Below are 144,179 nucleotides of genomic sequence, written 5' to 3'. Positions count from 1 at the left end.
TGGGCAGACTTGGTCAAGTAATCCACGATAACCCAAATCGTGTCATAACCGCTGGGTGTCCGCGGGAGTTTGGTAATGAAGTCCATAGCGACTTCGTCCCACTTCCACTGCGGTATGATCGGTTTTTGTAACAGGCCAGATGGTCTCTGATGTTCAGTCTTGATCCGCGAGCATGTTAGACACTTACCGACGTATAAAGCTATGTCTTTCTTCATACCCGGCCACCAGAAATGAGACTTGAGATTCTGATACATTTTATCACTGCCCGGGTGAATAGAGTATCTGGATTTGTGCGCTTCGTTCAGGATAAGTTCTCGAAGTGGTTCAGAGTTTGGAATCCACATGCGATTTAAGTAGTAAAGTATACCATCAGACTTGGTTTCAAACTTCCGTTCGGCACCGCAAGATAGCATATTTTTGAGATCACCACCAGCAATCGCTTGCTTTTGAGCTTCAAGAACCAAGGAGGGAAGATTGGACTGAATACGGATCGCATGCAACTGGGTCCTTTCCTTGCGACTTAACGCGTCAGCCACTACGTTAGCCTTTCCAGGGTGGTAGCGGATTTCGCAGTCATAGTCACTTAGGAGTTCAACCCATCGACGTTGTCGCATATTTAGCTCCCTTTGGTTGAGGATGTGTTGTAGGCTCTTGTGGTCGGTGAAGATGACACATTTCGTACCGTATAGGTAGTGTCTCCATATTTTTAAGGCAAAGACCACAGCACCCAATTCCAAGTCGTGAGTGACATAATTCCTCTCATGACTCTTGAGTTGACGCGAGGCGTAAGCGACGACCTTACCGCGTTGCATTAAGACGCAGCCTAGACCTTGGCTCGAGGCGTCGCAATAAACAACAAAATCATCGTTACCCTCAGGAAGCGACAGGATTGGTGCATGGCAGAGTTTATGTTTCAATGTTTGGAAAGCCTCTTCTTGCTCTTGGTTCCAAATGAATGGTTCCCCTTTTTGAGTTAACATTGTGAGGGGCAACGCGATCTTTGAAAAGTTCGAGATGAATCGACGGTAGTACCCAGCCAAACCAAGAAATGAACGAATTTCGGTTGGCGTTGTAGGCGCTCCCCATTTTTTTATGGCTTCAATCTTGGCAGGGTCGACATGAATGCCTTCCTTGTTAATGATGTGACCTAAGAATTGAACTTCCCTTAGCCAGAATTCGCATTTGGAGAATTTGGCGTAGAGTTGCTCTTTCCTCAGCAGATCCAAGGTAAGCCTGAGATGAAGCTCATGGTCGGCTTTAGAGCGGGAATAAAGGAGAATATCGTCAATGAAGACGATAACAAACTGGTCCAGGTATGGACGACAAATGCGATTCATGAGATCCATGAACACTGCAGGGGCATTCGTCAAACCAAAAGGCATGACTAGGAACTCGTAGTGTCCATATCGAGTTCTGAAAGCGGTTTTCGCGATGTCGTCCTCCATGACACGCACTTGGTGATAACCTGAGCGTAGGTCGATCTTGGAAAAGTAGGTGGCTCCTTGCAGCTGGTCGAAAAGATCGTCAATCCTCGGTAATGGATACCGATTCTTGACTGTGAGTTTGTTAAGCTCACGATAGTCTATGCACATCCGGAAAGATCCGTCCTTCTTCTTGACGAAGAGGACTGGAGCTCCCCATGGAGACGAACTAGGGCGAATAAAACCCTTGTCCAATAGTTCCTGCAGCTGGCTCGATAATTCCTGCATTTCAGACGGAGCCAAACGATACGGAGATTTTGCCACGGGGGTTGCACCGGGAACTAACTCGATGTGGAATTTGACTTGTCGGCTAGGAGGAAGTCCGGGTAAGTCTTTAGGAAAAACGTCTGGAAATTCACGCACGACGGGGACATCGGAGAGCTTCTTCCCCAAAGATTTCTTGATGGAGACATGAGCTAGGAAGGTGAGACACTTCTTTCGAAGGCATCGCCGAGCTTTAAAGCAGGAGATTAATTTCAGACATCTGCCTGATCTTTCTCCTTGAATAATTATGGACTCGCCAGAAGAACAAGGAACGCGAATGAGCTTCTCAGCACACACCACTTCCGCGTGGTTGATGGACAACCAATCCATCCCAACAATTACATCGAAACTTCCTAAATGCATAGGGATGAGGTCAATGTTAAGAGACGTCCGATCAAACGTAAGCGTGCAATTGCGAACGATTTTGTTCACTTGGGTAGACTCTCCGTTTGCCATTTCGACAGAGAAAGCGGGGTCTAAGACAGAGGTTCCTAGATTAAGCAATGGGACCAACTCGCTAGAAATAAAACTCCTATCTGCACCCGTGTCAAATAGAATAGAAACCCAGAGATTGTTAAGGATGAACGTACCAGTAATGACGTCAGGATTTTGGCGAGCTTCAGCAGCGCCAATAGTAAAGGCTCGGCCTCGGGCCGGAGGAAGATTTGCAAGACGAGGACACCTGCTCCTGAAATGGTCCATGGCTCCACACTCGAAACAGCTTCGAGAGTTGCTGGGTTGGGAACTGCTGCTCTGTATCGCCAGTTGATTACCTTGAAATTTGCAGCGTTCCGCTAGGTGCCCCAAACGTCCACAGTTCGTGCATTTCCAGCACGGGGTTCCGGCAGGATGATGAAATTGGCAAGTGCCGCACTTGGGGTGAACCCCAGTGTACTCCCTCTTTGGCCTTCCTGAAGGGGTGGGAGCAGGAGCGACAGAGCTGATTGGGGTTGCGGGAGTAACCATCGCGTAACTGCTAGCCTTACGCTTTTTGATGCGGTTGATCTTTTTGGATGAGCCTTCAGCGGCCTTGCCCGTACCTTTGGCTAGGACCCCAGTCTTAACCTGGTCCTGGGTCAGTCGGGCAGCTAGTTCAATGGCCGCTTGTAGGGTTGATGGGTCAGCCCCGATAACGATTCCACGGACAGTGTCAGGTAGGCCATTGATGTAAAGCTCAATAGCCCGGGAGGGAGGGGTGACCAAGTGTGGTACGAGAAGGGAGAGCTCGTGAAAACGCTCCGTGTACCCTTGGTGATCGGCGCCCTTCATTTTGTGTACCCAAAACTCAGCTTCAAGTTTCTGCACCTCACTGCGAGGTACGAACTCGCGGGTAGCCAATGCTACAAATTCCGACCAGGTCATGGCCAAGGCAGCCTCACGCCCACGGGTTATTATCTCGTTGTTCCACCAGGTCAGCGCGCGTTTAGACAACATGCTTGCCGCGTGCGTGACTTTCAGTGTCTCAGGGCACGAGCTAATAACAAAGGCTGCCTCCATCTTTTCGATCCACTGGAGGAGACCAACGGCGCCTTCTGTGCCGCTGAAGCTGGTGGGTTTGGTAACCATGAAATCCTTGTATGGCTTATTAGCTGGTTCATTTGCGTTCTGAGCTGGAATTTGGTTGGCCCCAGAGGTTCCTTCTTGCCTCAGCCCTTGGCTGATGGTTGTTACCATGCCTGGTAACACAGCCGCGATCTGCTGGGCTATAAGGTTGGCTAATTCAGCGGAGTCCATGGAAGCGGGTGCACGTCTGGGAGGCATTCTTCGCAAAACGAAAAACGAGCGTTAAATAGAATCAATGACACGCCAAAGATTATGAATAGAGGACATAGATTATACCAAGAACACATAATGACATGACTCAAGAGATTAACAGTTAATATGCAACACATAAGCACGTAGCACGTATATAAGTGTAGACATGTGATTGTGATGCATGAGCTATCTAGAGTCAAGGATCCTAGGTTATAGTCTAGGTCGGTTTCCTAATTCCCTATAACCATTGGCTCTGATACCAATCTGTCACACCCCGATCGTGATGGCGGAAAAATCGAGGTGCGGCGACTAAGTCGTGATTGTTGAGCACAATAGTATAAAAGTCTAAATGCATAAACATAACCAAAATGTCAAATATTACATCAACCAGGTAACATGAAAACAAATTGTTTTAATACAAAATATCAAGTTTTCAACAACTCCTAGTCTAGCCTTCATCTTTCTAAGGCCTCTAAACTTGCTAGGGATTTCTTGCTGCATTATTTCCTGAAAACATGTAACAAACTGTCAACTACATAAAGTAGATGAGTGAATTCATAGGTTTAAAGAAAAGAGTTTTATACACAAACATACTAGTATAGGTTGTAGGGGTTTATATATAGGGTGTACCTGCGGCTAACCCACCACTCCTACAACTTATACTACTATGTTTGGGTATAATTCCCAGTTTTTAAAATGGTTTGTAAGAAAAGATCTCTTGGTTTTCCCACAGAGGTTTTTGTAGTAAGTCAAACATGAAATGTTCTCCTGGGCTCTCAACGGGCTTATCAATCTCCCATTAGAGTCGTATGTGATAAGATTACTCAAAGATTTGCGGTCTCCCAACGGTACATGTAGCACATAACAGTTAAGCATAAACAAGGACATATAGATTTGAGCATGCTAAGTTTACTAGATAAACCAACACCAAAATCCCATTGTTTACTAGTATCCAAGATGATGGTGAACAAATGATGATGATGATGAATGATGATGAAACCCAATGATCACACAAGACTTGATTGAACTCACGCAAGACTTAAACCAAGACTACCTCGTTCTTGCCATCCAGGACTCAGCTAGGTTCTACCGAGAGTAGGATAGACACCCCAAAGAATCCTGGGTTCCCTTGGTCCCTACCGAGAATAGTATAGGTCCTCAAGAGTTATGGATTTCACCGAGACTAGTATGAAATCCCATGAGTTACGAGTGCCACCGAGAATAGAATGCCACTCATGGTCGTGAGTTCTACCGAGAGTAGAATAGACTCTCGCGTCCAATTCAACTCATGATGTTTTGATCTCTAGATTTCCATGCTGACACAATGACTATGATGATATGAATTTGATTCCCGTTCCCATGATGTCAATGTTCACAGAATTTCCCATACTCATTGATTTCCAATGTTCTTAGATCTCCATGAGTTAATGGGTTTTCCCCATGTTCATAGATTTCCAAAGTTTATAGATTACCAAGAAGCTCGTGGATTTCCGCACGTGTGTAGAAATCCAAATGTTTATAGTTTAAAGAATGTTTGCATAAATGATTTTATCCAAACGTGTAAAGTTACCATGTTTCCACCCCATAGTTTTGAAAAGCTTAAATAGGGGCTATGAACTCACCTTGATCTTGGGTTAGGATGGTGCTACAATAGATCTCCTTAGCCTAGAGTTGGACATATATATAAGGTTAACAACGTGCTATAAGTCTAAGAAAACGAGCTTACGTGACCTCGAGCAAAAACTGGGTTTTAAAGACGAAAACAGCTTGGTTCTGGCTTGATTCGATCGAATAGGAACACGTTCGATCGAATAGGAACACGTTCGATCGAATAGGAACTTGTTCGATCGAATAGACACACATTCGATCGAATAGACACACATTCGATCGAATAGACACACATTCGATCGAACTAGAAACACATTTGGTCGAACCAGTTGGGAAAACTCGTTCGGTCGAACATGGAACTTGTTCGATCGAATAGACACTCGTTCGATCGAATACGAAACTCATTCGGTCGAATGAGTTGGAGACCATTCGGTTGCTTTCCTATTCGGTCGACCGGACTGGTTCGATCGACTGGTTCGATCGAATGGGCTGATTCGATCGACTGATTCGATCGAATGAGTCTGATTCGACTCCTTCAAGCTGGGCGACGGAGAAACCTACGGGTTTTTCAGATTTTCCAGATTTTTGACCCAAAATCGAAGTTTTTGACATGGAAATGCTCGGGATTGAAGGGACTATCGATTCCCAGTGATTTTAAACACAAAAGCCTGCATTTTGACACCAAAACAAGACGGTTTTTGACCCGAAAACTCAAGAAACGAAAATGGGTGTTTTTGCTCGATTTGAGGCCGAAAATGGTTATGAAAATGGATGATTTTCAAGAAGATCTTACCAAGAACAACAACAAACAGATTTGTGGACTCGGATTTGAAGTTTGAAGACTTTCTCTCTCTAGTTTCTCTCTCTAGAATGAGAGTGTTTGGGTGGGAAGTGTTGGTGGAAATGAAAGAGATGGTGTAAGAATACTTGATTTTCCGCTTAAATACTCGGGTGACTCGGGTTCGGGTTTAGGCTACCGACGGGTCAAGACTAGTCGAGTTCATAAGTTTTTAAACAAACTAAAACCTTTTCAGCAAAACTTTTATAAAACCATTTTCCGAATAATTATTTGAAATCTTTTTAAATAAGAATATTAAATTTTTCGAAAGCATAAAAATTAATATTTTTCAGGCGTAAATGTCGTTTTATAAAATAAACATTTTAAATGATAAAAGCAGATTTTTTTTTTTTTTTTTTTTTTTTTTTTTTTTTTTTTCCAATGATATGGGTTCCGAACTTATCGTCCAGAATCCCAAAGTCTATAGTTTCCGATGATTTCACGATCCTAGTTTACCAATCGAATTTCAGGGCGTTACACCTAAGTACCAACCTTTCTTGACTATGCAATTCATTTTACGAAGATAGATATGACCCATCCTCTGGTGCCACAATACCGACTCAGATTATGTTGCTTTAGACAAAAGGTAAGATTCTTCTGTCGCCTTCTTGGTGGACCTCATGTCCATCACATATGTATTCCTCTCTCTTGGAGTTTTCATTACAACCTAGTTTTCAGGGATCTTGAAACCAGGATACAGCACGAGTGCTTCGTCCTTTATGAAGTGCACAGTGTATTTTTTGTCACAGATCTGAGAGACACTTAGAAGTTTGTGCTTTTACTTTTCCGCAAAATTAACCTTCTCCAACTTGATCCTCCCATTAGTAACAATACCGATTCCAGAAATTTTTCCTCCACTTTCTCCTGCAAAACTAACTCTTCCTCCCTGTACAGCTTTCCAAGCATGTAACAATTTCTTGTTACCCGTCATGTGTCGGGAACAGCCACTATCGACAACCCACATGTTGTTCACAGTCCTATCCGACTGTTCCTACACAATTAAAGAGACTAATTAAAAGCGAGGGACCCAAGACCTTCTGGTATTGGGTTGGTCAAACATGTTAAACGGCATCCAACTCGTTGGTTGCCTAAAGTTCCTTTGAGGGAAGTTTCCATTTGATCTGACATGAAGATTTCTAGAAAAATGATTATGAGACCAGCCAAACATCCTCGAGTTTCTAGCATTAATAGATTCGAAGTTACACGTTCTATGATTAACTGGGAAAAAACGAGGTTGGTTTCTTTGAAATCTTGAATTTGCCCAACAATTAAAGTTGGGTGTTTTATTATTTTTACCAGCACTAGTTTTAGAGTTCGTTTTATTCTCAATTTTGGTTTGCCTCATAATTTTAGATTTCTTCCTTTTCAGCGGACAGTTATTGACAACGTGTCCTCTCTTATGACATTTAAAGCAACTCTTGTTCGGACTATTTGTGTCTATCAGAACATTCTTTTCAGGAGTTGCTGCAGAAGATGAAGTTGCTTCACTGACAGTTTGTTTCACATAGGGTGGAACGAATGTGTTCAAAGAAGATTTATTTTCACTAAAAGTATCACTCTCCCCCCCATCTAAGTAACACAACCTCATCATCCACCTTACAAATGTCCACAGACTTCTTATGCTTGGAATCTTGATTTATGACTGAAGAATTTGTCTGAACCGATTCGTTAATATCTTTATTGAGCTTCTCATGATTGATTAACTCAACGTCAGTGTAGCTTGATTGAAACTTAACGGGTAAAATGTTGGAGTTGACATTACCAGTTACGTTCTGATCAGGCTTAACTAAAGCAGATGGCTGATTACAAGGATTATATGTATAATTATTGTTAAAATGGTGTGGAACTTCCGTGAATCCAATTCCACCTTTATCGTTAGGAGAATGTTGAACACTTAGGACATGATTAAGCATCGTTGAAGAGTTCCTAAATTGTTCAAGTTTTCTGTTTAGTTCCACCACTTTTACTAGATAATCTACTATATGTTTATCATTTTCAGCAATAAGTTTGATTTTTTCTTCCACTACTTCACAACTTAGATCAATTACTTGTATTTTCTCAGCTAATGTGGCCTTAAGGCATATTATGTCTTTTTCACTAGCTTTTATTTTTACCAAGTAACTATTTTCCTTTTGTTTAGAGTACTGATGTTCTTCTTTTAAACCTTTTAATTCTTTTCCAGACTTATATACTGATCAGTTAAAGCATTCAATTGTTCAGACAGTTTCTCACATTGTTCACATTGAGATTCAGAACATACCTCTAAGAGCTGATCATTTACTTCTGCCATGTATGCTTGGTCCTCCACTGGTTCCTTTCCACAACTTCCAGTCACAATATTCACCAGATTCGCCTGTTCAATCACTTCCTCCACTTGGATGTTCCAATTATATCCCCCATCCTATTGAGATACCATGGCTCTTGTCTCAGCATCATTTCCACGAGTTGGTTTATTCTGACTCCTTTCAACTCTTTCATTTGTGCATTCCCTTGAAAAATACCCATTTTGTTGACAGTTGTAACAATGAAATTTCGACTTATCAAACCCCGGTCTCTCTCCCACAAACTTTCTTCCTGTCTTCTTCATAAACCTTTTTATCCTTCTTACTATCATAGCCATTTTCCACTGTAGATCCATCTCTTCCATGTAATCAGCATCTATCAGATCATAATCCTCATCCAAAGTAGCAGGATCAACTATTCTACCTTTGATGTAGTTCTCATAGGAGGCAATGAAAGAGGCATAAAGAGCAAATTGTTGTTCAGCAGATTTTACACTCAAAGGCATCTTTGAGTAATTCACACTTGAAGAACTTGTGGAAGAGTTACCAACTGAGGATTGAGGTTTTGAAGAACTACTTCCACCTGCCACATAGCATATATCTCTATACATATTCATCACCACATGACCATCTTGAGAAGAATTTGGTTCTCCACCTGAGTAATAAGCGGTCGATTATGTTTTAGAACTTGAGTTTGGAGAGCCTTTTGCACCATACATTCCTTGATCCTGAACCTAATCAGGAGGCGTCTCTTTTCGTAACATATTAAGCTCATAATTACGTAACTTGTTGACCACTTCTAAATCAAAGCTATCAAATTCTTTATCTTCTCTTATCAGAATTCTGTACATATCCCATTTTGGTGGAAGAGCTTCAAGATGTTTTTCCACAATCTCACTCTCAGTATACTCTATGGAGTAGTTGTTCAACTCGTTCATCAAGTGATAGTATCTTGTGATGATGTCATCAAGTGATTCATTCTTAAAGTACTTGAATACTGAGAATTGAGTTTTCAAATTCCGATATTTCCTTCACAACGGTTCTCTAATACTTCCCACAGTTCTCTAGCAGACTTGTACTTTCTGAATGTATGAAGAATTTCCTAAGGTAGTGCCATGGTGATTGCTGTTAATGCTTTACTTTCTGCCTCATACATCTTCTTCTCATCATCCTCAATCTTATTACACTTCTTGAGTTGCTCATGACCTTTAAACTCAGTTGTTGGGGGAATATAGCCATCCTGAATACATACTCACATCTTTGCGTCTTGATATTTAACATATTGCTCAAACCTGTCTTTCCACACAACAAAATCAATGCCTTTAAGTAAGTTTGGAGCTTTAGTCGCTGATCCAGCTTCAAATTCCATTTTTACTAGTTCAGTAATGGTTATCGAAGTCACACTTAACCGAAACGAGAACTGAAACAACTCAGATTGTATCTGTGAACAACAGATGGCGAAGTTAGTATAACTTCGCCTAAGGGACAACTTCACTTAGGGCGAAGTTCAATAATTTTATCTGTTAACTTCGCAGACTCTTAACTTCGCAGACTTTAAACTTCGCAGACTCTTAACTTCGCCGACTCTTAACTTCGCCAGTGGACAACTTCGCTTAGTATATCTTCCCTGAAACCCTAAAAACGGTGGCGGCAACTTCGCTGGAAGAACGATCTGTTCCAGAGTTTAGGTATTTGATTCTAGAAGGTTTTTACTGGAACGAGGAATGGCGACAAGGGCTGTATTGTAGAGGAATGAACAAAAACGAACGATTTTCACGTGAAACTTATCCGCGAACACTCAAGCGGACCGATTTTAACACTAGTGTGATAATCCCGAACCACACAATCACGAGCAAATGCTCTGATTTTGCTAAGATTTTGAGATCATTCAATACTTTGCCTGAATGTGAGGTGAAGGATTTGACTCATTTAAAGTTGATTAATAGGAGTGGGGACATGTTTGCTAGCTGGGTAAGATTGTGTGGAGTGAAGTTATTAAATAGAAAAAGTTTGTGTTGTTGAAGCCTCAAAAAGGGAAGTTGGTTGAAGATACCGAACGGGGAATGCAGGCAGATGGCAAGCCGTGGATGATGATGAAGTACAAACCGATTCGGTGTATGAAAGAGGCTCCAATGAAGAACATGCCTCAAGATGTGATGAAAGATCTTAAATGGTGTCACGTTGATTGTGAGACCGCTGAAGCAGTAATGGAGATGAGGATGAACAGGAGATCTTGAGGGTGTATGATCCGATGCACCTTGTTAATTTGTCTCAAGCTGATTTGCAGGTACTAAACGAAAAGAAGACCATTTACATTCCAGCTTGGAAAGATGAAGCGAGGAAGTACCAAAGGGTGGTCTCAGTCTGTGTGAGACAAGGGGTGCATGCTTGAAGATGGATAGTATGGCTTTTTGGATTACAAGACGAAACGAAGATGTAAGAGAAATGAAGCTACTGCCAAGGGGGAGTCTGTTGGTGCATTATGCCAGTAGTTCATTAGTCTTGAGTCTATCGTGTCTGTAATTGTTACTTTGCTTATTACGTTTTGGTGAACTTGTTAGTTAAAGTGGGTAATAGCGAAGTTAGGGACAACTTCGCCTAGTCTGTTAGGCGAAGTTTTCTTGGTTATATAAACCTAACTTCGGCTTTCTTTGAAGTCGACTCTGATCAGTTGGTTTTGGACGGCGAGGTTTATCGGTGGTATTGTTTTATCATCTAATAACATGTAAACTTTAGTTCTTACGTGTTACGTGTTCTTTACGTCTCTCTCGTATACACTCGTATTGTATACGTAGGGGATTCCGCACCCTCGTGTTATGAGATACTTCTGTGTAGATCCGGCTGGAAACCTACAAATAGGCACACCTGACACCTTCTAGAAACCCTAATGATTGTTATAAAACATATTCAAACGTATTCAAAATATTACAAGTGTAAAAGGTCTTTGAGTAAGCTTTCATCCTTGTTGAGCAAACCTTGTAACAATAAGTGTGCTTGGACAAGTTCTCCGAGCAAGCTTTACTTATAATATTTTCTAAATATTCTTCAAGCAGACTTCAATCTTCATGATAATTATCAAAATTTGCTCGATAATATCATGCGAGCAAACCTATTCTTCTTGATATGTTCAACCTTTTGTCTTTAACTTATTCAAACAAACTAAGTGTGCTTGTGACACTGTAGCTTGCTAGAGGTTCAACCTTGCTCGCGGAATTCCTTTAAATAATTCCATCATAACTTCCTTCAACTTTTCTTGAGATCACTGTTTGTTGAAACCTTGCTCGACCCACCAAGTTACTTGGTTTAAGCTTGTTTATGTCAAGGGTTTGCACTGAAACAAACCTTGCTTGGCTAAAGAACAACCTTGCTTGATTAAGTTTAGTTTGCTCGAACTAACACTTAGAAGAATTTCAGAAGATAACCTTGCGTGTGAGTAAGATAACTTGCTTGAATAAGTTCTAGGCTTGCTCGAAGTGCCAAGTTTGCTCGTATTCCATACTTAGCGATTGCTTGAGGAGGTTGAGAAGATTCTAGTCTTCCTTTGTCAAATCTTGATCCCAACAATCTCCCCCTAGATTGGAACAAACTCAGATGCACCAAAACACTTGTAGGTTACATATACTTTTTTGAAAAATACACATTAAATTCAAAAAGAAAAAAATTACATTACTTAAAGAAAAATTACATATTAAAATGCCGTCTCAAGGTCATTAAAAAATCAAAATTATATAAACGTTAACAAAAAGGCTTTATCTTCTTGAGCTCCCTACTTCAGATTTTCTTTCATGCTTCACAACAGCTGCCCTTTGTTGAAACATGGAAATCTCTCCGTGGAATGGATGCTGAGCCGGAAGGTTCCACCTCATTATATCTTGAAGATCATCCACATGAAGATATTCCAAGTCAGTGTCATGTTCAATGATCCCCAAGGCCACGCCTTCAGAATTTCTCAAGATGAAAGATTGAGTTTTCTTTTCATAGTAAACTTGAGAAATTTTTCCATTTTGTTGGACTTCAAAATTCGGCTTGGTCATGTGTCTTCTCATACTAATGCACTCCTTCATTGTGGCAAGAGGATTAGAGGTCTTCCTGGATTTTCCAAAGGATAGCTCAGTCATCATTATATCACTCATCCTGTTATGCCTTTTGATCTTTTCAGCCTTAGAGTATTCCAACTTTCTCTTCATATTAAGAAGAGGAAATCCCTTTCTGGATTGTTCTTTTAAGTATTTAGACAGGTCACTCCTCTGTTGTCCTACAAACATGTCCCTCTAATGATAGTCATACAGGTGAAGACTGTCCAATTCTTCCAACTGTTCCCTGTTGAAGTCCCGAAAGTCATCCCTGAATACTATTGTTTGGTAGAATCAAAGTAGAGATTTTTGGTAGGTCCACACTAGAAGGTGGACTTTGTTGTCTCCACTGGCTGAACCTTGTGATAGGGATTGGGACACTTGTTGTAGAAACCCTTGAAGTATATTGCCTTTTTGTTTGGGGCCTTCTCACATGTCCTTTAGATTCATAGATCTTCATAATGCCTTCCTTCTTCATAATAATAAGTTTCAAATAGTCACCATCATTCTTGGACAAGATCTTAATCATCTCCATTGTTTTCTTGTCCATATGTTCCTCTGCATGAGATTTTGGTCTTCTGGAAGTCTATCTTCTTGGATCAGCATGCAGGGACATTAATCTTTTATGTTCAGCCTCTACTTGCTCCCATAATACTTTCTCTTTGTAGAACAGATCTCTCAACTGAGATTGGCCCAAAATTATCAAATACTCCGGCTCACATTCCTTTCTTCAACATAGACTGCCTCAAAGTGTTGATTTTATCATTATCTTCCCAAGGCATCAAATTTGTTGTTGGTACAACCTCAAAAGGTTCTTTCTTCACATCAGACAACAAGGAAGGAGTTTGAGTTGGTTTATTAGTTTTGTGTTGATCTTGCAACTCCTTCCTATATTTAGCAAGCTTTGATTCATACAGATTTTTCTTTTGTTCTGCAGTCAGGTTTCTTACTTCATCACCTACTCCCCTGGCTTCCATCAATCTTTCAAGAAGTTTCTTTATCTTTTAACAATTCATTCTTCTTCTCTTCTGCCAACCAAGCTCGGGCTCTATCGGCCTTAGCCTTTCTAACCCTATTCTCTTCTTCTTCTTCTTCTTCTTCTTCTTCTTGTTTCATCTCCCTTTACCCTCCTCTGTTTTAACTCTTCAGCTGAAACACCTGCTTCATCCTTCAACTTCTGTGAGATTCTTTTAAATTTGCTTCAACCTCTTTTCTACTCATAGAATCCACTATCTCAAAGTCACATCCTATTCAAGTAGAAACCCACATTTACCACAAACGTTCTGAACACTTTATCTTTTCTTTTTAATTCCTCAACAGCTCTTCTTTCTCTTCTCTTCTTCTCTTCCTATTCTTCCTTCACTTATACAACTTTGAACAAATTTTCTATGTCTTCAAAGTTCATATAGCTTAATTGTTCTTCGATGTATTTGTGGGGTTTGAGATAAGTGAGATACTTTTTTGTAAGTCTTTTCCTGTTTTCTCTTATCTTTGTTCTTCCCTCTTTCTTTCAAATAGTAAATCAAGGTTCACTTCAGACAATTCGTCAAGCTCTTAAAATCTGAATCCTTGGGCCATAAGACTAATCACTCTTGGATCTTCTCTTTTCAATTCTTCTAGTCTGGCATTTATTTTCAATATGAACATCACTTAAGTTTACTTGAGCTAAAGCATGTTCATCCTCTTTGTCTTTTATTTCTTCCCCCTCCCAATCATCCTCCAAATCTGAGATATCCTCCAATGCCCCAATCAGTGGCTCATTCGATCCATAGTCTTCAGGTCTAAAAATTTGCAAGGAAACAGTATGTATAGGTTCTTCTTCATGGCTTTTCTTCTTCTTCTTCTTCTTGTCCCCTTGTTCCTTCTTCTCATCCACTTTCCTCTTCTTCTCCTTTGGCATCAGTTCTTCAGGTAGTTTATTACCAAATATCTTCTTCCTTATCACATATTTTACCATATTAGTTGGCCATTCCTTTTCATTAGATTATTTATTTTTTATAAAATCATCCATCATCTTCTTCGATTCTTCCTTGACCATTTCATCCTGTATTTTCCTTGCATCATAGTCTGTTACCAACTGCTTATCAGAATTTTCATTTGAGGGTTCAAAAGTTGGTACACTTTGTTCAAGAATCTTAGTTTGAAATTTATGTATAACAATGTCTAGAGCATTGTATGCCTCTTCAGTTTGTTGTAATTTCAATAAGCCTTCAATGACTTTCTATTCTACCTCTCATTTATCTTCACTCAGCTTCCTTTTCAATTCAGTTTCTTCCATTGTTACCCTCTGTTCATCAATTTCTTTCTGAGTCAAACAATCATTCAAAATGTCTTTTTGAATCCATTCATTTATTATTTGATCATGTCTTTTCTTTCCCGCATCCACAGACTCATCAACAAATAGTAATTCATCACTTGATTCCACTTCTTTTCTCTTCAATGGCTGCAGCTGGCTTTCATGTTCAGCCACTGATTTGTGTTTCTCTCTCCTTTTTTCCTCATCCTCTTCCACCAGCTTGGATGGTCCAATATCCCTTACAACAGTTGGTGGAAATTCATCTATCTCTTTCAACAACTCCTCCAACTCTTCATCTAGTTCCTTCTCCTTCACTAACTTAGAACTTACTTCATCATAACCAGTATTGAGTTCTTTAACTTTGTCAATTAAAATAACAGTTTCACCAAACATAACAACTTCTTTAGTAGTATCATTTTCAAATTCATATGTTCTGTCACATTCTGTATTATTCACCATTTATTCATTTCCAACCACATCAGCATTTTCATCTACGTTCACTTCCTTTTTATCTTTCCTCCCAATCAACGTCTCAAAGTTATCAAATTGTCCACACAAAAATTTCAAGGTCAGGGTCATCTTGATTCAAATTATCATCATTTCCTTCCACATTCTCAACTATCTCATCAACTACATTTTCAACCACATTTTCAACAATCATATCATCATTATTCACATCATTAACCTCATTATTTACATTATCAGCCTCATCATTAGCCAAATTCTCAGTCACATTACCATCAGCCTAATCATCAACATCCTCATTATTCACATTAGCATCATCATAATCCTCATCATTCACCTCATTCACATTAGCATCATCCTCATCATTCACCTCATTCACATCATTCTAAGCAGTACAACCTCCCTTTCCCCATTATCATCCTAATCACTATTATCATATAATTTACCAAGTAGTTTCAAATCATATCATCAACATTTCCACCACCAACAGGTAAATTCTCCCCCTGTTTTGCTGCATCTGAGGTCTTCTCAACCTCTGCCACCAGGGTTTGAATTTTCAAAAGAGCTTGTTCTAGTTGGGATTCCAAGTCCTTATTCTTCTCCATCAAATTATTATTCTCAGTTTTTTTATCACAATTTTTGACAATAAGATCAGAGTTTCTCTTCAACAAATATTTAGAGGAAACTAGAGAAATTTGGTCAGATTCAGAAGAGTCTGAGGATTGGGTTGGTATAGTTTAAAGAGGTGGGCTTTGGATAATTTGTTCACATGTGCTGGATAAAGGGTTGCGTGTTTGGACTAAAGTTTTTTGGCCCTGTGTAGGTGGGGATAGATATGTTTCATGTTTGTCAAAGTGTATGGAGTGTGTTGGTGATTGGTATGGCGTGTTGGGTTGGTTTATGAGATGGTATGATATTAGTTCTGGGAAATAGGGTTCTGGATCAGTTTGGGTTTGATTTTGTGTTTCTGTTTGGGTTTGGGTTTGTGGGGAAGATGGTGGTGATGGAATAATTAGCTCAAAGGTCTGGGAAAAGTGAGGTGGTAATAGAATATAAGGTTCATGGACTGGGTCTTGTGGTGGTGAAACAGGTGGTGTAAGTGTAGAGACAATTTCATCATTCAATACCCCCCCCCCCAACTCGTGCCACATTATCATCCCCAACATTCACTCTTTCATCTACATTCTCTCCTACATGTACATCATCTCCTCCATCATCATTATCATCATCATCATCATCAGAGTCAGTGTCATCATCCTCATCTTCATCACTCTCTTCTTCATCACTGCTCACCAAAGGTGAAGAAGGAACCTCCATGATCTCCATGTCATTTTCAACCAATCACGGAAGGAGATCAAACTCCACTTCCGGGTTAAATTGGCTGGTCAGACCCAATCTATTGATTCTTCGTAACACGTTGGGGTCATTTAGTACATGTGTTATACTAGTTGTGGAAAGGTCAGGAAGTAAGATGTTGAATATGATCTGTAGGAAACGAGGATATATCAAGAATCTGTCTTTTTCAGCCTTCCTCAAATTTGTGACCAAGCCCTCAAATATCATTCAGGAAAAGTTAAATGGGTGGTAATAAACTACAGCCACTGTTGCTATAGATATTTCTCTGCTCATCATAGTCCAAGGTCCCTTTCTTGGTGTTAAAATCTGATAATATGATGAATAAGTAATCCGTATAATGCCGGAAACATTCCATTTTGGAATTGACCCTCATTAATGTTGCCCTGAAATCCCACGGTCTCTTGAAAATTTCTCAACAATCTCTGAGTTGAATATGACAATTGAACCTCAAGATTGTCTTTGGAGGCTTGCATGAATCAAATATTCTGTTATCTCGACCTCCTGGCATACCTAGGTGGCTTCTATGTAATCAAGTATATATGATCAAATAGGCAACTTAACTCGAGATCAATAAAGATCCCAAAATATTAACTTAGAAATATTCCTAAATGTCAAACCTTACTCGAATAGCTTACCAACACAAAGATTACTCGATTATACTTAGACAAAACAAAGAGATAGCATTATTTAGTGATATACTTTCAATTATACTTGAAGAACAAAGTTTACTCGAAAATATAAAAAAGACATGAAGTATGCTTGAGAAACAAAGTTTGATAAAAAACACTTATTAAACTTAAAGTATGCTTATAATGTTAAATAATAACATATAAGTGTGTTCAAAGCATAAAGTGTATTCGAGAAACAAAGTTTGCTCGAAAACACTTGATATTTGCAAGTATGCTAGAAGAAAACTTGAGATATTAATTTTAATATACAAGTGTGCTTGAAGCATGAAGTTTGCTCGATAAGCAAAGTATACTTGAAAACACTTGCAATTCAGAAATAAAGTTTTCAGACATATGCAATACTTAAGTAAATCAATATTTAACAAGTATGCTTGAAAATATACCAGGTTTGCTCGATAGAGCTAACAGCAAGTAAATAGTCAAGGTTACTAAAAAAATATTCATTTTGATCATTTTAAATTAGAAATCATCAGGTATGCTTGAAAGAGACAAATTTCAAATAAACAAACAAGCTTATTCGAAACACATATTCAAAGCCTAGTTAAGCATATTCATATCAAACATTCATCAAGTATGCTCGAATGAGTTAAACTTCAAATAAAATAACTTAGTTTACTCAAAAGTTCAGAAACATTAAAGTTTACTCGAAAATACATATTCAGGCATATTCAGAATAAAAATGCAACCCTTTTTGACTTAAACCATACTGTTAAATAGTTTTCTCATTTTGTTCAAAGTTTAAGAGCAAATGTTGCATAATGAGATCAAATTTCATTTTAATCATTTCAAATCCTTTTCTTTTTTATGAAAAGATATCAACATGGGATTATATTAATTAAGTCACATTTCAATACTTCATTCTTAGCATTATTGAGACACATTAGGCAGGTCAATAGCAGGTAATTACTTAGATGAATTTCATTACTTTGGTGATATAATTAAGATTCAATTAGTTGGATAGACATAAATGGATAACATTTATTGCACTATGATGTTCCATATATCTTCTCAAGGCTTGTTTGGCTTTCCCCAGATCACCCCAACTTGACTTCAACCTCCTGATTTTTTGTCAAAATATTTAATGACAGAACATCTAAATTTCTTAACATTTAACTTTTCAAAACTTTACAAACTTTGAGGTTGAAAATTGGACTTACATGCCATGCAATACGGACTTACATGCCTTTGTTTAGGACTTACATTTATGCCCCACCTCTGTAGTTCTAGTTTAAGCCCTCACGATTGTGAATTTTATCAACTTTTGGTTGATGTATAATCATTTATACAAAAATGATTCATTTTGAGTGATCAAATACCAACAGGCTTGTGCATGACTAGGTAGTTACTTTTCTGCCTATCATGTGGAGAGATTTATCTTGAATCATGCACATGTCAACAATGTATCTCCACAATAAGTTTATCATATTCATTTGGTTTATATCCCCTCAGCTTTTACACATCATGGAAAGCTACCATACATATCAATGACAGCACTAATAGTCCTTTTAGACTATTAAATAAATATGATTGGTATAAATAATCAATCCACTATTATTTCCCATAAGGTTGGATCATTTTCATTGAAAAGTATTTTAAGCTTCTATAAATCTTGAACTGAATAGTCTTATCATATCTCAATATCTTGATTAGAACTTCATCTATGCATTCTTGTGTTAATGCATTACTGTCATTACAGATTATGTTTGATTATGTTGCAGTTTGCTTGTGTCAAAATTTTTTGCTTTGGTCATAAAACTTTGGTGCTAAAATGAACATTTTCAAAGAAGTTGTTCAAAGTTAAATACGTTTGACAACTGAGCAGTCTTTTCTGTCCTATGCAGATAATCATTTCAAACCATCAATTCATGATCAAGTTATCAGATTAGCATGCAGATATACATTTTAAAGCAGATTAAATCATACTCATTAAACCATCATGAATCATAATCATATTAGCATACCAAATCATCATAGATACCTAAGTCAGACATGTTCAAGTAAGCACATATCGCATATATCAAATTCACATATTCAGACACAAATCACAAATAACCCACTTAAGAACTTTGATCAGATAATTAGGTAGCACATTTAGCATATATCATTAATCAGACTTCATCAGAGTTGATCATGCCTAAAGCTTTTAATAGAAAGTTGAATCTAATTTTATCTAGTGGCTTGGTGAATAAATCAGCCAGGTTGTCACTAGTGTCAACTCTTTTCATTTCTATTAGTCATGTCTCATTGCATTCTTTGATAAAATGATATATGATTTCAATATGTTTGGTCTTTGAGTATTGTACAAATAAAATGCTTCAAAACACACGTATTATTACGTTTGGTGCTTAAGCACAATATTACACAATATCTCGTTCACCTAAAGGTTATGAACGAGCAACCCGCAAAAACCTAAATACATTGTATATATAGGCACTTGTAGGTTCCCAGCCGCATCTACACGGAAGTATCTCATAGTAAATAGGTGCGGAATCCCTACGTAAGACGATACGAGCGTAAGATGTAAACTACGTTAATACTGAACACGAACACACGTTACATTACTCAAAAGACACGTTGTATTGCAACACTTAACACATGATGTTCAAATCACAATTAAACGTACTGAAAAACTTTACAATACAACCTGTAACATATGTATATATATGTTACGACAACTTCGCCTAACAAACTAGGCGAAGTTGTCAATAACTTCGCTTGTCCACAAGTTCGCTTATATCAGGCGAACTTGTGAGACAACCTATCTAAATCAAACCAAAACAAACTAACACGATTACAGACACAAATATAACACCAGATACTGAACTACTGATATCATGTACCAACAGACTCCCCCTTAGCAGTAGCTTCATATCTATATCTTTAATCACGTGTCTGGTAATCCCAAAAACTTGTATCTCCCGTCTTCAAGCATGAACTCCCTGTCTTACACAGAAATATAGAATATCTTTTTCTCCCAAAAACTCTCTGGTATTTCTTGGCTTCTTCTTTCCATGCAGGAATATAGAATATCTTTTTCTCATTCAGCACCTGCAAGTCAGCTTGAGACAAATTCACCAAGTGCATAGGATCATACACTCTCAGCACCTCTTGTTCATCTTCATCCTCCATAACCGCTTCAGCTGTTTGACTGTCGACATACCACCATTTCAGACTCTTCAAGACATCCTTGGGCATTAGTTTCATCGGTACTTCTTTCAAACACCGGATAGGCTTATACTTCATTATCATCCAAGGTTTGCCATCAGCTCGCATTCCTCTGTCTTTGTCTTCAACAAGCTTCCCTTTCTGCGGCTTTAACAACTCGAACTTTTTCTCTTTTATACTTTCTTTCCACACGATCTTTCCAATAATCCTAGCCATATTATCATCACTCCTGTTTATCAACCCCAACTTGGCTAAATCCTTCACCTCACACTCCGGCAAGGTATTCAATGATCTTAACAACCTTTTGAAGTACTGAACTCCGTCAAAACGTTTAATCACAAATAGCCTCAACTGCTCATCATATAACCAGCATATAATCCCCTTCTTCGATTCAGCATACCCTTTGATATTATAACTCTTCTTAAACATAGTTGGAACCGCTGGTTTCTTTGTCTTTACGAACCATTGAGCGTAGCCTTCTTTCCATCTCGGCTGCTCTTCCCATTCAGTCTCATCGCTTCCCATATCTTGACCCACATTTGACATATCAACTTCTGGAATTTCATGCTCAACATTATCCTCCACAATCTCTCCCTCTTCAACCTCACTGTCAATCACAATCTCAGCTCCTATTTTCTCAATCTCTTCAACCGGTAACACATCGTCGTCACCTATAATATCATCATCCAACATCTCCTCATCATCCACTACCACCAAATCATCACCCCCTGATCCACCTGTTGCACCAGCTGACTCCCCCTGAGATGTGGAAGTCCCAAGAGTTTGTTCAGTTCTTGGCAACTCACCACCTGCACCTTTCGATGCATTGGGATCATCGTCTCTATCGTTACTCTTCTTCGTCCTCAACTCATCGCCCTTGCAGCTTGTCTCCCCCTGAGATGCTAAGAATTGTTTTAAAGGATCAAATAGTTTACCGTGCTCAATCAAGAGGGACGACTGAATCTGATTTTCTGCAACAAGGCGCTGAATAGCGTGAGTCTGGATCAGGTTGATTCTTGGTTGTTCTGCCACGACCCTTTCAAGAGCTGCTATCCTGTCTGAGTCAGATAAAGTTCCATCAAAATCAAATCTCATATGAGAAATGTCTTGAGCATACGGTGGAGGGATTCCCAAGGTAGCCGGAACATCAGAAACAGGCTGATAAGTAACCGCAGGTGGTATTGTAACAGATAACCCTGCAGTGGCAACCAGTGTCGACTCAACGAATCTTGAAACAACCTCCGATGGAGTAAGTGTATGAGGTGGCAAGGAAACAATTTCTGGAGCCGAAAACTGAAAAGTAGTGGGTGGAATGCCAAAGGAAGATGATGTAGATATCACGGGAACATCCGAGGTGATTGGTCCTGTCACAGTCATGGATGCAGGGACCATAGTCATACCAGATAAAGTGTTTGGAAAGAAACGAACCACCCTCGAGCTTTCACCAGCTCCTGAGCCTTCACCCGTTCTGACCTTTTTCGATCGACGAATCAACCGATCTAACTCCTCCTCATAGTCAGATTCACTGTCATCTGTGTGTTTCTTTCTTTTTCCATGAATTCTTTCTTGGGCGACCAGTATCTGTCTTGCTTCAGCAACATCATCAGCTGAGGAGTCAGAGTCGGTTCTTTCAGAATCAGCTACAGACGTAGCTACCATTGACACATCAACACCAGAAACCTCTGTTACTGAGACTTGAACCTCTGCCTCAGGATCAACTCGTTCCATATCAAAGAATCCTTGGCCACCAAATGCAGCTTCAAGGTCTACTTGTTTCTCCGGTGCCACAACAGGAGCAGCAGGTAATGCCTGCTGTACCACAGGTGGTGGTTGGGAAACAACTGCCTGTTGCGGTGCCAGATCCCGAAACTCATCTCCACGAGGAGCAACATACGCCGGGTTTATCAAATAACCAAATAACGGAGTATGTCGTTGATGAATCTCTGGTTTACTTCGAGCACTCGACGATCTGCATTGTGCGAATATCCTCTTGCTGACACTCTCTACATATCGAATTGGACAGCGCTGAGGTAGCGTAGGAGCCACATGATTCAAGATCATTTGTAGGAATCTTGGATACATCAAGAATCTTTCATGAGCTACCTCACGTCTCTGACGGTCTATTTCATAAAACACCATCTGACTGAAGCTGTAACGCTTGTTGTAAGTCAGTGCTGTCAATGCCGATTGCATCGTCGCACCCATCCCGTCCGTACCAGCCTTACAACCCGACTTGCACACGATCATCACATGCATGAGAAACCGCCATTGATCCAACAAAAATCCCTTACGCCTCTGAGTGTCACCCAATGGACCGGAATAGCCCATTCGTAAAAATGCACCATCTCTTAATGGAGCAGTAAAGTCTGTAGGATCATCTCTAGTTTCGTTCCCGAACTGCAAGGCGACCCTTATCTGCTCAGATGAGAACTGCACCTCCTGATTGTTGACTGTGGCACGCATGACTGGTGGGTCGACTCTACAATCGTATTCTACCGTTTGCCAGAAGTCTTCAATGTTCGGCAGAGAGATGGGCAGAGTTGTAGTAATAGCATGGAAGATATGCGAGCGAATAAGGAAAGTGATGATCTCACGATAATCATCGACACCGCTAGCATCTGGATCCAGAGTGATGTACATATTGTGACCCAGAAAGAATTGACGGTTGTTATCACCACCTTCGTCACCACCAGCACCACCGGCTCCTGCTACAGCTGTCATATCTGCATAACAAACGGTCTATGTTAGAAAATTGTCAGAGCAGATCACAACTTTGCCTATTACCATGAGCGAAGTTATGATAGCTTCTAGTGTGCAGGCGAAGTTAGACATAATGCGAAGTTGATTACAACTTCGCCTTTACAATAACTTCGCCTGATAATAGATTAACATTTTAAATAATATAAGGCACTAGGCGAAGTTAGGTATAAGGCGAAGTTAAGGATAACTTCGCCTCACCATAACTTCGCCCCTTGAACAACTTCGCTCTTGATTAGTTAAGGATAAAAGAAGCAGGCGAAGTAAAGCCTAAGGCGAAGTTGAGAACAACTTCGCCTAAACTATAACTTCGCCTGAACTGAAACGGCGACAGTTTAGTAGGCCAGACGAGGTTTGTTGGTGAAATTGGTGATTGTGAACAATGAAAACATGTAACAAAAGAGATCTAGACGATCAAATTGGTTACGAACACGTCAAAAAGAGTTTGAAAAGTGGGTGTGTAATGGTTTGCATGAACGAGGTCCCAAATCGGACCAAAACAACATCTAATTAACAAGATCGACACGAATTATACGTTATCCCGACCCTACACACCTTTAACACGGATTGAATTTAAGAAAAATAACAATGTTTGATTCGAGAGGTAACTTCGCCGAAGGTTAAATTTACTTATAAATTCGCTTGAAATTTGATAATATGAACGGTTTGACTGTGTTGACCCTTATATACGCTTGAAAAAGCTCAGGCGAAGTTATGGTTAACTTCGCTTATCCAAAACTTCACCTTGTAACAACATCGCCTACCCCAGCACAACTTCGCTTAGTTTCAAATTTACAGAACAGGTCCTTATATATTTGAACGTAATGCAATTAACTTTTAAAACTTCCTTTAAAGATTTAAATGTTACGATCAAAGAACCATGTAACCAAGTTTTCAACCACAAAACAAAATATGTAATGAAAAATTTTAGTACTTAAGAAAACGGGATCAAATTTCAGTCTTGATAGGGACTAGCATGTTTTAGAAAAGATCCGAACGGGAATCATACTAATTAAGTGACTGTCACATAGATCCATGTTCAGCGGTATTATGACATAAAGAAACAGGTTGTAAGCAGGTAAACAACTTAGTATGGTTTTCATCGCTTCTGTGATACGGATTAGGTTCAATTAAGCTCAAAATTTAAACGGATAACACATCAGAGATTGTGATGCCTCCCATCTATTCTCAAAGCTTATTTGACTTTCCCCGAGTCACCCCGAGTTGACCTCGACCCGTAGTGTCTGATTAAACAGTAAGTACATCTGATCTTTAGAGTCTTCTTCCCGTTCTCTTTCTTGCCTCTTGATTGATAAGTATAACATAATAGGCTTCAGAAGGCTTAACATCATCATTTTTTTTATTTTTATTTTTATTTTATTTATTTTTTTTAAATAATAAAGATTTACATAGCTTCAAACAGTAGACTACTGCAAGTCCCAAATCTGGATCACTGCAGGTACTTGACACAGTATCTTCTCGGAAATCAGTTAACTCACGGGCTCGTGTATGACTGGGTAATCGCTTTTCTGCCTATCATTCGGAAAGATGTATATGGAGACATACACAACTCTTAATGAGTCTTCCCTTTAAATCGAGAAGATTTAGTTAGTATCACTTTAACTTTTACGCACCATAAAAAGCTACCATAACATACAATGACTGTTCTAGAGTCTTTTAGGCCTAATAACTTCACTAGTTAAGCACACAGAAATAGTTTCTGTATCACTTTCCAAGGTTGGATCAATTTTCTTAGAAACATTGTATTGAAACTTCTTACGAAGCTATAGACTTGAAAAGTTATATCATCTCCCTAACAAAAATTAAATTCAATCGCCCCGATCAAGTCAAAGTCATCAGGTAAACGGCTATCCTGAAGATCCAATGGATCAGCTGGACCGACCACATACGAATATGCGTCCTTTTAACTAAGTATGAACGACTACTTTTCAGCGAAAGAATAAAAACACATCATAAACCGCCCTAGTCGCTTTCAGTCATCTGGTTAATGGCTATCCTCATAATCTACTGGTAGAAGTGAGGACCAAACACATCCGAAGATATGTCCTTCAAACTGAAGCGACCGACATAATTCTAAGCGATAGTGACGTTTTTTTTTTTACTCAAAATACTGTTACTCGGGATTGATCATCCCATTAAACTCAACGAGATTTTGAAAACGATTTCGGTCAAATGCTTTAGTAAAAAGATCAGCGAAATTATCTAACAAATCAACCTTTTCGAGCACTATTAATTTCTTCTCAGCACAATCCCGTATAAAATGATGACGAATGTCAATGTGTTTAGTTTTGCTATGTTTTACAGGATTGTTAGTTACTGAGATTGCAGCAGTGTTATCAATGCAAATAGGAGTTTGAGTAAAATTCAGACCGTAATCGCGCAATTGCTGTTGTATCCAAAGAACCTGGGAGCAGCAGTTTGATGCTGCCATGTACTCTGCTTCACAGGTAGAAATGGCTACTGAGGTCTGCTTCTTGCACTGCCTTGACACCAATCTTCCTCCCAGAAACTGACATCCACCGGTTGTCGACTTCCTGTTCTGATTGCAACCTCCATAGTCAGAATCTGTGTAAGCGATCAAATCCAAGTCTCCCCCTTTCGTGTACCACAGTCCCAGCTTAGGCTTGTCTTTGAGATACCGCAGTATTCTCTTCACTCCCTTCATGTGAGATTCCTTTGGGCTTGCCTGAAATCGAGCACAGAGACAAACTGTAAACATAATATCAGGTCTAGATGCAGTTAAATACGTTAAAGAACCTATGATTGCTCGATATTGGGTGGGGTCCACGTCTTCATCACTGTCTGAATCAGCACCCAGTTTGTGATTGACGCAAACCGGAGTATCAAATGGAGTGCTGTCCTCTATCTTGAAGCGTTTGAGAAAGTCTTGGACATATTTAGTTTGACGGATGAACATCCCATCTTTCTTCTGATCACCCTGCAATCCTAAAAAGAAAGTTAATTCACCCATTGCACTCATTTCAAACCTCTTTTTCATGACTTCTTCAAACTCCTGACACATGACGACTTTTGATGCAGCAAATATGATGTCGTCCACGTAGACTTGAACTAGTAGAAAATCTCGCCCTTTTCTCTTGACAAACAGCGTGCTGTCGATCTTTCCTCTTTCGAACCCATTCTCAAGTAAGTAATCAGATAAGGTGGCGTACCAGGCACGAGGGGCCTGATGTAGTCCATATAGCGCTTCACTCAGCTTGTACACATGATCAGGAAAGTCAGGGTCAGTAAAACCCGGAGGCTGTTCAACGTATACTATCTCATCGACTTTACCATTAAGAAAAGCACTTTTCACGTCTAATTGAAACACCTTCATCTCATTGTGTGCAGCAAATGCCAAAAATAGTCAAATCGCTTCCAATCTTGCCACAGGAGCAAACACTTCATTGTAGTCGATTCCTTCCTGCTGATTAAAACCTTTAACTACCAGCCTCGCTTTGTTTCTTATGATTATTCCTTTCTCATCTCTCTTAAACTTAAAGACCCACTTTGTGCCAATAGCATGTACATTCTTCGGTTTTGCTACTAACTTCCAGACTTCCATCTTCTCGAACTGAGCTAACTCTTCTTGCATGGCTTCTACCCACGAGCTATCCTTGAGAGCCATTTGATAATTCTTTGGTTCAATCTGGCTGATGAAGCAGGTGTACAAGCATTCATTTATGATACCCGTTTCTTTAATGCTTGCGTAAACACAAGTGTGCTCATTCGAACTTCTTCTTGTTTGAACACCGTCAGACAGATCACCTATCACGTTCTCCATAGGGTGATTTTTGTGAATAGCAGTAGTCTGAACCAGACCGACTTCCAGATTATTTTCCAAATTCGAAGAGAGTTCTTCAATTGGTGATTGATGTTGAGAGTGAAAAGGGTTGTAAAATTCTTCTTCAGTAGAGGCGGCAGGAGTATTAACGGCACTTGACGTGGAAGGTTGACTTTTATCATATCGTGGACGTTGCACAATATTTCCTCCTCGTCATACATGATCTGTGAAGCAATTTTCTCATCAACTTCTGCAAAATCCAAGTAAGGCACATTAAAAGATTTGAACAGTCTATCATAGTCAAAAGCCTCAGCGGGTCCCATGCTAGGCTTTGGTGGTTTGTAACTCGTGATGTCAGTGTTACATACCACTTCAACCTTGCTGTTCGATAAATTAAAGACTCTTCTGTTGGGTGTCCCAACTACATATCCGACTAAAATACCTTCGTCGGCTTTCTCACCAAATTTTGAGTTTGTCTTTAATATCGTACATGGGGACCCGAATGGTTCGAGACCATTCAAGTTTGGCTTTCGACCATGCAAAAGTTCATAACAAGTTTTATTCAGCCTTTTAACAGTTAAAGCACGATTAAGGATATAACAGGCTGTGGCAACTGCTTCAGCCCAGAACACCATGGGAAGTTTAGCATCAGCCAGCATGGTTCTGGCTCCTTCAATTAGCGTCATGTTCTTCCTCTCAGCCACCCCATTTTGTTGCGGAGTATACGGGGCGCTGTATTGATGGTCTATCCCTTTCTGTAAACAGAACATCTCCATCCGGTAGTTCTTGAACTCCGTCCCATTATCACTTCTGATGTACTTGACCTTTCTCCCAACAATGTTTTCAACCTTGGTAATCAAGTTAATTACCAACTGAACCGTCTCATCCTTTGCCTTCAGAAAATACACCCAAGAGTATCGAGAGTAATCATCGGTTACTACCAAGCAGTATGTCGTTCCACCTAGACTCTTTACATTCACAGGACCGAAGAAATCCATGTGAAGTAGGTCTAGTGTACTGACAATTGAGTTAACCTTCTTGGAGTGATGAGGTTTCTTATGTTGTTTTCCCTTCTTGCACGATAAGCATTGATCTTCAAAGTTGAAATTCTTCAGGGGAACACCAAGCACTAGCCCATTCTTGACAATATAATTCATTTTTCGAAGATGTATATGTCCCATTCTCCGATGCCATAACTCAGACTCAAATTCAGTTGCCTTTGACAGAAGACATGACTCTTCTGTTGCCATCTCGGTTGACCTCATATCCATTACATATGTGTTCTTTTCTCTTGGAGCTTTCATCACCACCCATGCCTCTGGTATCTTGAAACCAGGATACAGAACAATTGCTTCATTTTTAGTAAAGTGCACTGTGTACTCTTTGTCACAAATCTGAGACACAGTTAACAAATTATGCTTCAACTCCTCAACAAAATTCACCTTCTCTAACTTCATTTTACCATTTGTCACAGTTCCAATAACAGTAATTCTACCACCACTCTCTCCAGCAAAACTTACCCTACCTCATTGAACAGACAAATTCTTGTTACCAGTCATGTGCCGGGAACAGCCACTATCCACAACCCACAAATTGTTTACAGTCCTGTTCAACAGTTCCTGCACAGTTAAAGAAAAGATTAAAATCTGGGGACCAAGACCTATTGGTCTTGGGTCGATTAAATCTGTTAAACGACATCCCATACTTTGGTTGTCCAAAGTCAGTTTGAGAATGATTTCTGTAATCCTAAAAGGAAACCTTCTTGAGGATTGACTATGAGGCCTTCCAAACCTTAGTGAATTAACTGAATTATGATGGTAGGTTTGGTTGTTAACTGGGAAAAACTGAGATTGATATCTTTGAAATCTTGGTTTAGTCCAATGTCTGAACTTTGGTGAGTTAGCATTCTTACCATTATAGTAATTTCTATTCGTTTTATTCTCAGTTTTCTGAGGCCTCATACTTCTGAATCTCTTATTTAGAGGACAATCAGCAATAAGGTGTCATATTTGATTGCATCTGAAACAACTCCTGTGTTCAACTTTCGTCTCAACAGTTGTTTCAGATGTTGAGGTTGCATTACTATTCGATTGTCTAACATATGGTGGGACAAACTGGTTTAGGGGAGAGTTCTTTTCAGTTGGCTTATATTCCTCCCCACGTTTTAGTATCACTACCTCTTCTTTTATCTCACTAGATTCGAATGTCTTATCCGAATTTGATGAGACAGAACTAGGGACAGAAATCTTAACATTCGAAACAGGCTTACTCGTTTCGTTTTTACTAACTTCAGGTTCTTTAATCGAAACTTTGACAGGAACTGTCTGACTAATCTCAACATCAACAGATTTCTAATTACTAGGATCATACGTATAGTTATGGTTATACGATGGTGGAACTTCAGAAAATCCAATTCCCCCTTTGTTAACTGGGGAACGTTGAACACTTATGATGTGATCAAGCATTGCTAAGGAATTTCTAAATTGTTCAATTTTTCTCTTTAATTCCACCACTTTTACCTGGTAATCAGCTATCTGTTTATCCCTTTCAGCAATTAGTTTGGTTTTTTCCTCTACCACTTCATAACTAAGATCAATTACCTATATTTTATCAGCTAGACTGGCTTTAAGACTTTTGATATCTTTTTCACTAGCTTTTATTTTTACCGAGTAACTGTTTTCTCTAGTTTTAGTGTAATGATGATCTTCTTTTAGCGTTTTAAATTGAGCGTCCAAACTAACAAACTGATCAGTTACTGTTTTCAATTGTTCAGACAGATTTTCACATTGCATACAATGAAGTTCAGAACTTACCTCAGAGAGCTGAACGTTCACTTCTGCCATGTACGCTTGATTTTCTCCCGTCTCTTTCTCACTTCCTGCAGTTTCGATGTTCACCAAATTTGCCTGTTCGAAGACTTCCTCAACCTGTAGATTCCAGTTATACCGACCATTTTTTTAGATACCATAGCCCTATTCTCACTACCTCCCCCATTCTGTTGTGCAGGCCTTTCTGACTAGGTTCGACTCTCTCATTTGTACATTCCTTGGCAAAGTGACCATTTTGTTGACAGTTGTAACATCTAACGTTTGATTTGTCAAAACCTGGTCTTTCGCCAACGAACTTTCTACCCGTTTTCTTCATGAATCTTTTAATCCGTCTTACTATCATAGCCATCTGCCACTGCAGATCCATCTCTTCTAGATCATCAGCATCAATCTGATCATAGTCTTCATCCAAAGTTGCGGGATCGACTATTTTACCTTTGATGTAATTCTCATAAGATGCAATGAAAGATGCATAGAGAGCAAACTGCGGTTCAGCTGATTTAACACTCATGGGCATCTGTGAGTAGTTGTTGGTTGGAACATTTGATGAAAAGTTACCAGTTGTGGCTTGAGGTTTTGAAGAATTACTTCCTGCAGCTACGAAACTTACATCACCATCCATCTTGAGAGTCACATGACCATCCTGAGTTGAATTTGAGTTTGAGTCTCCCTTTGAGTAATAAGCAGAGGATTCTGACTTTGAACTTGAACTTGAAGTAACTTTCGCACCATACATTCCCGGATCCTGAACCTGATCAGTTGGTGTCTCTTTCCGAACCATGTTAAGTTCAAAAGTTCGTAATTTATTGACTGCTGTTTCCAAATCGATATTGGCAAACTCTTTATCTTCTCTCATCAAAACCGTGTATATTTCCCATTTCGGTGGAAGAGCATCAAGAAGTTTTTCTACAATCTCTTCTTCTTTATAGTCAATTGAGTAATTTCTAAGTGATGATATCATAAAGTGATTCATTTTTCAAATATTTGAACACCAAGAATTGGGTTTTTAGTAGCTTAATTTTGGATGCACGTATCCCCACATTACCTTCATATCGATTTTCTAGCGCTTCCTATAGCTCTCTAGCGGTTTTGTATTTCCTGAAGGTGTGAAGAATCTCTTGTGGAAGAGCCATTGTTATTGCAGCATGAGCTTTACTTTCTGCCTCATACATCTTCTTTTCTTCCTCTTCCATCTTATTGTACTTCTTAATTTGTTCACGACCCTCAAACAAGGCCGTTGGTGGAATGTATCCATCTTGAATGCACACCCACATCTTAGCATCTTGATATTTAACATACTGTTCAAACCGATCTTTCCACACAACGAAATCGGTACCCTTAAGCATTTTCGGAGCCTTAGTTGCTGAACCGGCTTCAACTTCCATTTTCACCAGTTCCGTAATGTTTATCGAAGTCATTGCTGAAAGAAACACGACTTGAAAACACACACAAAATTATTATTTTTTTTTTAATTTGAACAGTGACCAGTAGGCGAAGTTATTCTTAACTTCGCTTAAGCTTAACTTCGCTTGATTCATTAACTTCGCTGAAACTCTTAACTTCGCTTGGTTGATAACTTCGCTTAAACTTATAACTTCGCCTAAACCCTACGAACAGTGACGGCAACTTCGCCTGATGAACACAAGGTTTTTGCAGGTTTTAATTTGATATATTGCGAGGTATGCGAAGGTGTAATGGGTTATATTTGATAGTGGGAGATGGGTAGGACACAAAAACTCGGTATTTCAACGTAAACTCGTCCCGCGAATAGTCGAACGGAACGATTTCTACACTCGTGTGATAATCCCGAACCACACAATCACGAGCAAATGCTTTGATACCAATTGTAGGTTCCCAGCAGGATCTACACGGGAGTATCTTGTAGTACGTAGGTGCGGAATCCCTACGTAAGACGATACGTGTGACAATCGTCAATTTCAGGTTAACTCCGTTAACTCAACTCCGTCAATTCAAACATAAAGATCACTGAATCTATAACGCACACCTCATTACATTTAAACTAGGGTTTAAATGACGCTTGACAATTACTACATGTGTAGTCTTTCGGGAATTGCACCGAAACGCAAACGAGTTGACGCAAACGATTGGTGAACAAATGAAAAACGTCAAAACAGTAATTATGTGTTAGACTTATGTGTTGTGTGATAACATTGTTATAAAGTTAACTCAATGTACTAGAACTAGTTAATTAAGCTAGAAAAGCAACAATTGAAAGTTGAGGGACGTGAGTGTAACATATTATTATTATTAATAATAATAAACCTAAACCCTAACTCACTTTTTCTCTCCTCTCCCTCTACCCCGATCAGAACCCCTCCCCTTTGGCTCCCTTGGCTGCCGCCATTCACACACACACATACAACCAAGTTTTCAAGCTTTTGATTGAAGATTAAGGTGCTAGGAAGGTATAAACGACTATCCTATGCATCCTTTATACTTAAACTTGACGTTTATTGGGTTAATTACATACCCTAGATTCCGATTTTTACATGTTATTGTGTTCATATGAGTTTGTTTGATTTGATGATGTATTGATGATGATTTGATAACTAGAATTGATATTGCTACATGTTAATTGTTGTGTCTTTGATTTGAGTTCAAACAAAAACCCTAATCATGTATGTAATGTGTAATTGATGTGCATGGATAGTGATTATGGAGTCTAGAGTGTTATATGAATGAATTATGGTCCATAGATAGTTAATATGTTGAGTTTGGATGCAAACAGTTTCTGGACAGATTGTGTTATTGATGTTTAATTGACTGTAACGGGGTGTAAATGTGAAAATTGGTTGAGATTATTGATAATACAGTAAACTAGGTTGAGTCTAGTTTCTAAAGAATATAATTTGCAATTTTTGATCGTGTAAAAGTTAACTTTTATGATTTTACAAAAACGTTGTGCAAAGCTGAGTTGTTAGACCTGCTGTTAGGTTGTTTTGTAAATAATATATCTCATGAACTACGAGACCAATTGGGTTGGTTCTACTTCTGGAAGTTGACTTATTGAGTTAGGAACCTAACCCAAGTGGTCTTGCATTTATTGGATTTTTCGTTTAACGGGAATTTCAAATAACATTCTGTTGCGCATGAATTTGACTGTTATGAGTTTGCTGTAATGATTTGATTATTGTGGGAAACCTATGTGGAACAAAAATATAATAAAATATGTTCTGGAAACCTAAGACATATATGCTTTTGTGATGATTTTTGGTAAATTAATTGTGATGCTATGATCGGTGGGATAGGCTTGTTTTTCAAGTAGAATTCTGTCGTTAAGAAACTAGTTGCTGAGTTTTGTGAAAGTTGCATGAAACAACGTGATTGCTAATTTATTATCGTGTTTTGACCAAATTACCCTTGCGGGGAATAATTGCTAATTGATTGTCATGATTTGACCAAATTGCCCTCGTGAGGAATAATAGCTAGTTAATTGTTATGTGTTGACCAAATTGCCCTTACGGGGAGTAATTGCTAGTGATGTACTTTATGAATACATGACACGTAAATAATTGCTTACACATGTAACGTATCACAACTACACTTGTTAAAGTCACACACGATTCACAAACGAAACACGAAACATGTTGTGTGCATAGGTATTATGTGCCGGGTCTAGAGACTCGATAATATTCCGACACTTAGAAAAATCTCTTTGTTGTTTTAGAACGCTAGAGAGAGTTTTTCTGTGACGCGCATCTTGGGGAATTATTTTGGGAATACTTCGCAAACAGTGAGTTTCACTTTCCCCTTTTAAACTTTTTAAACGCTTTTCACTTGGGGGAGATAACATACTCCGAAAACGCATTTAAGATTTTGTTAATATAGATTATATATCACTTGTAAAGACTAAGTGGCAAACGCGTTAACTAAAGTCCTTCATTAACATCGAACCGTTTAATATTGGATAATAGCGAGTCATTGTTGAGTAGTACTACTGGGTTTGACAAACCCCACCCTACGGTAAACTCGACTGGAGGTCGAGTGGGTGTAATCTTGGCTAAAGACATACCATGGTCGGGATAGACCTGGTGGCAAGACAAATGATAAACAGTCAGCTTCGGTGTCGAACACTTAGTGGTACTTGTTTTATAGGCTTGCTACCTATAGATATATAATTGACATAACACTATCTGGTAACGCAAAACGCTGTAACGCAAAACGCTGTAATGCAAAACACTGTAACGCAAAACGCTTAACGCAAAACGCTTAACGCAAAACGCTGAACGCAAACGCTAAACGCTTTATTTTATATAAACTTGTGAACTCACCAACCCCGTGTTGACACTTTTAGTATGTTATTCTCAGGTAGCCGAGGCGGGCGCGCGGTTTAGGATCATGCATTGCTTGAAACACTTTTAATTATGCAAACTTATTTTTAACTGTTATCACTGGGTTTTAAGTCGTCCTGCGTGACGTAACATTGTTTTCTATGGTTTTACGCTTCCGCATTTAATTACTCGTAAACGTTTTCATGGTTTTGAAACTTTGTTTTATGGTTTGATTATAACTAATGATTCCGATCCTGTTAGTTCACACCCTCTGATAGTAAAACTCCGTTAGTGGATTTTGAGGGTGTGACAGATTGCTATCAGAGCCATTGGTTATAGCGAACTAGAAGCTGCATGCATACTAGACTATAACCGCGACGACCCATTAGTTATAATGATACGCACTGCATAGATTTGTGTAGCCTTTGTTATCTTATCTCTTTACCTCTTTCACTCATACGCGCGCGCATACATGGCTTACCTGTAGGAATGTCGACGTCGCCATCATCATCATCATCCGATTCGATGACTCATGCACATAGGAAGGAACCGCAGTTACCTACCTCATCGCCACCCGTGTAGTCCCGGAACTCGAAGCTCCCGCACCGAAGAGGTACCGCTTATCCGGAGGCATGTACGAAAACGAAGTTAGCTGGGATTGGTACCCTAATATGATCAGACGTATGGTCTATCGCGAACAAGTTCCCCCGTTACCTCACCCGAACCACCATGCTTATCCCAACACCCTACCACCCATAACCGAACCTGTAGAGCGAGTTCTCGCAGGTGTTGTTTCATGCTTGGAGCGTGACGTGGGTTACATGCGCTATACGAGAGCTAACGTTTCCGGACTGTTAAAAGATGGAACCGAGACTAAGGAGGAAATTTCCCGCATGACAGCGGCCATGAAGGAAATGCAAGAGGCTAGTGATCAACAGATGAAGATTATGAGAAAGATGCAAGCCGAGATGATAGACTTGCAAGAGCAACTCCAAGTAGCAAGGACTCGAACCGAGATAGCTCTAGAGCGTTGCGATGTCTTACAAATGCAAATTGCTCAAAACGCAGCCGAACCTGAGGCAGAGCCTGAGGCCGAGCCTGAGGCAAATCCCGAAGAGGAGCCTGAGGAGGATCGCGAGGAAGATCCCGAGGAGGAACCTGAAGAAGAACCGGAGGAGGAACCGGCTGAGGAGGAGGCACACTCAGAGGTGTCCTCAGATGATGACATCTAGTGATGATGACACCTAGATGGAGGGGTTGTCTCCATCCGAACTATTATTTTCTATGATTTTAAGGATTGATTGGAAATACTTTGTAGCGAATACAATGGTTTTAATCATGAATTATTATTTGGATTAATATATGGTTGTGATGTGATGTTGTTTCTTATTTCTTTCTTACCTAACTTTTTATTACATGTATGGTGTGTTGTATATGAAAGAAAAATTCATGTTTAACATTTTATACTGTGATTCTAGGAACCGAGATAGCTCTAGAGCGTTGCGATGTCTTACAAATGCAAATTGCTCAAAACGCAGCCGAACCTGAGGCAGAGCCTGAGGCCGAGCCTGAGGCAAATCCCGAAGAGGAGCCTGAGGAGGATCGCGAGGAAGATCCCGAGGAGGAACCTGAAGAAGAACCGGAGGAGGAACCGGCTGAGGAGGAGGCACACTCAGAGGTGTCCTCAGATGATGACATCTAGTGATGATGACACCAAGATGGAGGGGTTGTCTCCATCCGAACTATTATTTTCTATGATTTTAAGGATTGATTGGAAATACTTTGTAGCGAATACAATGGTTTTAATCATGAATTATTATTTGGATTAATATATGGTTGTGATGTGATGTTGTTTCTTATTTCTTTCTTACCTATCTTTTTATTACATGTATGGTGTGTTGTATATGAAAGAAAAATTCATGTTTAACATTTTATACTGTGATTCTAGGAAATGGCTGGAAGAAACGCTGGACACGGACGTGGTAACATCAACTTGACTGCAGCAGAACTCCAAACTCTGCTGAACGACCATGCGGTGGCCGCTTTAGCCGCACATGTTCAGAACCAAGCTGGAGGTCCAATTGGAACATGTACCTTCAAGAACTACCTTGACTGCAAGCCCAGTACGTTTAAGGGCACCGAGGGAGCTGTAGACTTCCTGCGTTGGGCTGAGAAGGCCGAATCGGCGTTTGAGATGTGTAATTGTCCCCCTGCCAGTAGGGTCAAATTCGCTGCTGGAACACTTGAGGATTCTGCACTCACTTGGTGGAATTCGAACGTACAGATCCTTGGATTGGAACTGGCTAACGCGATGAACTGGGAGGAGTTCAAAAACATGATGCGAGAGGAGTACTGTCCGAGAGATGAGATTGCAAAGTTGGAGTCAGAATTTTGGTCATTGAAGATGGTGGGTTTAGAAATCGAAGCCTACACTACCCGTTCTCACGAGTTAGCGGTGATGTGTCCGCGGATGGTAGATCCGCCGAGTAAGAGGATTGAAATGTATATTGATGGGTTAGCACCGCAAATTCAGGGCATTGTGACGTCTTCCAGACCAGCCACGATTCAACAAGCGATCCGTTTAGCTCACAAACTGACGGATCAAGCTATGACCCAAGGTGCGTTACCACCTAGGGGTTCAACCACTAAAGCCCGTGACAACCCGAGTAATGACAACAACAGCAACAGCAACCCGAGCAGCGGAAAGAGAAAGTTTGACAGCACCAGATCCTCATCCTCGAACCTCCCACAGCAACAATACTACCGTAAGCCCGAATCCACTCGGAGCTTTAACAATCAGAGTCACAACAACAATAACAACGGTAGCGGGCAGGGTTCGAGCGGATATGCTGGGAAATATCCGAAGTGCAATAGGTGCAACTATCATCATGCTGGCCCGTGTGACCGTGTCAAGTGTAAGAGATGCGGAAAGATGGGTCACCAGGCGAAGGAATGTAGAGGAGACCTTGCGGCAAAGGGTGCTCCTAAACCACCTATGACGACGAAGGGATGTTTCGAATGTGGGCAGGAAGGTCATTTCAGGAAAGATTGTCCCAAGCTGAAACAGAACGACAACAATGGAGGTAATGGAAGTGGCAGTAGTGGTGGGAACAATGGTAAAGGAAAAGCTTTTGTTATTGGGTCGGGTCAAGCACGCAATGATCCGTACGTGGTGACTGATAAGTTCCCTGTGAACGATTGTTTTGCTTCTGTATTGTTTGACACTGGAGATGATAGGAGTTTTGTGTCGAAAGCCTTTAGCCAACTCTTAGACTTAACTCCAACTCCGTTAGATGCTAAGTTTCCTGTTGAATTAGCTGACGGTAAGACTATAGTAACGACTCATGTACTTGCGGGATGTAAGTTAAAACTGTCAGGTCATGTTTTTGATATCGACCTTATTCTTTTTACGCTTAGTAGTTTCGATGTCGTGGTCGGCATGGACTGGTTGTCTGAGAACCAAGCGGAGATTATATGTCACGACAAGATAGTCCACATTACTACCCCTTCCAGCGAGATCATTTCGATCCGAGGTGAGAGAAGCGGCATGACCACCAGCGTCATTACCCTCATGAAGGCGCAGAAGTACCTACGAAAGGGTCATCCGGCAGTTTTGGCGCAGATTGTTGAGAAACCCGCGGAGGAGAAGCGAATTGAAGATATACCGATTGTGCGAGATTTTCCGGAAGTTTTCCCGGAGGATTTGCCTGGACTCCCTCCTATACTACAAGTCGAATTCCAAATCGAGTTGACACCCGGTGCAGCACCCATAGCACGAGCCCCGTATCGGCTCGCACCGGCGGAGCTTCAGGAGTTTTCCACTCAGTTGCAGGATTTATTGGATAAAGGTTTTATCCGACCTAGCTCATCACCATGGGGAGCCCCTGTCTTATTTGTCCGAAAGAAAGACGGGACTTTCCGCATGTGCATCGACTACCGAGAGTTGAACAAGGTGACGGTCAAGAACCGTTATCCTTTACCCCGAATTAATGATTTGTTTGACCAGCTTCAAGGATCGAGTTATTACTCGAAGATCGATCTGCGATCTGGTTACCATCAGCTTAGAGTGCGCGAAGAAGATATTTCAAAGACGGCTTTCAGAACACGGTATGGTCACTACGAGTTTTCGGTTATGCCTTTTGGCCTAACCAACGCACCAGCCGTATTTATGGATCTCATGAATCGAGTATGCAAGGCGTACCTCAACAAGTTTGTGATTGTTTTCGTTGATGATATTCTCGTCTACTCCAAGGACGAAGCTGACCATGAAGAACACTTAAGGGTAATTCTGGAATTATTGAAGAAGGAACAACTGTACGCAAAACTCTCGAAATGCGAATTTTGGCTTCGCGAGGTTCACTTTTTAGGACATGTGATCAACGAGAATGGTATCCATGTCGATCCCGGTAAGGTAGAGGCCATCAAAAACTGGGAAGCACCTAAGACTCCTACTGAGGTGCGGCAATTCCTAGGACAGGCCGGCTACTACCGGCGTTTCATCGAGGTGTTTTCAAAGATTGCTCAACCCCTCACCGCTTTGACTCACAAAGGCACTAAGTACAATTGGGGTGACGCGCAAGAATCCGCTTTTCAACTGTTGAAAACCAAACTCTGTAGTGCCCCTATTCTAGCCCTCCCCGAGGGAACGGAAAATTTTGAGGTACACTGTGATGCATCAATACAAGGTCTCGGTTGTGTGCTGATGCAACTCGAGAAGGTTATAGCTTATGCCTCTCGACAACTACGGGTTCACGAGAAGAACTAAACGACCCACGATTTAGAACTCGGAGCTGTGGTGTTTGCTCTTAAGATATGGAGGCATTACTTGTACGGTACCAAGTTTACCATTTACACCGACCATAAGAGTCTCCAACATATCTACGATCAGAAGGAGCTGAACATGCGACAGCGTCGTTGGGTCGAGCTGCTTAAGGATTATGATTGTGCCATCAAGTACCACCCTGGCAAGGCCAATGTAGTGGCCGACGCCCTCAGTAGAAAAGAAACAGATAAACCTAGACGAGTGCGAGCATTGCAACTCACGATTCATGCAAACATACCCGACCAGATTCGCGGGGCGCAACTCGAAGATTTGAAAGATGATAATCTTCCATCGGAAGTCATGCGGGGCATGAACAAGCAACTTGAAACCAGATCGGACGGGGTCCGATATTTTGAGAACCGAATTTGGGTTCCACGATACGGAGAGTTGAGAACTCTAGTGATGGACGAAGCCCACAAGTCCCGATATTCTATCCACCCTGGCTCGAGTAAAATGTACCATGACTTAAAGGCACTTTACTGGTGGCCGAAAATGAAAGCCGACATTGCCACCTACGTGAGCAAATGCTTGACTTGTGGTAGAGTCAAAATAGAATACCAGAAACCATCTGGCCTACTACAACAACCGGAACTCCCAATGTGGAAATGTGAACACATCTCAATGGATTTTATCACGGGTTTACCTAAGACACCGACAGGATGCGATACCATCTGGGTGATCGTTGACCGGTTGACTAAGTCTGCACACTTCTTAGCGATTAAGGAATCGGACAAAATGGAAAGACTGACTCGTGTTTACATGAAAGAAGTGGTGTCTAGGCACGGAATGCCTGTCTCAATCATTTCCGATCGAGATTCTCGTTTCACTTCGCACTTTTGGAAGTCGCTACAGAGTGCCCTAGGCTCACGTCTTGATATGAGCACAGCATACCATCCTCAGACGGATGGGCAAAGTGAACGAACTATTCAGACCCTGGAGGATATGTTGCGTGCATGCGTATTGGATTTCGGAAAAAGTTGGGAACCTCACTTACCTTTGGTAGAGTTTTCGTATAATAACAACTACCACGCAAGTATTAAAGCAGTGCCGTTTGAAGCACTGTACGGACGGAAGTGTCGATCACCTCTCTGCTGGGCAGAGGTGGGTGACAGCCAAATCACTGGTCCAGAACTGGTACTCGAAACTTCGGAAAAGATTGTTCAAATCCGAAATCGCATGGCAGCAGCACGAGATCGCCAAAAGAGTTACGCCGACAAGCGCCGAAAACCTCTCGAATTTCAAGTGAATGACCAAGTGTTACTCAAAGTCTCACCTTGGAAAGGTGTGGTTCGCTTTGGTAAGCGAAACAAACTCAACCCACAATATGTTGGTCCTTATCGAATAACTGAGCTCATTGGTCCGGTGGCGTACCGACTGGACCTACCAACGGAACTCAGTGGCGTACACAATGTATTCCACGTATCCAATTTGAAGAAATGCCTATCGGATGAAACCCAAGTAGTCCCTTTGGAGGAACTGCAAGTTGATGAACAGTTACGTTTCATTGAAGAACCAGTCGAGGTTTTGGATTGGGAAACCAAAACGCTCAAGCACAGCAAAATTCCAATCGTTAAGGTTCGTTGGAACTCGAGACGTGGACCGGAGTTCACGTGGGAACGCGAGGATCAAATGATGAAAAAGTATCCTCACCTTTTTGAATGGCTGACCAAACACAGAAAACCGCGAAACCTGACAAACCGTCAGAAATCACCGGAGGTATTAATTAAATTTCGGGACGAAATTTCTTTCTACTAGGGGATGATATGACAAACTGAAAATTTTTCTTACTTTTTCAAACACTCATCACGACTTGACTCAAATTTTCGGGACGAAAATTCTTTAACATGGGAATGATGTGACAATCGTCAATTTCAGGTTACTCCGTTAACTCAACTCCGTCAATTCAAACTTAAAGATCATTGAATCTATAACGCACACCTCATTACATTTAAACTAGGGTTTAAATGACGCTTGACAATTACTACATGTGTAGCCTTTCGGGAATTGCACCGAAACGCAAACGAGTTGACGCAAACGATTGGTGAATAAACGAAAAACGTCAAAACAGTAATTATGTGATAATTATGTGTTAGACTTATGTGTTGTGTGATAACATTGTTATAAACGTTAACTCAATGTACTAGAACTAGTTAATTAAGCTAGAAAAGCAACAATTGAATGTTGAGGGACTTGAGTGTAACATATTATTATTATGGGACTTGAGTGTAACATATTATTATTATTAATAATAATAAACCTAAACCCTAACTCACTTTTTCTCTCCTCTCCCTCTACCCCGATTGGAACCCCTCCCCCTTGGCTCCCTTGGCTGCCGCCATTCACACACACACATACAACCAAGTTTTCAAGCTTTTGATTGAAGATTAAGGTGCTAGGAAGGTATAAACGACTATCCTATGCATCCTTTATACTTAATCTTCACTTTTATTTGGTTAATTACAAACCCTAGATTCCGATTTTTACATGTTATTGTGTTCATATGAGTTTGTTTGATTTGATGATGTATTGATGATGATTTGATAACTAGAATTGATATTGCTACATGTTAATTGTTGTGTCTTTGATTTGAGTTCAAACAAAAACCCTAATCATGTATGTAATGTGTAATTGATGTGCATGGATAGTGATTATGGAGTCTAGAGTGTTATATGAATGAATTATGGTCCATAGATAGTTAATATGTTGAGTTTGGATGCAAACAGTTTCTGGACAGATTGTGTTATTGATGTTTAATTGACTGTAACGGGGTGTAAATGTGAAAATTGGTTGATATTATTGATACTACATTAAACTAGGTTGAGTCTAGTTTCTAAATAATATAAATTTGCAATTTTCGAACGTGTAAAAGTTAACTTTTATGATTTTACAAAAAACGTTGTGCAAAGCTGAGTTGTTAGACCTGCTGTTAGGTTGTTTTGTAAATATTATATCTCATGAACTACGAGACCAATTGGGTTGGTTCCACTTCTGAAAGTTGACTTATTGAGTTACGAACCTAACCCAAGTGGTCTTGCATTTATTGGATTTTTCGTTTAACGGGAATTTCAAATAAAATTCTGTTGCGCATGAATTTGACTGTTATGAGTTTGCTGTAATGATTTGATTATTGTGGGAAACCTATGTGGAACAAAAATATAATAAAATATGTTCTGGAAACCTAAGAAATATATGCTTTTGTGATGATTTTTGGTAAATTAATTGTGATGCTATGATTGGTGGGATAGACTAGGTTTTCAAGTAGAATTCTGTCCTTAAGAAACTAGTTGCTGAGTTTTGTGAAAGTTGCATGAAACAACGTGATTGCTAATTTATTATCGTGTTTTGACCAAATTGCCCTTGCGGGGAATAATTGCTAATTGATTGTCATGATTTGACCAAATTGCCCTCGCGGGGAATAATTGCTAGTTAATTGTTATGTGTTGACCAAATTGCCCTTACTGGGAGTAATTGCTAGTGATGTACTTTATGAATACATGACACGTAAATAATTGCTTACACATGTAACGTATCACAACTACACTTGTTAAAGTCACACACGATTCACAAACGAAACACGAAACATGTTGTGTGCATAGGTATTATGTGCCGGGTCTAGAGACTCGATAATATTCCGACACTTAGAAAAATCTCTTTGTTGTTTTAGAACGCTAGAGAGAGTTTTTCTGTGACGCGCATCTTGGTGAATTATTTTGGGAATACTTCGCAAACAGTGAGTTTCACTTTCCCCTTTTAAACTTTTTAAACGCTTTTCACTTGGGGGAGATAACATACTCCGAAAACGCATTTAAGATTTTGTTAATATAGATTATATATCACTTGTAAAGACTAAGTGGCAAACGCGTTAACTAAAGTCCTTCATTCACATCGAACCGTTTAATATTGGATAATAGCGAGTCATTGTTGAGTAGTACAACTGGGTTTGACAAACCCCACCCAACGGTAAACTCGACTGGAGGTCGAGTGGGTGTAATCTTTGCTAAACACATACCATGGTCGGGATAGACCTGGTGGCAAGGCAAATGATAAACACTTAGCTTCGGTGTCGAACACTTAGTGATACTTGTTTTATAGGCTAGCGACCTATAGATATATAATTGACATAACACTATCTGGTAACGCAAAACGCTGTAACGCAAAACGTTGTAACGCAAAACGCTTAACGCAAAACGCTTAACGCAAAACGCTGAACGCAAACGCTTAACGCAAAACGCTGAACGCAAACGCTAAACGCTTTATTTTATATAAACGTGTGAACTCACCAACCCCGTGTTGACACTTTTAGTATGTTATTCGCAGGTAGCCGAGGCGGGCGTGCGGTTTAGGATCATGCATTGCTTGAAACACTTTTAATTATGCAAGCTTATTTTTAACTGTTATCATTGGGTTTTAAGTCGTCCTGCGTGACGTAACATTGTTTTCTATGGTTTTACGCTTCCGCATTTAATTACTCGTAAACGTTTTCATGGTTTTGAAACTTTATTTTATGGTTTGATTATAACTTATGATTTCGATCCTGTTAGTTCACACCCTCTGACGGTAAAACTCCGTTTGTGGATTTTGAGGGTGTGACAATACGAGCGTAAGATGTAAACTACTTTAATACCGAACACGAACAAACGTTACAATACTCAAAAGACACGTTGTATTGCAACACTTAACACGTGATGTTCAAATCACAATTACACGTACTGAAAAACTTTACAATACAACTCGTAACATATGTATATATATGTTACGACAACTTCGCCTAACAGACTAGGCGAAGTTGTCAATAACTTCGCTTCTCCACAAGTTCGCTTATATCAGGCGAACTTGTGAGACAACATATCTAAATCAAACCAAAACAAACTAACACGATTACAGACACAAATATAACACTAGATACTGAACTACTGACATCATGTACCAACAGCACTACACCCTAGCCCAATATAGAACAAAAGCTCACCGAGATCACTTGGATCTCGGTTTACATACAGGCCCAAACCAAAATACAAACCAAACAAATTCTAGCCCAACAATCTCCTCCTTGGTTTGTATATTCATCTTCAATCATGCTCAAGAGTTTTCGCGTCTGCTTCTTTATATCAACCATCCCACAAACCCGTTCTGATAATTGACCCCACCATATTTGTATACTCGTTAGCGGCAGGCTCAAACAATGGTTCAGCCACAATTTGAAAATTGCTAAGAGTCTTGATATCTTTCTCACCGAACTTTAGCAAATCATGTGGATCGACAAACCGAAATTGTCCCTTTCATAGAAGAATGAAAACCATAGATATTTTCAGGTCCCCGATTTCAGCTGGATCTTACTTAATCATTTCATAACTCACACATATTGATATGTCGACAAGGGAGTTAATGACGGGTTGCTATATTTAGAGAGATTACTGTTTGTTAAAGGCGGAATCAATAACAAACATGATAGTTGCAATTAATAATCAGAGGTAGATAACACAAACAAGATTCACTCAAAAGATTTCCATTTATATAATTTTCATCATACAAAGTGGATAATTGATTTAGGGTTTCTTTTTAGGAAAACGGCAGTAACCCAATAAATATTATCCTATTCAGCCGCCTATTTTTCCGTGTTGTGTCTCTGTCCTCAGGTGTGCCCTAATTATTCCTTTTATAGGCCTGACACCCTTGGACAGCTGTTATTCCTTCTAGAAACCCTAAATACAACGTACCTAATCAAATTACATATTCAAAATAATCTAAGTGTAAAACAAGTCTTCCGGGTAGGCTTTGCATAAATCTTCATTTTCCGAGTACGCTGTGTACTCTGCCATCCTTCAGGACTTGGTAACATAGAAGTGTGCCCGGGATCAGTTTCCGGGTAGACTTTACTTGAAGATTATTTTACTAAGTAAAATACTCACCGGGTAGACTTCAATCTTCTTGACTTTTCCAGACTTTGCCCGACAAACTCTTACGAGCAACCTTGTTCTTCAATGGTCCATTTCAACTCTTTGCTATAAAATAACTTATTAGCAAAGTGTACTCAGGAGTAATGTTCCTTGCTTGAGTTGAACCTTGCCCGATGTTACTTAGTGATATTTCATTTCAATCATCAAGCATGTTCGGACCACTATTATTAAGGAATACCTTGCCCGGTCATCCAATCACTTGGCTTCATGGACTTGGTTAGCCAAAAGCTTACTCGGGAGTGAACTTTACTTGGCTATGAAGAACAGACTTGCTTGATAAAGTAGTGGGAAGTTTCTTGTTGGTTTTTCTTCCTCACTCTCGAATAGGTGAACTTGGTTCGTTCAATTCTTAGGGATAAGAAGGATGGGAATGAATGGGAAGACTAGCTTCTTCAATAAACGCTGGTTCTTCGATCAAGTTTTTAATGACTTTCTAGTCAGATCGTTCCTGCGTTTCGAACCTTTCCCAGATCTACATAAATAGTGAACCTTTCCCGGTAATACACTAAAGAAGACTACTTGAAGATAACCTTGCCCGACAGACAAAATATCATACCCGTCCAAGTAAAAGCTTGCTCGGATGTCTAAGGTGTGCCCGGATCCATACTTAGCGAATTTTGAGGAGGTTGAGAAGATTCCAATTTTCCATGTACTTCATTTTGGTCAAATATTTGACTCAACAATCTCCCACATAGGTCAATTGTTTGACTCAACAATCCCCCCTAGATTGGAACACCTCAGCTGGCCCAAAACATTTCTATGGTTACTTACACTTAGTCAAAATACACATCAAATCAAAAGTTAAATTACATATTCAAATAACATAAACAAATTACATATTCAAAAAATTGTCCAAAGACATTACAAAACAAAGCCTATTCTTTTGATCTTGTCTCTTTCTTGCATTATGAACGGTTTGTCTTCGATTGGCTATCTCAGAAGCAGCTTTCATTTTGAAGATATTAAGGGCTTGGTAGTGAGTGTGACTTTCTGGTATAGCCAAATCCCTTATACCCATCAAATCTTCATTATGCAGGCAGGTCAAGTCTTCATCTTTCTTAATAATCCCCAGTATTTTTCCATCAGAGTTTCTAAGTACAAAATGATCAACATTCTCTTTGTATTCAATTTCAGCTATAATACCATTCATTTGTACTGTGTAGTTGGGGCGTCTCATTCTTCTTCCAAGACTTATGCATGTATTCATATTAGACAATGGATTCTCATTTCTGATTGTCATTTGATAATCTCTCTCAGCTATGTCCATTCTCCTCAGCTTCCCAGTCCCTTTTGACTTGTGAAGTTGCATTGTTCTCAAATTTCTCTTTTCTTTTAAGAATTTGAACCCTTTGTCAGCTTCTTCCATCAAAAGTTTTGACAAATATTCATCTGTCTACCTGTCATTTTGTTTCTGTTTCGATAATCATATAATCTAAGAGTGACCATCCATTCCAGTTGCTCTTCATTATATTCACGGAAGTCACTCCTAACAACAATCTCTCTCAATTGTCTACTTTCCATAATCACCTTCAAGGACTCAGTGACAGAATCAAAGTACAGTTCTTTAGGAAGATCCACATAAGACTGTGGTCTTATTGTTCTTTGTTATGCATAACTGCTTGATTCACCTCTTCCTCATTGACTTCTTCCACCTTGTGGAAATCTTCTTGAAATTGGAGGCCTGAAAGGAAAAGACTTCTTTGGTTTCCCAGGCCTTAAGTTGAAAAACTTTATGTAGATGGCCTCTACCATTTCAGTTGGAAGATTGGCAAGTTCAACAACATTTTCTCCATGTTCTTTAAGTTCTAGTAACATTTTTGCCATTCCAGGAGTGTTTGCCAACCCAGCAGGTACAAATCTTTCATCTGCATAGTATCTTGGTTCTCACCTTCACTTAAAGCTTTTTCCCAATCACTCTTTTGAAGATAGAAAAGGTTTTTCATATCCTCTTTTTCCAAGACTTTAAAGTCTACTTCACTCATTCCCCTTTGATTAATCATGTTGGGTTTTAACAAGATTATCAAAGTGGTAAAATCCATATTTTATCAAAAAAGCAGCGGATATAAGTTTTAAATCTTGTTAGTTTTAGTGTATAGAACCAATTCAATACATGCAAAAACCCAAACCCGGATCCAAATACGAATTACACACTATCAAACACATGCATGTCACTATAAGTTCATGCATGTTAAACTACCATTCAATATGAACGAAAATCGGGTGAAAGAGATGATGATTGAAAGGAAAGAACTTGAATATGGAGGTTCCTCAAGCTAGCATACCCCAAGCATCCAACAACACACCTCTAGCTATGATTTTGGCACTTGAAAAACACCTTCTTCCTTGGCTTTCTTCCTTGGCCGAAATTATCAAGAGAGAAAGATAGAGAGAAATCTTAATGTTACTTGTGAATTGTGTGTATGAATGAAAGAGAAAGATATTGTTTTTATTCAAATGCTTCTTTCTCTCCACCAATAAAAACCTTTGCATGTCTCCACTCACTTATAAAATAATAATATATTTGAAAGAGAGGGGAGGTGGTGGTGGGCCCCTACCCCATGGCATTATTATTATTATTATCTTTTAAACATATATATATATATATATATATATATATATATATCCATACATATATACTTTTATAAGTTTATAACTTATAACTTATAAAATCTATTATATGTTAAGAGACATGCTTGGTTATTATTGTTTACATATTGCTATTCAACCAACTTAAATAACACTATGTAATGTTCTCTCACAAAACATAAATCATCCATATGATTTGTTTATTACACAAGTACATTTTGTTTAGAAACCCCTTTCTAAATAACTCAAGTGTTAATATTCATTTGTTATGATCACATCATATGTAAACGAATATTATCGTGTTTGTTTAGCTTGTTATTGGGTATGACCCGAGTTGGATCATAACGTACTAGCCACATCAACTCTAATATGTGTCTTGGGCAGATCAATTCCAACAATCTCCCACTTGAACAAGATACATAGAAGATTGATGCAAGTAGCAAATACCGCCTAACTACGGTTTACTACCCCTAATACGCATGACGAAGTGCTATTCAATAACATCATCCCTTTTAAGTCCCATACTTGAAAATGATTTAGGTGAAACTATCATTTATCCTTTTGCCACAAATGTCATGTTAAATCCAGAGACACAGAGTGATCATTCTCTGTTGATTTAACTTGTCAGGCCTTAGACATTTAACTCTCAACGAATAAGAGGGACAAATCCCCTATTGACTACATACATTTCTCACTATCACCTTGTACTATACTTGAGCTTAGCCTTATGTACTGACATATTTCAGAGCAGCGAAGAACTAATTCAAAGCATAATAGCGATGAATATCAAAACCCAATATGTATCTCAGGTCGGAGGATACTATGAAGTTCGCCTTTACTCAAATTTACTTATGATCACAAATCCCAAGAATTCCATGCAGTAAAATTGAGAGCGGGTCAGTCCAATATTTATCCCATAAATATCTATGAACCTTGGCAGCAACCCTTTGCTATATTCATACCTCATGAATATCTACCAATCCAAGTTCATAATAGTCTTACTTTCACATTTGTTCCCACAAATATGAACGACTACGGACGTTTAGAATAATTCAAATTATTCACGGATTTAAACATACTAAAATGGAACATAACTCAAGAACATGACCATAACCAAAACCATATGATTGAGTTAAAATAAAATTATACCAATATCCAAATACAAATTTTGATCAAATCCAATCACTAGAATATCGAAGTCCTAAGGCGCAAGTATGACTCTCATGATTCGGCCTTTCAAGGAGTTTCGTGAGTGGGTCCGCAATGTTTTGATCAGTGAGAACTTTGCGAATACATATCTTTCCCTTTTCAACTTCATCCCTTATGTAGTTGAATCTCCGCTCAATGTGCCTAGTCTTTTTGATGTGCGCGGGGTTCCTTGATTTGAGCAATCGCACCCTCGTTGTCACAAAAGATTTCTAGAGGGTCCTGAATGGTACGGACTACCCCTAGATCGGTAATGAACTTTCTAATCCATGCAGCTTCTTGAGCTGCCAATGAGGCGGCGATGTATTCTGATTCAGTGGTGGATAAGGCTACCACATCTTGTTTTGCACTCTTCCATGAGACAGCACCACCATTGAGAACAAAAACATATCCCGATTGTGATCGAGAATCATCTCGATCAGTTTGGAAACTCGCATCAGTGTAACCCTTTACAACGAGTTCCTCCTCACCAGAGCCATATATTAGAAACATATAGTTAGTCCTTCTAAGGTATTTCAATATACTCTTAACAGCCATCCAATGGCTAGTTCCCGGATTTTGTTGGTATCGACTTGTCATGCTCAAGGCGCATGATACATCCGGTCTAATGCAAATCATGGCATACATGATGGATCCTATAGCAGATGCATATGGGATACCACTCATTTTGTCTTGCTCATCCTTTGAGCTTGGACATTGAGAAGCACTCAACATCGTTCCTCTTTGAATAGGTACAAAACCTTTCTTAGAGTTTTCCATCTTGAACCTTTTCAAGATCTTGTCTATGTATGCACTTTGATTCAAACCTATCAACCGCCTTGATCTATCCCTATAGATCCTTATTCCCAGAATATAGGCGGCTTCTCCAAGATCCTTAATGGAAAAACAGCTTCCAAGCCAGGCTTTTACACCTTCCAAGGTTGGAATGTCATTTCCAAACAGTAATATGTCATCGACATATAATACCAGAAAGGTTATGATGCTCCCACTAGCTTTCTTATAAACACAAGCTTCATCAGCGTTTTTTATGAATCCAAATTTCTTAACTTCATCATCAAAATGGTGATTCCAACTTCTAGATGCTTGTTTTAATCCATAGATTGATTTCTTCAACTTGCATACTTTGTTAGGATGTTGTGGATCGACAAAACCTTCAGGCTGAACCATATAGACATCTTCATTAAGATGACCATTTAGAAAAGCAGTTTTGACATCCATTTGCCATATCTCACAGTCATAATATGCGGCTATGGCAAACAATATCCTTATAGACTTTAGCATCGCCACGGGCGAGAAAGTTTCATCATAATCAACCCCTTGAGTTTGAGTGAAACCCTTTGCTACAAGTCTAGCTTTATAAGTATCCAAGTTTCCATGCATATTAGCTTTCTTCTTGAAAACCCACTTACTTCCAACCAGTTTGGAATTTAGAGGTGGTGCAACCAAGTCCCATACTTGATTGTCATGCATGGATTGCATCTCAACATTCATGGCTTCTAGCCATTTGTCACAATCAGATTGCGACATTGCATCTCGGTATGTGGTGGGTTCATCCGAATCTACCACGTAGCATCCATCCATGAAAAATCCATATCTCTCAGGTGGTGTGCTAACTCTACCAGATTTGCAAATGTTTTCTGTGTTTTGATCAACCATTTGATCATCCTCAACAACCTCTTGTTGATTGCTAGTGTCAACCAAACGTGTATCGGCTTGTAGTTCTCGATCCTCTGTTGGTACATGTATGTCAGTAGTTCATAGTCTAACGTTTGTAATCGAGTCTGTAATGTAATTATGTTTTTGATTATGTTTATGTTTATGCAACGAGCGAAGTTGTCAACAAGTTCACTTAGGCGAACTTGTTGAACAAGCGAAGTTGTTAACAAGTCCGCTCAGGCGAACTTGTTGAACAAGCGAAGTTATGGACAACTTCGCCTAAGGCGAAGTTGTCGTGTTTATATAACTGTTCACCGTAACAGTTCGAGGGTTCAATAGTTCGTGTGAGCGAGTTTCGTGAGGTTAGTTACAGTTGAGTGTTTGCTAGTCAGAGTCTGTAATAGTGACCGCGTGTCACGTGTTCGTGTTATCAATATAACGTGTTTCGGTTATTGCTCGTGTGTTTGATTTATACGTATTCTACGCTCGTATCTACCTACGCAGGGATTCCGCACCTGCGCAGATAGCGACATCCCGTGTACGATCCGTTCAGGAGCCTACAATTGGTATCAGAGCCATCGGCTCGATTGTGAGGCTCGGGATTTCACGCGGGTGTAGAAAACGTCTCGTTTGACCTATTCGCGGGACGTGTTTTTATTGGGATTGTGTTTTACTCGTGTTTGACAGTCATTTGCAAGCCATAACATCGATCGGAAACTGCTAGATTGACGAAATCAGATCTGAACAGTTTCCTTGTTCATCGGGCGAAGTTACCGTTCTTCAGGCGAAGTTGCCGTCACTGGAAGTAGGGTTTCGGCGAAGATATAAGGATTAGCGAAGTTAACCACAACTTCGCCTACCTCCTAAGTTCGCCTAAGCAAAGTTATCCTCAACTTCGCTTACCTCCCAAGTTCGCTTACCTCCTAAGTTCGCTCATCCTAAGCGAAGTTATTCTTAACTTCGCCCAGTCAAGCGAATTTAAGGCCCAGCGAAGTTACACTTTCCAGCGAAGTTAACTTTCAAGCGAAGTTATTCTTAACTTCGCCTACTGTACTGTTTGGAAGATTTTTTTTTAATTTTTGGGTTTTCGGGTTTTCGCAAAGATGTCGTCAATTAACATCTCCGATTTAGTCAAGATGGAAGTAGAAGCGGGGTCAGCCACTAAGGCCCCGAGGTTGATGAAAGGAACTGACTTCGTGGCATGGAAGGACAGATTCATCCAATACATTAAATATCAGGATGCAAAAATGTGGGTGTGTATCCAGGATGGATATATCCCTCCAACTATGCAATACGAAGGTCGTGATGTGGTTAAGAAGTATAGCAAAATGGAGGACGAAGAAAAGAAAATGTATGAGGCCGAGAGCAAGGCCCATGCTGCTATAACCATGGCACTTCCTCAAGAGGTTCTCCATACGTTCCGAAAGTACACTTCTGCGAGAGAGCTTTGGGATGCTCTTGAAAATAGATTCGAGGGGAACGTGGGTATCCGTGCATCAAAGATCAAACTTTTAAAGACCCAGTTCTCCGTTTTCAAATATTTGAAGAACGAATCACTGGATGATATTATCACCAGATACTATCATCTAATGACAGAGCTTAACAATTATTCGATTGCTTACCGAGAAGAAGAGATCGTTGAAAAGCTTCTCGATGCTCTCCCACCGAAGTGGGAAATGTACACCGTTCTTATGAGGGAAGACAGAGACTTTCCTAATTATGATTTGGAAACGGCAGTAAACTAGCTCAGAACTTATGAGCTTAATATGGTTCGAAAAGAAACACCAACAGATCAGATACAAGACCCTGGTATGTATGGTGCAAAAGTTAACTCAGGCTCAAGTTCGAGGCCTGAATCAGCTGCTTATTACTCAAAAGGGGAGTCAGGTTCTGACTCTTCTCATGAAGGAAACGTTTCTGTAAACTTGAACGGTGATGTCTGTTTCGTTGCTGGAGGATCAAGTACTTCAAAGCCTCAAGCATCCACAAGTGGTTTCTCTGCAAATGCCTCAAGCAATAATTATTCCAAGATGCCTATGAGTGTAAAATCTGCTGAAGAGCAGTTTCCAGTCTATGCATCATTTATTGCTTCCTACGAAAACTACATCCAGGGGAAGATTGTGGACCCTGCTGTTCTGGATGAGGATTATGACCAGATCGATGCTGATGATCTGGAGGAGATGGATTTGCAATGGCAAATGGCAATGATTGTGAGGCGAGTAAAACGGTTTATGAAGAAAACTGGGAGAAAGTTTGTTGGTGGTAGGCCTGGATTCGACAAATCTAAGGTAAGGTGCTATAATTGTCAGCAATACGGGCACTTTGCCAAAGAATGCAGAAATGAAAGAGTTGAACGTGGACAAGGTCGGCCTACACAACACTCTGGAGTTAATAGAGAGATTAATGCCATGTTGACCAGAGAGGCAGGTGAATACAACTGGAACCTGCATTCAAATGAATCTGGTGAGCAGGCGAACATGGCTGAGGCTGAGGTTGAAGAATGTGAGAAGGTTGATGGAAATGAGAAAGCTACTGAAGAAGAAACCGCTTTCATGGCAGATGACAAGGATAATCGCTCCGAGGTAAGTACTAAGAATATTTGTACTAGTTGTGAGAATTTGTCTGAGCAACTTACAACGATAACTGATCAGTACGTCCGTTTAGATGCTGATTTTAAAACAATTAAAGAAGATCACCATTTTACGAAAGCAAGAGAAAACAGTTATAAAATCAAAATAAAAGCATGTGAAAAAGACATTCAAAGCTTAAAAACAAAACTTGCTGAGAAAATCGAAATAATTGATCTTAGTTATGTAGTTTTAGAGGAAAAGACTAAATTGATTGCTGATCGGGAAAAACAGATTGCTGACCACCAGGTGAAAGTGGTGGAACTGAATCGCAAACTTGAGCAGTTCAGGAATTCCTCGGCAATTCTTGATCACCTCGTTAGCGATCAAGGTACCTCTGCGAAGAGGGGAGGAATTGGTTATCACGAGGTTCCACCACCTTTTAACCACAACTATACTTATAATCCGAGTGTTCAGAAATCTGTTGATTTCGAAGTTCCTCAGACAGTTCCCATCAAGGTTACATGTAAAGAACCAACTGTTAGTAATGGCGAAACGAGTTCGCCTGTTTCTAGTGTAAATATTTCTGTTATGAGTCCAGTCACATCGGATTCGGATAAGTTGTCCGAATCAGGTAAGACGAAAGAGGAGGTAGTGTTACCCACCGGTGGAGATAAAAATAAATCTTCTAAAAAGAGTACTCCACTCAACCCGTATGTCCCACCTTATGTGAGACGAACGGCTGGCAACACTGCCTCTACATCCAAACCAACATTTGAAAAGAAAATGGAGATTAGGTGTTGCTTTAGATGTAATAAATTAGGACATCTTGTTGCAGATTGCCCTCTGACGCCGAGATACAGAGGCGTGAAGCCAAATAAAACTGAGCATAAGCATCATTTTGATACTGCAAAAAATGAAAACTTTTCAAAATGCCAAAATGTAACTACTTCAAGTTTTCATAAAAACAAACCTCAGCTTTTCAACCAAACCACAAGATATAACACTTTCAATTCACATAGGTTTGGAAGGCATTACACTCCATCTGCAAGGAGATTTCCTAACAGGACTTACAGGAATTATCCTGATGCTAACTTTGGAAAGCCAGGGTACGGGACGGATCGATCCAAGACCAATTGGTCTTGGGTCCCCAGATTCTAATCATTTGAAAAGATTAGTGCAGGAACAGTTGAACAGGGTTTCCAATAATCTTTGGGTTGTGGACAGCGACTGTTCCCGGCACGTGACTGGTAACAAGAATTTGTTACAAGATTTAAAACCTGTTCAAGAAGCGAGAGTCAGTTTTGCCAGAGAGAGTGGAGGCAAAATAACAGGAAGGGGTATGGTAACTAACGAGAAGATGACGTTAGAAAATGTGAAATTTATTGAGCTAAACGGGATGATCAATCCCGAGTAACCATGCTTTTCTTTTGTGTCTTAAAAAAAAAAAAAAAAAAAAAAAAAAAAAAAATCACTATTAATTAAAATTAGTCGGTTACATCAGTTTGATGGACATATCCACGGATATGTTTTGGTCCTCGTTTCTACTTAGAAAATGAGGGTCGCCATTAACCAGATGACTGAAAGTGACCGGGGCAGTTATGATGTGTTTTCTTTCTGTCGCTGAAAATTAGTCGGTCATACATAGTTAGAAGGACACATACTTGTATGTGGCCGGTCCAGTTGATCCATTGGATCTTCAGGATTGCCGTTTACCTGAAGACTTTGACGTGATCGGGGTGGCTGAAGTTCAAAATTTTTTTGGGGAAATGAAATTACTTTTCAAGTCTATTACTTCGTATGAAGTAAATGTGCTATGTTTAACAGAAAGTTGATCCAACCTTGGAAAATGATATATATACTGATTGTGTGTGCTTAACTAGTGAAGTTATTAGGCTTAAAAGACTTTAGGACAGTCATTGTATGTCATGGTAATTTTTATGGTGCGTAAAAGTGTATGTGATATTAACTTAAATTACTCGATTTTACGTGGAAACTCCTTAAGAGTTTTGAATGTCTTCATGCATTTCTTTCCGAATGATAGGCAGAAAAGCGACTACCCAGTCATACACGAGCCCGTAAGTGTTCTGATTCCCGTGAAGAAAGCATTTCAAGACACTGCAGTGATCCAGATTTGGGACATGCAGTGGTTTAGTACTCCGAAGTCTATAAGTATGTGTGGTTAAAAAAAAAAGTACTTATGAGTTATTGTAACAATCAAGACTTCTCAATTCTGGAGTAAGAAGAGAACGGGAAGCAGACATCGAGTATCTACAAGTTAATCAGACACTATGGGTCGAAGTCAATTCTGGGTGACTTGGGTATAGCCAAATACGCTTTGAGAATAGATAGAAGGCTTCATTATCTCTGAGTTGTTGCCCACTTAAATTTTGAGCTAAATTGAACCTGAATCCGTATCACAGAAACGATGAAAACCATTTAAGTTATTTACATGATTACAACCTGTTTCTCTATGTCATAATACGGCTAAACACGGATCTATATGACAGTCACGTAGTGAGTGTGATTCCTGTTAGGATCTTTTCTAAAAACATAGTGGTCCCTGACTAGACTGAAATTTGATCCCTTATTTTGTTAAATTTTTATAAGTTTTTCCTATTTTTGTAGTTGTATTATTTTTTAACTGGTTACTAACAATTGATCATGTCGGGAAAGTTATGGATGCCTTGAAGGTGTTCTTGGCATCTCAGGGGGAGATAAGCTGTAGAGGAGATGAGTTGAGGATCAAGCGTAGAGAAGACCGAGACGATGATCCCAATGCACCGGAAGGTGCAGGTGGTGAGCTGCCAAGAACCTCTCAGGCTCTTGGGGCTTCCACAGCTGAGGGGGAGTCTACCGATGCATCAAGGAGGTTCCAATGAAGAATATGCCTCAAGATGTTGAAGAATCTAAAATGGTGGTACGTTGACTGCCAGACTGCTGAAGCCGGGATGAACAAGAAGTGCTTAGGGTTTACGACCCGATGCATCTTGTTAATCTATCGCAAGCTGATCTGAAGATGCTCAACGAAAAGAAGATCTTCTACATTCCTGCTTGGAAAGATCAAGCAAGGAAATATCAAAGGGTGGTGTCGGTATGTGTTAGAGAGGGAGCGCATGCGTAGAGATGCAAGATTACAAGACTCAAGCTTTGAAGATCAAGATATGAAGCTACAGCCAAGGGGGAGTCTGTTGGTACATGTATGTCAGTAGTTCATAGTCTAACGTTTGTAATCGAGTCTGTAATGTAATTATGTTTTTGATTATGTTTATGTTTATGTAACGAGCGAAGTTGTCAACAAGTTCACTTAGGCGAACTTGTTGAACAAGCGAAGTTGTTAACAAGTTCGCTCAGGCGAACTTGTTGAACAAGCGAAGTTATGGACAACTTCGCCTAAGGCGAAGTTGTCGTGTTTATATAACTGTTCACCGTAACAGTTCGAGGGTTCAAGAGTTCGTGTGAGCGAGTTTCGTGAGGTTAGTTACAGTTGAGTGTTTGCTAGTCAGAGTCTGTAATAGTGACCGCGTGTCACGTGTTCGTGTTATCAATATAACGTGTTTGGTTATTGCTCGTGTGTTTGATTTATACGTATTCTACGCTCGTATCTACCTACGCAGGGATTCCGCACCTGCGCAGATAGCGACATCCCGTGTACGATCCGTTCAACATGTATGTCAGTAGTTCATAGTCTAACGTTTGTAATCGAGTCTGTAATGTAATTATGTTTTTGATTATGTTTATGTTTATGTAACGAGCGAAGTTGTCAACAAGTTCACTTAGGCGAACTTGTTGAACAACCGAAGTTGTTAACAAGTTAGCTCAGGCGAACTTGTTGAACAAGCGAAGTTATGGACAACTTCGCCTAAGGCGAAGTTGTCGTGTTTATATAACTGTTCACCGTAACAGTTCGAGGGTTCAAGAGTTCGTGTGAGCGAGTTTCGTGAGGTTAGTTACAGTTGAGTGTTTGCTAGTCAGAGTCTGTAATAGTGACTGCGTGTCACGTGTTCATGTTATCAATATAACGTGTTTCGGTTATTGCTCGTGTGTTTGATTTATACGTATTCTACGCTCGTATCTACCTACGCAGGGATTCCGCACCTGCGCAGATAGCGACATCCCGTGTACGATCCGTTCAGGAGCCTACATCCTCTTCGTGTTCCACAGTTCTGTCAGTTCCTTCCATAAGGAACCTTCTTTCCAAGAACTTTGCCTTTCGAGCTATAAACACTTTATGCTCGTTTGGATTGTAGAAATAATATCCCATCTAATCCGTGGGATATCCTACAAATATACACTTAGTGGATCAACATTCAAGTTTGTCAGGGGTGTAGATCTTAACATAAGCCTCACAACCCCATACCTTTAAATATGAAAATTTTGGAGCTTTTCCATGCCATATTTCAAAAGGTGTCCTATCCACTTTCTTGGTTGGTGCCATATTTAAAATACGGGCAGCGGAGATCACAGCGAAACCCCAAAACGATAGAGGTAATGAGCTTCTAGCCATCATGGATCGAACCATATCCAATAAAGTTCGATTCCTCCTCTCGGACACACCATTATGTTGTGGTGTTCCAGGTGGAGTGAGTTGTGAGACAATCCCACAACTCCTAAGATGTTCTAGAAACGCATCATTGAGGTATTCACCTCCTCTATCAGAACGTAGTACTTTGATTGTTTTGTTGAGTTGATTTTGTACTTCATTTTGGAAGACTTTGAACATTTCAAAGGCCTCATTTTTGTGTCTTAACAAGATCACATACCCATAGCGACTATAATCATCGGTAAAGGTAATGAAGTATCTTTCACCATTTCTTGTCACTGTCCTAAAAGGTCCACATACATCTGAATGTATGATACCTAATAAGTTTTTCGCCCTCTCATTTGTTCCATTAAAGGGCTCTTTGGTCATCTTTCCTAATAAACAAGATTCACATTCATCAAATGAATCAACCTTTGATTTCAAAAGACCATTCTTTCGAAGTGTATGAATACGATTCTTGTTTATGTGACCAAGACGACAATGCCAAAGAAAGGTATTACTCAAATCCATTTTGAGTCTTTTGGTGTTAGCTTGGTACAACAAGTTATCAATGTATGAGTCATCATGAATTAATTCATAAATGCCATTAAACGGCATCGCTTTAAAATAAAAGACATTATCCATGAAAACATAAATACCATTATCAACAAACTTAAAGTCAAAACCAGATTGTCTTAATACAGAAACAGAGATAATATTCCTAGTCAAACTAGGGGAATATAAAATGTTTTTCAAAATAATTTCCAAACCATTTGGAAGTTTTAAAACATAATCTCCTCGGGCTTGGACGTCAACCTTTGCTCCATTGCCCATGAAAAGACTTATTTCTCCTTTCTTCACTTCATTTCTTCTTTTGAACCCCTGCAATGAATTGCATATATGAGTTCCACATCAGGTATCCAATACCCATGTGTTAGAAGAAATAATATTAAGGTCAATGTGAATCATGAAAGTTGTACCTGAGGTTTGCCCCGCATCCCTCTTAGCTTTCAACTCCTTGAGATAGGTCGGACAGTTTCTCATCCAATGACCTATCTCACCACAACCAAAGCACGGATCCTCAGCGCTAACCTTTAGCTTCTTTGGTTTTGGCTCCGCCTTTGCCTTTCCTTTGAACCCCTTCTTGACTTGCCCCTTACCAACGGCAACGTTTGCCTTTGGTTCCGGGTGATGCCTTTTCTTTGAGCCACCCTCATTGATCGCAAGAACGGGTAAAACCTTTTTACCCATGCCATCTTCGGCTGTCTTAAGCATTGCGTGAAGTTCACCAATGCTTTTGTCCCATCCGTTCATGTTGTAGTTCATGACGAATGTCTCAAACCTTTTAGTTAAGCCATTTAGGATCAAATCCGTGGATAACTCTTTTGAGATGGGACAGTTAAGCCGTTCAAGCCGATCAATGTGGCTCTTCATCTTAAGTACATAAGATGAAACAAGTTGGGTTTCTTCCATATGACATGCATGAAGCGCTCGAACCGTTTCGAATCGCTCGGGTTGAGTAAGGAACATTTCCTTAAGTTGGGTTATCATGTCATACGCCCCATGATTCTCGAAATCCTTTTGGATCTCGGGAATCATTGTTCCCAACATGAGGCAAGAGACTTGCACCGAAAAATCCTTGGTGTATTTTAACCAATCCGCATAGGCATCCAAGTTGTTGACATCGCGTTCATCGGGAATAGGATCGTCTAAAATATAAGACTTCTTTTCTTGATTGAGAACAATTCTCAAGTTTCGATAGCAATCCATGAAGTTGTTAAAGTTTAGACGATCCTTATCCAGAATGGATCTTAGTGATAGATTATGCACGTGTGGGATAATTGCGTTCGGTGCGTTGTTTGCGGCCATCTAAAAGAATTTTAACAAAGTTCAAATTAGTATTTTCGATATTAATAAAATTTTAATCTTTAATACCCTTTAATGTCTCCAAGACAATTATTGATTAAAATCTAGAACCCAACGTTTCATTCAAATAGTAGTTAGGTGACCTTTATCCTACTATTCGAATTAACAAGGTAGTCAACGTTTGACAATTGCAACCCTTTGCAACTTCTAGTTTTATGGGATCGGTTAAACATCATATGTTTAGTTGGTATGTTAAATCCCATCAACACCTTTGAACGCCATGTTAAGGTGATCATATAGTCATGGTTTCAAATCAAGTCGTCCTACTTATACACACGTGTGAGTTTACTCATACAAGTGGTTAGGTGATCCTAATGCTAAAAGTACTTGTAAAATCACCTTAAAATCACAAGTTTTCTTAAAAGTGCTTAGGTGATCCTAACCCACTATCAAGTCTACAAGTGACTAAGTGTCGTATAAAAGGATGGTGTTTAACTTGTTTTTAAAAGGGATTTTAGTTTTCTAAAATCTAGATTGGAAAACTATTTATTGTACCTTTCATTTGCATGCATTCAAATGTATGGTACTTAGTTGAAAAACCCATTTTCAAAATTCCTTTTAATAAAACCCATTTTAATATGAAATCATTAGCTATTAATAAAACCAATTTTTATTACCTAACGATTTCTAAGGAACCAATTTTATGCTAGTTGATTTTAAGTTGTTAAGCAAACCATATTGCAAATAATAAGTAAATCAACCATGCAAGCATAAAATATACACAACCACAAGTTCATAACCATAGCCTCCTAATGTTGACCACACTTGTTGACCGAAGACAAGTGTGTCAAAAAGTCTCTCCTAAGGGACCCAAAAGAACATGCACTTGTGTCGGTGAACTCCCACTTGATTCCGCATCCATATGCTCCAAGTGTTTACTCCCGGTGTTGTGGTCTTCATCATTTTATTTGGGCTTCCATCCATGCATCTTCTTTTACAAAATATATCCTAATACATTTTTCTAGTAAAAGAAATACATCTAATCTACTTATTATTACAAGCCATATGAATGAATAAATAGATTACAAACCCAAATAAATATTACAACCAAATCGAATGAACAAACAACCAACACAATCATTCAACCAAACACAAGGCCATGGCTAGGTTATGAACATCTATTACACATCCAAATATGCAATAATACAAGACCAAAACGGTTCCCCTTTTTGCCTCAAAACTTTCGGCCAAGCTTAAGCAAACCGAAAGTTTCGGGTTTGTCCAAACAAACAAAACAATCATCCAAATGACTTGGTTTTTTCAAGATTACCACATGCATGTAAAGTATAACCTTGAAAAACCTTGGGGTAACCAAAACCCCTAAAATTTTCGGCCAAATGGTGAAACCCACCATAAAACCGAAAAATTTTGGGTCTAATGAAGCATGCATTCGTATAAGCGGCTCTTGATGCCATTGTTGGGTTTTAACAAGATTATCAAAGTGATAAAATCCTTATTTTATCAAAAACGCAGCGGATATAAGTTTTAAATCTTGTTAGTTTTAGTGTATAGAACCAATTCAATACATGCAAAAACCCAAACCCGGATCCAAATACGAATTACACACTATCAAACACATGCATGTCACTATAAGTTCATGCATGTTAAACTACCTTTCAATATGAACAAAAACCGGGTGAAAGAGATAATGATTGAAAGGAAAGAACTTGAATATGGAAGTTCCTCAAGCTAGCATACCCCAAGCATCCAACAACACACCTCTAGCTAGGATTTTGGCACTTGAAAAACACCTTCTTCCTTGGCTTTCTTCCTTGGCCGAAATTATCATGAGAGAAAGATAGAGAGAAAGCTTAATGTTACTTGTGAATTGTGTGTATGAATGAAAGAGAAAGATATTGTTTTTATTCAAATGCTTCTTTCTCTCCACCAATAAAAACCTTTGCATGTCTCCACTCACTTATAAAATAATAATATATTTGAAAGAGAGGGGAGGTGGTGGTGGTGGGCCCCTACCCCATGGCATTATTATTATTATTATCTTTTAAACATATATATATATCCATACATATATACTTTTTAAAGTTTATAACTTATAACTTATAAAATCTATTATATGTTAAGAGACATGCTTGGTTAATATTGTTTACATATTGCTATTCAACCAACTTAAATAACACTATGTAATGTTCTCTCACAAAACATAAATCATCCATATGATTTGTTTATTACACAAGTACATTTTATTTAGAAACCCCTTTCTAAATAACTCAAGTGTTAATATTCATTTGTTATGATCACATCATATATAAACGAATATTATCGGTGTTTGTTTAGCTTGTTATTGGGTATGACCCGACTTGGATCATAACGTACTAGCCACATCAACTCTAATATGTGTCTTGGGCAGATCAATTCCAACAAATCATTATGTTCCTCAGAATGTTGATCATCTCTTCATTCTCCCAGGGAACAAATGGTTCATCCTTAGGTTCAGGCTTCATTTCTTGAGGAGTAGGGGTTTCAACTGATCTGACTTTTTCTTTTGTCTTCTCCCTCAAAGTTTGAATTCTTCTTTTCTTTGCTTGAGGTTCATCAGTTGGTTCAGACTGTTTAGAGCTCTCAGTTTGGACCCTTTTCAGTTTTTCTTTTCTTTTCAATTTGTTGTACTTGTCCCTGATTCTCTAGATAGGTTCTCAACAATCTCAGGCTTCATACCTCTTTCCAGCAGGTATCCACACATACCTCCAAAATTTTTCTTTAAAGCTTCTGTCTTTTCAAGTTTCTCATTTTCTTTTACACACTTTTCAATGACCTTTTCTCTTTCACTGTTATACAAATCTTGTAGTTGGTCAAAGTTAAAATGAGACAAACTTTTTCAGAATAGTTATGCCTTCTGAGATAATCTCTATATTTCTAGGCATCCCTATTCTTTTGTTGCATAAGCTTCTTGTGAGTATTATTTTCTTCTTCTAATCTCAGTTTCAATTCATAATCATTCATAGCAGCCAGGGTTTCGAAGCTTATACCAAATCTTCTTAACTTTATAACCAATGGATTTTTCTTTTTAGCTTCCAACTCACTCAGCTCAATGTTTGCCCTATGTTCCTCAGTCATTGTGACTTGAGGAGACACAACATTAGCAGCTTTGACAGTGTTTCCTTGATCATTTTCAGTGTCATCATCATTATCATCTGAATCCTCAGACTCATCCTCTCCTTTAGTTAAATCATTCATTGCATCAATCTTTGGTTCATCAGAAGGTGGATGATCTGGTTCACTTCTGATTGGCACATGAGGAACACCTTGAACTCTTTCACCTGGTTGCAAGGTTTGTAGTGGGACAACCCTTATAGGACTAGCTTCATCTTCTGGTGTTTCAACAAAATACTTGTTTTTATCATCCCACTTGCCCCTCTTAGCAGCTCTTTCATGCTTAGTCTGCTCATATATCCTCTTTTTTCTCATGTAGGTCTTGGCAAACCTATTGAATTTTTCAGCAAATTGTTCATGAAGTTTAGAAAGTCTTTCTCTTTTCTGGTTAAGTGTTTCATGAGGCTCAGTCACATTCACCCTTTCTGACCAGCTGTCAGTTGGGTTCTTTTTCAAATCTTCTCTTACCTGTTCAGTCCATTTCTTGGCAGCCATTGAAGCAATGGACTCACCAATCTCTTCTTCAGTCATCATATCTGTATTCATATTGGTTGGTTCAGTAGTTTCAACTGACTTCTTTTCTGGTTGACTTTGGGGTTGAAACATGCTGACCACCATAGCTAGGGAATTGTCAGCTTCCTCAGCTCTGTTCATCATAATCAAAGTTTCAATTGCTTCTTGATCAGCTACATCATCAATAATTTTCTTTGCAAGTTCGGCTTGTTTGATCAAGATCTCCTGTTCAGCTATTTCTTCAGGAGTCATGGATTGAGCCAATATCTCTCTATCTCTTGTTTCTCTCAGAATGTTCTCTTGTTCTCTTAAGGCCTCTTCATTGGCAATATCATCATCTTTAAATGCCAAATATTTTACTGGATATGCCTTAACAGGCTCTTCTACACTGACTTTTGCCTTACCTTTCTCAATCCTCCTCCTCACATCCTCTTCATCCTCAGACTGTACATAGTCATCAATTTCCTTTTCTAATGCTTCTAACTCAGGATCATACCCTGCCCTCTTGGAGCTTTCTGGTTGTTCACTTTGAGTGATGGGCTCCTCAACAACAGTATCTCCTTCATTCAATACTTCAGTTGTCTCAACTCCAATTTGCATGTCAGTTAAGACATCAGTAGCCATACCAGTTGCAGCTACATTCTCTACATTCTCCACAACATTTGTCTTTTCAGTCTCATCCACTGTCTCAACATTTTCTTCACTCCATACTACTCTCACAATCTCATCATTCACATCATACTCTTGTTCTGCAACATCAGACATATCTGCTTCATAATCAATCTCTTCAATTATCCTCTCCTCACTATCCTCATCCTCACTATCATACATATTCAAAATCAATTTCAAATTGTCTGCAGTCTCTACAACTGTTACAGTTTCAGTTTCAACCTTTGCACCAAAGACAGTTGGCATACTTTCAATCTCCCCCTGTTTTGGGGTAGCTGAGGTCTTCTCAACCTCCTGCTCCAGGGACTTGATTATCATTTCATCTTGTACCAACTTCTCTAATAACATCACATTCTCCTCTGTCACCTCCTAATTCCTTCTCTTCAGTTCAGCATTTTCTTTTAACAAGGTCAACAGGTCAGTGTCAGTGGGTGGTGTTTTAGGTGGTGATGCAGTGAATTGTTCATATTCAGGCTGTTCTTGGTTTATGGTGTGGGTTTGAAACATGGATAGTGGTGGTGATTGTGTATGATGTGGGCTTGGAATGAAGGAATCTGTGTGAGTTGAGCTATATGTTGGTGGTGTTTGTGGTGTTGGGGATGTATGTGTTGATGTTTCTGGGTGGCTTATGGTTAGGGTTTGAGGTGGGGGTTGAGTGGTTTGATGTGGTGGAGTTTGTGGTGGTGAAGGTATATTGGGTTGGTCAATGTGTGGTGGTGACTGTGGTGGTGTTGGAATAGGTTAATCTGTTTGCTCAAGTTGCCCCCCCTGATCAGGTGCAACAATGTCCATAGCTACTCCATCTCCTCCATCATCTCCATTCACATCATCATCTTCATCATCAGAGTCTCCATCATCACTCTCAACATCATCAACTCCTTCCTCCTCTGAGCTTAACTCAGGCACTGGCATCACCTCCAAGTCATGGTTTAACAACCATGGCAGGATCTCAAAAGGAGCTTCAGCATTGAATCTAGTGGTAACACCTGGATTCTTAATTCTCTTGTAAGTGTCAGGGTTCTGCAGTAGGTGTGTAATTCCCATAGTGGGTAGATCTTGTAATTCTCTGTTAAAGATTATCTGCAGGAACCTTGGATATTGTAAGAATCTGTCCTTCTCTGCCTTTTTCAAGTTTGATACTAATCCTTCAAATATCATTTTTGAAAAATTGAGGGGTAGATCAAAGATAATCCCAACAGTAGCATTTGCCAAATCATGACTCATCAAAGTCCATGATCCTTTTCTTGGTGCAAACCCCTGTATCACATGATGAATGAGGAATCTATACATCATAGGAAACATCCCCTTTTGAAACTGCCCATCATGTACAGTTCCCTGATAACCCATCGTCTCTTCAAATATTCTCATCAGGTGTGCTGTATTGAAGTCTATATGGTTATGGTCATCTTCACGCAACTGCAAACATCTTCTGATCATACGTTCAGTCACATGTATCTCATGGCCAGCAACAGAGGCTTCAATTCGTCGGCCATTTATGTCATCCACAAGTGTTGCAGATCTCGAGAAATCAAGTGAGTGATTTTTGTAGATGACAGGACTTTCAGTAAAGACAAAACTGACATTTGATCGAGCCATCCATGTAATCATTGGTGCCACCGGCTCATTGTCAGGTGTGACTTGCAGAAGTGCACACATATTATGTTTCTTTTCAAAGAAGTACTTGGGCTGTTTTTCTTCTGCCATATCTGAACATCACAATCAAACATATTCAAAGTGAAATTAGTCATAAAGTTCAGTACTTTAAGTAATTTCATGGTATAAAGATGAAGAATAAAGAGAGAGAAAATCATCAAGAACCTGTTCTTCGACAAGTTTATAACCTAAACACATAAACAGAGTATTAGTAATCAGATACATAATCAAAGCCCATTATAGTCTAATCATGGTCGAAAAACACATTAATGTTGCTTACCGAGTCGGAATTAGAGGGCTGATTCAAGTTAGGGTTTGGATTAAGGTTTGGTTGCGATAAGTCGGTTAGGTTTCTTTGGGAGTAAGGAGTTGCAGTGGAAGGAGAGAGAGGGAAAAGTAATGTTGAAAATTTTGCCTAACTCCCTCTTATATACCTTTTGAAAGTGGGTTTTAAATGCTTTTTGTCATTTTGTGAATTATTAGCTGTCACACAGTAACATTATCTACATGATATATTAAAAACAATATTTATCTTTAAAGTTAATAAAACCTTACTCGGAAAGTTTAATATATCCAAAGTCTACTCGGTATACTTCCAGTTACAAAGCTTACCCGGAAAATAAAACATATACAAATTTGCTTGGTCAAGCTAAGTAATTTAAAATCAAGACACTATGAAAAACGCTTACCCGAAATACCAGATTTCTTGAGAAATTAATCACAAGGCAAATAATCAAGTATGAAATATCAAATAATCATTCTTACTAGGAATCAATTAAGATCCCCATAAAAATTTCGTGAATTCAAATTAAATGACTTAGTCTAGCATAAACCCTAATGAAATAAGAATCATAATCAATTTATCATACTAAAGAACATATTCAATCAAGCATACTTGGAAATACAGTGTGCCCGAGCAACCTTTTGGATGTATAGTGTGCCCGAACAACCTTCTTATGCAAAGTATACCCTAATAACCTTCCTAGAGTACCAAGTGTGCCCGGAAAAGGACTCTTAGCATACAGTGTACTCGAAAAGTCATGTTTTAGAATTACCAAGTATATTGAGGGAACAAGAGTGTACCCGGAATATAAAGTGTGCCCGGAAAACAAAGTTTACCCGAAAATACTTGTAATTTCAAAGAAATCATAAACAAATATTACAGAGCATGCTATATAAATGAGATTAAAAACACATAAAATAGCTTGCCCGAAACACCAAAGTTAGCAATAAGCTTACTAGGAAACACATATTCAATCATCAGGTATGCCCTTATCCAAGGGATTTCAACAGATCAAACCATACCTGATAATGACAAACTTAAATAACAATATCTAAGTGTGCCCGGAAAGGTTAACAAATCTTTCCTAACATATTCACACAAATCACAAAGCTTACTCGGTGTACTAACTTAAGTTCACAAAGTTTGCTTGGAATAACAATCAGTATAAAAAATGCAAAGCTTGCCCGGAACAAGAATTTCTTGTTAAAAGCTAGCTATATCACATAATCATCTCAAGACTTCAAACTTGCTCGAGAAAATAGTACAACAGTGTACTCTACCCGGAAAGTGTAAAACACTTCAAAGCATGCCCGAAAATCATAGACTTAGTCAAAAATGACTAAGCTTGCCCGGGAAGGTCATAAATCATCAAACCTTACCTAAAATAACATATTCAAACATATTCAACTGTTTTGTGCCCGGAAAGGTTATAAAACATCAAACCTTACCCGAACTTGCATATTCAGCCAATTAAAGGAAAAATGCAACACTTTTTCACTTAAACAACTTGTCAAATTTATGTCTTTCATTAAAGATCATAGTTTAAGAGCAAATGGTGCATTTAAAGATCAAATTTTAGTTGTTTCTCTTCAAAACAGTTTCTTTCTTTAACTGAAAAGATCTCAAGAAAGGGATCATATTGACTAAGTAGCTTTCTCAATACTTCACTCTCAGCATTATTATGACAACATAGATAGGTTAACAGCAGGTATAAACTTAGCATGAATTTCATCTCTTTAGTGATATGATTAGGGTTCAATTTAAAAGCATAATGCATTAATGGTCAACACTGTGCTATGATGCCTCATATCTCTTCTCAAAGCTTATTTGGCTTTCCCCGGATCACCCCAATTTGAATCCAACCTCCTGTATTTGGTCAAAAACTTGTTTTTGTATGACAGAACTTATTGGATCTTTTTGTATTTTTGATTTTCAAACATATATAGAGATTGAACGTTGGACTTACTGTTAGTTAACAAGCCTTTCATTCAAGATGAGACAGATTATGTCAACATCTTTGTAGTTCTTAGTTGTAACCCACTTGTTTGATAAAATATTTAAAACACTTATTTAACTTTTGGTTGATTTATTCATTCTTCCCCTTGTTTTTGATATTTTCTCAAATATTCTAACACATGATCATTGTCATATATAAAGATGTTTCATTTTTGGTTGACCAAATAACAACAGGCTTGTGTATGACTGGGTAATCACTTTTCTGCCTATCATTTGGAGAGATTTATACTGAGACATGCAAAAACAACAATGTATCTCCACATAAAGATTAGCATGTTCATTATGTTTATATCACCTTAGATTTTACATCATCATGAGAAAGCAACCATATATGTTAATGACTATACTAAGGTCTTTTTAGCCTAATAAATCCATATGATTGGCTAAGCAGTCAATGTACTATCATTTCCCAATTAAAAACAGTTTAATATTCAATCACCCCAATATCTCTTTATTGGCAGGTAAATGGCTATCCTGTTTGACCAGAAGTGGTCAGCAGGACCAAACATACATGTGAATATATGTCCTTTCAAAGTCAGAGCTATTGACATAGTTTTAAGTAAAGGAATAAGAAACAAGTCATAATTGCCTCAAATGCATTCAGTTTTCAGGTCAATGGCTATTCTTTGAATCTGTAGAGATTCTAGGACCAAACATACACAATTGTATGTCCTTCCAATTGGGCAGATGACATAATTTTCAGCAAAAATACTACTTGAGTTTTTCCTAAAAAAATCCTTCCTTTTAAGCTTCTTTAAAGCTTGAACTGAATAATCTTATCATATCTCTACACCATTAACAACTTGCTCATGTTTTGATCAAAATAAAGTATTTATGCAAAATTCATTAGAAAATTTCATTTTTATCACTTAATTTTGACATAAAATATATTTTGACATAAACAGTTGCAACACATAATCAAATCTTATTCAAACGTGATATCATCAACACAAGTAGACAGTACTAACAATCAAATTCTAACCTATCATAATAACATTAGAAGATCAGATAAAGCACATATTCAAGCAATTAAGCAATGATGTCAGAAAAGCTTGTTCAAACAAGTAGATCATACCAAGAACACTTATCCTAACATCACAAATGCACATCAACTGATAAATATGCAAACATATCAACCAAACAGTCATATTAAAACTTTGCACACTTGATCAGTTAAGGCATATAACAGTTAGCACATTCAGTAGCATAATCAGAATCATACTCAAGCATATTCACATAACATTCAATTTGTGAAACCTCTAAATAAAGTAATCAGTTAGCACATTAAGGTACACAACCAAGCACACAACCTTAATCAGATTTCATCAGAGTTGATCATTCCAAGGGCTTTCAAAAGAAAGTTGAACCTGGTTCTATCAAGTGGTTTGGTGAATAGGTCAGCCAAATTGTCACTTGTATCAACTCTTTGCATTTCAATCAAACCTTTTTCACTGCAATCTCTGATGAAGTGATGTCTGATTTCAATGTGCTTAGTTTTAGAATGTTGAACAAGATTTTTAACAGTAAACTATGCAGCAGTATTTTCAATAAGAATAGGGGTGTTCTGAAAATTCAAACCATAGTCCAGCATTTGATTTTGAATCCATAGAACTTGTGCACAGCAGGCAGATGCAACAACATATTCAGCTTCTGCAGTGGAGATTGATATTGTAGTTTGCTTCTTGCATTGCCATGACACTAGCCTTTCACCCAAAAACTGACATCCTCCTGAGGTTGACTTTCTGCTCATGTTACAGCTATCATAGTCACTGTCTGTATATGCAATCAGATCAAAAGCTTGGTTCTTTGGATACCAAATTCCTAAGTCTGGCATTCCCTTCAAATATCTGAATATTCTTTTAACAGCATTCATGTGGGAGACTTTTGGACTTGATTGGAATCTTGCACACACACATACAACAAACATGATATCTGGTCTTGTTGCAGTCAGATACATCATGGATCCAATTTTGGCTCTATATTCATGTTCATCCATAGGCTCTCCCTTTTCATCTGCAACCATCTTTTCTTTGGTGTCCATTGGAGTTGAAGCAGTTTTGTATTCATGACAGTTGAACTTGTTCAAGATGTCCTGCACATATTTATCTTGGTGAATGAATATCCCTTCAGCTTTCTGTTGAACTTGCAATCCTAGAAAGAAGTTCATTTCTCCCATAGAGCTCATGCTGTATTTGGATTTCATAACCTCTTCAAACTACAAACACATATGTTCATTGGTTGAACCAAAGATGATATCATCAACATATACTTGTAACAGAAGTAAGTATGATCCCTTTCTTTTGTAGAAGAGTGTCTTGTCAATGGCTCCTCTTTTAAAACCACTTTCAAGTAGATGATTTGACAGCTCATCATACCATGCTCTAGGAGCCTGATGCAATCCATAAAGGGCTTTGTTTAGCTTATACACCCTGTTTGGATACATTGGATCCTCAAAACTTGGAAGTTGAGCTACATACACCTCTTTATCAATCTTTCCATTTAGAAATGTAGACTTAACATCCGGTTGGAACACTTTAATGTTCTTTGAGGCAGCATATGCAAGAAAAATCCTGATAGCTTCAAGTCTTGCAACAAGAGCAAAAACTTCCTCAAAGTCTATTCCTTCTTCTTGAAGGCATCCCAGTGCTACAAGTCTAGCTTTATTCTTAATCACCAAACCCCTCTCATCCCTTTTGTTTATAAAAACCCATTTTGTTCCAATTTCATACCTGTCTCTTGTCCTATCAACAAGATCCCACACATGTAGGTCCTTGAACTGCGCCAGTTCCTCTTGCATTGCTTCCACCCAACTATTGTCTTTCAGTGGTTGAGCAATGTTCTTTGGCTCTATTTGGGATAGAAAGCATGAGTAAAGACAGATGTTTGCAATTTCAGAATGACTTCTTGTAATTCTTTCATGAAAATCTCTAATGATGTTTTCAGAAGGATGATTCTTTTCTACATAAGGAGTTTGATTATCTTGATTGTTCTCAGTATGATCATGTTCAAAATTGTGATTGTTTTCTTGATCAGGTTCGCCAATATCATATGAGGAATTCTTCACAAAAGTATACTCATTTTCTTTTCTAGCAACCTTTTTCCATAATTCTTCCAAGTCCAATGACTTCTTCTTTTTCTCTTCAATTTCACTGGTCTTGTAGAAAGATTCATTAAAGTCTTTAGGATAAATCTTGAAGGACCTTATTAACTTTTCATGATCAAACAGCCATGCTGCACCATCAACTGTATTGAATTGATTCTCATTAAAGATGATGTCAGATGATTCTATAACACTCAGGTGGTCTTTCACATAAACTCTGTAAGCTTTTGAGTGTATAGAATATCCAACAAAGAAACAATCCAGAGATTTAGTTTGAAACTTGTTCAAATAGTCCCTTGTGTTTAGAAGAAAACATTTGCATCCAAAGGGCTTGAAAAACTTAATAGAAGGCTTTCTGTTGTGAAATATTTAATATAGAGTTTTGTTATGCCTTTTGTTCACAAGTACCCTGTTCTGAACATAGCAGGTTGTATTTATGGCTTCAGTCTAGAAAGTGACAGGCAGATTAGCATCTGCCAACATGGTTCTTGCAGCTTCAATTAAAGTTCTATTTCATCTTTCTGCTACACCATTTTGTTCAGGAGTTCTAGGAGCTGAGTATTGTTGTTGTATTCCTTTTGCTTCACATAATTCTTGCATAACTCCATTCTTGAACTCAGTGCCATTGTCACTTCTCATCATCTTGACTTTCTTATTCAACTTGTTCTCAATCATTGTTACACAACCTTTAATCAACTCTACAGTCTCATCCTTGGTACTTAGGAAATAAACCCAAGTGTATCTTGAATAGTCATCAATGATCACAAGACAATATCTTTTCTTTCCTATACCTGGTACACTCACAGGACCAAAGAGATCCATGTGAAGTAATTCAAGTGCTTGATCAATTGAGTTGATGAGTTTTGGCTTATGAGTAGATTTGTGTTGTTTTCCTTTTTGGCATGAACTACAATGATCTTCCAATTTGAACTCTCATGTAGGTAATCCTATGACATGCTCACCTTTAACAAGTCTATTCATGTTCTTCAAGTTCACATGACACAGTTTCCTATGCCATAATTTTGACTCATTTTCAGTGGCTTTGGAAACAAAACATGCACCTCCTCTTGAAATAGCTTCTTTCATATTCAATTCATACAAGTTACCATTTCTTGGTGCCATCATCATAACCATTTCAGGTGGAATCACAAATTCATGTTTTAGAATGAAACAGTGTGAATCATCAAAACTGACTTTGTATCCCTTATCACACATTTGTGATATACTCAGCAGATTGTACTGAAGACCTTCAACATGAAATACATTATCAAATGAGACTTTCCCATTTGTTAAGATTCCTTTCCCAACAATCTTTCCACCATTCTCATCACTCCCAAAAGCTACTGGACCTTCATACTTTTCTTCATAATTGACAAGAGATCTCTTGTCACAAGTCATGTGCCTAGAACATCCACTATCCATGTACCATATGTCATTTAGAGGAGTGGACTGTTCCTACACATACAAAGAAAATTTGATTTGTTGAGTGATGAAGTGCAAGCCTTATCAACTTGCAGCTCATTAGATTCAGTTTCAGACACAACTTGGGAAATGAGTGTTGTTGGTTCAGGATCTTCATGAGTGATTTCTAGATTATCTGAATTATCTGTTTCATAACCACACTCTCTTGGGGTTTTAATTAGTGAGGTTGAGTTCTGATGCTCAGTAGAGTCAGTGTCACACTCCTTTATCACATAATCTTTCTTTTCACAGTAATCTCTCACATCAGGAACTTGCTCAACCTTTGTTTCTGTTTTAGGTTTCCAAAGAAAACCTTGTGGTTCAAATCCATGCTTTACCAGAAATTTCTCATCACCAGTGAGTTCTGTTGGTTTCTTTCTAGCATATGCATCTTTTCTTGTTTCTCGCTGCTTGATGATCCTTGAGAACTATCAGATTTGACAGATTGAGTATCCCTTTTTGGGATTGTTCTCAAGGGTTGAGAGCCCTTCTTAACAGTTTTCACATGCTTCACTGTAGATTTACCCTTGTTAACAGGTTTGTTCACATGTTTCTTTACTTTCAGTGAATGCCCTTGGCTCTTATTTTCTAGTACTTCCTCTTCACAAACCTTTCCCATACCCAAGTATTTTTCATACTTCATTTTGTAAGCCACAAAGTCTTGTCCATACATTGTTTCATCTGGAACATGGAAAGGCTTGAATTTGAGTCTTTCATTACATGAGTCTGTATGATGCCCATACTCATCACACTTCTTGCACCAAACCTTTCCTTTGAATATTTCATGTTCTTTTGGTTTCTTGAACCTTTCACTTGGTCTTGGCTCATTGACTCCAATGGTCTTCTTAGATTTTAAACTGTCAAAATCAATTGAGAAGGGAACAAATTCAACTATCCTTATGTCACTTCTTTCCACTTTCCCTTTAACAAAAACAATTTCTCTTATACTCAAGGGTTCTCCCTCAATGTTTTCCCTTTGTCTTGATTTCCTCTTTTCATATTCTTCCATTGTTTCTACTTCTCGAATGTCAAAATCTTCAATGCTTGATAAAATAGGGTAAGCTGGAATAAAGTTTTCAACATTCACATCTTCTTTCACCCTTTTCTTGTTATTCTGCTTTATCATTTCCAATACTTCTTGGCTTGGAGGCCTTACAGCATTGTAGTTTACTTTCTTCCTTTCACATATGTCAAAGGACACATGTTCTCTTTTCATTCTTTCATTCTGTTTTTCATTCTTGATGTGACTGGTGGATACTTTGGAAGTTTATCAACTGATTCTGGTTTCTTATATTTTCTTCCTCTTTCAGCAGCTTTAAGTTCCTCTTCAGTAATTTGATCACTCAAATCACTCAAGTCATCTTGATTCAAGTCAATTGACTCAAGGTCATCTTCAGAGACTTGAACTCCAATTGACTTTTCTTCTTTCATTTCTTTCTTCACAACAAACTCTCCTTCTTCACTCACCTCAACATTCTTATACAAATCCACAAGTTCTTCTTTGTCTTGAAAGACATCTTTGAATTGTTGTATATATGCATTTCTTTTCTCTTTATCAACTTTTGGCATAAAGTTGTTGAATTCCACAGATGTTTTCAGTGGAGACCAAGTTCTTCAAGAATTCATTGTCAACTTGCAGTTTTGTGTTCAGTAACTTCTCTTCTATTATCATTTTCTTCAACCCATAAATCTCAGTGGTGAATCTTTTATGAGCTCTGTAACTTTTTACACAATCTTCCTCCTAACTTTTCATTCTTTCTTCACTTACCAATTCACTTGCCTCGTATGCATTGATTATACTTTGTTTCATAAAACATTCACTTTCCAGCTTGCCTACTTCCATTTTTAGTTCATTGATAACTTCAGTTAAATCAATAGTGGAAGCAGAATGTACCTGAGATGATGATCCAACTTCTTTCTCAATTATGGCCATGAATGCCACATTTTCCCTCTTGATATCATCTGCAATGTCTTCTTCATGATTGCTCCAATCAAAATTTCCTTCATGTTGTGTGGTCACTGCCACATTTCCTTGATTTCTTGGTTGATTTTTGTTGGCTGGAACAGTATTGTTTGGAACATTTTGAACTGCTTGAAGGTTTTGATTGTTGTTCATTTGAAAACCTTGATTCTGTTGCATACTTTGATTAAGATTATTCATTTGAGGCTAAAAGTTATTGAAGTTGGGATTGTATTTGTTGTTGGGATTGAAGTTATTATTGAAGTTTAGGTTGTTATCGAAGTTTTGGTTGTTGTTTCTTTGTTGATTTTGCTGGTATTGTTGCTGACCTCTTGGTTGTTGATTCTGGAATTGATTCATCTGATAGTTCCTTGGTAGGTTGCATTCTCTTACAAAATGTCCAGGCTGTTGGCAGTTGTAACAGATGGCTTTTGACTTTTCAAAACCAATTCTTTCATTTGGTCCTGATACGAGTGACCTACCAGTCCTGCTGTAAAGCCTCTTGCTTCTAAGAGCCAACATGGCTGCTTGCCACTTTAAATCCATGTGCTCCAAATCATCAGCATATATCTGCTCAAGATCATCTTATACTACACTTGTGTGAATTAGATTCTTTGCAACAAATGCATTATATGACTCAGTGAACATTGAAAGCAAGGCTTGTGCATCACTTCCTTGACCATTTCCACCACTTGTGTGAGGAACATTCCCACTTGCCATAGAGGCAGAATCAGTATCATCAATTAGCTGCGCATTGAATCTTTGCTGGTTTCCTTGATTGCTAACATCAACAAATGGTTTTGGAGTATCAGAATTAAGTTCAACAGGTTCTTCAATGATAGGAGTCTGCTGCTGATTCTTGGTAGTCAGATTACCCATAGGTGCAATCAATGCATTTGAAACATTGAAGCAAGGTCTTTCCTCCTTAATCATTTCATTCTCTATCGTTATCTATTTCTGCAGCTTAAAGAAAGCACACTACATCATCCACTTTTAGCTCATTGAAGTTGTGCTTTGTAAGGATGAACTTGCAGGTAGTGTACCATTCCTTTGGCATAGAGTTGAGTAGTTTTGTATTCAGATCAAAGTCTGTCATAACATAGCCAGTGTGTAACACACCGTAACCGCAGCGGAAACGTAAACGGGATGCAACAGACACGTCTGATATCAACAGCATTGCTTATAAAGAAAACACCACTACATTAATTTACATCATATTACATTGTTCCGTGTTTAGTTCCCGTCTAGGTGATAACACATAAGTTTTACCAACATTACATTAACGTATATAATACAAAATGATCCCTATGCTTCCACAAAAAGCACGCATCAACAAGCATATAGCACTTACTCCAGTTTGGGGGTACCTAGAAAGCATGGAAAGAAAACGGGTCAACTACTAATAGTTGGTGAGTTTCACTAATTTAAACAACAGTGACAAATCATTATAATACTCATATATTTGCGATGTAATTATGCTGAGCCCACAAGTGAAACCCCTGACTATCACACACAACCCCCGTGGTATATCCCCCGCCCACGGGCCCGTGGCATATCCCCAGCCCACGGAACTGCCCCAAACCGCTATGTCTAACATTACATAGCAAAATATATCAACAACAAAATAGACATGTGCAACTGGCTGGGAAACATCAGCAAATCCATGCCGGACCAGTTGGGTTTGTCAGACCAATAGTACTATCCACACTCTACCGGCTTTCAGTTAATCACTCGTGTTCCGGGGCCTTAGAATGTTAGCAACTCAGACAATTACCATCTTAGTACATTTCCGTACGATTCCCGTACAATAAAACATATATAAATCCACGCAAATCCATGCGTTCAGTATGTATTTAAACATTTCATTAACAACATGCTTTCCGCCCCGGGAAATTATTTAAAACAATTCAGAAAAGGGGCTCGTGAAACTCACCTTAACGTAAGCAAGCAGTATCATAATACACAGCTACTAATCCGAATCTGTAATACGATCCCTAAATTCGTTACTTTATAATCACTATTAACACAACTTTAACCGTGTTAACCGGTACATCTGGGACACTGTTAACCCAGTACTGTAACCGTTCCGGGGGCAATGTTAACCCAGAAACACTTCTTAGGACTCAGATTGTGATATCGTTTAGAGTTCTCTAGTCAAAATTATTATTAGTCGTTTTCCCGTTTTGCGTGTCTAGCACGGTTATCCATTTTTATGTTTCCAAAAATGAGTTTGGTCACACACGACCCGAAAATAGTTATTAATTGATAATTTAACTAAAGTGATGAAATTAGAACTCGGTTTAGACGCCCCGATTGGCCGCGGGGCCCGTTTCCGTCATTAGCGTACCGGAAACTGTTAAATAGGTTAAAAACACTCAAATCATCCGAATTATTTTTGGATGATTCATTTTAACTTGATTGACTCAATTATATGAAAATAGTTCATTTTTAGGGTTTTTATACACCAGTCAGCTCGCTTATGCGAACTTTACCGGTTTACGCGTTTTAAGCTTTAAAAGTTTGTTTTAGCACAAATAATAATCCGTTTAGTCTCGGATCTTGAAATTTTGCACAAATCACTTTTTGATAGTGGGGAATTTTATAAAAATATTTCCAGAATCAATTTTATATTTAAAATTTATTTATCTATTTTTAAACACCATTTAAACACTAATTATGTCGTAAATACCAAACGATCTTAGAAAAATCCCAAATTTTTCCTGGATGACCCCTGTCATCTCCATAGTCCCCTGTAATTTTTCCAGAACCAAAATCCCATTTTTAAATGCCGTTTTCACTAAAACCGAACAAGAAAATCCTAGAACTCGTTTAACTGAAAAGCCTACTTAGACTTCTCCAACGGACCTAAAATTTTGTGTGTGACTTATACATGTTATAAAAAGCTTTTCTGAAATTTTCCAGAATTTTTCATGATATTTAACTATTTTTCACCATTTTTGGCCAAAACCGAGCATTAAATTCACCAAATATTCATCCTTTGTCCAAAAATTCACAGAACTCATATTTTCATGTGTAGATCATCCCTGTAAGATTTCATGACCTAACTCTACACGAAACACAATCTGTCCAAATCACAACCCTTATACAAAAACCAAACTACCTTGAGTTTCTAGCTTCAAATCGCAAGAATCTTGCTTTCTAGCCTTTGTTAGCAACTAGATACAACACCTACAAGCACAATAACACCACACCAAGCAAGTTACACCCACAATCAAGCCATTTCTTTCATGGTTTCGGTTATGCTTTAAAAACAAAGATTTAACCGTAAAAATTCGTTTTTGGTTCGTTTAACTCCTTTCTTGGACCAAGATTCTTTGTATAACCTGTATACATCACTTAATCATGCAAGAATCGGTTCCATCTCGGGTTTTCACCCTTTTTCACTTGGAAACCTCATTTTCTTGAAAGAAAACTCAAGAAACGAACATAAACACGTACATAACACAATTTTACCTCGGTTTTTCTTGCTAGAATTGTCGGTTTTTGGATGGAATTATTGAGAGGGTGAATGGATTGTTGAATTGTGTTTGTGAAAAAAAGAAAATGAAATGTGTTTTGGGGATAGATGGTCCGATCGGACCAAGTTGGAGGGTGGGGTGGGACCCACATCTTCATTTTAAGCCACATATTCAGATTCTCGTAATCTGGATAATGTTTTGGATAATCTGGTTCAATTCGATTTTCGGTTAAACGTTTAATTCGGCTTAAAACGAGGCTAAAACGGTCGTTTTTCGGCTTAAAAATGAAATTTATATTAAACCGATTTAAAAACTTAAACTAGGACATTTATTAACTTAAAACATCATAGTATTAATAATTATGCATCTTTTTCTGCTTGATCGATCGTCTCTTGCTCGGTTTGGTATTAAAGGTTTCGTTTAACGTACCGACGTATCATTAAATCGAAATCCTTTTTCTGTGCTTTAATTCACTTATCCCGAAGCTTTAATACTTCGTAAACATCACTAAATATTATATATTTCTTCTATAATACAATCCCCGATCGTTCGGGCTTCAATAACCGTTAATCGGTTAATCGTATTTCCAATACGATTAACTGTATAATCGAGTATAATTCGTACTATGAATCATACATACTCGTATAAACGCATCATAATTCACATATTCATTATTAAATAACACATAAATAGTATATACCGGTTAGGATATACCTTGTTTTGCCGGAATCGTTACATTCTCCCCCCGTAAAAGAAATTTCGTCCTCGAAATTTTTACGCGACGACTACTTCTTTTTGAGGAAATAGATGGGGGTATTTCTTCCGGAATTCGTCCTTTCGCTCCCAGGTATATTCTGGGCCTCGTTGCGAATTCCATCTAACTTTGACCAACGAAATCTTATTGTGTCTAAGTTGCTTGACTTTCCCGTCTACTATTTCTAGGGGTTCCTCTACTAAATTGAGCTTATCATTTATTTGGACACCCTCTAGAGGTAACACCGATGTCTCATCCGCCAGACATCTTTTCAAGTTCGATACGTGAAACACATTGTGTACTGCACTCAGTTCATCGGGTAGTTCTAGTCGGTACGCTACGGGACAGATTTTTGTAGTAATATTGAAGGGTCCAATATATCTCGAGGCTAACTTCCCCGCCTTTCCAAATCTGACTACACCCTTCCAAGGTGATACTTTTAAATACACTTTATCACCTTTCTCAAATGACAACGGTTTTCTACGGGTATCAGCATAACTCTTCTGCCGATCCCGCGCGGCCTTCAGATTGTTCCTAATTTCAAGGATTTTGCTGGTCGTATCCTGGACCAGGTCTGATCTAATAACCTGAGTGTCGCCCACTTCAGTCCAGCAGAGTGGTGATCGGCACTTCCGACCATACAATGCCTCGTAAGGCGCTGCCTTTATACTGCTATGGTAACTGTTATTATAGGAAAATTCAACGAGTGGGAGGTGTTGATCCCAAATTCCCTTAAAATCCAGTACGCATGCACGAAGCAAATCCTCCAGGGTTTGGATAGTCCTCTCAGACTGACCATCGGTCTGAGGGTGGTAAGCTGTGCTTAGATCAATACGCGTTCCCAGCGCTTCTTGCACAGCTTGCCAAAGATTGGAGGTGAAATGGCTATCCCGATCGAAGATGATTGAGATGGGTATCCCATGATGTAACGATTCCGGCAAATCCAGGTATACCCTAGCCGGTATATACTATTTACGTGTCATTTAAATATTGATTATATGAGTTATAGTACGTATATACGAGTATATATGATTCATAGTATGAATCATACTCAATTATATAGTGAATCGCATTAGAATTACGATCAACCAATGATCGGTTATTGAAACCCGAACGGATCGGGAATTACATTATAGACGAAGTATATAATGTTTAGTGATATTTACGAGGTATTAATGCTTTGGGATAAGTAAATTATAGCACAGAAAGAGAATTTCGATTTATTAGTACGTCGGTACGATAAACGAAACCTTTAACATCAAACCAAGCAAGAGACGATCGATCAAACCGAAAAAGATGCACAAATACCGACAATATGATGTTTTAATGTTATGGTTTGAGTTTTTAAAATTTTTAAATCAGTTTTAGGTAAATTTTATTTTTAACCCGAAAAACAACCATTTTAGGCTCGTTTTAAGCCGAATTACGAGTTTAAACGAGAAACGAGCTGAACCAGATTATCCACAACATTATCCGGATTGCGTAATCCGAATATGTGGCTTAGAATGGATTTGTGGGACCCACCCCCCACCCATATGGTGGACCGATCGGTCCCTTTACTTCCATAATCAATTCATTTTTCTTTTTTTCTACACATCAAACTCTCTCAATCTTTCAAACCTTCAAACATCAATCCAAAAACCTTTGATCCAAACCAAGAACACAAGGTATAACGCATGTTTTAATGTCTAAATCTTGTTTCCAACTTCATGATCTTGAGAAAAGGAAGTTTCAAATGAAAAATGGGTGAAAACCCGAGTTGAAACCGATTCTCGCATGATCAAGTGATGTATACAAGTTATACAAAGGATCTTGATCCAAGTGATGAGTTAAAAGAGTTTATAACGAATTTTTACGGTTGAAATCTTGTAAAATGAGTTTCTATGTGAAAGACGGGCGAAAACCCGAGATGAAACCGACTCTTGCATGATCAAGAGATGTATACATGTTATACAAGGGATCTTGGTCCAAGAAATGAGTAAAAAGAGTCGAGAACGGATTTTTTACGGTTAAAACCTTTGTTTTTACATAAAAACCGACACTATGAAAGAAATGGTTTGATTGTTGGTATAGTTTGCTTGGTATAGTGTTATTGTGCTTGTAAGTGTTGTATCTAGCGGCTAGCAAAGGCTAGAAACCAAGATCTTTGCGATCTAAAGCTAGAAAACACAAGATAGTTCGGTGTTCGTGTGTATATGAAATTTGGACAGATTGTAGCACACTTAGAGTTGGGTCACGAAATTTCACAGAGAAGATCTACACATGAAAATATGGAATCTGTGAATTTTTGGTAATTTTTGGATAAAAGATGAATATTTGGTGAATTTAATGCTCGGTTTTGGCCAAAAATAGTGAAAAATAGCAAAACATGATGAAAAATTCTGGAAAATTTATGATAAGCTTTTTATAACATATAAAAGTCACCCACAAAATTTGAGCTCAGTTGGAAAAGTCTAAGTAGGCTTTTCGGTGAAACGAGTTCTAGGGCTTTCTAGCTCGGTTTTGGGTGAAAATGGCTTGAAAAAATGAGTTTTAAATTCTGGAAAAATTCCAGGGAGTTATGAGGATGGGAAGGATCATCCCAGAAAAATTTGGGATTTTTCTAAAGTGTTTTGGTATTTTTGACATATTTAGTGTATTAAAAAGGCTTAAAAATAGATAAATAAATGTAAATATAGGAAAATAAATCTGGAAAATTTTGTAAAATTTTCTTTCTGTCAAAATAAGTTTTGTGCAAAATTTCAAGACCCGAGACTAAACGGGTAATTATTTGTGCTAAAATGAACATAAAAACAAATATTTAAATCATTAAAACGTGTAAACCGGCAAAACTCGCATAAGCGAGCTGACTGGTATATAAAAACCTAAAAATGGACTATTTTCATAAATCTAAGTAAATTAAGTAAAAATAAATCATCCGAAAATAATTCGGATGATTTGGGTAATTTTACCCGATTTTACTGATTCCGGCACCTAAATGACGGAAACGGGCCCCGCGGCCAAACGGGCTGTCAAACCGAGCTCTAATTTCATCACTGTAACTAAAATAACAGTCAAACACCATTTTTGGGTTAAGTGTGAATAAACTCATTTTTGAAACTAAAAACGGATAACCGTGCTAGGCACGCAAATCAAGGAAAACATAAAAATGATAATTTTGACCGTCCGACTCTAAGTAATGGCACAATCTGAGTCCTTAGGAGTGTCACGGGGTTAACATTGTCCCCGGATCGAGTACAGTACTGGGTTAACAATGTCCCCAGATGTACCGATTAATACGGATTTAGTTTATGGGAATTATATAGTAACGACTAGATATTATATTACAGATCCAGGCACGTAGCTGTTCATTGTATTACCCACAGACTCACAAAAAGGTGAGTTTTCACGAGCCCCTTTTAATGAACTGTTTTAAATATTTTCCCGGGGCGGAAAGCATGTTTGTGTTAAAATTATCTAAGTACATACCGATCGTATGGAAACACTTGTATATTTATATATATATATATGGTATGATGCATAGAATAGATAATTTGTTTATCGGGTGGAATTGTTCTGGGGTAACTTAGTTCCCAGAGGGTTATTGGATATATTTCTGGGTTAACAGTGTCCCCAGGGGTTATTGGTTATGTTTCTGGGTTAACAGTGTCCCCAGAGGTTACTGGATATGGTTCTGGGTTAACAGTGTCCCCAGAGGTTATTGGATATGGTTCTGGGTTAACAGTGTCCCCAGAGGGTATTTGATATGCGCTGGGTTAACAGTGTCCCCAGGGGTTATTTGATATGTACTGGGTTAACAGTGTCCCCAGGGGTTATTGGATATGTTCTGGGTTAACAGTGTCCCCAGGGGTCATTTAATGTGTTTTTGGGTTAATAGAGTTTTCATTAACGGGCTTAGCATAATTTCATCATTAATATATGATTTTTATACTGATCTATGGTTTATTTAAATTAGTGAAACTCACCAACTATTCGTAGTTGACCCGTTTTCTTTACATGCTTTCTAGGTATGCCCAAGTTGGAATGATTGATATGTGCTTAACTATCTGTGCTACCTGTTGGAAGCTTGCTGCTCTGTATTTTGTAATGAATATATATTAATGTCTTATCGGTAAAACATGTGTGTAACACCTAGACAGTAATGAAACTCGCAACAATGTAATATGTTATAAATTAATGTAGTGGTATTTTCTTTATAAGCAATGCTGTTGATATCAGATGTGTCTGTTGCATCCCGTGTACGTTTCCGCTGCGGTTACGGGGTGTTACAGAACTTGGTATCAGAGCCATTGGTTATAAAGATTTAGGATGTCTTTAAAAGATACCTAAAATATAACCAGTAGCTCAAGTATTATAGGATCTGAATATCAACTAATAATATATTGTGACGAAATCGGGATGAACTTGGATGGACAAGTGGGTTATTATGGTCCGGAACATAATAACAGACTTGTCTGCACGAGGGAATTCAGGGGAAGTTACGGGGGACTTAAATAGGTAAAATTGGCAACATATGTGTAAATATATGATAATATTACTATGTGGCAAAGTTGTATAAATAAGTATGTATTAATGTGATTATGAATTACACTATGAAAAGAACTATATGCTTGTTAACTTGTGTGCAGGTAAAAATGTCAAGTCCGCATAGCTTATCTGTAGAGGAGGATCCGGAGGAGGTTAGCCCCGGAAACCCCGGGAGCCTACACGTGTCATCCGACTCCGAGCCTAGCGAGGCGAGTCACAGGAGCTCGAGTCAGTCCTCCCCGGCCCGGATCGTCAGATCCCCTACTCCCCTCGCACCGCAGGCCACCTCTGTCCCTCCGGGATTTGGTCCCCGCCTTACGGCGCGGATCAGCATTCCGCGTGTCCCACCGACCTCTCCCCCACCACGACCTGCTACTCGTCGGGGAGAGTCCTCATCCCAGCACGAGCCGATGGCTCTACCTGTCTGGGGCCTTCCCAGACAGGAGCGGGATTCGGTAGCCTGGCTACTAGTGCTCACAGAGCAAGTAAATGAGCACTCAGCCGCCCTGACCGTGGGGGTACAGAGACGAGTGTACCTTGGTGACCGCATACTGGATTGCCAGTATGCAATCGACCGGTTGACCAGGGAGAGCTCGTACTCCCTAATGATGGTTCAGCGGTTAGAGGCGTGGCTCCGGGGGGTGGTGGCAGTAGTGGTGGCGTTGGTGGCAGTGATGATGTGGTGGGCATACCACCGTGTTTAGTAGTTATGTTTGGATGGGGTTAGCCAGGGACCATTTTCTTTTTGATACTCTGTGTAAGTAGTTAGTGGTGATACTAACACGGAGTGAATCTTGGTTAGTTATGATACAACCACTGGCCCCTAGGGTGGGTCTCTTGTAGGGCATATCACTATAGATACTTTTGGGTATCATTCAAGCACTGACCCCTTTACGAGTTATGTCGAGATGATACCGACATAGGGCCCTTGTAATAAAACTAGTTATGTAATGTTGACTGAAAGTATGTAAACTGATGTTTGTGTAATATGAATCAATATTTACTAATGAATGAAATATGTATTGTGTTTTATGTTTTGAGATGGTATTGATTATATATATTTCTTTGATGATTGTGTAGAATGGCACCGAAACGATCCACGAAAATATCGGAAGTAGATGTGAGCCGTTTGATTGCTCAACAGTTGGAGGCGGCGATACCGGATATAGTATCGCGCATCGCCGCCAGTATTAATAACTCAACCAATCCAACCCCTCCGAGCAATCAAACGCCCATAAATAATGGCGGGGAACATAATGCTAATCCTCCACCTACTGATAACACGATTCCGAGTAATGACGCACCGCCTACGGTGGTCGCTACAGACAGTAATGGCCCTATACCTACCGTAGAGACCAACCGCACTGGACCATCCAGGGGTTGTTCAATCAAGGACTTTATGTTATGCAAGCCTTTAGAGTTTAACGGGTCGGAAGGACCGAATGGGTTAGTGAAATGGATAGAGAAAATAGAATCAGTGGTGAATATCAGCAACTGTCCCGAGGATTGTGTCGTTAAGTACGCCACCTGTACGTTCACAGACCATGCCTTGACATGGTGGAACACCATAGTACAGACTCGAGGTCAGGCGGCGACAAACCGCATGACCTGGGCAGAGCTTAAGGATCTTGTTTTGAAACATTTCTGCCCAAAGAATGAATTGCAGAAACTGGAACATGAGTTGTGGAACCTAGAGATGCATGGGGCGGACCACTTGGGATATACCAACCGGTTTAATGAACTGTCACGATTAGTGCCGTGGTTGGTCACCCCAGAGTCAAAGAGGGTGGAACGTTATATTTGGGGACTTACTCCAGTAGTGAGGAGTATAGTTAACGCGGGAGGACACCAGACGTATGAGGGTGCAGTGACACAGGCTGGTATTGTCACGTATGATTTCTTAAGGAGTGGATCGCTAAAGGCGACAGGAGAGTCGGCTGGAGGAAAGCGAGGTACGTATGACAATAGGATCCGGGAGAAGCAACAAGGTAAACATGCTAGACCCACTGCCCAGAACTACGCCATGACTAGTTCGGGCGGAAGGCAAGAACCGCAGAGGGGAACGTTTCCTAAATGTGGGAAATGTGGTTACCACCATGGTGGCGTGTGCAAAGAGGTGGTGTGCCACCGGTGTGGCAGGATTGGGCACTACGCACCCAGTTGTAGGACAAACTTGAACAACCTGAACCGTCAACCGCAACCTATCCGTGCGCAATCAATTAGGAACCAACCAACCCAACAGCAAAACCCCCAAGGAAACCAATTGGTGACCACCAGCCGTGCTTGCTACGAATGCGGTAGCACAGATCACTTCAAGAAAAACTGTCCGAAGCTGAATCAAGGAAGAAATGGGCGGCAACCCGCGGGTCAGGCATCGTCGTCCAACCCGGCGAGAAGCCGAGCTTTCGTGATAGGGGCGAGCGAAGCACGTCAGGACCCCAGCGTAGTGACAGGTACATTCCTTGTTTCTGACCATTACGCTTCTGTATTATTTGATACGGGTGCTGATAGAAGTTTCGTCTCCGTTAAATTCCTGTCATTAGCAAACATGCCGGTTAGTGAATCCATAGAACCCTATACCGTAGAAGTTGCTAACGGTAAGACCATGATAGTCAATCAAATTGTTCGGAATTGTCCTTTTATTCTAAACGAACAATCCTTCCTGATTGACTTGTTACCTGTAGAACTGGGTAGTTTTGATGTGATAGTGGGAATGGATTGGTTAGCACGCAACAAGGTAGAGATAAATTGTGAAAAGAAACTCGTCAAAATCCGGGTGTTGGAAGACGAAGAAGTATTAGTGCAGGGTGATAAGTCGGGCAATATGATGCCATTTATATCTCACCTCAAGGCGCTAAAATATATGCGTCAGGGATGTGTGGCGTATCTAGCGAGCCTGACGGCCACTGATTCTGAGGAAAAACGAGTGGACGATATTCCCGTGGTACGCGAATTTCCACAAGTTTTCCCAGAAGAACTTCCTGGATTACCGCCAACCCGACAAGTCGAATTCAGAATCGACTTATTACCTCAAGCCGGCCCTGTTGCTAAGGCCCCTTACAGACTTTCACCGTCCGAGATGCAAGAATTATCCAACCAGTTGCAGGAATTGTTGGATAAGGGATTTATACGTCCCAGCTATTCCCCGTGGGGTGCACCCGTACTATTTGTGAAAAAGAAGGACGGAAGCCTTCGAATGTGCATTGACTACAGGGAATTGAACAAGTTAACCATCAAAAATAGGTATCCTCTTCCCCGAATCGATGATTTGTTCGACCAACTACAAGGTGCGAGCTATTTCTCAAAAATTGATCTTAGATCGGGATACCACCAAGTTAGAATTCAAGAGGAGGATATCCCGAAAACCGCGTTTCGGACTCGCTACGGCCACTACGAATTTTTAGTTATGCCTTTTGGGCTAACAAATGCGCCAGCGGTGTTCATGGATCTCATGAACCGAGTCTGTAAACCCTACCTCGACAAATTCGTCATTGTATTTATTGACGATATTTTGATATATTCAAAAAGTAAAGAAGAACATGAGCGACATTTGAGGTTAATTTTGGAGCTTTTGGATCAGGAGAAGTTGTATGCAAAATTCTCCAAGTGTAACTTCTGGTTACAAGAGGTGCAATTCCTCGGTCACGTTATAAACCACCAAGGAATACACGTTGATCCGAGTAAGGTTGAAGCAATTAAGAATTGGCAAGCGCCCAAATCTCCAAAGGAAATCCGCCAATTCTTAGGCTTAGCTGGATACTATCGTCGATTTATAGAGAACTTTTCCAGCATCGCCCAACCTTTAACCCTCCTGACTCAAAATGATCGGAAATATGAATGGGGTGAAGAGCAGGAAGCGGCGTTTCAAACGCTAAAGCAAAGGTTGTGTCAAGCGCCAATCTTAAGTCTCCCCGACGGAGACGATGGATTTGTTGTATATTGTGACGCATCCCGTAAAGGGTTAGGATGTGTGTTAATGCAAAATAAAAAGGTCATAGCCTATGCGTCTCGACAGTTAAAAGTTCATGAGAAAAACTACACTACTCATGACTTGGAACTGGGAGCAGTCATCTTTGCACTTAAAATCTGGAGACACTATCTCTACGGTACAAAGTGCACCATATTCACTGATCATAAAAGTTTGCAACACATATTCGATCAGAAAGAACTGAATATGAGGCAACGAAGATGGGTTGAGTTGCTGAGTGACTATGACTGTGACATTCGATATCACCCCAGCAAGGCTAACGTCGTAGCCGATGCCTTGAGTAGGAAGGATCGGGTTAAACCATTGCGAGTGCGGGCGTTGGGAATGATGGTCCAGTCAAACCTTTCGGATTTGATTCGAGTCGCTCAACGCGAGGCGTTGAAAGAGGACCAATTGGATAAAGAAGGACTTTACGGGAATGAGAAGAATTTCGAACAGCGTGTGGACGAAATTCTCTATTTCAAAAATCGGATTTGGATCCCGACCCTCCATGACCTTCGTGAATTAATCATGGACGAAGCGCATAAGTCGAAATATTCCATACATCCGGGATCTGATAAAATGTACCAGGATGTGAAAGAATTTTACTGGTGGCCAGGTATGAAAAAGGATATAGCCACATACGTCGGCAAGTGTACGACGTGTGCGAGGGTTAAGGCGGAGCACCAGAAACCTTCGGGAATGTTACAACAACCGGAAATTCCGGAGTGGAAGTGGGAACAGATCACAATGGATTTTGTGACGCATCTCCCCAAGACACCCCGAGGTCATGATGCAATTTGGGTAATCGTGGATCGATTAACCAAATCGGCACATTTTATTCCAATTAGGAATAATTTTAACACTGAGAGACTTGCGCAAATTTATATAAATGAAATAGTGTCTCGTCATGGCATCCCCATCTCGATCATCTCCGATAGGGATAGCCATTTCACCTCCAAACTTTGGCAAGCTGTCCAAGAAGCATTGGGAACACGTATTGACCTAAGCACAGCTTACCACCCTCAGACCGATGGTCAGTCTGAGAGGACCATTCAAACTTTGGAGGATTTGCTTCGTGCCTGCGTACTGGACTTTAAGGGAAATTGGGATCAACATCTCCCACTCGTTGAATTTTCCTATAATAACAGTTACCATAGCAGTATAAAGGCAGCACCTTATGAAGCATTGTATGGGCGGAAGTGCCGATCACCACTTTGCTGGTCTGAAGTGGGAGACCCGCAGGTCATTAGATCGGATCTGGTCCAGGAGACAACCAGCAAGGTTCTTGAAATTAAGAACAACCTAAAAGCCGCGCGGGACCGGCAGAAGAGTTATGCCGATACCCGTCGAAAACCGTTGTCATTTGAGAATGGTGAAAAGGTATATTTGAAAGTATCACCCTGGAAAGGAGTGGTCAGATTTGGAAAGGCGGGGAAGTTGGCCCCTAGATATATTGGACCATTCATTATTACTGCAAAGATCGGTCCGGTAGCTTACCGACTAGAACTGCCTGAGGAACTAAGTGCAGTTCATAACGTGTTTCATGTGTCAAATTTGAAAAGATGTCTGGCGGATGAGACATCGGTGTTACCCTTAGAGGGTGTTCAAATAAGTGATAGGCTCAACTTCGTAGAGGAGCCCATCGAAATAGTGGACGGTAAAATCAAGCAACTTAGACACAATAAGATCTCGTTAGTCAAAGTTAGATGGAATTCGCAGCGAGGCCCAGAATTTACTTGGGAACGAAAGGATGAATTTCGGAAGAAATACCCCCACCTATTTCCTCAAAAGGAAGTAGTTGACGCGTAAAATTTCGAGGACGAAATTTTTATAACGGGGGGAGAATGTAACGATTCCGGCAAATCCAGGTATACCCTAGCCGGTATATACTATTTACGTGTCATTTAAATATTGATTATATGAGTTATAGTACGTATATACGAGTATATATGATTCATAGTATGAATCATACTCAATTATATAGTGAATCGCATTGGAATTACGATCAACCAATGATCGGTTATTGAAACCCGAACGGATCGGGAATTACATTATAGACGAAGTATATAATGTTTAGTGATATTTACGAAGTATTAATGCTTCGGGATAAGTAAATTATAGCACAAAAAGAGAATTTCGATTTATTAGTACGTCGGTACGATAAACGAAACCTTTAACATCAAACCAAGCAAGAGACGATCGATCAAACCGAAAAAGATGCACAAATACCGACAATATGATGCTTTAATGTTATGGTTTGAGTTTTTAAAATTTTTAAATCAGTTTTAGGTAAATTTTATTTTTAACCCGAAAAACAACCATTTTAGGCTCGTTTTAAGCCGAATTACGAGTTTAAACGAGAAACGAGCTGAACCAGATTATCCACAACATTATCCGGATTGCGTAATCCGAATATGTGGCTTAGAATGGATTTGTGGGACCCACCCCCCACCCATATGGTGGACCGATCGGTCCCTTTACTTCCATAATCAATTCATTTTTCTTTTTTTCTACACATCAAACTCTCTCAATCTTTCAAACCTTCAAACATTCAATCCAAAAACCTTTGATCCAAACCAAGAACACAAGGTATAACGCATGTTTTAATGTCTAAATCTTGTTTCCAACTTCATGATCTTGAGAAAAGGAAGTTTCAAATGAAAAATGGGTGAAAACCCGAGTTGAAACCGATTCTCGCATGATCAAGTGATGTATACAAGTTATACAAAGGATCTTGATCCAAGTGATGAGTTAAAAGAGTTTATAACGAATTTTTACGGTTGAAATCGTGTAAAATGAGTTTCTATGTGAAAGACGGGCGAAAACCCGAGATGAAACCGACTCTTGCATGATCAAGAGATGTATACATGTTATACAAGGGATCTTGGTCCAAGAAATGAGTAAAAAAAGTCGAGAACGGATTTTTTACGGTTAAAACCTTTGTTTTGACATAAAAACCGACACTATGAAAGAAATGGTTTGATTGTTGGTATAGTTTTCTTGGTATAGTGTTATTGTGCTTGTAAGTGTTGTATCTAGCGGCTAGCAAAGGCTAGAAACCAAGATCTTTGCGATCTAAAGCTAGAAAACACAAGATAGTTCGGTGTTCGTGTGTATATGAAATTTGGACAGATTGTAGCACACTTAGAGTCGGGTCACGAAATTTCACAGAGATAATCTACACATGAAAATATGAGATCTGTGAATTTTTGGTAATTTTTGGATAAAAGATGAATATTTGGTGAATTTAATGCTCGGTTTTGGCCAAAAATAGTGAAAAATAGCTAAACATGATGAAAAATTCTGGAAAATTTATGATAAGCTTTTTATAACATATAAAAGTCACCCACAAAATTTGAGCTCAGTTGGAAAAGTCTAAGTAGGCTTTTCGGTGAAACGAGTTCTAGGGCTTTCTAGCTCGGTTTTGGGTGAAAATGGCTTGAAAAAAATGAGTTTTAAATTCTGGAAAAATTCCAGGGAGTTATGAGGATGGCAAGGATCATCCCAGAAAAATTTGGGATTTTTCTAAAGTGTTTTGGTATTTTTGACATATTTAGTGTATTAAAAAGGCTTAAAAATAGATAAATAAATGTAAATATAGGAAAATAAATCTGGAAAATTTTGTAAAATTTTCTTTCTGTCAAAATAAGTTTTGTGCAAAATTTCAAGACCCGAGACTAAACGGGTAATTATTTGTGCTAAAATGAACATAAAAACAAATATTTAAATCATTAAAACGTGTAAACCGGCAAAACTCGCATAAGCGAGCTGACTGGTATATAAAAACCTAAAAATGGACTATTTTCATAAATCTAAGTAAATTAAGTAAAAATAAATCATCCGAAAATAATTCGGATGATTTGGGTAATTTTACCCGATTTTACTTTTTCCGGCACCTAAATGACGGAAACGGGCCCCGCGGCCAAACGGGCTGTCAAACCGAGCTCTAATTTCATCACTGTAACTAAAATAACAGTCAAACACCATTTTTGGGTTAAGTGTGAATAAACTCATTTTTGAAACTAAAAACGGATAACCGTGCTAGGCACGCAAATCAAGGAAAACATAAAAATGATAATTTTGACCGTCCGACTCTAAGTAATGGCACAATCTGAGTCCTTAGGAGTGTCACGGGGTTAACATTGTCCCCGGATCGAGTACAGTACTGGGTTAACAATGTCCCCAGATGTACCGATTAATACGGATTTAGTTTATGGGAATTATATAGTAACGACTAGATATTATATTACAGATCCAGGCACATAGCTGTTCATTGTATTACCCACAGACTCACAAAAAGGTGAGTTTTCACGAGCCCCTTTTAATGAACTGTTTTAAATATTTTCCCGGGGCGGAAAGCATGTTTGTGTTAAAATTATCTAAGTACATACCGATCGTTTGGAAACACTTGTATATTTTTATATATATATATGGTATGATGCATAGAATAGATAATTTGTTTATCGGGTGGAATTGTTCTGGGGTAACTTAGTTCCCAGAGGGTTATTGGATATATTTCTGGGTTAACAGTGTCCCCAGGGGTTATTGGTTATGTTTCTGGGTTAACAGTGTCCCCAGAGGTTACTGGATATGGTTCTGGGTTAACAGTGTCCCCAGAGGTTATTGGATATGGTTCTGGGTTAACAGTGTCCCCAGAGGGTATTTGATATGCGCTGGGTTAACAGTGTCCCCAGGGGTTATTTGATATGTACTGGGTTAACAGTGTCCCCAGGGGTTATTGGATATGTTCTGGGTTAACAGTGTCCCCAGGGGTCATTTAATGTGTTTTTGGGTTAATAGAGTTTTCATTAACGGGCTTAGCATAATTTCATCATTAATATATGATTTTTATACTGATCTATGGTTTATTTAAATTAGTGAAACTCACCAACTATTCGTAGTTGACCCGTTTTCTTTACATGCTTTCTAGGTATGCCCAAGTTGGAATGATTGATATGTGCTTAACTATCTGTGCTACCTGTTGGAAGCTTGCTGCTCTGTATTTTGTAATGAATATATATTAATGTCTTATCGGTAAAACATGTGTGTAACACCTAGACAGTAATGAAACTCGCAACAATGTAATATGTTATAAATTAATGTAGTGGTATTTTCTTTATAAGCAATGCTGTTGATATCAGATGTGTCTGTTGCATCCCGTGTACGTTTCCGCTGCGGTTACGGGGTGTTACACATGACGAGACACAATTTCATTTATATAAATCTGCGCAAGTCTCTCAGTGTTATAATTATTCCTAATCGGGATAAAATGTGCCGATTTGGTTAATCGATACATGATTACCCAAATTGCATCATGTCCTCGGGACGTTTTAGGAAGATGTGTCACAAAATCCATCGTGATTTGCTCCCACTTCCATTCGGGAATTTCCGGTTGTTGTAGCATTCCCGAGGGTTTCTGGTGCTCTGCCTTAACTCTCGCACAAGTCGTACATTTACCGACATACGTTGCGATATCCTTTTTCATACCCGGCCACCAGTAGAACTCCTTCACATCCTTGTACATCTTATCCGATCCCGGATGTATGGAATATTTTGATCTATGAGCTTCGTCCATGATTAATTCACGAAGATCATGGAGGGTCGGGATCCAAATCCGACTTTTGAAATAGAGAATTTCGTCCACGCGCTGTTCGAAATTCTTCTCATTGCCGTAAAGTCCCTCCTTCTCCAATTGCTCTGTCACACCCCGTTAAGCGAATTGCGGAAGCGTAAAACGGAAATGCAACAGATACAACTGGTATCAAATACATTGTTCATAAAGAAACATTACTAACTAGTTTACAATATATTATATCGTTCTAACATCTTTTACAAACTAGGTGATACAATCAAACCGGTTCTTCAATTACTTTACTTCTAACTCAAATGCCCATGACATCATTCACCAATCAGACACGTAACGCACAGGAAATTACTTCTCATATCTGATTACCTGAAAAGCATGTTAAAATAGGTCAACTACGAATAGTTGGTGAGTTTCATAAGTTTAACGAAATCAGTTCTGCGTACCACACAGTCATAGTTTGTATGTACGCGCGTATGTAAAAATATGTGTTTACGTTTGTATAAATATGTACAGCCATATCCTTGTGTGTGCATATGCACACATGTAAATTTATAATATAAATTTGAAATTTCGGTAAAATCGTGGTTGTTTGTTCGTATTACCTGTTTCCAATTTCTGTGTTTAACCAACCACTGTGGACCCCCTTCCTCCCACAACGGTTCCACATAAACTCAACCATTATATAGTGTACACGCAAATAATTAGTATATTCTACACATAGTATTTCCTACGGCTAATCACGTAGCATTTATATAGACACATATACATATATAGTATTTATCACGTATCACCAAATACTGTAGCTCCCCATCCGCCCACAATACGCATAATCACGTTATTTTCTTAACATTCATGTCATAATCAAGTTAGTTCGTTTAATAAGTTGCAGCAGAACTTGGCTCATTGGCCATACTCAACTTTAGTTTATAAGTTGCAGCAGAACTTGGCTCATAGGCCATACTCAACTTTAGTTTAGTAAGTTGCAGCAGAACTTGGCTCATAGGCCATACTCAACTTTAGTTTATAAGTTGCAGCAGAACTTGGCTCATAGGCCATACTCAACTTTAGTTTAGTAAGTTGCAGCAGAACTTGGCTCATAGGCCATACTCAACTTTAGTTTATTACTATTGTGGCCACCCTTCCGCCCACAATAGCCCCATAAATATCATAGACCACGTTATCCCCATGACCATTATAGACCATGTTGTTTCCCAAATTGGTTATGTTTAACATTACATAATGTGTTTGTATAAACATGTTGTCACGTGTAATTTCATTATGTTTTGCAATTCGTATTATCTCCGTTCAATCTATCAATCAACGATAATAATCATCTTTCATCAGCACGTAGTCAATCATTATGTTTGTAGGGACTTTTCATATATAAATGTTCAGATATTTTATATCCTGAACCGTTTTCAGATAGATAACGTGTGTAACCATGCTTTCCACCCCAAAAGTTCGTAAAATAGTTTAAAGAGTGGGGTCATGAAACTCACCTTATCGTAGTTCGCACAGAAATTACGTATCAGTAAGTCAGATGCCTCGTTTATAGCCTGATTCATATAAACGGTATCGTATCGTTAATACTAGTACAGTGTTTAAGCTAAGTCGGGCCGTATAGATAATCTGGGTATAGCTGTTAAGCCCAGAACATGACCATAGTCTTAGATTGTGACGTTGTATACTATGAAATGTTTAAAACTGGATTTGGCTCAGTTTCACCGTTTCCTGAGCCTAGCTCAGTTGATCGTTTATACGTTTCGGGATTAGGTAAGATCACACAAAACTTAAGTAAATATATTGATTGATAAAATAATTTGATTTATGAAAGAATTTTAAGGTTTCGGTGTCTGGTTTGATCGCAAGGTTTGTTTCCGTTTTCATACGGGTTTGATTATACAAAACGCGCATAATTCACCCGAATTTTCCGGAATTCTCGTAAAAAGTTCGTTTTTATCAATATCATTCAAAAACATGATATTTGACCACTTTTGACATTTTGACATACCAGTCAGTCCGTTAAACACAAAACTGCCGGTTTCGTTAAAACAATTATAATTTAAATCTTTGATTAATCATAACTAAATATGTACTTATAGATAAATTATGTAAATTTTTGTAAAAATACATTAAGACATGGAGAATTTTATAAAAATATTTTCAGAAATTTTATGATTATTTATTTATTTATAAAAATTCATTTAATAGGTTATAATCGTGTAATAAATGGCCCGTTTATATCAAACGACCTCCAAAAAATCCGATAATTTTTACAAATGGCCTCAATGTTATTACATAGCCCCTGCAAAATTTCCAGAACCTAACTCTTTTGACAAAATGCCTTTTTGTGCGTTTTTCGGCTGTTAAAATTCGGTTAAGCCATGATTGCATAAACCATACTTAGAAATTTCCAATGATTCCCAAACTTTACCAGTGATCTTACCATCACATATTAAACTCCAAAACCAAGTTTCATAATTTTTCAATATGTTTAGTTATTTTTCCCAAATAAACGCTCATAAACGGGAATAAATTCACTAAATATTCTCCGTTTATCGAAAAATTACCAAATTTGAACAGGGACTCATTTATATGATCCCTAATGTTCCTGCAAATTTTCACAAGCTAACAACAAGTACGTCACAACCTAATACTAAACAGCCCCTAAACGAGTATTACGGGTTTACCTTGTCGGTTTCCGATGAATTTTGCTAGCTTAAACGACTTTCCGGGTCTCGGGTTGCAAACTCAGTATATCTACATATCATATAATATCAAACCAAGCATAAATCATCCATGTAACAGCCTTGATAATTAGGGTTTCGGTTTTGGGTTCAAACCGAACTTTCTAACCGTAAAAACGTTGTATTCATGTTCTAATCCGCGTTTTTGACCAAAAAAGTATATGTTCCTGGTTTGTAAACATGTTTAACATCAACACATGGTTTTACTTGATTTTTAGGGTTTTTGGATGGTTAAACATGTTTAAAACTAACTAAAACATGTTTATATGTTAATTATACTTAATGAAAATCAAGTTAAAAATAAGGAAATGATCAAGATACCTAGAGTTTTGAAGGAAAATTGTTAGAGCAGAAGTTGGAGCTGCTTTGGACTTCAAATGTTTGAGAATTAAATTGAATAACAATGACTTAAGGAGTAAGTTAGGTATATAAAACAAATGTGATGTTTGGTGGGGCTGTCCGATCGGAATGCTTGGAGACCCCTTAATGGGCTGTTTTGGCCCATTAATCTAACCATACAAGCCCAAACATGAAAAGCCCACTTCAAATTTAGTTCGGGTTCGGTTTTTCGCGAGAAAATTAATTCGGGTGTAAGAAATAGCGTAAAAACGAGTGTTTTTCAGCTTATTTTTGTAAAATAAGAAAAACGTACTAACTCGTTGTAAAATTCCAAAATATTTTCACGGATTGCTTAGAACATGTCATATAAGTGTTTTATAAATCTTTTTCGGCTTAACGGATGCTACAATGCTAGTTTTGATATTAACGATTGCGTTTAAGCTTATAGCGTATCGATAAACGAAACATTTTTCGTTCAAAGAGTTTTAAACGTACTGGGGCCTAAATATCAACATGTTAGCCTCTATAACATATATATGACTCGTATATGACCCCTCAGTATGTATACGGGTCATAATTAGTATCGGTCGGTTACTCGTTTAAGCACTACGAATTAACCGATTTATCGTTTACTTGTTACGTAATGAATATAGTGTACCTCGTTTTGTTTGCTATCGAACTAAGGCCATATTACTAATATTTTAGCTTGCGTAGATCATATATCACTTATAGATGGCACCCTGGGATATCCGGACCATAACCAGACCCGTTTGGTTATTTGTTTGTTCGTTACGCAATAAGCGGTTAAACGTTTATTCGAGTTTGTAAATACTAAGGTGTACTCGGTTTTGCCACGGATGTCACATTCTCCCCCTGTTAAGAAATTTCGTCCCCGAAATTCAATATGCCAAATATGCTCTTTTTGGGGAAAATTTTATAATCATTTGTTTTGGAATTCGTTTTTCTGTTTCCGAACACGTTTGATTCCCCGTTGTGGATTCCACTGGATTTATTATTCAATGAGATTTTATTGTGTCACAACTGTTTGATTTTCCCCGCTCAGCATTTTCACGAGTCTCTTTATAGAGTTTAGCTGTATAAAAGTTTTCAAATAGTACTATTTCCGCCATGTCAGCAAGGCACTCGTTTTGATTCGATATATGAAATATAGGGAGTGAAATAATTTTGCTTAATATGTTATGGGGTTAACTTTCATGGCAATTTTGTATAGTGCTATATATTTTAGAATTAACTCACCGTTCCTCAACTCAACTAACAACTTTCAAAATTGATAACTTCTCGTATTTCTCAGTATAGCCCTCTTGTTAGCCTTAGGCGGCCTTCGGTTTGTTATTAATATTACGAGTTTTATTTATGGTTATCGAAATCAAATCGGATTTTGTATTTTGGGGGTCACCAATTCTTTTCAGCTTTAATAAGATGGCGAGTTACGTTCTTGCTCGTATAATATTGTATATTACCACTCGTATAATATTATGATGACTGTTAATGTACGAGGATTGAAATTACTGGTCTCACTTTCCTCTATTTTTTTGAATAGTTTATTTGATTTGATTGTTTTATAGAGGATTATAGTCCGTGCTTAGGCCAATTAGGGATCTAAAATTTCATACACAATTCACCAAGAGTAAGATTTTGTAAAGGCGAGTTTTTCAGTTGGATAGTTGTTACAAATCAGAAGAAGGTATTCGGAGTGGATTAGTCAGGAAACTATCATTCAGCTTGAATTGCTTTCTCGGGATGTTTAAAGAACACATGTTAAGGGTTCCATTTTAGTTGTTTCCCACTTCCAATGGGGTATCTCGAATTGTTGTAGCATCTCCGAGGATCTTTAGTATTCCCCCAGAACTTATAATAGTGCACACTTTACAAAACATGAGCCTATGATTCCTTCATAGATTTCGTTTGCATCTTTATACTAGTACTCAGTTTATTCCGAACATCTGGCCTGACTTTTCCTTGTTCATCACTCAGTTATTAAGGCTATAAAAATTTAAAGTTCAAGTTTCGGTTACGGATAGTATAGTTTTCCTCATCCGTGTTTCATCATTGGGGTACTAGGATTTGTTCCGTGTACGGGATCACTTCTTTATCTAGAAGAGGCAGTATAACAGTTCTATTTCTATATATAACCTTCATTTGAATACAATTAACTAGTCCACACTGACTATTACACAATGACTCCTCACTTCCACCGGGAGTGCATTGATAAAGAATAACTAGTTATTTAGGTTAAGAGGGTAGTTTTTCGAGTAATATGGTTAGTATTTATAGTCTTACTTTTGGTGGTTTCTATAGTATACAGAATTGTTATTTTACTAGACGGTATATTTTCCAAAGTAATAACTTGTAGGAACGAAACGTCTATCAGTGTCCGTAATAAATAGACTAAAGTATGTTAGGCATTACTAGGAACGTACCTGTCACTACATTTGTTCTATCCGGTTTATTCACAATACTTGACCCCTAGTCGAGTTGGACGTCGATGCCGGTCCTTGCCTTTGTCTTTCCATCGCAATTGGGTTCAATCTAGGGCAGTCTTTCTTGATGTGCTCCATACTACCACACTTATAACAGGCATTACGGTTTATTATGGGTTGGTTTTGGTAGACTGGTTGTTGTCGTGTTGGTTGCGGTTGGGGTAGTTGTGAGTCCTGGAGTTGGGTTGGTGGATTTATAGTATTCATAACGGTTCTACAATTTCGGGCATAGTGTCCCACCTTCCCACATTTGTGACACACATTGGTCCGACATTCACCAACATGATGATAACCACATTTTCCACATCTAGGCAAAAGCCCGTTATACTTATCTTGTTTCACATCGGAACTGATCATAGCATAATTTTGTATTGCAAGGCGCGCGCATTTATTCCGTTGTCTTTCTTGTATTCCCGCTCCATAATTGGTTCGTTTTCTACCAGATGATTCCCCGGGCATTCTTAATGAACCACTTCTAATCAAATCAGAAGTTACAATGCCTGCTTGTAACACGGCATTTTCGAAAGTTACAGGGCCAGTTGAATTAACCAAACTCCTGACTTCGGGGGCTAAACCCCAAATGTAGCGTTCAGTACGTTTAAATTCTGGAGTAACTAACCATGGGACTAGACGAGCCAGTTCGTTAAAGCGATGGGTATACTCCAAGTGATCTGCACCCTTCATTTCTAGATTCCAAAGTTCTTGCTCTAATTTCTGAATTTCGTTTATCGGACAAAAGTGTTTTATCATAAGATTTTTAAGTTCCGTCCAAGACATACGATTGGTTGCCTCTTGTCCTTGAATTTGCACAACAGTATTCCACCACATCAGCGCGCGGTCTACAAATGTAGAAGTAGCAAATTTGACAATACAATCTGGTGGACAGTTAGTGATATTAATGATGGATTCAGTCTTTTCGATCCACTTTACCAGTCCATTTGGTCCTTCAGTACCGCTAAATTCCATAGGTTTACATAGCATGAAGTTCTTAAGTTGATATCCGTGTTGCGGGGGATTTTGATGGTTACAATTATTGTTCAAGTTCGGTGCATTATTTAAAGTAATATTGGTATTCAACGGGGGAGTATTAGTTGTGATAGTATCAGTATTTATCGGGGGAGCATTTGTGGTTGTATTAGTATTTGTCAAGGGATTAGTATTTACAACCGCGTTAGCGTTCGGCACTTGATTTGTATTCATAGTTGTATGGATACTAGCAGCGAATTGTGCTGCTATTGTCGGAAGTACTGTTTGTAGTTGTCGAGCGATCATTTCGGCTACATCTGCCTCAGACAACATGTTTACTTTCTTCGGGGCCATTCTATAACAATAACCAGTTATTCAACCATTAACAAAATTAACATACACTAATGATCACAAAAGGAATTATAATAACAAGTAATCAGGTATTTCAATTAACACGTATATATCACACGGGTTTGTTCTTGAGTTTGAATACTAAGGATAATATGTAAAGTTAGCTTAACAAAGGCCAATGTTTATATATATATATATATCAAAAGTTGTCACCTAGTGACAAGTAATTGTAATCCAGTAAGGGTAAGTGTTTGAAATGAAATATCCAATGCGTCACCCATATCAACATAGCATCCTACCAGATGCTTGCATGGGGTATCGAAGGCCATATCCAACAATATCGTACTACCCTTATCTATCTAAGTACACATTATACAATTATATACGGTTTACAACTTGCCCGAAAATTATTCCGGTACGATCCCATCATTAGGCACTTGTTTTTCTTTAGCCTCTTCCATAAGTAGACAATTGTTCGTTATAAGTTTAGTTAGTGTATTTGTCATATGAATGCACTCATATATTCAACTAGACTCTTAGAGGTTGTTAAATATAACTATAGAATATATTCCTTCGCCAGGTCATCCGGTGCACGCAAGTATGTTGGGCCTACTAAAAGTGGTAGTTTACTGGTTGGGTTAAGTATATTCCGTTCCAGTCAGCATGTCATCAATTCGTGAGCATGAGGTTTCTCTCCTACAGTAACCAATTGGAATAAGAAAAATATAGGAGAGGTTGGATGTTCTTGTTCATAGATGGTTCAAAGAGTTTGCTAGTTAAGGAGGTTCATCAGAATTAGTTGTACTGGTAATATGTAAAAGAAATTATTATTATTAATATTTCTTTTTGAAATATCGTTAGTATATTATATGTACTGGTAGTCACGGTCTGTTTATAGAATTGGGGAATCAATAAAGTAGTTATTATATTTATAATTTGATAAATCGGACTCATCACTAGGTACTTTCCTAGGAATAGTGTTTGTTTTCAAACAACAGAAATCGAATGATGACCAGAAAATAGTTTAGTTTAGTGTCAAAGAAACGAGTACATAAAATAAAGGTTAGACCCATGCTGAGAGGTATTATATGTATATATATATCTATATATATATATGTATATTCTTGAAATCATTGTCTGTAGAACACGCCTCCCATGGTTCTTTCCCGGGCCTTGCATATTGAGCCCCTTTGTGGTGCTGTCACATCACCAGACTTAGTTAAACTTGTTGAAGCATTCTCATATTCTCACTCACAGGAAACACCGGTTCTTTATCTATCGTAAAGCTACCCGATCTCGACATCTTTCAGTGCAATCGTTAATCAGAAGAAAACGTTTTTCGGTAGCTTAAATCATCGTAAAGGATATTATTAATTAATACCGAAATTAAATATTTTATTTGTTACGATAAGATTCGTTATCATCGGTAGTACCGTACGTACACATATCCCTATACCTCATCTCAGATAAGCACGTATGCACACTTCATATATACTTCACATCACCTTTATGCACGTATGTTGCCATTTTTACCTATCAAAATGTTCCACGGCTTCACCCCGAATTCCCTCGTACAAGCAAGTCTGTTATTACGTTCCGGACCATAATAACTCACTTGCCCTACGAGTTCATCCCGGCATCCATCAGTATCTATCGTTACTCATTAATAAGTTTCCCAGTGATAATCGAGCCTACGGTTATATTATAGGTATCCTAAGGGATAACCTAATCCTTTATAACCAAGGGCTCTGATACCAACTTCTGTCACACCCCGTTAAGCGAATTGCGGAAGCGTAAAACGGAAATGCAACAGATACAACTGGTATCAAATACATTGTTCATAAAGAAACATTACTAACTAGTTTACAATATATTATATCGTTCTAACATCTTTTACAAACTAGGTGATACAATCAAACCGGTTCTTCAATTACTTTACTTCTAACTCAAATGCCCATGACATCATTCACCAATCAGACACGTAACGCACAGGAAATTACTTCTCATATCTGATTACCTGAAAAGCATGTTAAAATAGGTCAACTACGAATAGTTGGTGAGTTTCATAAGTTTAACGAAATCAGTTCTGCGTACCACACAGTCATAGTTTGTATGTACGCGCGTATGTAAAAATATGTGTTTACGTTTGTATAAATATGTACAGCCATATCCTTGTGTGTGCATATGCACACATGTAAATTTATAATATAAATTTGAAATTTCGGTAAAATCGTGGTTGTTTGTTCGTATTACCTGTTTCCAATTTCTGTGTTTAACCAACCACTGTGGACCCTCTTCCTCCCACAACGGTTCCACATAAACTCAACCATTATATAGTGTACACGCAAATAATTAGTATATTCTACACATAGTATTTCCTACGGCTAATCACGTAGCATGTATATAGACACATATACATATATAGTATTTATCACGTATCACCAAATACTGTAGCTCCCCATCCGCCCACAATACGCATAATCACGTTATTTTCTTAACATTCATGTCATAATCAAGTTAGTTCGTTTAATAAGTTGCAGCAGAACTTGGCTCATTGGCCATACTCAACTTTAGTTTATAAGTTGCAGCAGAACTTGGCTCATAGGCCATACTCAACTTTAGTTTAGTAAGTTGCAGCAGAACTTGGCTCATAGGCCATACTCAACTTTAGTTTATAAGTTGCAGCAGAACTTGGCTCATAGGCCATACTCAACTTTAGTTTAGTAAGTTGCAGCAGAACTTGGCTCATAGGCCATACTCAACTTTAGTTTATTACTATTGTGGCCACCCTTCCGCCCACAATAGCCCCATAAATATCATAGACCACGTTATCCCCATGACCATTATAGACCATGTTGTTTCCCAAATTGGTTATGTTTAACATTACATAATGTGTTTGTATAAACATGTTGTCACGTGTAATTTCATTATGTTTTGCAATTCGTATTATCTCCGTTCAATCTATCAATCAACGATAATAATCATCTTTCATCAGCACGTAGTCAATCATTATGTTTGTAGGGACTTTTCATATGTAAATGTTCAGATATTTTATATCCTGAACCGTTTTCAGATAGATAACGTGTGTAACCATGCTTTCCACCCCAAAAGTTCGTAAAATAGTTTAAAGAGTGGGGTCATGAAACTCACCTTATCGTAGTTCGCACAGAAATTACGTATCAGTAAGTCAGATGCCTCGTTTATAGCCTGATTCCTATAAACGGTATCCTATCGTTAATACTAGTACAGTGTTTAAGCTAAGTCGGGCCGTATAGATAATCTGGGTATAGCTGTTAAGCCCAGAACATGACCATAGTCTTAGATTGTGACGTTGTATACTATGAAATGTTTAAAACTGGATTTGGCTCAGTTTCACCGTTTCCTGAGCCTAGCTCAGTTGATCGTTTATACGTTTCGGGATTAGGTAAGATCACACAAAACTTAAGTAAATATATTGATTGATAAAATAATTTGATTTATGAAAGAATTTTAAGGTTTCGGTGTCTGGTTTGATCGCAAGGTTTGTTTCCGTTTTCATACGGGTTTGATTATACAAAACGCGCATAATTCACCCGAATTTTCCGGAATTCTCGTAAAAAGTTCGTTTTTATCAATATCATTCAAAAACATGATATTTGACCACTTTTGACATTTTGACATACCAGTCAGTCCGTTAAACACAAAACTGCCGGTTTCGTTAAAACAATTATAATTTAAATCTTTGATTAATCATAACTAAATATGTACTTATAGATAAATTATGTAAATTTTTGTAAAAATACATTAAGACATGGAGAATTTTATAAAAATATTTTCAGAAATTTTATGATTATTTATTTATTTATAAAAATTCATTTAATAGGTTATAATCGTGTAATAAATGGCCCGTTTATATCAAACGACCTCCAAAAAATCCGATAATTTTTACAAATGGCCTCAATGTTATTACATAGCCCCTGCAAAATTTCCAGAACCTAACTCTTTTGACAAAATGCCTTTTTGTGCGTTTTTCGGCTTTTAAAATTCGGTTAAGCCATGATTGCATAAACCATACTTAGAAATTTCCAATGATTCCCAAACTTTACCAGTGATCTTACCATCACATATTAAACTCCAAAACCAAGTTTCATAATTTTTCAATATGTTTAGTTATTTTTCCCAAATAAACGCTCATAAACGGGAATAAATTCACTAAATATTCTCCGTTTATCGAAAAATTACCAAATTTGAACAGGGACTCATTTATATGATCCCTAATGTCCCTGCAAATTTTCACAAGCTAACAACAAGTACGTCACAACCTAATACTAAACAGCCCCTAAACGAGTATTACGGGTTTACCTTGTCGGTTTCCGATGAATTTTGCTAGCTTAAACGACTTTCCGGGTCTCGGGTTGCAAACTCAGTATATCTACATATCATATAATATCAAACCAAGCATAAATCATCCATGTAACAGCCTTGATAATTAGGGTTTCGGTTTTGGGTTCAAACCGAACTTTCTAACCGTAAAAACGTTGTATTCATGTTCTAATCCGCGTTTTTGACCAAAAAAGTATATGTTCCTGGTTTGTAAACATGTTTAACATCAACACATGGTTTTACTTGATTTTTAGGGTTTTTGGATGGTTAAACATGTTTAAAACTAACTAAAACATGTTTATATGTTAATTATACTTAATGAAAATCAAGTTAAAAATAAGGAAATGATCAAGATACCTAGAGTTTTGAAGGAAAATTGTTAGAGCAGAAGTTGGAGCTGCTTTGGACTTCAAATGTTTGAGAATTAAATTGAATAACAATGACTTAAGGAGTAAGTTAGGTATATAAAACAAATGTGATGTTTGGTGGGGCTGTCCGATCGGAATGCTTGGAGACCCCTTAATGGGCTGTTTTGGCCCACTAATCTAACCATACAAGCCCAAACATGAAAAGCCCACTTCAAATTTAGTTCGGGTTCGGTTTTTCGCGAGAAAATTAATTCGGGTGTAAGAAATAGCGTAAAAACGAGTGTTTTTCAGCTTATTTTTGTAAAATAAGAAAAACGTACTAACTCGTTGTAAAATTCCAAAATATTTTCACGGATTGCTTAGAACATGTCATATAAGTGTTTTATAAATCTTTTTCGGCTTAACGGATGCTACAATGCTTGTTTTGATATTAACGATTGCGTTTAAGCTTATAGCGTATCGATAAACGAAACATTTTTCGTTCAAAGAGTTTTAAACGTACTGGGGCCTAAATATCAACATGTTAGCCTCTATAACATATATATGACTCGTATATGACCCCTCAGTATGTATACGGGTCATAATTAGTATCGGTCGGTTACTCGTTTAAGCACTACGAATTAACCGATTTATCGTTTACTTGTTACGTAATGAATATAGTGTACCTCGTTTTGTTTGCTATCGAACTAAGGCCATATTACTAATATTTTAGCTTGCGTAGATCATATATCACTTATAGATGGCACCCTGGGATATCCGGACCATAACCAGACCCGTTTGGTTATTTGTTTGTTCGTTACGCAATAAGCGGTTAAACGTTTATTCGAGTTTGTAAATACTAAGGTGTACTCGGTTTTGCCACGGATGTCACATGCTCCTCTTTCAACGCCTCACGTTGAGCGACTCGGATCAGGTCCGAAAGGTTCGACTGGACTATCATCCCCAGTGCTCGCACTCGCAATGGCTTAATTCGATCTTTCCTACTCAAGGCATCGGCTACGACGTTAGCCTTGCAGGGGTGATAACGGATGTCACAGTCATAATCGCTTAACAACTCGACCCATCTTCGTTGCCTCATATTCAGTTCTTTCGGATCGAATATGTGCTGCAAACTTTTATGATCGGTGAAGATGGTGCACTTCGTACCGTAGAGATAATGTCTCCAGATTTTAAGTGCGAAGATAACCGCTCCCAGTTCTGAGTCGTGAGTAGTGTAATTCTTCTCATGTACTTTTAACTGTCGGGAGGCATAGGCTATAACCTTATTATTCTGCATCAACACGCATCCTAACCCTCTACGCGATGCGTCACAATACGCGACAAAACCATCGTCTCCATCGGGGAGACTTAAAATCGGCGCTTGGCACAATTTTTGCTTTAAAGTTTGAAACGCTGTCTCCTGCTCTTCTCCCCATTCATACTTTCGATCCTTTTGAGTCATGAGAGTTAAAGGTTGGGCTATGCTGGAAAAGTTCTCTATAAATCGACGATAATATCCAGCTAAGCCTAAGAATTGGTGGATTTCCTTTGGCGATTTAGGCCCTTGCCAATTCTTAACTGCTTCAACCTTACTCGGATCAACGTGTATTCCTTGATGGTTTACAACGTGACCGAGGAATTGCACTTCTTGTAACCAGAAGTTACACTTGGAGAATTTTGCATACAACTTCTCCTGATTCAGAAGCTCTAAAATTATTCTTAAGTGTTGCTCGTGCTCTTCTTTACTTTTCGAGTAAATCAGAATATCGTCAATAAACACGATGACGAATTTGTCGAGATAGGGTTTACAGACTCGATTCATGAGGTCCATGAACACTGTCGGCGCATTCGTTAGCCCGAAAGGCATAACTAAGAACTCGTAATGGCCGTAGCGAGTCCGGAATGCGGTTTTTGGGATATCTTCTTCCTGAATTCTAACCTGATGGTATCCCGATCTAAGATCGATTTTCGAGAAATAGCTCGCACCTTGCAGCTGGTCAAACAGGTCATCAATTCGAGGAAGAGGGTACCTATTTTTGATTGTTACTTGTTCAACTCCCTGTAATCAATGCACATTCTAAGGCTCCCGTCCTTCTTTTTCACGAATAATACAGGTGCACCCCACGGGGAATAACTAGGACGTATAAACCCTTTATCCAACAATTCTTGCAGCTGATTGGATAATTCTTGCATCTCGGACGGTGCAAGTCGGTAGGGTGCTTTAGCAACAGGGCCAGCATGAGGTAATAAATCGATTCTGAATTCGACCTGTCGGGTTGGCGGTAATCCAGGAAGTTCTTCTGGGAAAACTTGTGGAAACTCGCGTACCACCGGGATATCATCCACCCGTTTCACATCAGAATCTGTGGCCGTCAAGCTTGCTAAATACGCCACGCATCCCTGGCGTATATATTTTAACACCTTGAGGTGGGATATAAATGGTATCATTGTGCCCGACTTCTCTCCTTGCACTAACACCTCTTCGTCATCCGACACCCGGATCTTGACGATTTTCTTTTCACAGTTTATTTCCACTTTGTTACGTGCTAACCAATCCATTCCCACTATCACGTCAAAACTACCTAATTCTACCGGTAATAAGTCAATCAGGAAGGATTGATCGTTCAGAATAAAAGGGCAATTCCGAACTATCTGATTAACTATCATGGTTTTACCGTTAGCTACTTCTACAGTATAAGTTCTATGGTTTCACTAATCGGAAGGTTTGCTATCGATAGGAACTTAACAGAGACAAAACTTCTATCGGAGCCTGTATCAAATAATACAGAAGCGTAATGATCAGAGACGAGGAATGTACCTGTCACTACGCTGGGGTCCTAGCGTGCTTCGTTCGCCCCCATCACAAAAGCTCGGCCTCTCGCCGGATTGGACGACGATGCCTGACCCACTGATTGTCTCCCATTTCCTCCCTGGTTCAGTCTCGGACAGTTTCTCTTGAAGTGATCTGTGCTGCCGCATTCAAAGCAAGCACGGCTGGTGGTCATCATTTGGTTTCCTTGTGGGTTTTGTTGTCGGGCTGGTTGGGTCCTAAATGGCTGCGCACGGATAGGTTGCGGTTGTCGGGTCAGATTGTTCAGGTTTGTCCTACAACTCTGTGTGTAGTGCCCATTCCTGCTACACCGATGGCACACTACCCCCTGCACTCGCCACCATGCTGGTAACCGCATTTCCCACACCTAGGAAACGTCCTCGTCTGCTGTTCCTGCCTTCCGCCTGAACTAGTCATGGCGTAGTTCTGGGCAGCGGGCCTAGCACGTTTATCTTGCTGCTTCCCCTGGGTCCTATTATCATACGTACCTCGCTTTCCCCCAGCAGACTCTCCTATCACCTTCAGTGACCCACTCCTCACGAAATCGTACGTGACGATACCAGCTTGCGTCACCGCACCCTCAAACGTCTGGTGTCCCCCAGCGTTGACTATACTCCTTACTACTGTAGTTAGTCCCCATATATAACGCTCAACCCTCTTTGACTCCGGGGTGACCAACCACGGCACCAATCGTGACAACTCATTAAATCGGTTCGTATAACCCAAGTGGTCTGCCCCCTGCATCTCCAGGTTCCACAATTCGTTTTCTAACTTCTGCAGTTCGTTTTTCGGGCAGAAATGTTCCAGCACAAGGGTCTTGAGTTCTGCCCAGGTCATGCGGTTCGTCGCTGCCTGACCGCGAGTCTGCACTATTGTGTTCCACCATGTCAAGGCATGGTCCGTGAACGTGCAGGTTGCACACTTAACAATGTACTCCTCAGGGCAGTTACTGATGTTCACAACCGACTCTATTTTCTCAATCCACTTAACCAACCCATTGGGTCCCTCAGACCCAATAAATTCTAGGGGCTTGCACAACATAAAATCTTTAATTGAACATCCCCTTGTTGCAGGAGTCGGTTCAGTGCGGTTCGTTTCTACACTGGGTATAGGGCCATTGCTATCTGTAACGACCACCCTAGGCGGCGCGTCATTACTAGGATTCGGGTTACCATTTGGTGGAGGATTAACATTTTGATCCCCAACATTATTGGTGGTCGTTTGATTGCTCGCAGGGTCTGGATTGGTCGTATTGTTAATACTGGCGGCGATGCACGATACTATATCCGGAATCGCCGCCTCTAACTGTCGAGCAATCAGACGACTCACATCCACTTCTGACAATTGAGCTGACCGTTTTGGTGCCATTCTACACAACATTAAGAAAATACATATAATTAATACGAATCCCAATCTCAATACACAACACATATTCCATTCATTAATAAACATCAGTACATATTATATAAACATCAGTACACATTACATAAACATCAGCCCATAGATTAAGTTTTCATACATCAGTCCTACATCGGCATCATTTCGACATAACCCGCTATGGGTCAGTGCTTGAATGATACATCAAGAGTATCTACAATGACATCCCCAAAATCGACCCCTTATGGCTAGTGGCTGTACTATAACTACCCAAGATTCACTCTATGTTAGCATCGCCACTAACTACTTACACAGAGTATCAAAAAGCGGATCCTGACTACTACCACCCTAACGTAACAAAACATGGTGGTATACCAACCACACCAACACTGCCGCCATCACCACTATCACTGCCATCAAACCCCGGATCCGTGTTTCCATCCGGTCAATCATCCACTGGGAGTATGCGTTCCTCCTCCTCAGCTGAGCGATCGCATACTGGCTGTCTAGTATGCAGTCCGCCAAGTGATTCCTCCTCTGGACACCCACCGTCAAGGCGGTGGTGTGCTCATTCATCTGCTCGGTGAGCACTCGGAGCCATGCAGCCTCGGTGGAGGGACGTTCATCCCTCACCAGCCTAGGGGTACCCCACACAGGTGGAGGCACAGGCTCGGGCTGGGGGCGGGAGGACTCGCCCCTATGGTAAGTGGATCTGGGTGGGGTAAAGGTAGGTGGGACATAAGGGGCACTGATCCGCGCCGTGAGGCGGGGACCGGGTCTGGGAGGGGTGGGGCTGACCTGTGGTGCGGGTGGGGTGGGGGATCTGGCAACCCTAGTAGAGAGGGACAGGCTAGCACTCCTACGGCTAGACTCACTAGGCTCAGTGTTAGATGCTAAGCGTGAGCTCCTAGAGTCCTCGGATCTGGTCTCCTCCGGGTCCTCTCCCACTGATAGACTTGGTGTTCTCGACATCCTTACCTGTACACAAGTTAACAAACATATAGTTCCTTCCATAATGTAAATCATAATTAAATTAATATTCACACACTTATACGACCTTGTCACAAGAAAATATTATCATTCACTTACACATATGTTGCCGATTTTACCTATTAATGTTCCCCGTGACTTCCCTGAGTTCCCTCGTGCGGACAAGTCTGTTATTATGTTCCGGACCATAATAACTCACTTGTCCATCCAAGTTCATCCAGATCTTGTCACTATAAATTATTAGTTGATATTCAGATCCTATAATACTTGAGCTACTGGTTATATTTTAGGTATCTTTTAAAGACATCCTAATTCTTTATAACCAATGGCTCTGATAACAAGTTCTGTAACACCCCGTAACCGCAGCGGAAACGTAAACGGGATGCAACAGACACGTCTGATATCTACAACATTGCTTATAAAGAAAACACCACTACATTAATTTACATCATATTAAATTGTTCCGTGTTTAGTTCCCGTCTAGGTGATAACACATAAGTTTTACCAACATTACATTAACGTATATAATACAAAATGATCCCTATGCTTCCACAAAAAGCACGCATCAACAAGCATATAGCACTTACTCCAGTTTGGGGGTACCTAGAAAGCATGGAAAGAAAACGGGTCAACTACTAATAGTTGGTGACTTTCACTAATTTAAACAACAGTGACAAATCATTATAATACTCATATATTAGCGATGTAATTATGCTGAGCCCACAAGTGAAACCTCTGACTATCACACACAACCCCCGTGACATATCCCCCGCCCACGGGCCCGTGGCATATCCCCCACCCACGGAACTGCCCCAAACCGCTATGTCTAACATTACATAGCAAAATATATCAACAACAAAATAGACATGTGCAACTGGCTGGGAAACATCAGCAAATCCATGCCGGACCAGTTGGGTTTGTCAGACCAATAGTACTATCCACACTATACCGGCTTTCAGTTAATCACTCGTGTTCCGGGGCCTTAGAATGTTAGCAACTCAGACAATTACCATCTTAGTACATTTCCGTACGATTCCCATACAATAAAACATATATAAATCCACGCAAATCCATGCGTTCAGTATGTATTTAAACATTTCATTAACAACATGCTTTCCGCCCCGGGAAATTATTTAAAACAATTCAGAAAAGGGGCTCGTGAAACTCACCTTAACGTAAGCAAGCAGTATCAAAATACACAGCTACTAATCCGAATCTGTAATACGATCCCTAAATTCGTTACTTTATAATCACTATTAACAAAACTTTAACCGTGTTAACCGGTACATCTGGGACACTGTTAACCTAGTACTGTAACCGTTCCGGGGGCAATGTTAACCCAGAAACACTTCTTAGGACTCAGATTGTGATATCGTTTAGAGTTCTCTAGTCAAAATTATTATTAGTCGTTTTCCCGTTTTGCGTGTCTAGCACGGTTATCCATTTTTATGTTTCCAAAAATGAGTTTGGTCACACACGACCCGAAAATAGTTGTTAATTGATAATTTAACTAAAGTGGTGAAATTAGAACTCGGTTTAGACGCCCCGATTGGCCGCGGGGCCCGTTTCCGTCATTAGCGTACCGGAAACTGTTAAATAGGTTAAAAACACGCAAATCATCCGAATTATTTTCGGATGATTCATTTTTACTTGATTGACTCAATTATATGAAAATAGTTCATTTTTAGGGTTTTTATACACCAGTCAGCTCGCTTATGCGAACTTTACCGGTTTACGCGTTTTAAGCTTTAAAAGTTTGTTTTAGCACAAATAATTATCCGTTTAGTCCCGGATCTTGAAATTTTGCGCAAATCATTTTTTGACAGTGGGGAATTTTATAAAAATATTTCCAGAATTAATTTTATATTTAAAATTTATTTTTCTATTTTTAAACACCATTTAAACACTAATTATGTCGTAAATACCAAACGATCTTAGAAAAATCCCAAATTTTACCTGGATGACCCCTGTCATCTCCATAGTCCCCTGTAATTTTTCCAGAACCAAAATCCCTTTTTAAATGCCGTTTTCACTAAAACCGAACTAGAAAACCCTAGAACTCGTTTAACCGAAAAGCCTACTTAGACTTCTCCAACTGACCTAATATTTTGTGTGTGACTTATACATGTTATAAAAAGCTTTTCTGAAATTTTCCAGAATTTTTCATGATATTTAACTATTTTTCACCATTTTTGGCCAAAACCGAGCATTAAATTCACCAAATATTCATCCTTTGTCCAAAAATTACCAAAACTTCACAGAACTCATATTTTCATGTGTAGATCATCCCTGTAAGATTTCATGACCTAACTCTACACGACACACAATCTGTCCAAATCACAACCCTTATACAAAAACCGAACTACCTTGAGTTTCTAGCTTCAAATAGCAAGAATCTCGCTTTCTAGCCTTTGTTAGCAACTAGATACAACACCTACAAGCACAATAACACCACACCAAGTAAGTTACACCCACAATCAAGCCATTTCTTTCATGGTTTCGGTTATGCTTTAAAAACAAAGATTTAACCGTAAAAATTCGTTTTTGGTTCGTTTAACTCCTTTCTTGGACCAAGATCCCTTGTATAACCCGTATACATCACTTGATCATGCAAGAATCGGTTCCATCTCGGGTTTTCACCCTTTTTCACTTGGAAACCTCATTTTCTTGAAAGAAAACTCAAGAAACGAACATAAACACGTACATAACACAATTTTACCTCGGTTTTTCTTGCTAGAATTGTCGGTTTTTGGATGGAATTATTGAGAGGGTGAATGGATTGTTGAATTGTGTTTGTGAAAAAAAGAAAATGAAATGTGTTTTGGGGATAGATGGTCCGATCGGACCAAGTTGGAGGGTGGGGTGGGACCCACATCTTCATTTTAAGCCACATATTCAGATTCTCGTAATCTGGATAATGTTTTGGATAATCTGGTTCAGTTCGTTTTTCAGTTAAACGTTTAATTCGGCTTAAAACGAGGCTAAAACGGTCGTTTTTCGGCTTAAAAATGAAATTTATATAAAACCGATTTAAAAACTTAAACCAGGACATTTATTAACTTAAAACATCATAGTATTAATAATTGTGCATCTTTTTCGGCTTGATCGATCGTCTCTTGCTCGGTTTGGTATTAAAGGTTTCGTTTAACGTACCGACGTATCATTAAATCGAAATCCTTTTTCTGTGCTTTAATTCACTTATCCCGAAGCTTTAATACTTCGTAAACATCACTAAATATTATATATTTCGTCTATAATACAATCCCCGATCGTTCGGGCTTCAATAACCATTAATCAGTTAATCGTATTTCCAATACGATTAACTGTATAATCGAGTATAATTCGTACTATGAATCATACATACTCGTATAAACGCATCATAATTCACATATTTATTATTAAATAACACATAAATAGTATATACCGGTTAGGGTATACCTGGTTTTGCCGGAATCGTTACACAGTGGTCCTGAGATCATTCACTATTCCGAAAAACCTTTCAAGGATAGACTTCAACCTTTCTCCATCTTTGTACTTAAATCTTTCTAGCTGCTGCTTCAATCTCTGCTTCTTTGATGTTTTTGAGCTCAACATTTCCTTCAAACATTTCAAGTATTGCATCATACATTGCCTTGGCATTGGGATGATGTGCAACCTTCGTAAGTATTTCCCAAGACAGACCTAGCTTCAACAAAGCTAAAGCCTTGTCATCTACCTTTCTCATCCTTTCTCTCACAGCAGCAGTTGCTGCCTGATTTGCACCTTCTGCAACTTCCCCTTGTGGACCATTCTTGATGGAGTTCCACATATCAACATCATTATAGCAAACGGCTGCTTCAAACAAGACTTTCCACTTAGTGAAATTTTCCTGTTCAGACAGTCTAGGAATCTTATTAGTAGAGACTTCTTGTTCCTCGTAACCAGACATTTTAAGAAATCAAAAGTAGTTTCTTTGTAAAAACATAGTTCAAAATAATCAGATCTGAAAACCGATTGTTCAGATATGAGGTGTCTGATGCGATAAGAGCAAGATTTATATATAAAGATTAAAACTTTGATTAAAATAAGGAAGAGAAAACACCAAATGATTGTAGATCTGGAAGAAAAATGAAGAACAGAGCTGCTGATGTCACGTTTCAATGTAACAGTGGTATGCTGACGTCATTCTTCTTCAAATCTTCAACCAGCAACAATCTTTCCAAAATAGCAGCAACAAGCTCTGATACCACTTGTCAGGTCCCTGATTTCAGCTGGATCTTACTTAATCATGTCATAACTCACACAGATTGATGTGTCGACAAGGGAGTTAATGACGGGTTGTTATATTTAGAGAGATTACTGTTTGTTAAAGGCGGAATCAATAACAAACATGATAGTTGCAATTAATAATCAGAGGTAGATAACACAAACAAGATTCACTCAAAATATTTCCATTTATATAATTTTCATCATACAAAGTGGATAATCGATTTAGGGTTTCTTTTTAGGAAAACGGCAGTAACCCAATAAATATTATCGTATTCAGCCACCTATTTTTCCGTGTTGTGTCTCTGTGCTCAGGTGTGCCCTAATTATTCCTTTTATAGGACTGACACCCTTGGACAGCTGTCATTCCTTCTAGAAACCCTAAATACAACGTACATAATCAAATTACATATTCAAAATAATCTAAGTGTAAAACAAGTCTTCCGGGTAGACTTTACTTGAAGATTATTTTACCAAGTAAAATACTCACCGGGTAGACTTTAATCTTCTTGACTTTGCCAGACTTTGCCCGACAAACTCTTACGAGCAACCTTGTTCTTCAATGGTCCATTTCAACTCTTCGCTATAAAATAACTTATTAGCAAACTGTACTCGGGAGTATTGTTCCTTGCTTGAGTTGAACCTTGCCCGATGTTACTTAGTGATATTTCATTTCAATCATCAAGCATGTTCGGACCACTATTATTAATGAATACCTTGCCCGGTCTTCCAATCACTTGGCTTCATGGACTTGGTTAGCCAAAAGCTTACTCGGGAGTGAACTTTACTTGGCTATGAAGAACAGACTTGCTTGATAAAGTGAACCTTGCCCGGATTTACATAAACTAGTGAACCTTGCCCGGTAAAACACTAATTTGCAAACCCTGCTCGAATATCCACTAAAGAAGACTACTTGAAGATAACCTTGCCTGATAGACAAAATATCGTACCCGGCTAAGTAAAAGCTTGCTCGGATGTCTAAGGTGTGCCCGAATCCATACTTAGCGAATTCTGAGGAGGTTGAGAAGATTCCAATCTTCCATGTACTTCATTTTGGTCGAATCTTTGACTCAACAATCTCCCCCTTAGGTCAATTGTTTGACTCAACAGCTATTTTACTATCGTACGTCCAAAACTTCATCTCATTAGGCGACCCCTCTAGAATTGTATTAGACAGGGGAATGTGAGTTGCTTTCTTAGTTGCTGGCCACATCACATTGACCATTGTCTTCCCCGTATTCGGATCACGAACTCCCTTTGCCTTCTTCAAGAATGACTCAGCAATAGACATTTTCAGGAATCCTTGATCAACTAGTTTCCTTAAGAAGTTCTAGAAGTCTATAGTACTCTTGTCATTGTTGGGGTTGTGAAACGGAGCATTAATAAGGTCACTGAGATCTAACCTCGTCAAGGATCCGAATTCCTTCATTTTCTTATAATACCTTGTAGTTCCAGACCTTAATTTCACAAACCACATGGTTTTATCAACTTCAAACACCCAAGGCATGACACCAAATCGATCACCATATTTGTCTGAGAAACCTTTCTTGAATTCAACAATAAACTTATCTGGATGATCGGAAGATTCCAAGTTCTAATTCAAATTCTTCATGATGAGAATCTTCTTTTGAAGTCTTTCACCCTGTTCAACAGTCCTTAGAGGAATGGCAAGATAGTGTTCCAGTGTTTCAGATGCATCGATATTTGAAGTCAAGCGTGCACTGCAACTGCCACCTTGATCATTAGCAGGTGTCTTTGCAGCAATGTCTTCACCGATTTGAATTCATCTCCTAACTTTTGAATAAGCTTTTGTTGGAGATCCAAGTACATAGCGGTGAGACCACCCATGTTAGATTGAAGCTCTTTGATCTTCAAATCTTTATCCGCGTTGCTAGCTTCAAGCTCTTGGATGCGTACATACTGCAGAACTGAGTCTTGTTCGAGTTCAAAGACTCATCATTGTAAGGTATGTACACCAACAGGTTCAGCATCAAAGGTGATCCCCTTGCCTTTATCTTGCATAGCAAGAATGTGAGCAATATTTTCAGCAGCGCTTGAGCTTAATTGAGCAATCGGGTTAGACGATCACGATGGCTCGTCGGCATCAAAGACTCGTCATTGAAAGATTCAAAAGTTTGGAAAAGTATTGTAAGGAGACCTCAAAGGATCACCTATCAAAAGGACGGTTCTAATGAGGTTCTTGTGAAACCGGTTGTTCAATATGATGATGATTTTGCTAAAGTTGAAGAAGATGGGAGAGCTCTCTCCACTCTAACCATGGCACTCTCACCTGAGATTGCCCTTCAGTTTAGGGAACTTTAGTCTGCTAAAGAGTTGTGGGCTGCACTAATAGAGGTTTATGAGGGAAATGAAGACATGAAGAGTAGCCGTCAAGATCTACTAAGACAAAAGTTTAACATGTTTAATCATGTTTTGGGAGAGACATTGGAATCTCAACTTCAAAGATTCATATCTCTTGTGACTGAAATGAGAACTGTAGGAATTTATCTGCAAAACTCGGAAATAAACAATAAGTTGGTCAATTCTCTGCCAAAAAGTTGGGACATGCACGTTGCGGTTATCAAAAAGACAAAGGATCTCAACAGAATGGGCATGACTGAAATGATAGCCACTATTAAAGCCTGTGATATGGATGATAAAAAACGGGCAATAAATCATGCTAGTTCTTACAGTGCTGCTGGATACAACATTGCTTCCAAAAGTGCTCTTATGTCTCAAGATAGCTTCTCATTATTCAAGTCTACTCAACAACCACCTCAAGGAAACTTTCAAATGTTCTCATCCACCCTAGGTCAATCATCATCTTCAAATTCGCCTAAACCAGCCCCAACATTTTTCACCAAGTCTGGCCAGTCCTCAAATGACTCTTGTAAAACTATTCCTAGTCAGAATTTCAGTCAGATTCCCACCATACCCAAAGAAACTCAAGAGAATATTGCTTTAATGGCGGGATTTATGAATTGTTATCATGCTTTTCTGGCCGGAGACTTGGTTCAACCGGCGGTTACTACTGAACTAGATCAAATTCATCCCGATGATATTGAAGAAATGGACATCTCTGGCAAATTGCCATGGCAGTTTTCCGTGCAAAGAAGTTTACCAAGAGGACAGGTAGAAATAACTGGAACATTCCAAATAATCAAAAGGTGGGCTTTAACAAAGAGACTCTCAGGTGCTACAACTGTCACAAGACGGGTCATTTTTCTCGTGAATGCACTAATCCAGCTAAGGATGGGAATACGGAAAGAGCTTTGGTTCCAGTTGGGAATGCTCGGGGTGAAGCTGGAGGTAGTTCTGGTAATGGTGAAAGTGGTATGGTTGCTCAAACATTCTCATGGGAAGGTCAGATTGCTGCGCTTAACATTGGAAATCAAACTGCAAATTTCGCAATAGTTGAAGACTCTGAAGAGGAAAACACTGCTGAGGAAAAGGTCAAGGAGCTCCGGTTTTCATACATGGCATTCAATTCTCCGGATTCACCTTAGGTACGCTTTCAACCATGTTATTTAAATTGTGGTGGGAAAATAGAAATGTATAAGATTCATAATGATAGTCTAAGTAGAGATATGGAAAGAATAAAATCAGAAAGTTTTAGACTTAAAAAGAATGAAAAGAGTTTTCTAGACAAAATAAAAGCTCAGAACAAGGATATTAAAAAACTTAAATCTGATCTTAGTATAAAAGGCTGTCACTATCTAGATGCCAAACAAGAAATTGCTGAGTTAACTGCTCAACTGGAAGCTTCCAAGTTAGAAATCTTAAATCTAACTAATAAGTTTGAAAGGGATGAACTTGATTTTAGAAAATTTGATGTTTCCAGTAATGTAGTTAACTCAATGATAGAGAATCAACTGTGGTGAAAAGAGAATGAAGGTGAGGGAATAGGATACAGTCAAGTTCCCCCACCTTACAATATTAATTATGTTCCTACTTCTGTCACCAAGGAACAAGAGGAAAAGATAAAGGATATGAAGTATGGTAAACAGGACAAAGGTAGTGAGACCAGCTCTGTGAGTGCTGGTCCGACCACCTCAAATATGAACGATTCTAATGTATCTACTTCATGTGCAGAAAAAGTAATTGTGAAGGAGTGGACTGATGAGGATGACGACCCTAGCTTTGATTTTGATAATAATTTTGTTTCTAATGTTTCTTTGGAACTTCCTGTTTTAAATTCTGTTATTCCGACTGTTTGTGTAGGCTCTGTTTTAAAGAGCAAGGATAATTGTGTGGTTGATTCGGTTGAAACTTTAAACTCTAATAATGTGGTTTCTAATAAAACTAAAATTTCAAAAAATTCAAAAACATCAGAAAAATATGTTGCACCTAAGTTTGTTAAGGAGGGATGCTCCAATGACAAACAAGGTGATAAGTTTAAAAATGGGAATATGAATTCTCGAAAATCTAAGCAGACTGGTCCACACAACCAGTCTATACAAGGAGTTGCCCAGAATGAATTTTTCATAAAATGTCAGACATGTTTTAACTGTGGCACTCCTGGTCATATTGCCAGAAATTGTCCACATCGTCCGTACATTCCTTACTACGGATTTTATCAAAGGAATATGCTATATGTATCTCGTACTGCGTACAGACAAGGATTCAGGCATTATCCAGCTAGTTCCTTTGACGATGATTGGAATCGAAACAAATCTGGCAGGTTTAGTTCTCATCAGACCAAACCTAACATGTCCAAAAGTATGGTTAGAAAATTGGTTTCAAATTCAAACACTAAGACTAAACCCAAACAGGAGAAAAGGGTGGATTCATCTCCTCCCACTTCCAAATCACTGGAGGTTACGACAACCATTCGTACATATAACTCCAAGTCACACAGACATAGATGGTTGCCTAAATCTCCGGCGAAAGCTTCAACAAAATCTATTTTTGATGTTAAAAAGGATACGTCATGGCAATCTGTGACTACTGTAGACGAATCAGGGTCACCCAGTGTAAGTATGGACTGGGTACCAAAAACTAACTAATCCCGCATTTGTGTAGGGACAGCTATGGAGGAATATCATCAGACCTTGGTATGTTGATAGTGGCTGTTCCAGGCACATGACAGGGACATTACCCAGCTACATGACATTCAAACATTTAATGGTGGGAGTTTGAAAGGAAAAATCACTCAAAAGGGTACTGTAAATAACGGTGTTTTAAAATTTGAAAATGTTAATTTTGTTCCAGAATTGAAGCATAGTCTTTTGAGCGTGTCACAATTTTGTGACAAAGATTTTTCAACTCATTTCACCAAAAAGGAGTGCTTAATTCTGAAACCTGTTATAATTATACCAGAAGACTGGATTCTTGTTCGATCACAACGAAAAGATAATGCGTATGTGATTGAACAAAAATGTTCCTGACGAAATAACTTGCTTGTTTTCAAAAGTGTCAGAACATAATGCAATGCTTTGGCATCGTCGGCTTGGTCATGCTAATACTAAAAACCTGAATCGTCTTGCTAAAAATAATCTGGTGCGTGGCTTACCAATCAAGGACTTTGTAACTGTTGAAAAATGTGTGGCTTGTGCTTTGGGTAAACATCATCGAAAATCTCACAAGCCTAAGTTAATTAATACCATCTCGTCAGTCTTTCAGTTACTTCATATGGACCTCTTTGGGCCGGTTCCTGTTTTAAGATTTTCTTGTAGCTCCTATTGTCTTGTTATTACTAATGACTACTCACATTTTACATGGGTGTTTTTATTGTTAAATAAGAGTGAAACTGCAGATCTGATCAAGAAGTTTGTGGTATTAATGGAGAATCAACTGAACGTCAAGCTTAAAGGAATCTGTTGTGATAATGGAATGAAATTCAAGAACGCAGTTTTGAATCATTTTTGCTCAAAAAAGGGGGTGCTACGTCAGTACAGTGCTCCACGGACGCCTCAACAAAATGGTGTCGCTGAAAGAAGAAACAGAACTCTAACCGAAGCAGCAAGAACGATGTTATGTGACTCAAAACTGCCACTGTTTTTCTGGGCAGAAGCCATCAATACGGCTTGTTATGTTCAGAACCGGGTGATAATCAACAAGTCTAAGATGAAGACTCCGTATGAGATTGTTTATGGTCATCAACCCACTGTCGCACATTTCAGAGCATTCGGGTGTCCGTGCACATTACTAAATCTAGAAACCACTCCAAAGTTTGGGGCCGCAGCGGATGAGTGTTACTTCGTTGGATATGCGGGAAATACAGAATATAGGGTCTACAACAAGTCAACTAAGCAGATTCTAGAGTCTTATGAAGTTCATTGGTTAGAAGAAAATGAGACTGATGCCCCTGTTGGTCCCGATTGGTTATTCGACTACAATGAATTCTTCAAGCCCTTCAATGTATTTCCAGTCATCAACACAGACTATCAAGGTGGTTCCACAAGGGAAGTTACACAAGACAGTCCTCAATCACTGTCTCATATCTCTCCGTTACTGGATGATGAGGTTATTGAGATAATCAGCCTAAACAATCTTCAGAGACCGATTGTACACCAATCTCGTCTGAGAATACTGCAAATGTTGAGGGGGAGAGTTCCGTTCGTCAGATATTCAGGAGCACTTTTTTTCCCGACGCCATTCCAGATGAATACGTTGCCGGCACTTCGTACTCTTACAGTACAGCAACGTCTGGATGGAAAACCCCCCTCACTTATTCTGGGGAGAACGTAACAAATCTTCAACCTAACGACGATGTTTCTGATCAGTTAATTCCATCAAGAATCCAAAAGAATCATCCGAGTGAAAACATCATAGGTCCCATTGAAGCAGGTGTGTCCACCAGAAGTCAGACCGGACACATAAGCAGTTGTATGTTTTCCTGTTTCATATCTCAAAACGAGCCAAAGAATGTTGAAATGGCACTTCAAGAACCTAGCTGGGTTAATGCTATGCATGAAGAACTGAATCAATTTGATAAGCTGAAGGTATGGAGATTGGTTAAACTGTCGGAAGGAAAGAAAGCTCTTGATACAAGATGGGTATTTAGGAACAAGCAAGATGACACCAGTGTTATTTTTCGTAATAAGGCACGACTGGTAGTTCGTGGGTTTCGCCAGGTAGAAGGGTTAGATTACCCAGTTATACACGAGCTCGTTAGTGTCTTGATCACCAAAATTATTGTACTATTAAGCTGTTATTGTTATTATTGAAGCAAAAAAAAATCAGTTACTTATTTCCATTTAAGTTAATTCATTTACAAGGCTTAAATGGTCAAACTAGAACTACAGAGATGGGGGCACACAAGTAAGTCCTGTCATGTCTCGAATGAAAGGCATGTCAGTTTTACTGGCACTAAGTCCAACGTTCAACCTTAAAACTAAGCCTGCTTTGTATTAAACCTTTTGATCAAGCACTAGGGGGTTGGAGTCAAATTGGGGTGATCTGGGGAAAGCCAAATATGCTTTGAGAAGAGATAGAAGGCATCACAGGTCTATAAGTGATGTCCATCTGAGCTTTATGCCTAACTGAACCTTAATCATATCACTGATGCGATGAAAGATCATGCTAAGTATGGGACACACGCTATCAATCTGTCTCTTAATGTCATAATAACGCTAAACATGAATCCTTGTGACAGCCTCTTAAATGATATGATTCCATGTTCGGATCTTTTTATAAAAGGGTGGCAGTTTTACGAAGAACTGGAATTTGATCCCGAATTAAAAATAATAAAGGGAGTTGTCTTTCATTATTGTGTGAATTTACCTTTCTTGCTTTAATTTTGTTTGATTTTATCTTATTTTATTTTGTTCCGTTTTTACCTCGAAATTACTCTCCTCGAAACATTTGTGTGATTTATGCTTTCTTAAACTTGGGCTTTGAAAGAGTTGGATCATATCTAATGGGTCATGAACCCAGGTGGGCTGTTCTTGGTTTTCGGCTTATTTGAGCCCATTAAGGGTTTTCGGCCCGCTGTGTTTGGTATAAATACTTTAAGGGTTGCTTTTCTTCTTTTTTATTTCACACATTACAAACCCTCTAATCATCTCAGCCGAAATCATCTCTCTTAATCATCTTTACCGAAATCAAATCTTCCTCTCTAATCACAATTTTCAAGTGTTCGGTGTTAACTAGCAGGTACTGGACCAGATCAAAAGAGTCTTATATTCTACTGAGGACTATCTTAGTGCTACCATGAACTGATTTCATGGGTGACTTTAATTCGAAATTAGATCTATAAGTCATTAGGTCTTCGATGGGAATGTTGATTTGGATTTAGGGTTTCCGGCTAATGTTTAAACTAGATGTTGTAGGTTTAATGGTGGTCTGTGTGGGGATCTCGGTGGTTGAAGATGAATGCACGTTTCCCAATGCGGAAACCCAAGGGTTCTCTGTCCCCAGCTGTCAAAGTAGTTCTCGGTTGACTTTGGTTGACCGAGAACCCTTTAACTTGACAGAAAACATTGTTCTCGGTCAAGTCTTGACAAAGAACACTTGTTCTCGGTTAAATTTTGACCGAGAACCACAGTTCTCGGCCAATTTTCATTGATTATTACTTACCGAAAACCATAGGGAGACCGAGAACCCATTTGTTGACCGAGATCTCTCTTTTTGGGCCTAACTCTCTCTGTTAGGGCCCAAATCTATTCCAGGCTGTGAACTTGGGCCGTCAAATACTTTCCTTTGGTTCCAATAGGAGATTTGGGCCATAACCTGATCTGGGCCTAAAGAAAATTCTTATAAAAAATTGTTAAACACTATCCAGCCAATCTAGTTGATGTCTAACTTGCTATGTTTGGTGCAAATATGGCTGATCAAAACCCGTTAAAGTTTGTAGATACGCATAATATAGCTGGTCACCTATATGATCCAACATTGGCTCAAAAGGAGTTCAAGTCGATGATTGTTGGACTCAATACTTGCAGGATTTCTCATGCTCTCCGTGAGAATCCTATCATTTTGCGAGAAGATGGTTACGGATTTCTGGAACAATTCAAAGATCAACTCTCAAGGGGCAGATGGAGTTATTTCAATCGACTGCAAAATACAGATGAAGTCGGTCGTTGTTACTGAAGCCATTATCTGAGAAGTACTTTTGTTTGTGGATCAACCCGACTACCCAATAGAGTATTCTACTACTGAAATTACTGAAGTTCTCCCAAGAATGGGATACGAAGGTACCTATCCACCAGCGATCAAGAAGCTGCTTCACCCATACTGGAGATACCTACTTCACATGTTCTTTACATGTATCTCGGGAAGAAAGGGGGGTTCAGATGAAATCAGTCACACCCAAATGTCTGTCGTTGCTGCTCTAATCATGGGTTGGAATTACAACTATTCCAAGTTCGTTTTCAATGAAATGATGAGAAATCTAAGGGCAAAGAAGAAGGAGATGTTCTTGATGTATCCAAGGTTTTTACAGATGATTTTTTATTCTCATTACACCGACTTGGTTAAATCTGTTGAGACCTTGGATATGAAGTCTATGGGACCCAATTCCTTTGGGTTAATGAAGCAGTCAAGAAAAGGAGCCAAAGTGGTTTATAGGGGATTGAAACCCCTGGTAAAATTCCGTCATTTTGCTGAGACCGAAGCTGATCCTGTCATAGCTCAGGTTGCTAACGAACATGTGGCACCTGCTCAACCACGTGCTGCTACATTTGAGATTTCCGATGATGAAGAAGATGAAGAAGAGCACCGTCAGCCAAGTACTCTTACAGATGATGAAAGATTAAAATCCCTCGAAGCTGCTAAAGTCCTATTTCAGTCAACTGCTCGGAAGCCTCCTCTGGCAGTTACTGAAAACACTGAGGAAGACTATGTTGAAGAACCAGCTGCTGATCTAATTCATCGTAAACGAAAAAGGGATGACTTGAGATCTAGCGAGTTGGACAGTGAAGTTGAAACAACCATAGTTACACCAACACCTACACCAACACCAGCACCAAAATCAACCACCAGCCCTCAACAACACACCGATAACCCAGAATTGCATGATCCAGAATCGCAAACTGAACCTGCTGCACCAACTACTGAGCCATCATTTATGGAGTTGTTCTCCAGCGATTTTGGTGATGATTTTGATTTTGAAACAGATATTCCGCATATTGATACTACAGATATTCCCTCTAGGTCATCAGGTCAAATTGATCAGGGTCAGTCAAGTTCAGGTGCTTCAAAAAAGGTTGCTCAAATCCTTGCTATGCAGGAAAATTATTTTTAGAACAACGGAAAGGGAGTGGTTCTTGAGAATGCTCCTGTGGATGTTCAGGCACTACAACGTCGAGTTTTTGAACTCAAGCAGGATTCAGTAATTAAAGATGTCCGCATCCAGGAACTTGAGGCTAGCAACTCAAATAAAGACTCCAAGATTAAAGAGCTGCAGTCTGGCATGGGAGGTTTAACAGCTATGTATCTCGATCTCCAACAAAAGCTTGTTCAGAAATTTGGAGATGAGTTCAAAAGTAATGAAGATATGGTATATCAAACTCCCACTGCTGATCAAGACAAAGATTCTGATATTCGTCCAGACGATAACACTGGTGTTAGTCGACAAGAAGAATCAGATTCCCTAAAGCAATACTTGGATGCACCATCTGTCACAAAATAAAAATCTGACAGAATTAAGAAGAAACTACTTGAAAAGGGAAAGAAGAAGTTGCTGGTAATGAATAACTCAGATCAGAATGTTGTATCTTCAGATCACCCAAAGAGATATGTTGTTACGCTTCAAAAGGGGTTCTCTGACAAATACAGTGATCGATCTGGAGTTTTATCCTGGGGTTTCGACGTAGATAATAGTATGTGGTGGGTTATGAGAAAGTCGGGAACAATGGAGTACTATAAAAAGATGAAAGATTTTGGTTCTTGGACTAAAGTTGATTTGAGTGATTTAATTAATGCTCCATTTACTAATCCATCAAATGACAAGCGGGGCACAGATTTTTGGGAATTTTTGAAAAGACAAGTTGATCGAGGCTTCCCAAATATTAAGACTGCCGAGTCATTTTTGAAGAAAGCTAAAGGCGTTCAAGATCCAAGAACAGAAAAAACAATGGTGAATGTGATGTGGCCTCCCACAAAGAAAGCTACTTATATTCCAGTACCAAATGCCATTCCCGATGCCGCCAAAGAATACACAAGGATGGTAGCGTCTATCATCAATAACAAGTTTTGGGCTAGAGAGTTGAAGGATGCTGATAATGATTATATGGAACAGGAGTAAAGATAAAGCTACAAACCAAGGGGGAGATTGTTGGGCCTGGATTTGTGGTTTGTACTTGATATAGTAATGTTTGGGCTTGGGTTTTTGTTGTGTATGTAAGCCGAGAACACTTATGTGTTCTCAGTGGGCTCTTGGTTGTTTGGGCCGGCATTAGTTGGTTGTTATGCCTATATATAGTTATGTTATGTATAGGGTAAAAGGTTGTTCATTCCTAGTATTATTATCAAGTATTGTAAGTGCTTAAGCACCCGACGTATTCAATAATATACGTGTGTTTTGAAGCAATTCCGTGTTACTTTTACTGTTCTTATTCGTGTTCTTGAATCACCGAGTTTTGGTATTCCGCACCAATACTCGTTTAGTTGATACCATATTGTAGTGATCCAGATTCGGGACTTACAGTATATATTATTTAATATTATTTTTTTCCCAGAACTAATCGAGCCTAAGGTTATCTTAGGGTATCCTAAAGGACATCCTAATTCTTTATAACCAATAGCTCTGATACCAACTTCTGTCACACCCCGACTAGGTAGTTGCGGAAGCGTAATACGGGAATGTAACTGATAACACTGGTATCAACCACATTGTTAATAAAGAAATTCAACAAACTAATTTACATCATAATACATGGTTCGGTACTAAGTTTACAAACTAGATGAAAATCACATAAACAGTTCATGGGCTTCTTATTCGTTACTACGTATTTGCATCTATTCACAGCTATTCAACTTTGCCTCTCACACCAAGCACGTAAGCAATTCATTCCAACTTCGGCTTACCTGAAAAGAGTCTTAAAACGGGTCAACTACGTCTAGTTGGTGAGTTTCAAGTTTCACGAGTACGAACAAAGTCAGTATACGAGTTCGTAAAGTTCATAGTACGTATGTATATATGTATGTGCATGATGTATTATACTAAGCCACAAGTGAAACCAAAACGAGCTAAAACACATGGTCACCCCTGCCCATGCACTCCCATTGGCATTTAACAGCCACTTTGCCCCAAGTATGTACTATGTCTAACACCACATATTAGTATGTAATAAGTTTAATGACAATGTGCAACTGGGTTAACATGTTCCGGCATACGCCTCCGGCCCTGTCAGTTGGGTTTATCAAACCGATAGTACTATCCACACGTCACCGGCACGAAGTTAATCACTTGTGTTTGTGGGGACTTTCAAGTGCTAGTACTTAGATAATTCACATCATCACACATTTTCAAGTATATAAGTATATGTAAACATGCTTTCTACCCCAAAAGTTCGTAAAACAATTTAGAAAGTGGGGACGTGAAACTAACCTTATCGTCGTTTAAGTGGGTAATACACGTCAGTAGGTAATATGCCTTGATTATAGCTTGAATCCTATAGCCGGTATCGTACTGTTAATACTAGTACCATGTTTAAACCAAATCGGGCCGTATAACTAGTCTGGGTATAGCTATTAGGTCCAGAACATGACCATAGTCTTAGATTGTGACATTGTATACTATGAAATGTTCAAAATCAGACTTGGCTCAGTTTAACCGTTTTCCGAGCCTAGCCAAGTTGATCGTTTATGCGTTTCGGGATTAGGAAAGTTCACACAAACTTTAAGTAAATATATTGATTGAATAAATGATTTGATTTATGAAATAATTTTGAAGTTTCGGTATCTGGTTTGATCGCAGGGTTCGTTTCCGTTTTCACACGGGTTTGATTATACAAAACGTGTACAATCCACCCGAATTGGCCGGAATTCTCGTAGAAAGTTCGTTTTTATCAAATTCATCCAAAAATACGATATTTGACAACTTTTGACATTTTGACATACCAGTTAGTCCGTTAAACACAAAAATGTCAGTTTCGTTAACACAATTATTGTTTAAATCTTTGATTAATCATAACTAATTATGTACTTATATATAAATTATGGAATTTTTGTAAAAACAAATTAAAATATGGAGAATTTTATAAAAATATTTTCAGAAAATTTATGATTAATTATCTATTTATAAAAATTCATTTGATGTGTTATTATTAAGTAATAAATAGCCCGTTTATACCAAATTACATCCGAAAAATCTGATAATTTTTCCAAGTGGTCTCACATAGCCCCTGAAAAATCTGCAGAATCTACCTCTTTGGCCAAAATGCTGTTTTGCGCGTTTTTCGGCTATTAAAACTCGATTAAAACACAATTGCACAAAAATACTTAGACATCTCCAAATGTTCTCAAAATTTTCCAGTAATATTAACATAGCATTTCAAGGATTCAAACCAAATTTCATAATTTTTCATGAAGTTTACCTAGTTTTCCCGAATAAACGCCAGTAAACGGTAATAAATTCGCCAAATATTCTCCGTTTATCGAACAATTACCAAATATTAAAAGGGAATCATTTATGTGATTCCTAATGTCCCCGAAAAGTTTCATAACCTAAAAAAAAGCACGTCACAATCGAAGCACAAACAGCCCCTAAACGAGTAATACGGTATTACCTTGTCGGTTTTCGGTGATTTTCGATAGTTTAAACGACTCTCCGAGTTTTGGGTTGCAAACTCAGTGTATCTACATATCTTATAACATCAAACCAAGCATAAATCATCCATTAAACACCCTTGTTAACTAGGGTTTCGGTTTTGGTTTCAAACCGAACTTTCAAACCTTAAAAACGTTATATTCATGTTCTAATCCGCGTTTTTGACCAAAAATCTATATGATACTGCTTTGTAGACATGTTTAACATCAAAAAATAATTTTACTTGATTTTTATGGTTTTTGAATGGTTAAACATGTTTAAAACTAATCAAGGGTTAATTTTTCATGTTTAAACTATATTAACCAAGCTTGAAATCACAAGAATTTAGATGGATACCTTTAGGGTCAGGGTTGTAAAATGAAGGACTGCTGAGATTGTTCTAGGATGCGTTTGGAATAAAGAAAAATATCTAAAGCCTATCTTACTTAGCAAGTTATTCAAAGGGGTTTCCCCCAATCTTGCGTACGCCAACAATAAGGGCCCATTGGGCCTCCTCTTTGGCCCAATGATGCCTTGGTATTCGTGCCACGCATAAATGTCAGTCCAAAATTTAATTCGGGTTTGGTTTTTCGCAAGAAATCTAGTTCGAGTGCGAAAAACATCGCGAAAACGAGTGTTTTTGTAGCCCATTTTTGTAAAATAAGAAAAACGTACTAACTCGTTGTAAAAATCCAAAATATTTTCACGAATTGCTTAGAACATGTCGTATAAGTGTTTTATAAATCTTTTTCGGCCTAACGGATGCTAAAATGCTCGTTTTGATGTTAATGATTGCGTTTAAACTTATAGCGTAACAATAAAAGAAACCTTTTTCGTTTAAATGGTTTTAAACGTAGTGGGGCCTAATTATCAATATGTTAGCCTCTATAATATATATATAACTCGTCTATGACCCCTCAGTATATATACAGGTCATAATCAGTATCAGTCGGTTACTCGTTTAAGCACTACGAATTAACCGATTAATCGTTTACTCGCTACGTAATGAATAAGGTATACCTCGTTTGGTCACGAATGTCACAGAAGGTAAGTTTGATGGATCCTCAAGGATTTCAGTTAGAGGGTTCTTCCATCTAGATGTCGCCATACTGTGTGATTATGAGGTACTGTCAATGTATTTATTGGGTATGACATCTGGGAATAGAGTGCTTCCAAAGATTTGACGAATCGAACTCTCCCCCTCAACTGATGAAGCATTGACAACAGGTGCTGGTGAAGACACAGTTTCGGTAACTTTTTCTTGTTGATTGTCTGACAATCATCGAGTGGTATCAAGTGATTCTGAAGGATCAATACCCAACACTCGAGATATGTGAGAATCAGCAGGTAAGTCTTCTTTCTCATCAACAGAATTTGAAACAGTTGCACCCGAAATTTCTGTATCGACAACTCAAAATACATTAAAAGGCTTAAAGAGTTCATTATAATCGAATAAACAGTCAGGACCAACACGAGCATCAGTCTAATTTTCTTCAAGCAAACGCGCGTCATATGATTCCATTATCTGCTTAGTTGACTTGTTGTAGACTCTGTAGGCAGTACGACCAGCATATCCAACAAAGTAACAATTATCAGCATTGGCCCCAAACTTTGGAGTCGATTCAACATTCAGTAGAGTACATGGACAGCCAAACGCCCGAAAATGCGCAATTGTGGGCTTGTGACCATAGACAATCTCATATGGAGTCTTCATTTGAGACTTCCTGATCATCACTCGATTTTGAACATAACATGTCGTGTTAACAGCCTCTGCCCAGAAGAACAATTGCAGCTTTGAATCACACAACATATTTCTTGCCGCCTCAATAAGAGTTATGTTCCTCCTTTCAGCAACACCATTTTGTTGCGGTGTCCGAGCTGAACTGTACTGTCGAAGCACCCCTTTCCGGCACAAAAGTAATTCAGTGTTGTATTCTTCAAGTCCGTGCTATTTTCACATCGAATACCCTTCAGCTTTAAGTTGAGCTGATTCTCCATAAGCACCACTAAGCGTTGAAAGACTCAAAACAAGAACGGGACCAAATAGGTCTATATGCAGCAACTGAAAAACTGATGAAATAGTGTTAACAAGTGTTGGCTTGTGAGACTTACAATTGTGTTTACCTAAGGCACGAGCCACACATTTTTCAATAGTAACAAAATCTTTGAAAGGTAAACCACGACCAAGTCATTTTTAGCAAGACGATTTAGATTTTTTATGTTTGCCTGACCAAGTCGACGATGCCAAAGCATGGCATTATGTTCTGACACTTTTGAAAACAAGCAGGTTATTCATTAGGAATATTTTTGTTCATATAGATCACATAAGCATTATCTTTTCTCTGTGGTCTAACAAGAACCCAATCCTATGGTATGATGATACCAGGTTTTAAAATCAAACACTTTTTGTTGGTAAAATGGGTTGAAAAACCTTTATCACATATTTGCGATACGCTCAACAGACTGTGTTTCAACTCAGGAACAAAGTTAACATTTTCAAACCTTAAAACACCATTACTTACTGTACCCTTCTGTGTAATCTTCCCTTTCTCTCATCCCGCAAAAGAAACATACCCATCGTTAAAGATTTGAATGTTGTGTAGTTGGGAAATGTCTCATGTCATGTGCTTGGAACAACCACTATCAACGTACCAATGTCTGATGATATTCTTCCATAGTTGGTGATGCACGATGTGCGAGATTAGTTAGTTTTTGGTACCCAGTCCATAGTAACACTGGGTGAACTTGATTTATCTAAACTTGTCACGGGTTGCCATGACATATCTTCTCGGTTATCTAATATAGAATTTGATAGCTTAATCACCGGAGATTTATGCAACCATTCATATCTAGTTTTAGAATATTTACTGTTGTCTATATCAATGGATGGCTTAGTCTCCGGTTTGCATGTAGGAGACACAGATGACTTTTTCTTCCTAACTTGTTTCGGTCCAAAAACCAAGTTGGTTTTTGAGACCGAGATATAGTTTCTTCCTCCTTTCCGAAAACATGTTAGGCTTGATCTGATGAGGACTAAACCTACCAACTTTGTTTCTTTTCCAGTCACCGTCAGAGGGATTTGCCTTATAATACCTTGATTTTATTTCATAGGTATTTCGAGGCATATTCATCTGATAGTATCCACAATATTGGACATATGGACCGTGTGGACAATTTATAGCATTATGACCAGGAGTGCCACAATTAAAACATGTTTGACGTTTTATGTGGAATTCATCGTGGTCAACTCCTTGTCTGGACCTGTTATGTGAGCCAGTTTGCTTCACTTGGCGTTTACCACCTGACTAATTGCTTGTATTATCACAGTTATTTTGTCATTTGAACTTCCTTCTTTAACAAACTTAGGTGATATATATTTATGATGATTCTTATTTTTATCAAATTTATTCAAAGACACACCACCAAATTTCAAAGTTTTAAAAGAATCAACCACATAATTGTCTTAGCTCTTAATAACAGAGCCCACACAAACATTTGAAGTCACAAAATTCAAAGCATGTAAATTTAAAGGAATATGAGAATTAAAGTCTTTATTATTCAAAACAAGGAAATCACCATCCTCATCAGTCCAATCCTCAACAATTACTTCTTCTGCACGTGAAATAAACGCATTAGTATCATTCACCCTTGAGGTTGATTCAGTGGATTTCACCGAGTCAAAATTGCCTTTGCTATATTTAGCTGGTTTGCCATACTGCATGTTTTGAAACTTTTCTTCCTGCTCTTTGGTAGCAGGAATGCAGTATAGTTGTCATTATATGGAGGAGGTACGATACTGTACCCTATACCTTCAACGGCATTTTCTTTCCACCATAATTGGTTTTCAATCATGGAGTTAATAACAACACTACCATTGAATTTCTTAAAGTCTAGTTCAGCTCTTTCAAATTTATTAGTTAAATTTATTATTTTTAGCTTAGAGGCTTCCAGTTCAGCAGTTAACTCAGCAATTTTCTATTTGGCATCAAGGTGGTGATAGAATTTTGTACTATAATCATATTGAAGTTTAGAAAAATCCTTTTTCTGTGCTTCAATTTTATCTTTAAAAGCTTTCTTATTTTTCTTAAGATTAAAATTTTCAGATTTTATTCCTTCCATTTCTCTAAGCAAGTTACTATTATGGGATTTGTATGGATCTACTTTATTAATACAAGCTAGGGAACATAATTGAGAACTTACTTCGGATGAGCTGGAAGGAGTGAAAGACATGAAAGCAAATTGAAGCTCCTTAACTTGTTCCTCAGCAACATTTTCTTCTTCAGCAATTTCAACACGAGCAAAGTTTGCAGTCTGATTATTTATGCTGAGGGATGCCATCTGATCATTCAAGGAGAATTGTTGAGCTACCAAGCCTCTCTCACCTTCAGTCGTACCTGCCCCATTTTCTCCTTTAGCATTTCCCACTAGAACCAGTGCCCTTTCTCTGTTTCCTTCCTTCGCTGGGTTAGTGCATTCACAAGCAAAGTGACCCGGCTCATGAAAGTTGTAGCACCTCAGAGTATCCTTATTAAATCTCACCTTCTGATTTTCTGGCACATTCTAGTTGTTTATGCATGTTCTCTTAGTAAATCTCTTTGCACGAAACACTATCATGGCGATTTTCCTAGAGATGTCCATTTCCTCTACATCATCAGAATGAATTTGATCCAGCTCAGCAGCTACTACTGGTTGAACCAGATCTCCAGCAAGAAAATCGTTGTAGCAATTCATTTTAAGGCAATGTTTTCCTGAGTTTCCTTTGAAATGGAAGGAATCTGACTAGGAGACTGACTAGAAGATGCAGCCGAAGGCTGGGGCTTAGTAGCTGAAGCAGTTGTTTGAGAAGATTGAGGAAAGAACACGGGAGTTGGTTGTGGTGGTGCCTGTGAGAATTGACACTGAGAAGACTTGAACATTGAGAAATTATTCTGAGGCTGATACCCTTGAGAAGCCTTAAACATTGAGAAGCTGTCTTGTGAGATAAGTGCATTGTTAGAAGCAGCACTATAGCCAGCTGCATTGTAAGAGTTTGCATGGTTTATGGCACGTTTCTTGTCATCCATGTCACAAGCCTTAATGATTGCCTTAGCTTCTGACAGATTTATCCTGTTCAGATCTTTCGTCTTCTTAATCACCGCAACATTCATATCTTAGCATTGAGGCAGAGAGTTTACCAGTTTATTGTTTGTTTTAGTAGCAGCCAAATTAATATTAGCAGATCTCATCTCAGTCACAAAAGATATGAATATTTGCAGCTGAGTTTCCAACGACTCTCCCAGAACGTGATTGAACATGTTGAACTTCTGTCGCAAGATATCTTGATGACATCTCCTCATGTCCTCATTACCCTCAAGCACTTCAATCAGGGCTTCCCATAGTGCCTTAGCAAACTATAATTCTCTAAATCCCAAGGCAATCTCAGGTGAAAGTGCCATGGTTAAAGTAGAAAGCGCCTTGTCGTCCTCTTCAACCTTCTCAAAATCAGCATCATCAAACAGTTCAACGGGTTTCACAACAACTTCTTAAGAATTTTCACGTTGGTATGTGATAACTTGAGGGCCTCTAATAGTACTTCTCCAAATATTGGCATCTTTCATTTTCAAGTACTTCTCAAACCTAAACTTCCACTCGCTAAACCCCTAATGAGACAGCAGATGGGGTACACAAGTAGTAGTTCCCATTATAGAGTCTAGTTCTTGATGCAGTGTAGCATTAGTTGACCCATTTGTTATTTGGTCCATTTTGAATAAGAATAATAAACTGGTCCAGTAATTAAGTCCAAATAGTTTCTTAGATATCCTAAGGCCCAATATGATCAGGCCCAGTTATATAATCCAGCCAAAAACTAAAGTTGACCAAGAACTAACGTTGACCAAGAACCAAGAAACTCAGCCGAAAACACTCTTAGTTGACCGAGAACACTTAAAGCTAACTGAGAACCCAGAAATTTGACGAGAATGGATGAAATTCACCCAGAACCCAGATTTTTCGCCGAAAACTCTTAAATGATCCTGAAAACAGTCAAGAATGCCCGAGAACAATCAAACATGACAGAGAACACACACAAGATGTCTTTGACCAATTAAGTTTGGTAACAAACTAAATCCCGAAGTCAATGTGATTTGAATTTAAACCAAAGATAGCTCAATCTTTGACCAAAATTATCTCTTTCCTTATCCAATGAATAATTCACCGGAAACACACACACTACGTCTACCAAGATGATCAACAAACCACAAGCCTTGATTCTGTTATATCACAATCGAGCCTAAAATAGAATAGGTTCTGATACCAATTGTAAGTCCTTTGAACGGATCTTTCAATGTGATACCAAAAAATCTCGTTGTTAAGCGAAAATTAACAAGAGATGATTCAATGTAAAACGGTTCATCTAAAGGTTATGAACAGCCAACCCGTAAAAACCTTAATACATTGTATATATAGGCACTACACCCCACCCCAATACAAACCAAAAGCCCACAGAGATCACTTGGATCTCGATTTACATACAGGCCCAAAACAAAATACAAACCAAACAAATGCTAGCCCAAGAATCTCTCCCATAGGGCTCATACAGTACTTAGACTTCATGACCTCTTCAAACTCTAAACACATATGTTCATTTGTTGATCCAAAGATGATATCATCAAGATACGCTTGAAGTAGAAGAGAGTCTTATCAATGGCTCCTCTTTGAAAACCATTTGCAAGCAGGTGATTGGACAACTCATCATACCAAGCTCTTAGAGCTTGATGTAATCCATATAGAGCCTTGTTAAGCTTATATACTTTTTTTTTGATAATCAGGGTCCTCAAAGCAGATTTGACATCTAGCTGAAAAACTCTTATATTCTTTGAAGCAGCATAGGCTAAGAAGATTCTTATTGCTTCTAGCCTTGCTACTAGTGCAAATACTTCTTCAAAGTCAATCCCTTCTTATTGTAGACATCCATGTGCAACTAATCTTGCCTTGTTCTTCATTACTATTCCTCTTTCATCCTTCTTATTCCTGAAACCCACTTGGTACTAATTGCAAATTTACCTCTTGGTTTGTCAACCAGATTCCTGAACTGAGCTAACTCTTCCTACATTGTTTCTACCCAACTATTGCCCTTCAAATCTTGAACAATGTTCTTAGGCTCTATTTGGGATAGAAATCAGGAGTACAAACAAATTTTTGCATATTCAGAAGCACTTCTGGTAACTCTTTCATGCAGGTCACCAATGATGTTTTCAGCAGGATGGTCTCTCTGAACAGAAGAAGTTTGGATGATTTGACTTGAAGTTATGTCTGAATCAAGATTTGAGTAATTGAGATATGGTTCTTTATTGATTAAACCTGGTGATTCATTGTTCATTGTAGCTTCTGTAACATTCTGATTTGATGTTGACGCAACATCATTTCCCATATTCATGTTTTGAAACAAAGTTTCAAATCTTGATTGTCTTTCATTTTGTTCTTGTTCTTGTTGGTTACTTGTTTGATCAACATTCATGTCATGATTTTCTTGATCTTGTGGATTATCAAGTTGTTCATTCTGCTCAACTTCATTTTCAACTTCAGAAATATTCTTATTAAAAGAGAAATCATGATCCTTATCAGCAAGTTTGGACCATAATCCGTCTAAATCAACTTTCTTTTCTGAAGTTGCTTCATGGACACTTCTTTTATAAAAGTTTTCATCAAAGTCTTCTGGATAGATCTTTAAATATTTGATCAACTTCTCTAGATCAAACAGCCATGTGGCTCCATCAACTGTTCTGAACTGATTTTCATGAAACATTATATCATAATATTCAATCACACTCAAATGATCTTAATACTCTATATGCTTTTGAGTGTGAAGAATATCCAACAAAGAAACAATCTAAATATTTTAATTGAAAATTGTTCAAATAATCTTTAGAATTTAATAAAGAGCACTTGTAACCAAACGGCTTGAGAAACTTGATGTAGGGCTTTCTTTTATACAAAATATCATAGGGATTTTTGTCTTGAATTTTGTTGAGAAGTAACATGTTTTGAACATAACATGTAGTGTTAATTGCTTCTGCTCAAAATGTCGCTGGAAAATAAGCATCTGCAAGCATGGTTCTTGTAGCCTCAATTAATGTTTCGTTTCATCTTCCTATTGTATGGGTGAAAGTATGAGTTTATAGGATGTAATCTCATGCTTTTTATTTGTTTATATGTTTCGAATGCGAATACTTTGAGTGGTTTAATGTTTACATGTGTGCGGAGCTTAACGGAACTAATTTGGAGTATTTATGATGTTGTGGAAATTAAATTAATGATATATTATATGGTAGAGAATTTAAATAAGAATATGTAGCCGCAAACGGGGAGGAAAACGAAGTTGGAATGAAGATTCTATAAAAAATGATGTTCTGAAGTGATTCGTGCGCATCTAAAGTAAAACGGGCATATCCGGGGCAAGAAAATGAGTTACGAAACCCATAATATATGAATTTTGTGTTTCAAGACGAGAAGAATATGAAAATGGCAAAATACGAGCCGTAAGGCAGATACTGAAGCCCATAGCCTACGGCCCTCGCGTAGGCTACGGTGGCCCAGCCGTAGGCTACGCCGTAGGCTACGGCCAGATCTGACGGGAATTGCGTTTTGGGCTTGTTTTCTTCCATATTTAAGTTGGGATAAACTCTAAATCGATTATTTTTCATATCTTAACATCCTTGGGTGATTTTGGAGCCATCATACACTATAATAACACCTTCCAATCACTACAATCATCCATGTTCTCTTCATCTAAACCAAGAATCAAGATCTTCAAGATGCGTATGCTAGGCTAGAGCTTGGCCATCTCCGTAAGTAGGGTTGTAATTGTGGTTAGAATTTTTGGTATTTTGAACCTATATATTGGATCTGGATTTGGTTAATCATTCGGTTAGTTGAATCTTTACTTTTATTTGTTTTCTTAAACAGTTTTTTGTAATTGAATGCTTAAGATTGTATCAATTAATTGGTTTGAGGTCATCAACATTTAAGATTGAGTTCTTATCGGCATTGGCCCATTTTTCAGTAAACATAACATTGATTTCATTCATCAACACCCAAAACAGGTAATCAATTAGGTTATTATTCAGCTATGCCAATTGTTCTGATTAAGTTTTAACAATCAACGGGGCCAAATATCTAGTCTTTTGCTTATTAATTCAAACAAAGAGAGTTCCAAATATGTTTAATCACTTATCCAACTTGCTTCACAACCTGAAACCTGGAGATTGGTTATTCCTCATAATTATTTACAAATCAAAGTAACATTGTTTTCGCTTAACAAATCTTTCAAACCGCTTGACATCGTCTGCCCACTTAGTTTAATATTTCATAAATTATAAATTGATTTGAACTTTTCACTGATTCCATGTAGATTCAACCCCTTACTTGCCCTTGCTAGTAAAGGTATTTTATAAATATTTTTCATTGACCTTTTGACATCAATCAAAATGGCGCCGTTGCCGGGGAATCAACGCGCAAAGTGTTAGTTTAGCTTACTTTTTAAGTTTTGTTTTTAATTATTTTTTCGTTGATTTTACGCGGGGTGTTAGTGTTTTTGTCTGTTCAGATAACTTTACACGTTGATGCAGACGAGATATTCCTGTGAGAAAGAGCCGCTACAGTTTGATCCAGAAATTGAGAAAACAGCAAGGAGAAACCAAGCAGCTCAGAAATCCAAACTAAACAGAATACCATAAGTCACAACACTAAAAGCAGAAACAATGAGCACCCGAAACAAAAGAGACCCGAATGATTACTCACCATATAACCAAGACCAACCAAATAAACAAGAACAAACCGCTCCACAAAAAAACCTACCTCCAAAGCGAAACCAGAATGTTAACCAAAACATAAACCAAAACCCGTTTAACCGAGAAGGAGTCAATCTTAACCAAAGGAGGTAGTTTAATACGGATGAAAACATTCAATCAGATCTTCCCCAGTAACCCATCAAAGACAAGCTGATTTTAGAGAAGAAAGACCCGAGATTAACAGGCTCATGTACTAGTGGATAATTGGCAGATAGGGATGATTTGGGATTTGATTAAGAGGATGAGGAAGAATTTAGATATGAACAAGGGGTCAATATCAGCCACAATATATCCGTAATGACCAAGAAATTTGACAGTATCGTCCAAAAAATCATTTGAGAGATCAAGCACCGGGACACCAGCAAAACCGTTAACAACAGGCACCGTATTATGAGTTTAATGATGGAGTGCTGAGAGCATATATCCCACTGCGATTCAGAGGAGTTCAAAGTCACTTCATTCCACAAGTGGCAACGAATTCCGGTCAGAAATGGAAGGACCTTTTCAGTTAGGCGGAGCAGTTTGATGAGGTTACCCCATTTCATGGAAAGGCTACTGAAGAACCATACTTGCATTTGAATGATTTTAACTCGATATGTGCACTTATCTCGAGTCTAGGTTTTTCTTCAGAAAAGATGGTAGTTTTCCAATTCAGTTTCAAAGATGCAGCAAAAAAGTGGTTCTTATCTCAGCCATCAGCTAGCATCTACACTTGGGGGGATTTGGCGCAACAATTCTTAGATGAATATTGTATGCCACAGTGAACCACCGAGGCTCGAAACACCATTAGAAGTTTTCAGCAAATCATAGGTGAAACCTTTTATGAGACCTTTCAGAGATTTAAACGACTATTGAGGACTTGTCCGCATCATGGAATCGCTTTATAAGAGTTGATAAAGACATTCCACGACTGTCTCTCAAATGATGATTTTCGTGTTCTCCAAGCCACCACTAATGGATACTTCTTGCAAATAATGAAAATGTGGATTAGAGGCATTTGGTGAGACATGCAAATAATTCGAATAGAAAAGCGCATTCGAACAAGATGGCCAAAAGAACAGTAGTAAAGGCGATTGAAAGTCATGGTTCAGAAGACAAAGTGGATAGGCGGGAAAAGAAGATGGACAAGTTGTTGGATGCAGTTGTCCAAGGAATCGAAAGATCGAGAAAAACATATCCAGTATGTGAAGGTTGTGGTGAGTTAGGGCATGAAGTTGCGAGTTGTGGGATTGCACAAGATGAAGAGATTGAGGAAGAGGAGGTCAATTATGTTCAAGGTAAAAGGAAGTACAATAATATGAGTTCAAATACTTATCATCTGGGCCTTAGGAATCATCCAAACTTCAGTTATGGAAACCCGAACACGCAGTAGAACCCAAATATTCAGGGTAGTTCTAACAATACATGTTATCAATCAATCCGCAAACAGTATCGGAATAGTTTGGCAGTGGTCAGAGTGGGTACAATAAGAGAGATTTTGGAGGTTACAATAAGGGTTATCAAAAGAGTTATCAACATGGGCAAGGGAATTCTTCTGGTAACAAAGAGGAGTCGATTATGGATGTGATCGAGTTATTGAAGAAAATGAATAAGAGGTTGGAGCTTCAAGAGAAGGCAAATGCTGCAAGAGAAACATGTGAGTAAACTGATAGAAGAAATAGCAAGCCTCAAGAGAAACCCATCCAAACTACCGAGCAACACCTTGAAGAATCCAGCCATCAGGGTAGTAGTTCATCAAATGGTAAAAATGCACATGCCAGTTCCATCACCATTGAAGATTAGATGATGAATGACACAGTTGAAGAATTTGAAACTGGGGCACCACTTATTCCTATTCAAATTGGCGAGTTCAAGACCATCAAGGCATTAGTTCATTATGGTGCAAGTGTTAGTGTTTTACCGGGGAGTGTGTACGACCAGTTTAACTTCGGGCCTTTACAAGAGGTTGACACCACCTAGGTGTTATCACTCGAAGACGGCCACAGGGGAAGTTGGTTGGTGTTGCGGTAAAGATTGATGATTTTTACTATCCTGAAGACTTTCTTGTTCTTAATTATGGACCGGCTGAGAAGGAAGAAAAACCCCTGGTGATATTGGGGAGACTATTTTTGCTGACATCAAATGCTCAGATTAACTACCGAGATTGAACTGTTTGCATGACCTTCGGTAACCGTAAGTTAATTTTAAGTATATTTTCAAATTCATATGATTATTCTTTTGAAAAAATATATTCTAGGTCATGTGCTACTAATGGGGATCTTCCTCGTACATGTAAGGATGACACCAAATCGATTATTGCATTTTGGGCTTGTTTTCTTCCATTTTTAAGTTGAGATAAACCCTAAATCGATTATTTTTCATATCCTAACACCCTTGGGTGATTTTGGAGCCATCATACACCATCATAACACCTTCCAATCACCACAATCATCCATGTTTTCATCATCTAAACCAAGAATTAAGATCTTCAAGATGCATATGCTAAGCTAGAGATTTCGTGACTATCTCCGGAAATAGAGTTGTGTTTGTGGTTAGACTTTGGTATTTTGAACCTTAATGTTAGATTTAGATTTGGTTAATCATTCGGTTAGTTCAATCTTTACATTTGTTTGTTTGATTAAACAGTTTTTCGTAATTGAATGCTTAAGATTATATCAGTTAATTAGTTTGAGATCATCAACATTTATGATTGAGTTCTTATCGTCAATGGCCCATTTATTATTAACCATAACATTGATTTCATTCTTCAACACCTAAAACTGGCAATCAATTAGATTACTATTCAGCTGTGCCAATGGTTCGGGCTAAGTTTTGATAATCAGCAGGGCAAAATATTTAGTCTTTTGCTTATTAATTCAAACAAAGAGAGTTCCAAATAGGTTTAATTACATGTCCAACTTGCTTCACAACCTAAAACCTGGAGATTGTTTGTTTCCTCATAATTGTTTACAAATCAAAGTAACATTGTTTTCGCTTAACAAATATTTCAAACCGCATTACATCGTATGTCCACTTAGTTTAATATTTCATAAATTATGAATTTATTAGCACTTTCAAGTAATTAATTGTGGATTTGACACCTTACTTACCCTTTCTTTGAAAGGTATTTAATAAATATTTTTTATTGACCTTTCAACATCGATCACTTTGTGCAACACCATTTTGTTCTGGACTTCTAGGGGTACTGAATTGTTGAAATATTCCTTTAGTTTGAAAAAATTCAGTCATTGTCCCATTCTTGAACCAGCCATTATCACTTCGCATAACCTTCACCCTTGCATCTAACTGATTCTTAATCCTTGTTACACAACTTTTAATCAACTCAGTAGCTTCAGCTTTTGAATTCCGAAAATATACCAATGTGAATCTAGAATAATCATCTATAATCAACCAACAATATCTCTTTTTTCCAATGCTTGGAATAGTCACAGGACCAAATAGATCCATATGAAGCATTTCAAGAATTTGTTCAATTGAGTTTACGAGTTTTGTTTTGTGAGATGACTTGTGTTGTTTCCCCTTTTGACATGAAATAAACTTATCATCCAATTTAAACTCTCTTGTTGGTAAACCAATAACAAGTTCACCTTCAAAAGTTTGTTCATAATCTTGAGATTCACATGACATAGCTTCTAATGTCACATTTTTGTTTCATTTTCAGATTCTTTTGAGACAAAGCATATTACACCTCTAAAAATGGCATCGTTTATCCTTAGTTCATATAAATTTCCATTTCTAGGGGCCATCATCGTAATCATATCAGGTGGAGTCACAAACTCTGGTTTCAGTAAGAAAGAGTGAGATTCATCAAATCCAACCTTATAACCCTTGTCACACATATGTGATATGCTCAAAAGATTATATTAAACCTTCCACATGAAAAACATTATCAAAGGAAACCTTTCCACTGGTGAGAATGACTTTGCCAACAATCTTCCCTACATTTTCATCACTACCAAAGGAAACTGGTCCTTCAAACTTCTCTTCATAATTGACCAATGATCTTTTATCATAGATCATGTGCCTGGAACATCCACTGTCCATATACCATACATCATTCGTTTATGTGGAATGTTCCTGCACAATTAAAAAGAAAAAGATTAGTTTAGTGATGAATCACAACCTATTTCAGCGTCCAAATCATCAACAACATTGTCATCAGTTGCAATTGGATTTGGATCCTCATACACCAATTCACAAGACTCATCAGTCTCATAACCAGCTTCATATGAGTTTCCAACTTAGGGAATTATGCTTGTGCATTTTTTAATGAGTGTTTACCTTTTCATGATTGTCACTTGAGCTTCAGTCTTTGGTTTCCATAAGAACCCATGTGGTTCATACCCCTATTTCAAGAGAAACTTCTCATCACCAGTTAGTTCATGTGATTGCTTTTTGTTGAAGAATTTTTTCTTCAACTTACTATTCCTTTCACATGGGTTTTTCATAATCAACAGACTTCACAAAATCTTGAGACTAAGCAGATTGACTTATGTTGATTTTCTTGGTGATAAAACTTTTCTTCTTCTCAAATGATTCATCATTCTTCACTTGACCATGAAATTGTTTAGAGAGAACCTTTCTTGACATGAGTGAGTGTAATGACCATAAACATCACAGACTTTGCACCAGACTCGACCTTCAAATCTTTCACTTGAGTTTCCCCTTACGTATCTTTCACTTGGTCTTGGAGTATCAACTCGAATGGTCTTTTGATGGGCAATTTGACCATCAAAACTGATTGAAAATGGTAAGAACTATTCAATGTTTTCTTCTCCTCTATCAACTAAACTCTTCACAAAGTTTATCTTTTCTAATCTGATTGAGCTTTCATTCTTTTCATTTTTTGGTCTTGACCATCTTCTTAAATAATCCTCCATGCTTTCCACATCACCCACATTAAATAGTTCATGATTAGAAAATACTAGGTAGATTGGTAGAAAATGATCATCATGAGGATTTCTTCATTCTTCTTGTTGTTATTAACACTTGATCTCTTTGAGGACACTTTGCTTGTATGATTGTCATTGATTTTCTTTTCTTTAGATCCATCACAAAGATCAAAAGTTTTGTGTTCTTTTTCTCATCTGCTTAAAGTGTTTCTTCATCTTAGAAGTATTTTTTGGTAACAAAGGGATTTTGTCCTTTGAATTTAGTTTACTCTTTTCTTTTCCTTTCAAACTACCACAACATGAGCATTGATCACTTGATTCACTAATAGTATCTGCACTTGGCACATTACACTTTTTATCTTTCACTAAAACTTGGACTCCACCATATTTTTCAACCAACTTCCCTTTTGTCTCAACAGACTTTACCATAAATTCCCTTTCCTTATTAACTTCAACCATCTTATATTTATCAATAAATTCTTCTTAATCTTCAAACACTTTCTTTAATTGGTCAAGATATGCTCTTCTATTCTCCTTATCCACCTTTAATGAATAATTTTCATTAAATGGTGGAGGAACAACCTTGTACTTATCTTCTTTAATTGTCTTCAATTTTCCACAGATGTTACCAGTGGACACAAGATTTTTAAGAAATTCAACTTCTATTTGAAGGTGAGTGTTCTTCAAATTCTCTTCAAGGTACATATTCTTTAACCCATCAATCTCTGTAATGTATCTAAACTAAGTTTCATAACTGTCTATGCAATCTTGTTTCAAATTTTGATTTGATTTTCATAGGTTATTTCACTCATCACATACACACTGATTATACTCTGTTTCCTGTAACACTTAGTTTTTAATTAACCAACCTCTTTTCTCAAACTATCATTCATTTCAAGTAATTCAAAAGTTGTGAGATTTGAATGTACCTATGATGATGAAGATTGAGCTTGATTTGCAATCTTTTCCATAAAAGAAACATTTGTCTTCTCAATGTCTTCAGCATTGTTACTCTAGTCAAACAAACCATATTGTGGTTTTTGAGCTACAACAACATTCCGTTAGTTTCTAGGTTGAGTGGCCTTGTTCATGTTTTTACTAGCAGGAGCTTGTGGAGAAATTGGTTGATTTCTTTATAATGGTTGTTGTTGAGGGACAATTAGTTGTTGATTATGTTGTTGGAACTTGTTATTGTTGAACTGTCTTTATTGTCCTTGATTTTGATTCTGATACTGGAATTGGGTTCTCTGTTGATTGTTGTTCCGGAACTGTCTTGGTTGGTTACACTCTCTGGAAAAATGACCAGGTTGTTGGCAATTGTAGCAGATTGCTTTTGATTTGTCAAATCCAATCTTGTCACTTGATCTAGATAAAGTTGGCCTTCCTGTTGTGTTGTATAATCTCTTACTTCTAATAGCCAACATGGCAGCTTGCCATTGAGATCCATGTTTTCCAAATCATTAGCATCAATTTGCTCTAAGTCCTCTTGCACCACACTTGTGTGAATCAAATTCTCGGCCGCAAATGTATTATATGACTCAATGAACATTAAGAACAGTACTTGATAATCATTCCCTTGATAAGTTCTTCCTGGAACATAAGGAGCATGTCCATTTGCTTTTGAAGAGGGATCACCATCATCCAAAATCTAGACATTAAACCTTTGCTGTCCACTTTGGCTTCCAGATTGGCTTGCAACAAACACTCTTGGGGGCTCAGAATTAAATTCACTTGGTTCTTCAATGATGGGAACTTGTTGATTCTTTGTTGACAAGTTTTCCATTGGTGCAATTAGAACTTGAAAGCTTAGTTTTTTTTTCCTTGATCATGTGATTCTCAATCATCTCATGCTTAGTTTCTTGTAGATAACAGATAACATCATCTAGCTTGAAATTTGGGAAATTTGTCTTTTCCTTACTGAATTTGCTAGTTGTTTACCATTCACCAGATAGAGATGAAAGCAATTTCTTGTTCAGGTCAAAATCAGTGATAGCAAGGTCAGTGGTTCTTATTTCATTGACTATTGCAACAAACCTTTGCAACATGAATTTCAACCTCTCTCCTTCTTTAAACTTGAACCTATAAAGTTGTTGCTTTAATCTATATTTCTTAATATCCTTCAGCTCAGTGTTTCCTTCAAACATCTCAACCACAGCATCAAACATGGCCTTAGTAGTAGTGTGATGATTCACACGTGTAAAGCTTTCCCATGAAAGACCTAGCTTCAACATGGACAATGCCTTCACAACCTTTTTCCTCATTTGTCTCTATACCGTTTGGTTGTTGTTTGCGCCAATAGTTGCAACATACGGACCATTCTTGATGGAGTTCCAGATATCAGTATCACTGTAACAAACAGCAGCCTCAGAAAGGACATTCCATTTGATGTAGTTCTCCTGGCCTAACAAGCTTGGAATCTTGTTAGTAGAAACCTCT

Source organism: Bidens hawaiensis, unplaced genomic scaffold (genome assembly GCF_021521415.1).
Source record: "Bidens hawaiensis isolate Kalapana, Puna unplaced genomic scaffold, B.hawaiensis_p1.1 tig00006171_1, whole genome shotgun sequence".
Classification (NCBI taxonomy): Eukaryota; Viridiplantae; Streptophyta; class Magnoliopsida; order Asterales; family Asteraceae; genus Bidens; species Bidens hawaiensis.
The sequence above is the reverse complement of the archived record's forward strand: the minus strand, read 5'-3'. Positions refer to the sequence as shown.